Source organism: Loxodonta africana, chromosome 20 (genome assembly GCF_030014295.1).
Source record: "Loxodonta africana isolate mLoxAfr1 chromosome 20, mLoxAfr1.hap2, whole genome shotgun sequence".
In the NCBI taxonomy this organism is placed as follows: Eukaryota; Metazoa; Chordata; class Mammalia; order Proboscidea; family Elephantidae; genus Loxodonta; species Loxodonta africana.
Genome location: NC_087361.1, coordinates 25,018,712 through 25,162,890, shown reverse-complemented (window position 1 = coordinate 25,162,890; position 144,179 = coordinate 25,018,712).

Genomic DNA, 144,179 nt, shown 5'->3' with positions numbered 1-144,179 from the left:
AACTGCTGACCTTTTGGTTATTAGCCAAACTCTTCACCACTGCACCACCAGGGCTCCTCTATATGCTATAAGAGTGTTAAAATTATCTGTGTTTGGTTCCCCATGTATACGTTTGAATGATTTAAAAAGATAGAATTCTAGTTGAAGCTACTGGAATTTCTTTTTACACGTACTAAAGAAATTAAAAATTTTAGAGACAAAATCCCTAATAATGCCAGTCTTCCCCTTATCCTCTTCCTAATCGTTTTTGGTGAAAGAAGAAAATGGTATAATAAGAGATTTATGATTTTCCTCTATAGAAAAAAACAAAACTAAACCCAGTGCCATTGAGTCAGTTCCAACTCACAGCGACCCTGTAGGACAGAGTAGAACTGCCCCATAGAGTTCCCAAGGAGTGCCTGGCGGATTTGAACTGCCAACCCTTTGGTTAGCAGCTGTAGCACTTAACCACTACGCTCCTCTATAAGAATTATAATTTCATGTTCTTGTAAAAACAGGGGGATTTATGTGTACAATTGAGTGGGAGGTTACTACTGATAATTTTATCAACTAGGGGAAAGAAATGAATATCAAAGGCCCAAACATTAGTGTTTTTTAATTTTCAGTTTTATAACAAGTTTTAATAATAATATGTACATCTCATATTTAAAAATAGTAATATGTACATCTTAATGCCTTTTTTTTCTTTTTTCAGTTTTTCAGGACCTAATGCTTGGCAAAATTGGAGATATAAATTGATTGTCATGTTCGATGAAAGCAGTCTAATTTACGATGAAATTCCAAGAATTCAATGTTATGTTCAGAATTTAAACAGTTCCCTTGTTGGTTCCTTTCAAATCCTAAAAGTTTCTCAGGTCTGCAAGGGCCCTTGGTTGGCTGTTTTCCAAGGAACCACATTTCAGTTGGGTAAACTCATTTATGTGCTCAGAGAATGTGTAAATCCTGGGGGGATATGCAGCCCTCTATGTACAGGTGTGAACGATAAGGGAGAGAGGTGCACTCTCCCACTGGTGCTCGATGACAGCCTACTGTAACCACCTAGAGAGAATTGGTTGGTTTGTGCAGCCTGGAGACAGCCCTTAGCCTTCTCATACAGATCAGCTCAGGAAGGAAAGGCGGGACATCTTTCTCACCTTTGTATCTTATCTCTTAACAAGTTCTGAAACTAGTAGACACTTAATAAGTATTTATTCAATCCAATTAGTCTAAAGGTCATAGTCCCTAATGTTTGGAACATTTTCCCCATCTCCCAGATCTCAAAGTTAAGTTAAAAGGGTTGTCCTGATGGCACAATCAAACGCACACATTTTTCACGTGCCGTCTTTAAGATGACTGTAGAAGGCATCTGGGGGCTTGATAAGCCTTTGATCTGAATAACACTCCTGTTGCAAGCCAGCCTTAAGCTGTAGGCAATTTCTTAGCCTCACCGAACCTCAATTTCCTTACCTGTAACTCTTCCATCTTTCCAGTGACATGGCACTAATTGTTTGAGGTGTTAACAGACAAATGACCGGAAGAGAGGGAAAGTTAGTTCATGCATACATACCAATATGTATAACCTCAGAACATTTTAGGCTATGGAATCACTACTTTTCTCCTCCTGTTCCCTTCTATTTCTTCCCTATGTAAGACACAATCCCTTAAGAGGACCTAAGAGTATGTGGTTGAAGTTACTCCCCCACATTGAAAATAACACAGAGCCAACTGTATCCACTTACATGTTGTGGTTAGTTGCCATCCAGTCAGACCACATGGGGAACCATGCTCACAACAAAAGGAAAAGCTGCCCATTTCCGTGATCGGTAATGATCTGACATAGGATTATGTGTGGTACATAGGATTTTCACTGACTGGTTTTCAGAAGTAAATTATCAAGCTTTTGTTCCTAATGTCTCTTAGTATGGATGTCCCACTCTTCAGCATCATAGCAACGCACGAGCTTCCATGAGGATGGTGGTTGCTCATGAGGTGCATTGGACGGGAATCCAACCCGGGTTTCCAACAAGGAAGATGGCAGTTCTATCGCTGAGCCATTCAGAGACCTACACTTTCTTTTATTTTTTCACTAGCTCTGTGCCATGATTTTTCTCCTGTGTGTGTTCATTTTAACCATAATAAAGGTGAGATTACTTAGGATATTGAAGATATAATTTGGCCAAGTATAAACAAAGCACTGAAAATTGCAGAAAATGACGCTGATGACCCTGTCAACTGAGATATGAGTGCAGATTTGTGGATAACAAATAATCACAGAATTCTACAGACTGACTCTCCTCTGCTCTTAGGGAGCAGCTATTGACATTTAATTCATTCCCAGGTTTGCTATGACAAATTTTATAGACCGAGTGTTTTCATCAATGACACCAAGTTTCCGAACCTTGCCAGTATATGTTCACTTTCTATGTCACAAGTATAAAAGCTTCTTATGATACAGTGATCATTTAAATTGAAAAGTTTTGAAGACTTGGAGAAAAAGCACAAAAAGAAATATGTTCATGGAAACCTTCGATGCAGTTCCGATATTTTTTTTTCTTCTATTGAAAAAAGATAGGATAACCAGAAAATAGCTGCTCAGTGAGTGTAAAATCAAGTGCTATGTGGGAAACCGCATAAGCACTCTTATCTCACATCCTTAGGTCATAATTTATACAGAATTCCAGGATTCCTTGGGATTGACAAGACATCAGATATCTAGAAAAGTCTCTTATACAGGTTTCCTGAAGATCTATTTCAAAGTCACAAATATTTCTTCATGCTAGAGACACTAGAAATCTAGGGGTCCCTGGTGTCTGGGAGAAATCTCTGCAAAGAGGTGAGCTATACCTTTGCTTTTCAAAATGTAGTGTGTATACCAAGTACATGGAGGACTTATTAAAATGCAGATTCTGATTCGGTACCTGAGCCTATATGATTGAAACAAGTTCTCAGGCAAGGCCAGTGCTGCTGGTTAGTGGACCATACCTAGAACGGCAAGTATATAGACTCCTCCCTTAGCAGAGAACACCAACTTCGCTGATTGCTTATTACATAAACCTCATTGAAAATAATCTTGTGGGGGCTTGTTATGGCAGGTGCTATGTCAACAGATTATCTCTACTTGTACCTGGCATAGGTTAATGTTAATTCATGTTTCCTGAGCTACTAATCCTCACTAAGGCCTGATACTAACAAAGGCCATGTCGGTTTAGCTGTCAGCAGTCAGGATAGTTAAGAACTATGAAAAAGTGAGAAATAATTTTACTATGCCCAACGAAAGACAGCTGAAAAGTAAGATAGTCACAGGGTGTTTTTCTTTGATTACTACAGGTGTTATTTTGTATATCATTATGAGAAGGAAATGGAGCATTTGGGATTTGAATTTGGAGACTCTTAGTAAAAAGTGTACATTTCATTACCGACTCAAAAGGAATTACAATGAACTTAATTTTTAACTTTTTGTGAAGCCTAAAAAATGTTAAACCAGTTTAGGTGGCTTTTTTTTTTTCCTTTTTTAGAGAGATTGATAACATGATTTTAACATTCTGTGATCTATGCTTTCTTGAGCATAGAATACTTTTGTTTTCACATTTAGACTACGTAGGTAATGGCTCCCTCTACCGGTCAAGCTCTGTTGGTGATGTGTATGTAAAGTATTTGAATGACCCAAATTCCAAAACACTGAAGATGAAATGCATTCCATAATCACAAGAATAGCTATTGACTAGATTACCAATACACTGAAAACAAATAAATCAGATATGAGTGAAATGTTGACTCCTTGATTTATATAAGAATGCAATTGACTTCCCTAATACTTATGAACTAGTTTTTTTAGAACAGTAAAGGCATTTCTTAGATAGAGCACTTTATCTTTCAGCAGTTATACCCCTTTTCTAAGGTAAACAGCATGCAATATCGGTCTTCCTTTTCTGAAATCCCAGATGTTGTCCCAGATTGCCTCTCACTGAATTATATTTTGGACCCATAAAAGGTTTATCTTCACAGCAAGAGTATGTATTTCCTAAAAGGAATGTCTCATATTCCAAAATGCATACTCAAAATATTAATTAATTCTATTAATTTTCTAACTTTTCAGATATTTGATACTATATACTGTTTCTTTTTTCCTTTAGATTTATAAATTTACCACAAATTAATACCAAACCCAAGGAAACAGAAGCTGTTTCTTAATTCAATACTGACATGTAACCACAGTTCGGACCATATACAGAGCATTCTAAGAAATTTCTTTTTAAATTGCTCACATGGTAGAGCTTCCTTTTCCTATTTATGTAATACACTTTTATTTACAGTCTCTTTGCTTCTTTTCTTAAATCTGGTTTGTTATAAATTCAAGATTTTTAAAAATAATGTGCATAAATTGATAAGTTGGCAAGTCTTAAGCTTTGGTTCTACTTGGTAACAGTGGCCTTTATTTATTTATTTATTTTTATTGTTGGAAGGGAAAAAAGAAAAAGCATATGAAGTATTGTCCCAGCAAAATCCACATCGTTATTACTTGGTAGATTACCTCTCGAAGATAAAATGAGATCTCATTCAAAAGTAGAACCTTCTCAGAGATACCTTATAAGGTTTTTGGGATCAAATTTTTGGTGCATCCAGCATCCTTCAGTGTCCCTCCACAAAAATATTTCTATATTCAAATTCGGATCCTGGCCTACCTTTTTTGTAGCTAATGTTTTTCATTTTGAATTATATTAATTTGTTAGACTTCTATTTCTTAATCCGTCAATATGTAAACTCCCAGAAGATTAATACACATAATTTGCAATCGAATTGCAACACCTTCAATACAATATTCTTGGAATCTTATGAATTCAGAGTTCTTCCTTCTGCCTTTAATCTCTTAAAATATTATTATAGAAATTTTCATAACCTTCTTTTGCAAATAAAGCATTGGTAACTCTTCAGGTGATCGTATTATGTGAACCACAAAGTCTACATCACTGAGGTGAGCATATTTGGAAAGTTAAGCTTGTCATAAAAACTATAAAAAACGGAAATTCCTCCATTCATAACAAAGATTTGCTCTTTCAAATATTACCTGAAGAAGAAGATGGGAAAAACTGTGTTTCTATGTCTAGATTATAAATCCATTTACAATCGTAATGGCCTTTGAGCTTATCCAAATGTACAAGTATTACCATAAAATGTACTTAAAGCAAAAAAAAAAAAAGTAACGTATTATGTAAATGCAATGGGGTCTAGAATTAGAACTTTGGGAGCAGGTGGCTAGCGGTATGAAAAAGTTTAAATGATGCTGAACATTTAACAAGAGTAGTGAATAATCTTACTTTTTACTAAGCTCTTTTCTGATGGAAGAGCAGTTTCAATAGCCAAAAATGGCCTTTAATTTTTAATTAAAAGTAAGCCTAGAAGACATGTGGTTCGAAGACACCATAGGGCATGATTTAATGGCCCATTAGGTCTTGTCTGAATCTTGCATTTCAGATTAGTACACATTAATGCACTTATTAAAAATATCTATGGTATATACCTGTATATCATTGAATTTATTAAGTCTTAGAACTCCGAGGAATCCTATATCTATATATTACCTGGCAATCTTGTTGTCGTTAGTTGCCGTAGAGCCTATTTCAACTCATGGCGACCTCACATGTGCAAAGTAAAACTGCTCCATTAGGGTTATCAAGACTGATCTTTCAGAAACAGATCTCGAGGCCTGTCTTCCAAAGGACCTCTACCCAGAGCACTTAATCATTTGTGCCATCAGGTCATGAAAAAAAAGTCTCCTTTAATTTTTAACCATTGGTCCTCTTTGTACCACTTGGAGAGTTTTATGGTTTTACTCCACATTCATTCAACAAACTGTCATATGGCATAATCATAAGTATTTTATTATTCTGGTTACCTTTTTCTGAATGTTTTTTAGTTTATTAAAGCTTCCTTGAATGCCTGTAGTCAGCAGTTGGAAAGTACTTTTTTTTTAAATGCATTTTTTAATTGTACTTTAGATGAAAGTTTACAGAACAAACCTAGTTTCTCATCAAACAGTACACACATTGTTTGTTCTATGACATTGATTAACAACACCACAACATGTCAACACTCTCCATTCTCAACACTGGGTTCCCTATTACCTGTTACCAGCTTTCCTGTTCCCTCTTGCCTTCCAGTCCCTGCCCCAGGGCTGGTGCACCCCTTTAACTTGTTTTGTTCCATGGGCCTGTCCTTTGGCTGAAAGATGAACCTCAGGAGAGACCTCATTACTGAGCCGAAAGGGTGTCTGGGAGCCATACTCTCAGGGTTTCTCCAGTCTCTGTCAGGCCTGTAAGTCTCATCTTTCTTTTTGAGTTAGAATTTTGTTCTACGTCTTTCTCCAGCTCTGTCCAGGACCCTCTACTGTGATCCCTATCAGAGCAGTCGGTGATGGTAGCAGGGCACCGTCTAGTTTTACTGGACTCAGTCTGGTGGAGGCCATGGTAGATGTGGTCCATTAGTCCTTTGGACTAATTTTTCCCTTATATCTTTAGTGTTCTTCATTTATCCTTGCTCCAAAAAAAAAAAAAAATTTTTTTTTTTTTTCCTTAAGGGGTGAGGCCAGTGGAGTATCCTGGATGGCTACTCACAGGCCTTTAAGACCCCAGATGCTACTCACAGAAGTGTGATGTACCAGTTGAGCTAGATGTTCCCTGAGACCATGGTCCCCACAGCCAGAACTGGGCAATTCTTCACATGTGGTTCATAAAAATAGAGAATATAAGGAAAAGTGAATTTCTCCTCATTAACAAATAAATCTCCTAAATACGCATATGTCTACATGAATATCTATATACTGAAATATATTTATAACATTTTTTCATAAGTAAGAAAAAAAAAATTAAATGATACCAGAACTTGGAACACCTTATTGGTCATGCTCTTAATACTTTACAAAAATGATGCAGGTTGGCTAATGGGACAAAGTGGCAGAAATTGATAATTAATTATTAAAGGTATTGTGGGATTATTAAAGAAATTCACAGATTCTTTAATTAAAAATGACACTCAAGACATCCAGCCTCCCTCCTAGAAGCAGACACTTCAGCGGTTTCTGTGCCACCATGCATGAATATTGCAGCTATTATTGCCTTTTAAAACAGCTTTTCTCTCGTAAGGATAAGTTTTATATAATTCTGCATATAAATGAAGTAATGGACAGGTGAAATTATGAAGAGGAAAGAAGGAATGGAATTATCTTTGAGATTCGAGTTGTTTTTGCTTGAACATTTAATAATTTCATGTGCATAAGGAATAAAATGTTTACCCTTTAGCCTTTTTAGTTTCAAAGATGGTGAGGATAAATCTGACTCCTGCTGGGGAAACGTTCAAAGAAGTTACAGAGTTTTCAAAATAGTTACAGCCAACAATTCTAAAGATTTCTTTCTCAGATCGTATGAGGTGGTTTGGAGCTAATCATTGATAGAGATTATAGTTTTTTTTTTTCCTATAGGAAATGGACTTTTAGATCTAAATTGTCAGTGTTGCACTGTCTTTACTTATCCTTCTGATTGCTTATAGATATTACAAATGCCCTTGGATGCAGAAATTTCAGGAAGAGTGAAAATAGCTTCACTTGAGTCTATGGACTTACAAGTAGATTCTCCAGTAGATTACATATGCTGTGGAATGTACTTTCCTGAACTGATTTTATCATTAAATATTTGCTGATGAACAAACACAACATTTTGAGTAAACAGGTGCCAAATTCTATTTTTATTTTTTTGTTATATAATTACTTATTTTTATATTCTAATGATAAACTAAACTTAATTGCCAAAACATAGGATCTTACACTAGAGCTTTACGTGTGTTACTGAATATATGTTAAATGAAAAGGGTTTGCTAACTTTTGGGCATCGGTAGCAGATTTCTTTTCTATTAGGAGATACTGAAAGTTATCAGATACTCCTGTCTCTGTGATATACATAAGTCTTGTTAGAGTTGCCTTTTTGGAAATGCATACAATGCATATTTATATAATATCATGATTATTATTGTAATTGTCATGTAAAAGCAAATATTTATGATTTTTCAGTGTCTTGTAATTACTTTAAAGGTTTGTAATTGACTCTGTGAAGCTTGCTCTACACATGTATGAAAAATAAATAGCCCATATTTATATTCCCATGAAGATAAAACAGAGTTAATTGGCATTTTAGTAATTATGATAAATGTGTAAATCATAGAGCTGATTTAAAGTTTACGTTATTGCCACAACGTCAAGGTATATATGGTAAACATTTCCCTAAGAGGTTTCAAGTTTGACTGTGAATTTTGAACATGTCATGTTTTGTTGTTTCAAGATAATGTTTTTAAAATTGAGATATATCAAACCAAACTGTTTAAAAAAATGTAATTTTATTAAACATTTGTGTTACGAATACATCAATTTTCTAATTTTGAATGTGCTAACCAGTTACAATTTTATGATACTCTTGAAATGAAAAAGTTTAGAAAATCATATGCATACTTTCAATATATTTGTTGTTCCAGATACAGCCCATATATCTTGATTATGTTTTCTCCATTAAAAAGTAATATATTCTCAATATAGTAAATTTGGAAAATGTAAAATTAAAAAAAAAATGGAAGTAGCAAAAGCAAAGCAAAATAAAACAAGAGTATTTCCAGAACTTGCTATATACTTTTTTTGCATATTTATTTCTTAACCACATTTTCCCTTCAAACAGAATTTTGTGTAGGAATTACACTTTTGAAAATCACATTTAAATTATGGTTAATTTCTCATGTTTCCAAATCATAGTAAGTAAACCTTGTACCAGTTTGGGACTGGAATTGATGTAATTGTATTGGCCATTCACAAAGACTCTCAGGGAATGAAGAAAGAGGAAGATGGAGAAGTTATGGTGTTAGGTAAACTTGCTGGTAGGCTTCTCTCCATTAATACTATGATAGGCCTTTCAAGGAGTTTTTCTTAATTACACCTGTTTTTATGTTCAAATAAACAATGCATTGGTAGACAAACTGAGCTATCACTAGAAAGTTATGGACAAAGCAGATATTTTAAATCACGTTTTTATCATGGTTGACAAATATTTTATCAAGTGTATCATGTCTGCAAATCACAGGAAATGGAGATTTTAATGCCAGTGAGTAGAACAAAATAAACATAGATGTGAGCTTCCCATAATAGCTCTATGATGGGGGACTTGTAACTGCAATGATCACAGCTTTTATTTTGTAAATTCTGTATGAAATTGCTTCATGGCGAACAGTGCTGGTTATAAGGAAATAGATTACTTGCTTATGAGAAAATTCAAAATTTTCCAAGATGACTTGAACCCATTCTATTTGCATGTTGCTTTGATGCTGAACAGGTTTCAGTGGAGCTTTCAGAATGAGATGGACTAGTAAGAAAGGCCTGGCAATCTACTTCCAAAAATCAGACAATGAAAACGCTATGGATCACAGTGGTCTGACCCACAACTGATCACGGGGATGGCACAGGCAGGACCGGGGAGCAATTTATTTCCTTGTGCAAGGAGTAGTTATGAATCAGGTGCCAGTTGGACAGCAGCTAACAAAAACAGCAATGACAAAAACCATGCCCTCTGAAGGAATATTTATTTTGAAGAGCAAAAGAAAATTATATAATGATGACTTTAGATTACTTAGATCATAAAATTAATAAAGTAAATATGCATAGCCTGATTACTTTTGCATTGTCAGAGGGTGGAATTCACTGTGGGACAAACATGGCCCAGGATAACGGTGTTGATACTAAAACTGTGGGAAATGGTGGACTTCCATGTAGGATGATGGTTAGAACGCCCAAAGCTAAGTGGAGACTGAAAAATCAAGACCAAGGCAGTGTTAGGAATGGACCAGGGTTAGAGAGAAGCCCAGTTGAGAGTTCCTAAGGAATCATAGGAGAACTCTGAGGCCAGGAACCCATGCACCCAATCTCTAATCTCTTGTCAGGAACCTGAAGACCACAAATCTAGGAAGGCCAGCTAATGGAATGCTCAGAGGAAAGTTGTATACAGTCATCTTTTCATTAATCAAGGAGCTGATCTTCTCTTTTTGTCTAGGCATCGTATGAAAATTTCAACCACCAAGGTCTTGTCAGTTGATGCAGGGCAGGATGCTTATTCTGCATTTTAGTATTTCAGTAGGAGTCTAGCCAAGTGCCTGGACCAGTGAACTCAACACTATTCAGGGTGTAGAGCTTGCTCATCACCAGGGAACTCACATAATCAAAGAAATCTTACAAATATTACGTAATTCACAGTTAGCTGCCTGAGAGCCTACCATGTCAGTTCCTTAGATTAGTGTTTTTAAAAAGATAGGCTTTTTTATAAAGACATGATAAAATTTTATTTTTATTTAGTTACCAAGTTATATCACATTTAAAGTGCAACACAGGACAATCGTATGAGAAGGAGATAAATCTAAAACTCAAATTAAATATAAATATCAACTTTTTTTAAAAAAAATAGATCTTTATTTCCTGGTTTAAAAATTTCCCCAGGAAATTCCTTTTGTTCCTATTACACTTAGTTGCAAAAATTAATTATCTGCAAATTGAGATGTCATCAAAAAAAAAAAAAATGCTCTTTGACTAATGTCTTCCCACAACCAATGAGTGGTTCTTTACAAAATTCAGAAACAATATTATATTCCTTTTTTGAAATAATGCATCTTATAACTCTAATTCCTGAAGTATCCCCATCCTTGTTCCTCTGGGTATATACATGAGTGTCATTATCCCTTCCCTAAAACTCATGGCAATTTTAACGAAGATAAAGAATATCCATCAAAAAAAAAAAAAAGGGGGGGAAAAATCCCTTTTCTCAATGAGATTTTTTCTATCCAAAGGTTATTCAACGAGTTATTAATTAAATAATCATTGTTATTATCCATGGTGACAGTCCCAAGCTTAGAGCAGCAAGGTGGGATCACCCTACATATTGCTCTTCTTTGAATGATTCATCTCCCTCATAGTCCTAATAACCTAGTTTCTGAATATTACTTTCCTTGCATGAGTAGAGCCCGAAATGAGCATCGAAGGCCATTGCCATGCTAAATTGAGGAAAAGTTTTCCTGTTCTGGTCTTTCATTTTTTAGCTGATTTCCTCATGAAACTTGATGTCACTCCCCAGTCTCCCCCTGGAAATTAATTCCACATGATTAGAAACTCATCACCATTTTGCATTAGCTAGGGCATGCCTGAGAATGTTAACTATGGAAATAAGTATTACTTGTTTAAATCACTCACTTTTTTCATTGGTGAGGTAAATACTGACTTCATAGAATCTTCTCCTTGGGAATTTAAAGAACATTGTAAAATAGATAGATAGATAAATAGGTAGAATGATGGTAGAGAGAGAGAGATAAAGAGATAGATAGATAGATAGATAGATAGATAGATAGATAGATAGATAGATAGATAGATAGATAGATAGATAGATAGATAGATAGATAGATGATAGATAGATAGATAGATAGATAGATAGATAGATAGATAGATAGATAGATAGATAGATAGATAGATAAAGAGATAGATAGATAAAGAGATAGCTACATAGATAAAAAAAAACAAAGGTAGAATAGATACGGAACCCAGAGGACTTGACTTGTGAAGGTCAAGTAAACTAAACAGCTTCATGCTTCTATCATTGCATATAAGGCTGTGACTTAGTGAAGATAATTTTGTTCCCATGGAATAAGTGATCTTATATGGCATTATATCCACGTGAATGACAAGCCTCTGAGTTCAAGAAAAAGTGATAAGTTTCTACTCTGCTTATTTTTTTTGTTGATTTTCATATCAGATCTTTGGGAACATTACCGACATGACTTAGGAAATCACTGTTGTATAACTCTGGAAAATTTTAGACAGTATAAAAAATATTATGAGGGTTTAGTAGTTTCTTAAACATTTTAAGATAAAGGGGGTATTATTATTTATTTCATTAATGAGCACAGAACAAAAACCAAATTAAGATGCCTGAATTCTGTGAAATAGGCAAAGGAATGTTTAAAAGATTGCAACACAGCAGGGTTAAATTTAGAGAGAGTGGTGATAACATACACATAATTTTGCTTGTAAAATAAGGAGGAAACTTCTTTTCCTCAGCCTTTTCTTGAAAATGAGAAAGCATCAGACATTTATGTGAAATAATTCATTTAGATGATCCCTCTTTAATAATGATGAACGGCCATAATATGTGCCTTAAGATGCTGTTTTTGCTAACCGTGCCAAAGCCGTTTTTTTTTTTTTTATTAATCTATTTTGTTCTGGCATACATGATTTGATTTTCATGATATATGACTATATAAAGGGATAAGCCATATTTTAAGAGACATTTATTGTATTTCACAAATAAACTTTGAATATCATGTCAAGATAGAAACTCTGATTTAGGGCTGGGCGAATAACAGTGTTACACAGATGAAGTATCTGTTTTGGCTGCGTGACTCTAAAAGTCTTTGAAATAAATTTGAAGTTAGCTAATTTATACGTTTAAAAGACTTTAGGAATGTTTTGCAGGAAACAAAGCAAATGGTTTTACATTTTTTTCTTGCACGTGTAATTTAGATATTTAATATAGTTTGTTATGTATTAAGTGCTGCTCATTATGGAAGCTTTCACAAATACTTTCTAAAGCATTTTAATAGGTTGAAAACCCTTTTGTAAATTTCAGCTAGTATGTAACGACCAATGGTGTGGGAGAATTCAGAATATTCCAACTCATAGAGATCCGAACTGATTTCGAAACATTGTAAAGATATTTTTATTTGTACAAAAACTATTCTCCTATATTAAAGCATAGTTTCTGAGTCTTTCCTTTGACTAACTTTATAGAACAAGGAATTATACCTGCTACATTAATATGTAAAATTTAAATCAAACTATGATTTTCCACTCAATTCTATCATGATAAATCCTCACACAAAAGAATGGCATGCCTTTCTTTAAAAGAGCATGTGAAAATAATATTTAATCAGTACTCTCTCTTTGACCCCGTTATTGATAAAGTGTACAGTTGTCAACTATGTCGTTTGCTTCAGAGAGTCCTGTCTTTAAGCTTTTGCATACAAGTCACAGGTTATACTCTCTTAAGAAACTGGAGAAAAATACCGTATCTCCCAAAGATGTCAATTTTAGAGATAATTACCTCTGCAGAACTTTACTTAGCTCTGTCCATACAAGCAAGATTGAAAAGAAATCTTATCAGCAGCTTCCGTTGGAATGATAAATGGGTACAGAAAAGAGTGATACAGACTTATAAGAATACTGCAAATAATTACAGGATACTCAAAAAAAAAAAAAAAAAAAAAAACCACTGCTGTCAGGTCAATTCCGACTCATAGCAACCCTATGGGACAGAGTAGAACAGGATACTCTAAAAAAAATACTCTAGGTATATTCAAATTAGGAATATGCTCAACAAACAGACTCTGGAACAGCCTGACTGGCTTCTCATCTTAGTCACTTCTTCATTCTGTGACCGTAGGCAGTCATTTAACCTGTCGGCCTCAGTTTCCACATTGGTAAATGGGAACAATAGTAATAGTATCTAACTTATAGATTTTTTTTTTGAGGACCAAAGGGGTTAATATAAGTAAAGAGCTTAGATTGGTTCCTGATGCATTCTATGTAGTATAATTTCTCCAATTCTGTTCTTCTCCTGTTTTTCATCCCTGAACCTTGAGAAATTTACCCAAAGAACATGTTCAATCACTGCAAGCAAAATAGCAAATATTGCAAGTGATTAAATCTTCCAATGTGTTTTTGGGAGATTGCTTTTTCTTCTTTTACTAGGCATATATATGCGTATTATTTATAAAAACTTATCAGATATAAATATTTCTGCATGGCATATGTTAGAATTTCATGACGTTTCTCTTGCTTGTATTAATGTTATTATGTAATATGTTTTAAACTGTCTTTATTAATTTGAATATTACAAGAACCAAAACCCTGGTGGTATAGTGGTTAAGAGTTCAGCTGCTAACCAAAAGGTCGTCAGTTCAAATCCACCAGGTGCTCCTTGGAAACCCTATGGAGCAGTTCTACTCTGTCCATAGGGTTTCTATGAGTTGGAATTGACTCCATGTTAATGGGTTTAAGACTCAAATGCTCTGCTTGAAGGGGCTACAGACTTTCTCAGAATTTGAAATCAGGGTTAAGCCATATACCTATTGGAGACCCACAAGTAATTTGTTATTCTTCAGAATCTAACATTTACAAAGTGCACATTGCTACTAGATGACACATAAAATGGGATTTTTTTTTCCTTAAGGTATACAGTTATCCAAAAGTATTGTAGTGTACCTAAGATTGTCATGGAATGTTAAGGCTCTGGGAATTGGTAATTTTGTTATGCATGAAGACTGCAGAATATCAGATGAGACTCTTAGATGAATATTAATAGCAACACAAATAATAAGTGGCTTTATAAGTTCTACCTTATTGTGGTAACAATTATTATAGAATGGAATAGAGTTAACTAACTCATATATCAGCCATCAAAGAAAAATATCAAAAATGTTTTTGCTAGAAGAGTTTTCGTCCACTCTATTAACCATTATTTTTTCTTCAGCAAACAAGTGGAATATGAATTTAATTTACTGTTTTTAAGTGATAGGAAAACAATTAAACCTTGATATTATTCAGTACAAATGCGAATGATAAGTTATATTTGCCTTTGTTCCTTTGATCAATACTGTGATATTTCTTCTCAGTAATTTAGTCTATATTATTTTTATTGCTATCCATATGCCATCCTTTGCTTATTACTATCTGTCAAGAATGATTTTATTTACAGTATGGTATCAGTTTACCAACTATGAAGATCTTAATCATACGTAGAAGCTAAGCTTTTTAAAGCTTAAAGAAATCTCTGAAGTCAGATTTGTAGCATATATTGGAGTTATATATCACCTTTGACCCACCTCCTATTTATCTAACAGAGTGCATGACCGTGTTGTTTGTAATCTGAAAACGTTAAATGTGAATTATTTTCATAATAATTACTCTTTATGTGGCAGTTTCGTTTACGGGGGATAAAACAGACCTGGGCATGGTTACTGCCAAGTTGCGGTGGGAGCTGGGCTGTGCTGTTGAGTTGAGTAGAGGCTCACATTGGAATTAAAATATAACAGGGACCTTCTTCAGGCTAAAAACTAAATTGTTTGCTGTGTAGTTAATTTTGAATGAGTGATACATTCCACACTGTGGCTGGTTCCTTATTCTTACTACTACTCCCTTTCTTCCTCTTTTCTTTTTAACTTTTCCTTGAAGAGGGAAGTAGTTAGAATAATTCCATATAAACCTCGCCTGTTCAACTGGAGGGAGAGAAGCCCACTGTCATCGAGTCATTTCTGACTCATAGCGAACCTATAGGACAGGGTAGAACTGCTGTATATGGTTTCCAAGGAGTGCCTGGTGGATTTGAACTGCTGACCTCTTGGTTAGCAGCCGTAGCACTTAACCACTACGCCACCAGGGTTTCCGGGAGAGAGAGAAGACGGTAGTATTTCTGTCTTTTCACACCTTAGTCGGGTAAAAAAGTGGAGCCTCTTATGGTCAGTATTCATATGCAAAGGAGATTTTCTGAGTTGTGATTGGTGTCTCAATCCCTGAAATCCCAGGACCAGGACACATTTTCTACAACAGTACCATCTGATATCTATAAACACTCTCAGGTACTCATGACCTGTCCTCAACTCTTAGCCATAGGCCACAAGAAAGAGGATTGTAAGGCAACTTTATGTCTCTAAGGAGATTGAGCTAATCATGAGCTGTTTGATTTTGGGGTGGGGGAGCAACATAAAAAAGCTCTTATTTAAGAGTGCTTCAAGTAATTTGCAAGTTTTCTTTTAAAATCAAAGTCACAGAAATAATTTAGAAAGAGAGGACATACATTCATATTCTCAATGTATGTTTGTGTGAGTATAAATTTTTAAAAAACTGGAATGAAAAGAAACATTCTGAATATAAGCACCTTGATTGTGTATCATATGGACTACCTCTTAGTTTTTATAGCCTTGTATCTTAGGCTGGGCTCTCTAAAAAAAAGCAAAATCAGTGAAGTGTATATATAGAGAGAAAGAAAGAAAGAAAAATGTATATATCAAGGAAATAGCTCACACAGTTGTAGAGGGTGGAAAGTCCCAAATCCGTGGGTCAGGATGGAGGCTTCTTCAGACTGACGTAGCTGCAGGGACTGGCAAACCCAAGATCCAGAGCATGGAGGCTGATGAATCCCAAGACTGAAAGGCAAGCTGTTAGCCCAAGTCCCAAGAACTGAATGTCAGGTGAACAGGAGCCAGCTGCAGGATCCAGAGTGAGCACAAGCCTCTGAACCTTGCCAGAAAGTCCATCTATGTTGGATGTGGGCCACACCACCAAGGAAGCTCCCTTTCAACTGATTGGCTACTCACAGCAGAGTCCATTATGGAGGTGATCACATTATATTGGAGCTCATCATGGAAGTGATTGCATCATTGTACCACTCCCAAACTATATCATAACTGCCAAACCACTGAGAATCATGGCCCAGCCAAGTTGACACACAACCTGAACCATCACACCTTGACATTTGAGGATTCATTTACATGAAATGTGGATAACAGTGTTTCCTATCCACACTGGCTCCATCAGAGTTACTATCTAGACCTCCTCAATCAGTAATGCCTGAAGAAATACATAGATGAATCCACAGATACATATCTTAAGAACAGATAAAAGAGTGCAGCAATGGTTATATAAAGTCACAAAAATCAAGAATCTTATAAAACTATATTTTTGAAGAGTAATATAATAAATTTTAGTCACACTCTTCTCCTAGTGGAAAGTTATCTTTTATTTTACATGTAAGGCTGAGATAACCCAGGAGGAGCTGTCAACTTTTGATTGATGTAGTTTTTAGCTATAGCTGTATGTTCTCTAAAGATTAAAAAAAAAAAAATGCTACTAGTTAATTAGTACAGTGCAAACCGAGGTGTCCATTTAATGCAGTGTACTTTATAATCAAGTAATTACACTTTTAACACATATTACTTTTGAATCACAAAATTATATGCTCAAGAAAATCTCAGTTTTTGTAATCATGCCATATAACATCCTTCTCAGTGTAGCTCATATTTAAGCAGAGGTAAGAAGGGAACCACTTGTTTTTCCTAACGGAATCTCCATGGATACAAAGTGTTCAACACATCTACAGACCAACATATGTTTGTTTTTTGTTTCTCTTTAAATGATCAAGAAGGCCAGGTTATATTATCGGCAAATATAACAAGCTTCGAAATAACAAGATGTGGCTGAAAACTTATTTTTATTTCGGGTAAATGTAATGCTATAAAAGAATTATGGCATGGAGAGATGGTGAGGGAAACATCCATAAAATATATTTATTTTAATGATATTGTTAATAACCACAAAGCAGCACTTTGACACTTTCCTAGAAATAGCATATCTTTTTGGTCACAAAAAAATATGATTGCTTACATTTTACTGGTTATCCTGTGGTGTCAATGTGTCCTAGACACAGTTTCTTTTTTCAGTTTCACCGTAATTGTAAATAGCAACCTCTTTGAATCTCAAATACATCCTGATTTACAAGAAATCATGTGGTCATCCTGCTCGTAGGCTAGGAATGCTAAGGTATTTGTGTATATTATCTTATTAAACTTCTAATGCAATCCTGTGGGTGTTTCTTCTATAAAAACAATATCCAAACATTTTGGATTATTTGGCTGTCACACAGAAATTACAGGTGTCAATGTTAGAATTTGACATTCAAACCTCCTATCGTGCTACATAGTATTTTGAAGTATATTAATTTTATTTGCAGAGTTCTCAGTTTTCATATTGTCATCTAGTAACTCACCAAGAATGTATGCTTTAAGAAGTCATGTGCTATACGTAACTTAAATTTACCTCGATACCACTTTTCTTGTCCAGTAAATTAGTCAATAAATGGCTTTCTTTGTCAAAAATGATCCCATTCCATTCTTCATCCATTAACAAGTCTGTATAGAGGTCACTTATCTGCAGAGCAGTGGGAATATAAATGATGTTATCTTTTTCTTTTAATATAATAAATATATATATAGTTTAGGGCAAAAATGGACATAATTACAGTAATTATGATAAATGCTATTACAAAAGTTATACAGAATATATAGGAACACACAAGGAACTCTAGCCAATCCTTGGGTTTTTAAGGTGAGCTCTGAGAGATGAGTTCTAAAGAGAAATAGGATTCAGTTAGATAGAGGGGTAAGGAGTTACTCTGAAAGGATTCTGAGAAGAGAAATAAATAAATAAACCAACCCACCAACAAACAAGATGTTGAGAAAACTAGTTTAGAATCTGAGAGTAGGCATACAGGATCAGTATGCAGTGGTACTATGAGTTCAAATACGAAGTTAATGCAGTTAAAATATAGAGTGGTTTTTGTCTTAGTTCTTACATACTCTTACTAAGGAGGAAAAATGGTTTAATACAAGTCTTAATTGAATTTATGAAAAAAAATAGGTTAGTTATCAAGTGTGAGGTAGATTTGAAAGAACACTAAGGAATGTCATTTTCAACATATAATTTACATATGCATTCAGTAAAAATGTATCAAGAACCTAGTATCTGATAGACCTGATAGATACTAGGGATAAGAGGGGCAAAACCAAAATAAATCCTTACCAGGTGTGGGAGAGAGGGAGAAAGAGTCAGTCATTGCCTAGGCGGCACCGAGCTTTGTTATGGGTAATGGAAAAATTTGAAAATGAATGGTAGTGATGGTTGAACAACACGAAAAATGTAATTAGTGTCACTAAATTGTACATGTAAAAAATGTGGGAAAGGTGAATGTTTTGTGTCATATATATACTTACCACAATATAAAAGAAATATCTATAGTAGTAAGTGACAAAGGCAACTTATATATTACAATATAGCTGGTACATACCCTAGGTCAATATCTATTTTCTCCTTCTTCTTTTAAATAGCATGACAATTTTGTTTCAGTTATATGCTGATAAATCAAAGGCAGTGGTTCTCAATGGAGGAGATTCTGCCCTCCAGGGAATAATTGGCAATGTATGGAGACAGTGTTGATTGTCATCCTGGTGCCGCTACTGGAATCAAGTGGGTAGAGGCCAAGAATGCTGCCAAATATCTTACAATTCATGGGAAATTCTTCCACAACAAAGAATTATTTGCTCCAAAACGTCAGTAGTACAAAGTTTGAGAAACATTGGCTGCGTGACTGAGGCTAATTTCTTAGGAAGTACTTAATATCATGGTGTCACAGTTTCTTCATCTGCAAAATTATGATTTTAATAGTGGCTAATTCATAGAATTGTTGTGAGGTTTAAATAATTCCCTGTGGGTGTACTCTCTGGTGGACTTGAACTGCCAATCTCTGGGTTAGAAGCTACATGCTTTAATCATTGCACCATTCAGTGGTTTGTAGTAGATCATAAAAAGTAAGTAACATAAAAATCATTACACTCAGAAAATTATAAATAAGAAACGTTAAAATTCAGAAATTAATTTTAATTCTTACTAAGGAACTATGGAAAACCATTTATTTGCTTTGTGAATCTAGAAAATTTTCTTTCTCAGTCCTTTGTTACCTAAGTTCTGCTGAGATGCATTTGTGGAATTGCTTTGTTATTCTTGTCCCAAGCAAATTGTATGAATGCTTTCTTTTTATTATTTTCACAAATTTATCAGCCTGTGTTTATGCAATTGGTCAACATTCATTTTAGGCACAGACTTTTTTTTTTAACCCTATGTATAGTTTTTACTTCCCATTATTCCCATTACTATGCACTACAAAATATCTGGCAGTGGTTATTTATACCAAAGAAGAGTTTTCTTCCCATTTTCATCTTTCTACTGCTCCGCTCTCTGTGTCTCTCTTACTCAGTTGCCTCTATGGTCTGCTTTTGTTTCTGTAAAAGGAAGGATTCTTTCCTGCCAGCTTTTTACACAAAGAGTACTTTTTTCCAGAGCAAGTCTGACATGAACGCTTCCTTCATTGAACACAAATATGGACTCTCATGCTTCCTGTGTGCCCCTATTACACATGCTCCTTAGCTATTTAATGAGCTCATACTCACAGATTACCTCAGCTTTACTTTCACAGTTTTATTTTAAGATTTCTACCCTCTCTCTCTTTTTTTTTTTTTTTAATAATTCAGTCTGTGTAGAGATTGTTGGATAAGTGAAATAAATATTTACTGCATGAGTCAATATTAAACAACTGCTTATCTACACCTCCACATAGGCTCTACCTGGATTCTATACTGAATAGAAGAAATTTCTGATCTAGTACATTAAATGAAAAGATTTGAACCTAGAATTTTTAGTATTATAATGTTACAATTAAACAAAAAATTACATATTTTTTATATTTTGAATGAATCTTCGAGTTCCATTAAATTTTGTCCATTTTTCCCCAGCCTTGTTAGAGAAATAGGTATATATTTATCTAAGGACATAAAATATTTGGTATTATTTATTTTTATCCATAGGTTTTAGACTTTGCAGATCCTGAACTGAGCCTTTCTAAGATTTGAGAATAGAAATTACAATAGACAAGTAATCCCCTAAAAATTCTGAAATTGATTTATAAGTGCAATATTTTTGAGAAGCTTAGATAATTTTAAGTGTGGCTATTTTTGCTCACCATTTTATCATCAGCATATAGGCCATATCATGCATAGTTGGGCACATACTAGGCATTCCATAAATGTTGACTAGAGAGTAAATCAATGAATGCTTTGGTTTTGAAGTCCTGGGTCAGCCTTTGAAAGCAATTAGAAAGACGTTTCAGGGATCAAGAAACAGAAGCTTCCATCTTCTTTATTTCCCATCTGTTATGGATTGAATTATGTCCCCCAAAGTTTTATGTTGTAAATCCTAATCTGTATGCCTGTTTTTATAATTCTGTTTGGGGATTGGCTATCTTTGTAATGTTAATGGGGCAGGATTAGTATAGGGTGTTTCTTGAGTTGCTCTCTTTTAAGATATAAAAGAGATTAAACAAGAAAGCTAGGAAGCAGAAATGGGGAAAGAGATGCCAAACCACATGAAGATCACTCCCAGTCAGAAGCTCAGAAGAAACAAGGACTTTCCTCTAGAGCTGACATAGACAGGAAGATTTTCTTAGAGCTGGCATCCTGAATTGGGACTTCTAGCCTCCTAACTGTGAGAAAATAAATTTCTGTTTGTAAAAGCCACCCACTTGTGGTATTTCTGTTGGAGTGGCACTAGATAACTAAGACAGAATTTCGTGCCAGGAGTGGGATGCCGCTTTAACGAATACCTAAAATGTGGAAGTGGTTTGGAATTACGTAATGGGTAGAGGCTGAAAGAGTTTTAAGGTGCCTGAAAGTAAAATCCTAGATTGCCTTGAAAAGACTATTGGTAGAATTATGGATGTGAAAGGCAGATCTGGTAAGGGCTCAGAAGGATTTGAGGAGAGTTATAGAGAAAGTCTCTACCATTTTAGATAACACTTATGACACCAGCAACAGAATGTTACTAGAAATGTGGACATTAAATGTGTTTCTGGTGAGGCTTTAAAAGAAAATGGCGAACATGTAATTGGACAATGGAGGGAGGGCTTTTTATGCAGTGGCAAGGACCTTATCTCCATTATGTTCAAATGTTTTTGGTGGAGGGTAGAACTTGTAAGTGATGAATTTAGATGTTTAGCTGATGATATTTCTAAGCAAGATCTTAAAGGAACCACACGGTTTCTCCTTGCAACTTAAGTAAAATGTGATAGCAAAGAGATGGGTTGAGATAGATGCCAAGACACATGGAGACCTCCAAGGAACCAGGAAGCAGAAGCTGAAGAGACAAGGATCTTCCTCCAGAGCCGACAAAGACTTCCCCTAGAGCTGGCGCTCTGAATTCAGACTTTTAGCGTCCTAAACTGTGAGAAAATACATTTCTGTTTGTTAAAGCCATTCCCTTGGTACTTCTGTCATAGCAGCAGGGGTTAACTAAGACATCTAAAGGAAATGCTATATGAACAAAATATACATGCTGATTGTAGTTTTTGCTGCTTAGGTCAATTTCTTTCTTTAAACCTCCCAAGTAGTCAACCATTATTTGTTCTTCTGGGCAGACACAGAGGGGTGTTCTGGCAACCGGTGGCTAACACAAATGAAAGACTGCTTCAAAAGAAGGGGTGGCCTCATGTCTTCTGTTAACTTTTCTACTGAATAAGTAATAATGCATTGGTAAGACCCAATCATAATTCTGTTACATTATTTAAGGCAGGCTCAGTAGGGAGTTTTCTCCACCAGACGTATGAGCCTGCAAAACAGTACAAACTGGGGTTAAATATTTCACGGGAATTTTCCTTGCTTAAAAAAGTATTTCCATTTTTCCAATGTTTATCACTTCTAACTTGCTTAATAGTTGCATCTTACAAATGCCAATTTTTCCCCCAAAATCAGATAAACAAACAAATATGATTACTTGTTCTATGAGAATCAGAGATTTTTATATTTGTAAAGGAGAACTAGACCAAAGAGGTCACAGACCAACTATTTTCTATTCATTTGTGTTTTGTATTTATTAAATAGATGTCTTCCTAAAATATATAAATAGAGCTTTTCTAAATTATATCGTAATTTAGTGTGTTTAAAGTTCTTATTACTAGAGGTTTTGTAGTGCTAATTATTACTTAATTTATCTTTGTTAATAAATGAATGCATTTGTGTACTAGATATCACTTAAAAAGACAAAACATACTGAATTACTATATTATGTAACCACCAGGTAATGCATTTCCTTTATATATGTGTTATTAAGTACATAATATACTATCAGCATAATCAGATTAGTTATTTTTTTTTGTATCCCCACTGATCTCACTATCACGATTATCTTCTTAGTAACCCACAGTTTGAAATCAGCTACAATGTCAAATCTCTAAAGTTGATGGACTGTCATACATCTGAATCTATATTGCACAGAGTGACAGTCATACTATATGTTAAGGTGCATGTCTGATATTTAAGCCACACTTAATTTTTTTTCAGCAGCATGTCTAGTTCTTTTCCCTGGCTTGGAGGGTATAACACCCGACTTTCATACTTGGTGAGGAAGCAGTCATACCCCGATATCTCTGAAGGGGGACATGATCTGCTTGCAGTCATATCTAGGTCAAGAGAGAGTGCTTCCACTTTACATTATGACAAACTTTTTCTAAATGAAACCAAACCAAAACCCATTGCCATCGAGTCAATTTCTATTCATAGTGACCCTGTAGGACAGAGTAGAACTGCCCCATAGAGGTTCTAAGGAGTGCCTGGTGGATTCAAACTGCCAACCTTTTGGTTTGCAGCCATAGCTCTTAAACACTATGCCACCAGGGTTTCCCCTTTTTCTGAATAGTGGCGCAGAATTGGTTAAATATTCCATTTGTGGATTCATATAGATTTATAATGAACTGATGTGACTTTAGAAGGTAAAGTCAAGTTTGATAAATTTTGTTTATTTAAAAAATACAATAAATTTATAATATAAAATAAAATATGGGCTAACGTATATATAATATAAATATAATGCAGAAAACCAATCAAAATTATAAAAACTTAGGAGATAGGAAGAGTAGAAGAATGAGCAGATTTTGTATCCTCAAAAATGCTTAAGTTTTCTGTGCTTTTTAAAATGAGATTTGCTGTCCTGTTTTGGAATACTTAGTTCATGCTCCAAAGCTGACTAAAAACATGACATTGTTGACCCTTTTGATATGACTCCAGGGATAGACCTAGTACAGGATTCCATATTGCAAAAGTTTCTGAGTATTTATTGAAGGCTTTTTTTTTTTTTTTCCCCTCAGTGCAAAAGACAGGAAATTGAGAGCTCATATTTCCAGAAACATCGTTCTCCGTGATATAAAACTTTAGGACATGGACCTAGAATCTACTTAGGTATACTTTAGAATACTAGAATTGACCTAAGCCAGAACAGACTGTGGAAGAATGAATGTCCAAATGTGAGTTACAGAAGTAGTTCTAAAAAAGAAAAAAACTGAATGACAGTTCAGAAAAAAAAGATGTATTCCCTTTGACAGAAGCTAACAAGACACATCATGCATTTTTTTAAATAAATGAATGAAAATGATTAAATAAATGAAGGAATACTTAAACTAATTCTTGCCCAAACTTGGACACAAATTTTTCAAAAAATTAATGAGTTATTCCATTATAACTTGGACTAAAATTTTTCAAAATATTAATGAGCTATCCCATGATAACTTGCAAAATATGTCCAGGATGCAAAAAGTTAAATGGCATATGCAAGTGTTTTGAAAGCAAAAGGAAGGATGTAAAGTGAAATTAAACAAAAAGGGGTGTTGCAGTATATTGTATCTTTGTTTCTTTGGTACCTTATAAGGAAGGCGGTATTTTTAATGATTGATTTATTTCTTTTAAACTGAAATATCTCTGTAGTGGAGGTAAGTTGTTTGCAGTTAGGACATAACAATTGTTTCAAACAATTCTGCTCCTTTTGTCTAACACAGCATTCACCAGGCAACCTCCTGATCTTTATTTATTTATCTGAATAAACCTATTTACTTGGAAGGGATTATGGTAAGCAGCTGCCGGGTTCTCCTACCCAGTTGTAAATTACTAGCATTCTGATGTATAAATCAATCTCTTTTAAGCATGATCTCTGAGAATCAGAGACTGACCACACTTGGATGCATTGACAAAAGTCACCATCTGCACCAGCAAAGCTGGGTCACAGTGAACCCATTGGGGTGGAACTTCCCAGTGAGGCTTGACCTGGAGCAGTCTGCTGGCTTTATGCATCACGGTATTATCTGAAGGTTCTCAGAACCTATAAATTTTAAAACCACACTCTTGGATTGGAGAATGGTGCTGAAAGCCTTTGTAAGCTCTGGGGATTTATGGAACCAAAATACTACAGAATTGAGCCAAGAGCTTAGTGATTGAGCTAAAGTTTGGAGTAAATGGATGGATTAATAAAAATAAAGATCCAAAGACTGTTTTAACTGAGAGATTACTAAAGACACTGGGATGTCTATGGGATGGACGGTTTGTGCAAAGATGGAAAAGAATGGTTTTGAGAATGAAATAACAAGAAAAGCTGGCTTGATTGCAACAGTATTCCATCAAAGACATGAATTATCTAGAGTTGACATTTTTTCTTCTCAATTTCCTGACTATGTCAATTTATAAAGCCATACTGAATGTTTTAACAAGCCAAGTGTCTATTTTATTTTAACAAGTTCTGCACTTGTCCCTTCTATTTGGACCACAAAAAAAGTAGGTGATTCATTTTAACATAGATGTCAAGAAAGTTATTGATAATATCTCTGCTGTCAGTTATTGGCATTGCTTACATAAAACAAAACAGGATGCTTTATTTTGGGTTGCAAAATCTAATTATCAGTGTGACTATGGATTTTTCTACAAAAGTGCAGCTATGGTCCCAAAGTTAAAGTCATTTTAAGTGGAATGTTGTTTATGCTTTCTGCTACCTAGACATAACTTAGAATTAATCTAAAGAAGATGATGTAAATCTGCACCACAAAAAAATACACTAAAGGTTCAAAGAAACTCATAAATGATCATTTAAGGCTATTGGATTGTACATATTGAGCTTCAAATAATGAATGTCTTCAAAACCAAAATTTTGCGAGACTTTTTTTGAAAGAAATAGCAATTCAACTATGACTTTTAGAAATGACTACCTTTCCACTCTATCTGCTTAAAGAATGTACTTTAAAACCATAGTGATATAACAAGAAAATTGTTGGTCTTATCCCAAGCATAAGGCTAGCATACAGTAGGCACTAAATGAATGTTTATTGATTCAACTAGTTTCTGGCTCTTTATGACTTTTGGAACATTACTGTCTTGGGGCCATAGTTTTTCCACCTGCAAGTTTGCAGTCTGGATGGAAAGATCAGTTAACATTATGCTAAAGTGTTCCGAAAACTATTAACATAAATACGCAAGTATTTCTTAATGTTATCTTTCAAATATTTGAATGCATTTTTAAGTATAACTAAAAGTAGATATTTATCTACTCTGAAAAAGTAAATACAAAGATTTGTCAGGATTATTTGTCATCCTGTTGACATCCAGGGTTGATTTGGCATCAAGGTCTCCTTCTTCCCTATTTTAAGCAGGTCCTTCCAAAAGCTGTTCCCTTCTTGAAAGCAACAAAGTGTTTTGTTTAAAAGGCACCTGTTACACATTATTTTTTTCTAGATTATGTACTAGAATTACACCAAGTCTTAGTGGACATTTTGCTGGTTTCAGTGTACAAATGCAATTGACGTGTGTGTAGCTCTAGCCTTGGAACTGTATACAGTTAGCAGTTAGCCCAAGCTGGGAAGAAATATGTGGTCTTGCATTTATTATTACACTGTAATCATCTAAATTTCCACTTATTCAGTGAGTATATGGAGCTAAAGAGAGGAGGAGGAAAGTTTTCAGGAAAGGGCACAAAAAAAGAAGAGATGCAAAGGTGGGGTTACAACTTGTTGTTGTTGTTGTTAGGTGCCATCGAGTCGGTTCCAACTCATAGCGACCCTATGCACAACAGAACGAAACACTGCCTGGTCCCGCCCCATCCTTACAATCGTTGTTATGCTTGAGCTCATTGTTGCAACCACTGTGTCAATCCACCTCGTTGAGGGTCTTCCTCTTTTCCGCTGACCCTGTACTCTGCCAAGCATGATGTCCTTCTCCAGGAACTGATCCCTCCCTGCTGACAACATGTCCAAAGTATGTAAGAAGTAGTTTCGCCATCCTTGCCTCTAAGAAGCATTCTGGCCGCACTTCTTCCAAGACAGATTTGCTCATTCTTTTAGCAGTCCATGGTATATTCAATATTCTTCACCAATACCACAATTCTACTCATCTTCAGTCTTCCTTATTCATTGTCCAGCTTTCACATGCATATGATGTGATTGAAAATGCCATGGCTTGGGTCAGGCACACCTTAGTCTTCAGGGTGACATCTTTGCTCTTCAACACTTTGAAGAGGTCCTTTGCAGCAGATTTGCCCAATGCAATGTGTCTTTTGATTTCTTGACTGCTGCTTCCATGGCTGTTGATTATGGATCCAAGTAAAATGAAATCCTTGACAACTTCCTACTGTGGGGGCTTGTGTGTTGCTGTGATGCTGGAAGCTGTGCCACCGGTATTCAGATACCAGCAGGGTCACCCATGGAGGACAGGTTTCAGCTGAGCTTCCAGACTAAGACAGACTAGGAAGAAGGACCCTGCACTCTACTTCTGAAAAGCATTAGCCAGTGAAAACCTTCTGAATAGCAGCGGAACATTGTCTGATATAGTGCTGAAAGATGAGCCCCCCAGGTTGGAAGGCACTCAAAAGATGACTGGGGAAGAGCTGCCTCCTTAAAGTAGAGTCAACCTTAATGACGTGGATGGAGTAAAGCTTTCAGGACCTTCATTTGCTGATGTGGCAAGACTCAAAATGAGAAGAAACAGCTGCAAACATCAGTTAATAATCAGAACACGGAATGTACAATGTATAAATCTAGGAAAATTGGAAATCTTCAGAAATGAAATGGAATGCATAAATATCTGTATCGTAGGCATTAATGAGCTGAAATGGACTGGTATTGGCCATTTTGAATCAGACAATCATATAGTCTACTATACTAGGAATGACAACTCGAAGAGGAATGGTGTTGCATTCATTGTCAAAAAGAATGTTTCAAGATCTATCCTGAAGTACAACGCTGTCAGTGATAGGGGTTACAACTTAGATAACCAATTTTCTGTAAAGTTGCTTAGAAAATGTTAGAAAGATGAAAGCAGAGAAAGCGTGTTTGCAGCAGACGAGGGATTGATTTTGACACTGAGTGTAAAAATTTGTTTTTCCTCTTAGGGTGGTAGAAGTAACTTGTAACTAGTGTGTGACCAGGAAGATCTTATCAGGCTAGGATAAGACAACACCTCAGCTAAAGGAAAATACTTTGGCTGCAATTTTTTATTTAATTCATTCATTTTGCTTGAAGACTCAGGCACAATTAAATTAGTAGAAAATAAACCAAATTGTGTGGAACCAAGGATGTGTAATCTGAACTAGGTCAGGGCAGGAAGCTGGGTTCAGATGTGGGGGAGGGTGGGGCTTAGGATATCAATCAATCTCATATGGTGGGATGGAGCTGAGCTACAGGTGCAGAGAAGTGGTCCTGGCAGCACTAACAGTTAAAACGTCAGACTAAGTTCCATTTTCATTGCATAAGGAGCCTTGTAGTCTTGGGCAAAGGTTGGACAGGATAAGTTCAAAGTCCCTTCCACATCTATAAAGCTGCTATCTACAATAAATGGTTTCTTCTAATATAGTTCTCCGAACACAACCCTAAACCTGGGAAATGTCTAAATGGCAGCCCTTACGATCAGATTCTTATACTATTTCTGTACATGTATCAACCCTATTAAATGGTGTCATCTGATGTTGTTGTTATTAGGTGCCGTGGAGTCGGTTCCGACTAATAGCCACCCTATGCACAACAGAACAAAACACTTCCCGGTCCTGTGCCATCCTTATAATCATTGTTATGCTTGAACTCATTGTTGCAGCCACTGTGTCAACCCACCTCTTTGAGGGTCTTCCTCTTTTCCGCTGACCCTGTACTCTGCCAAGCATGACGTCCTTCTCCAGGTACTGATCTCTCCTGACGACATGTCCAAAGTATGTAAGACACAGTCTCGCCGTCCTTGCCTCTAAAGAGCATTCTGGCCACTCTTTTAGCAGTCCATGGTATATTCAATATTCTTCGCCAATACCACAATTCAAAGGTGTCAACTCTTCTTCGGTCTTCCTTATTCATTGTCCAGCTTTCACATGCATATGATGTGATTGAAAATACCATGGCTTGGGTCAGATGCACCTTAGTCTTCAGGGTGACATCTTTGCTCTTCAACACTTTGAAGAGGTCCTTTGCAGCAGATTTGCCCAATGCAATGCGTCTTTTGATTTCTCAACTGTTTGCTTCCATGGCTGTTGATTGTGGGTCCAAGTAAAATGAAATCCTTGACAACTTCAATCTTTTCTCCATTTATCATGATGTTGTTCATTGGTCCAGTTGTGAGGATTTTTGTTTTCTTTATGTTGAGGTGTAATCCATACTGAAGGCTGTGGTCTTTGATCTTCATAAGTAAGTGCTTCAAGTCCTCTTCACTTTCAGCAAGCAAGGTTGTTTCATCTGCATAACCCAGGTTGTTAATGAATCTTCCTCCAGTCCTGATCCCCCATTCTTCTTTATATAGTCCAGCTTCTTGGATTATTTGTTTGGCATACAGATCACATAGGTATGGTGAAAGAAAACAACCCTGATGCACACCTTTCCTGACTTTAAACCAATCAGTATCCCGTTGTTTTATCTGAACAACTGCCTCTTTATCTACGTGAAGGTTTCTCATGAGCATAATTAAGTGTTTTGGAATTCCCATTCTTTGCAGTGTTATCCATAGTTTATTATGACCCACACAGTCGAATGCCTTTGCATAGTAAATAGAACACAGGTAAACATCCTTCTGGTATTCTCTGTTCTCAGCCAGGATCCATCTGACATCAACAATGATATCCCTGGTTCCACGTCCTCTTCTGAAACCAGCCTGAATTTCTGGCAGTTCCCTGTTGATATACTGCTGCAGCTGTTTTTGAATGATCTTCAGCAAAATTTTGCTTGCATATGATATTGTTCTGTAATTCCCACATTTGGTTGGATCACCTTTCTTGGGAATAGGCATAAATATTGATCTCTTCCAGTCAGTTGGCCAGGAAGCTGTCTTCCATATTTCTTGGTATAGACCAGTGAGCACCTCCAGCGCTGCATCTGTTTGTGAAAACATCTTTGATGTTACATTAATTCGTGGAGCCTTGTTTTTCTTCAATGCCTTCAGAGCAGCTTGGGCTTCTTCCTTCAGTACCATCGGTTCCTGATCATATGCCACCTCTTGAAATTGTTGAATACTGAATAATTCTTTTTGGTATAATGACTCTGTGTATTCTTTCCTTCTTCTTATGAGGCTTCCTGCATCATTTAATATTTTCCCCATGGAATGCTTCACTATTGCAACTTGAGGCTTGAATTTTTTCTCAGTTCTTTCAGCTTGAGAAACACCGAGTGTGTTCTTCCCTTTTGGTTTTCCATCTCCAGCTCTTTGCAAATGTCATTATAATACTTTACTTTGTCTTCTCGAGAGGCCCTTGAAATCTTCTGTTCAGTTCTTTTACTTCATCAATTCTTCCTTTTGCTTTAGCTGCTCAACGCTCAAGAGCAAGTTTCAGAGTCTCTTCTGACATCCATCTTGGTCTTTTCTTTCTTTCCTGTCTTTTCAGTGACCTCTTGCTTTCTTCATGGATGATGTCCTTGATGTCATTCCACAACTCGTCTGGTCTTCAGTCACTAGTGTTCAATGCATCAAATCTATTCTTGAGATGGTCTCTAAATTCAGGTGGGATATACTCGGGGTCATACTTTGGCTCTCGTGGACTTGCTTTGATTTTCTTCAAACTTCAGCTTGAACTTGCATATGAGCAATTGATGGTCTGTTCCACAGTCGGCCCCTGGCCTTGTTCTGACTGATGATATTGAGCTTTTCCATCATCTCTTTCCACAGATGTAGTCAGTTTGATTTCTATATGTTCCATCTGGTGAGGTCCATGTCTATAGTCGCCTTTTATGTTGGTGAAAGAAGGTATTTGCAATGAAGAAGTCATTGGTCTTGCAAAATTCTATCATTCGATCTCCGGCATTGTTTCTATCACCAAGGTCAATGTTTTCCAACTACCGATCCTTCTTCTTTCTTTCCAACTTTCGCATTCCAATCGCCAGTAATTATCAATACATCTTGATTGCATGTGCAATCAATTTCAGAATGTAGCAGCTGATAAAAATCTTCTATTTCTTCATCTTTGGCCCTAGTGGTTGGTGCATAGATTTGAATAATGGTCTTATTAACTGGTCTTCCTTGTAGCGGTATGGATATTATCCTATCACTGACAGCGTTGTACTTCAGGATAGATCTTGAAATGTTCTTTTTGAGGATGAATGCAACACCATTCCACTTTGAGTTGTCATTCTCAGCATAGTAAACTATATAATTGTCTGATTCAAAATGGTCAGTAATAGTCCTTTTCAGCTCACTAACGCTTAGGATATCGATGTTTATGCATTCCATTACATTTTTGAAGATTTCCAATTTTCCTAGATTCATACTTCGTACATTCCATGTTCTGATTATTAACTGATGTTTGCAGCTGTTTTTTTCTCGTTTTTGAGTCATGCCACATCAGCAAATGAAGGTCCTGAAAGCTTTACTCCATCCATGTTATTAAGGTCGACTCTACTTTGAGGAGGCAGCTCTTTCCCAGTCATCTTTTGAGTGCCTTCCAACTTGGGGGGCTCATCTTTCAGCACTATATCAGACAATGTTCCGCTGCTATTCATAAGGTTTTCACTGGCAAATGCTTTTCAGAAGTAGAGTGCAGGGTCCTTCTTTCTAGTCTGTCTTAGTCTGGAAGCTCAGCTGAAACTTGTCCTCCATGGGTGACCCTGATGGTATCTGAATACTGGTGGCATAACTTCCAGCATCACAGCAACAGAAAAGCCCCCACAGTACGACAAACTGACAGACACGTCATTTGATGGAAAATAAAATATAGCATCATATCTGAGATCTCATGTATCCCATCTACTCATAAAAGATACATGTCCCTATAACAGAAATGCTGCCAAAGGTGTCAGCTTTCAACAAGTCTGATTAATGTGTGTGGATGTACAAAAACAGATGGACTTGCGTCTCTGAAACTGTGCTACTCCAGCCACATGAGATTGATTTTTAAATTTTAAAAGTGGGAATCTCACGTAATATAAAAATATATATATATAGCATTGTTTATTTCTAACTACTTTTCTTACTCCTTTTATGAAGTGTTTACACTAGGCCATGGAAGAAAATGACTGTGTCTATTGCCTGATGGTGCAAAATGTTAACTAGTTCAGCAGCAGTTCAAAAGGTTAGAGGTTCAAGTGCACCAGGAGGTGAGTTGGAAGAAAGACCCGGTAATCTGCTTTTGAAAAATCAGCTATCGAAAACCCTTTGGAGCACAGTTCTACTCTGACACACATGAGTCACCATGAACTGGAGTTAACTCAGCAGCAACTCCTCAATGGTTGGAACGTTCCTCAATGAGGTTTTGGGGACTTATTGCCGTATGCGGTTTTTCTGTACTAGGATCTCTTTCTGTAGGAGCTTCCTGCAAAATTCCGATGTGGTAAAGTAACTGGTTGAATTTATCAAACTTCTACTCAAAGAATTACATTTTGGGGGGCAATGACTGACCTAGAGAGATTTTTTTTTCTTTTCTTTTCTTTTTTTCATTTGGCTTGTAAAGTGGAAATAGCGTTCAAGTCACAAAGATAGCAAATGCAGGAGACAGGCAGGGAACAAGTTTTGCCCAGACTGCTTCTGTCATCTCTACCTTCTTACTACACTGCTGCTCAGGAAAAGCTTCCTTTTCCTTGCTGTCAATCCTCCACCTTTTCTCAAGGAAGTCTGACCTGACTTTTAAAGTTACTATGAAGAGAACTTTGTTTTATGTTACACAAAAATGGCTCTAATATTAAAAGATTAATCCCTTTTGCCTCTAAACATATGATTAACCGTAAATTATCACACTAGACCTGATCACATCTTTCAAAAGCCTATTAAAAAACAAATTAACCTTTTCTCTCTAGGCTGAACTCCCTTGTTAATATGAAAATCAGGAGTAATTCAGGGTTCTTCGCTTTTGTTATCCCAACCATATTCCTCTGTGTTTTTCAAGTTGAGTTGTGACTGGAGAGTGAGTCATACCAGCTTAATTAATTTAGTTAAGAACCAATTAAAAGCAGTATTTTGTGCATGAGGAAGCTTGTCTGAAGTGTTTTGAATTTCAGCAGGAGTTTCTTCATTATCCAGGCTTCTAGATACATGGCTTGTGCCATGGAGGGGGGACATTTACTTATTGAGTAAGATATTCCTTAATTTCTTTTCATAAGTGAATTTATGTGAGTTTTCAGCTCTAAAGAAGGTGTAGTTTATATTCCTTCTCATAATTATATACCACACAACAGAAGTTATTACCAATTTTTTTTACTGTTATAGAATATGGCAAGGTTTATTAGTAACAGACCCATGTTTTTTCTTCTTCCAATAGACTGATCTAAACATGCAAAGCAGGAAGAAGATTCAAGGGATTGTATTTCTTTCTGCATCCTTCCCACTCCATTAGTTTGGAGTGGAACAATGTGACATAATGTATTTAAAAGTAGTGGGACCTTTAGATATTTTTGCCCTATAGAAGCTGATTTTGTTTTGACAAAGTGCTAACACATGAGCCTCCTCATCAAGTTCTCTAGGTCCCTGTGCATTACTTGACCTGTGTATGGGGTGAGTCCAGCAAATGAGAAATGTATGCTAGGGAAGAGTGGGAAAAGTATTAAAGAGTGAACTGGGTGATTTAACGGAGGAGTAAGCAAATGATTTCAGTAAAGGGCCAGATAGAAAAATTTTAGACTTTGTGGGCCAAGTGGTCTCTGTCACAACTAATGAACTCTTCCATTGTAGTGTGAAAGCAGCCACAATCTGTAAGCAAGAAACATGAAGGTGTTCCAATAATTTTATTTACAACACAAGAAGACAACCAAATTTGGGCTATGGTTTACTATCACCTGATCTAGGATATGGCAATGGCAGTCACATAAAATGTGTGTGTCTTTAGGCAAAATTTTACCCATCTGGTGCTCAGTTTCCTCATCCTAAAATGAGGGGGTTAGATTAAGTAAGACAGAAGTTCTCTTCAGCTCTGTATTTCTAGGTTCACATATACAACTGGTCTCTGGACAGACCCAAGTATGGCTTCTAGTGTCAGGCAGCTGATTCTCCATTTTCCACTTTAAAAAAATCTGAGTAAAAGAAAATATAGAAACTTATTTGTGTGTGGGTGTTACTTTGATTAAAAATAAAGAATAAAGAACAATTATGACAGTAATACTTTTGAATGATCAATTCTCAGAGGCCCTGTATCGTCTTTAAAGGAGTAAACATGAAATACTAATTAGAAATATTTCAAAGAACCATATATTTTTGAGCTAGAAATGCGATTGCCAAACTTGAAGATGAGAATGTGAGTATCAGAAATGTAAATGCTGGTAAAAGACCACAAGGCCACAAGACCACAAGACTAGAAAGAAGCTTCCATTACAAATGTATGTATATATATGAGGCGGTTAACTTCACAGGGAAAATTCTCTTTGCAGGAACACTTCATTACCCAGCAATATAGGATAAATGGGGCATTGCTGTCTACTGATTTGCCACCATAGCCTCTGTAAATAAATGTGTCCTAAGGCAGATCTGCAAACTAGAGGCTCCTTGAATGTATAATTGTTGCTTGAATAACTTTCCATTATCATTACTCAGGAGTTGGAATTTCTTCTTACATTCGATATTTCTTTAAACTCACCCTTGTATAGCATCTTTTCCAGCATATCAGAAGCAGTCACCTATGACAAGTATACTGACGAATATTCAGGCTGAGATGAATTCCCCTGAAGTGTGAAGAAAATTACACATGCTCAAGTAACCAGCTCTTCTCACTCAGTTCCGCTGAGTTCAGGTTCATGTATGTACACATTTCACTCATGTTTAGAATATCTTTCCCATCTTTCTTTGAACCCCATCCTTAGTGAATTTCCCTTTCATAGCTCTGATTAATTAGGATTCCATACATCTTAGGTCTCCACATGAGTTACAACTGTTCTCTGTAAGGTTATTGAAATAATGGCTTTACTGGAGTCCATTCACAGGATTGTTCTACCCTAGCTTCTTTTGTGCTTGAAAAGGAGATCTTTTATTAAGATCCTTACAATGAGCACAACAGGCTTAGTTATATATTTTAACCTATTGTTTTCTCTTTGCCAAAATTAATATACGTAAAACATGTTAAAATTTGGGTACTTTACGTTTGACCAGACCATTAAATATTGTTTCTTTTTCTGACATCATGATATCTCTACGTTTTACAGTAAGGAGAAGTTATGGAAAACAATTTAATTTCATGAATACTCCGTGACATATTTTTTGGATCAGGCTTACGTAATCAAATTGCATGAACCACAACTCTGGTTCACTTCCCACCCTTGACTGTTATAAAATTTGCTATTAATTGCCACTTTAATAGCTAAATGTCTCTGGCCAAATGAAGATCACTACTTTACCAAAAAAACTTTCTTAAATGTAACTATAATTTGTCCTGCTAATGCCTTCTGTCTATGACCACTTTAAAAGATAATGCTTGAAAACCTGGGATTATTTGAATTTATGTGTCCAGGCATTGGTTTCGTTTATATAGCTATTTAATGGCTAGACAACCACACCTTGAAAGCTGGTGTGTTTGCAAAAGTCTCAGATGTAATATAAAACATAAAGGACATTGTAAATACTGATTGAAGATTATAGCTCTGCGAAGAATGCCAGCTTGTTGGAACTTTCATTTAGGTCTTTGTTCAAGATGGTCTAAAATTCTTCAATGTGTTCAGTCCACTTTAATTTTATAAGAATTCATAATAATTAAAAAAAAATATTTTAAAGTAATTTTACATATTTTGTCAGATAGAAAGGATACTATTAGTTGAAAATATAATACATATATGTTAATTACAATAAAAATTCAGTCTAGCTGGCAAGGGGAAGATAAGAGTAATGAAGATAGAGGGAGGAAATTCCCATTGATGTTTGATAAGCTATATCCATAGTATGTCTATGAACACACGGTACTTTAATTTACAAATGTGGTTATACTTTAATCATTTTTTTTTTTTAGCTTCATAAAGGAAATTTGTCTTGGCATGATTATATAATGTTTTAAAATGCATCATGTGATAACTAAAGTTTTATATTTTTGATATATCTGGAAATGAGCCACCTGTGTAACCTCAAAAATTTTAATAGTACAGTATTTCAAAGAGGAATGAAAATAGAACAAGAGAAAAACTGAGTAAAAATCTTTACCTCCTAGACATCTCTGTAGCTTTATAGTGTATGTGCATGTATGTGTGTGTTTGTGAGTGTGTATTAATCTTTTTTTTTTTTTTTTGGAGCATTTAGTTGATAATCTATCTGGAACTCTGACTAGATTGACCAAAAAAAAAAAAAAAAAAAAAACTAAACTCTACATAATCATAAATGGAGGGAACCAAAGGCAGGGAGATTTACAGGCTTGATCTTGAAAAAACCAAGGAGACAAAGAAAAAGAGTGCCTGTTAGAAAAGAAATTATTTGTATTGGAGTGTATCCTTTAAGAAAGAATGCATTTTTATACCTTCTATTAAAATTGTTCATCACCAATTCTCTTTAAGACTGTATCCCCCAGAAAAAGCAATGCTTAAGGCAAAAGTCTGAAGATTTCCTAAACAGGAAAAAAGCACTATGAGATTTTCAAAGGAAATGCAGCATGTTTACCTAATAAGTGCATTAATAACCTGGAAATGTGTTGTCACATTTAGGGCAACAATTTCTAGTACATTTCTCCCTAAGTGTAAGAATTTCTGCATCAATTTAGGAAAACATAAAGAAGAAATAAACACTAAGCAAAATTGCTTGTTGAAAACAATTTTAAATGTAAAATTTAGTTGATTCAGTTCTTATACCGACTCTGTGTTGACAGTTTTCACAAGCTATTCAGTCTTACATTAGTTCATACATTTGCTCATATCTGAATTCCACTTATTGACTTCTTTTATGTCTCCCTTTTTTATTCTTTGATTTGTTGTACAGTGGTGGTTAAGTTTATCACTGAATTCCATTTAAAATTTACATCATAGAAAATTGCTTATAAGCAATTCAGAGAATCGCACAGGTTGATGCAAATTACCACAGCATAGAGTAAATTATTCAGTTTTAATGATAATCATCGTCACCATGGCTAGTAGGATTCCTGCTGCTACGATTATTTCTGCCACTTTTTGAAGGCTTCGTAAATATTGTGTGTAAGGTACACATTTGGAGAATTTTGGTTGCAAATGTCAAAAACTCAACTCAAGCAAGATGAAACAGAAGTGATACATATTAAAAGGATACCAGCGTTGAGAGGTAGTATACATGGTGGTCAAGGGCTGTGCTCAAACCGCCGGCATCACGTTCCAACTTCATCGCTTCCTTACTGTATGACCTAGGCAAGTTACTTCATCACTCTGTGCTCCGATTTCTTTGACTGTAGGGTGGAAATAATTTTATGATTTGTTTGCAAAAATATTTATAACAGAGCCTTGGACATATTTAGTGCTATGTGACTATTCATAATAAGAAGTCATTGTTAAGGTTGCTGCCGTGGTTGTTAAGGCATCTTTAAGAATCCTAGGGGAAGCACGGCTCGGCCTCAGAAGAAAAGCAGGATCAGGGATGATATAGGAAACACAAGAAGTCGTCTCTGTCTGACAGTCTACCCTTCCCTGTGTATCAATTTTAATTAACTGGATATTAGTATTTCCATTATACAGATGGGTTACATGAGGTTTGTTTTTGTTAGAAGTCCCTGGGTGGTACAAAGGATTACTAACTGAAAGGTTGATGATTTGAACCCACCCAGAGGTGCCTCTAGAGACAGGCCTGGTGATCTACTTTCAGAAGGTCACAGCCTTGAAAACCCTACGGAGCGGTTATATTCTGTACATGGGTTAAATAATTTTCAAGGTGACTCAGTAAGTGTCAAACACAGGATTTGAAGCCCAGTCTGTATAACTCCAAACCCTTGTTGCTAAATGCAATTAAACAATGTCTTAAGAATTATTAAATGATTATTTATGTAATTTTCCAGTCTGTTCATTTTTCTAACACATTTGTAAGTAATCACACTTAATATCATCAGGTCCTCATTAGTAGCTCACACAATTTAGTTGGTCTAGCAGGAAGGGAGAAGGATTTACACCAAAGCATTCACATTCTATTGCTTGGTTTCTTTGAGACCAGTGGTTTAAACTGAGGCAACCTAGACATCACATTGCCTAAAGTAATGAAATAATGGGGCCCTTTTAAGGACTGAACAGACATGGCCCATCATATTTAACCCATATGGTTAATCCAATTGATCTAAAAAGCTAGGATATAGGAAGCTGATACACTGGTTAATCAAGTCATTACCATCAGGGAAATATTTATCGCTACAACCCACAGAAACTACTGACAATGATCAAAGGTAATTAAATCACAGAAAAATATCAAGTGACTTGTTGGCATTATAAAAAGAAACACATATTTTATATATAGATATATATAAATATATATAACTTTGGAGTGACTCTGGGTTCCAGGAATTTTGATTGTAGTCTTAGGGAAATATTGAGAAGAGAGTAACTACAGTGACTCTTTCTTTTCTAGACAAAAATTTCTGGATTTCCTAATGATTATATAAACCATCATAAGAACTTGTTACCGGTTCCTGAATTAGATGGTGGCTACTTGGAGGCCCACAAAGGGGAAGGAGAAGAGAGGTTAAGGAATGTTTCTTGTTGATATATGTTGGGAGTAGGGATACAGACCCTCTTCAGGTTCAGCTTCCCGCATTTGCCTCCTACATCGAGGGTGGCCACAATCACTACAAATCAATTATCGCTGACTAATCATAAATCCTATCGGGAGATCCTATTCTGGGATTCTATTTTTAATACTACCTTGGTTACACTGATTAAGAGACAACTGACTTGGAAAGAAAAGCTAAATGCACATCGCAAGGAGGATAGCATGAAGTGAAAAAATCAGCAGTAGGGAAGTGGACTTCGTTTGCTCGTTTTTCTTCTTAAATTAAGTATACTAATTCATAAGCCTAATTATAAAATGCATTATGATTGGCCTATACTAGCACCATGATGTTTTACTGTTATAGTTGAAGGGAATATTTTATGAAAGTATTAATACACTGGGAAAAATTCAAGTGCTCAGAATAATAGTCTATCTTCTGAAATAATACTTCTGTTGTTTTTAATAAAGAAATTCACATATATTTCCCAGTATATTTGGAAAATATAGAGAAAGAGTGTTTTAACTTTTATTTAAATAGCAACAGAAGAAAAGCAAAACAGAAATAGAAGTTATTAATATCTATATTGAAGAATATTGATGAAAATATATTAATATTTAAATTTATTAACCACATCAGGTGTCTTATCAGTTAACTGTCCTTAGAATATAAATAGCCATATCTAAATTAGAAGTTACTTCTTACATACCAAAGCTTCAATTTAGAAGATATTTATTTATTTGAAAATATTGAAACCTGTTATTTAGCACCCAACAAGCATGTTTCTTTTTGTTTTAGGACTTACAACTTTCATCATGAGATTTGAAGTTTTGATATTTTAAAATATTTAATATATTTTAATGTATGGTTATTTCAAGCATTTCTATATAATATAGTTCAAATACTACTTTTTTTTTCAATGCAAAGATACAAAGAGAAAATAAAGGTTTAATGGCAATCTTTAGTCAATACATTTTTATATTATTAATTTGGTTTTACTAAACTGTCTGAAACTTACATATTAAATTTATGTATTCATATATTAAATTATCTGAAATTTATGTATTTTTCTAAGATATACTTCTAGTATGATTTAAAAAATAATATAAAGTAAACCAAAGAGCAGCTTAACTTAACCCTTGCGTCCTGGAATTTGCAGCAGCCCAACAATTAAGGACAGGACGAACAGCTAGCAGCTTGCATACATAATTTTGATTACTATAGGAAGAAATTGATTTCTAACAGATTACTCATAACAGATGCCATGTACTATGTGACCTTCTTAGAGTTTCACAAGCATTCTAACAGTAGAATTTACAATATATTTTCTTATATTACAAATATATGCAATTGTTAAAAATATTACAAAAGTTAAGGTATCTGTCTCATGAAAAAAAAGCTAATGTTTATCCAGTCTTTATATATAATCTATAATATAAAAAGAATAAATGAAAATTGCCTGTATCTACATCCACCAATGATTTTGTTAGGTGCCTTTGAGTAGGTTCCTACTCATAGTGACCCTACCTACAACAGAGTGAAACACTGCCCAGTCCTGCATCATTTCCACAATTGTTGCTATGTTTGAGCCCATTGTTGCAGCCACCATCTCATTCAGGGTATTCTTCTTTTTTGCTGACCCTGAACTTTACCAAGCATGATGTCCTTCTCTGGGTACTAGTCCCTCCTGATAACATGTCCAAAGCATGTAAGATGAAGTCTCACCATCATCGCTTCTAAGGAACATTCTAGCTGTACTTCTTCCAGGAAAGGTTTGTTCTTTCTTCTGCCAGCTCATGTTATATCCAATATTCTTTGCCAACACCATAATTCAAAAGCATTAATTCATCTTCAGTCTTCCTTATTCAATGTCTAGCTTTCACATGTTCATGAGGCAATTGAAAATACCATGACTTGGGTCAGGTGCACTTTAGCCCTCAAAGTAACATCTGTGCTTTTTGACACTTTTTACGGGTCTTTTGCAGCACATTTGCCCAGTGCAATACAGTGTGTGATTTCTTGACTGCTGCTTCCATTGGCGTTGACTACAGACCCAAATAAAATGAAATCGTTGACAGCTTCAATATTTTCTTCGTTTATCACAGAGTTGCTTATTGGTTCAGTTGTGAGGATTTTTATTTTCTTTATGTTGAGGTGAAATCCATACTGAAGGCTGCAGTCTTTGATCTTCATCAGCAAGTGCTTCAAGTTCTCCTCTCTTTCAGCAAGCAAGGTTGTGTCATCTGCATATCACAGGTTGTTAATGAGTCTTCCACCTCTTCTTCGTATAGTTCAGCTTCTCGAATTATTTGCTCAGCATACAGATTGAATAAGTATGGTGAGAGGATACAACCCTGATGCACACCTTTTCTAACTTTGAAACATGCAGTATTCCCTTATTCTGTTCAAAAGGCTGCCTCTTGGTCTATGTACAGGTTTCTCAGGAGCACGATTAAGTGTGCTGGAATTTCCATTCTTTGCAATGTTATCCATAATTTGTTAAAATCCATACAATCAAAAGCCTTTGTGTAATCAATACAACAAATACTGGATTGTAATTGAAATGATGAGAAAAACATTCCTAGATGCAAGGTTTCATTATGTTTAGTAAGAATAAGGTGAATTTTTTTTTTTTTACTGGAAGAGGTCCCCGAAAAACAATTGACTGACAGATTTATTTCATATAGTATATGAACTATTTATATGTGCATTAATGCTTTTACTCTAGACAGAATAAAACAAAGTGAAAAAATACACAGCATTGCAAGAATGCATGGCCATGTACATTAGCAAAGTAAGAATAAAATGTTGAAATGTAGTGTTTCAAACAAACATTCTGTAAAACAAAATAAAAGAAGCATCATGATGAAGACTCAGAGGTATGGCAGCCCTCTAAGCAGTAATCAAAAAAGTACCTATTGAGTTCCTACACTGGACCAAGCACAGTACTCGGCATTGGAGTTAATGGTGGACAAAAGAAACTATCCCTGCCCTCATAGAGCTTTTAGTCAACAAGGAAGATAGCCATAAGGGAAATAATTATGTGTGTAATAAACACAATTCAATAAGAAAATGTAGGAAAAAAACCAACAACTAAATAATTGATTTTTTAATTTTTTTTTAAGTTAAAGAGAAAGAGGAACTGGTGTAAACACTTCATCATGTCCCAATAAAAAAAACAAACAAACTCATTGCCCTTGAGTCAATTCAAACTCATTGAATATTAGAATATTATCACACTCAGACACCTATCCAGGTAATAAAATATGAATTACATATACATACATATCTTCTATTCAATTAGGCAGAAACAAAAAACATGTATAAAAGAGCAAAAACAAGATTTGATAGACTTCCTGGTAGCACACTAAATACTAGAAAGTAGCACGATATTTCCAAAATTTTGAGGAAAAAAATATCTTGATCCAATATCTTTTTTATTCCTGTTCATTTTTGGTTTATATACCATTAAATGAATGGTGACCAGGAGAAAACAATTTAAAAAATAAGTGTTATCTGAGGGTTCAAATGCTCATAAAATTTTCTTTTCTCTGTACATTCCCTCTTTTAAATTACACAGGCCTCTGGAGATAATCCACAAGGGAAATTACATATTACTCTTTTGATTTAAGAATTTATTGTTTAAATTACCATCATTTCCTTCAATTATACATAATCCCTTGTATAGCAATCCATTTTTAAATGGCATATGGATATTAAGAAAATAAAATTCCGTAATATGTCATTTTATGTTCTGTATTTGTCTTTGGGTTTCTATTGCTTATCTATATATCTTTTTGATTAATGTAGAAATCTGCTTTAGAAATTTGAAATTCATTTTTTTCAGCTTACCCAGTAACGGCAAGTGGATTTTTGATGAATTGCTTCATGCAAATCAAATGGTAAAAGAAATGATTGGCTAATTATCCAAAAGAATTATATATTAATTTATTTTAAGAACTATAATTATAAAATAGACCAGAAAATTGTATCAACTTGTTAGCTAACACAATTTTTCTATTCGGAAGCCAAATAAAGGTGAGAAAACTGTTAAACAAGTAGATATTTATCAAATAGTATTGACGTTTTTATTTCTTTTGTTTTATTTATATGGTCCCCTGCCAAGCATTTTTTTTTTTTTTTTTTTTTCCGCCAGGCATGTAACAAAACAAATGCTCAACAAATATTTTTCATTGTTTTTTCTTTCAACTCAGTCACTTAGCGTTTGGAGTTTACATAAAGTTTCTGCAGTGATTGTCTCAGGTGTTAGCTGATGTAATAACAACCACAAAACTCTAAGAGTTTTGAAAGATGTTCTGTGTATGAGTTACAACCTGCCATCTCAAAGTGAAATGGCAGTCAAAACTGTTTTTGACAAACTTCATTGAGACTTAGTAAATTTTTAATGAACTTTTTGCTCTATAGACCGCAGAGATAATATGCTTGCTCTTTATGGAGCCTACAATTACTAAATAAAAACCAACCCTTGCCGTGGAGTCGATTCTGACTCATAGCAACCCTATAGGACAGAGTAGAACTGCCCTATATGGTTTCCAAGGAGCACTCGGTGGATTTGATCTACCAAATGTTTGGTTAACACCTGAGCTCTTAACTACTATGCCACCAGTGCTACACAGTTAATAAATAACAATAGTTAAAAATAGGAAACCAGGAAATTCTAAGAGGCATATGGTAGCATAATTAGTGATCCTTCCTTCCCTATCCATCACATAAAGTCATAAATGAACTCATCCTCTTTTTTGGCCAGTGTTAGAGTAAAAAACAAAAACAAAAAACAAACCTCTAAATCTTCTTCGTTTAGGTTTATAGATGACATTCAAAAACGGCAAATAAATTATTTATCATCAGCCCTAGGGTTACTGTCTGCCTTCGACATATATTGATAAAGGTCACTTTTTCTCTCATGTTTTCTTTCTTTCATTAGTTTTTCAGTTATCCCTGTAAAGTTAGTCACCTGAATTTATCCACACTATTTCTTGAAAGGATCAGACACACACAAATAATGATAAACTATGGGATCAAATTATGCTTTTCTATGAAATAAAACACTTCAATGGAGGAAAGCTGGTATACAAAATATAGTTGAAAATGGCCTGATACTAGTTAAGTTTTGTTAATATCTCAATAAAAATGAATTTACATTGCATTTTTTATTTCATGGTGAAAACTGCAACATAAATAACCTGATATAGAAGCACCAGAAGAAAATTTTAATTGCATCTTTATTTATTTGGTTAATTCACATTAGTATTTAAAAAAAAAAAATTATTTCTGTACTTACCTTCTTTTTGATCTTTAATCTCTTCTTTTGGACTCAGCAATATCAAGATTCCACAGAGTTGACTGCTTATGATTTCAGGGAGAGCTCAGATCCTTATGAAGTCTTCATATGAAGCTGAAACTGTAATTGTACATTATTTGAAGCCTTTAATTGGTGGATTTGGTAGTGATTATTACTACAGATCCAAAACACAGGCTATTGTGTTTTACTACTTTATATCAAGAGATACGGTATTCTAATTTAAATGGCTATCTATGCTGGAAAATAGAGGTACCATTTTTTTAATCTGTAAATCATTAGATAGAAAATAAACAAATCTCCACTTTTTTATGTTACCAGTTGCCATAGAATTGATTCCCACTCATGGTGACCCATCATGTGTCAGAGTAGAGGTGTATTCCACAGGGTTTTCAATGGCTGATTTTCAGAAACAGAAAGCTAGGCCTTTCTACCAATGTGCCTCTGGGCGGACTCAAGCCATCAACAATTTCCTTAGCAGCTGAGCTTGTTAACTGTTTGCAACACACATGGGAGTCTTCTCTTTTTAAAGGAATCATAAACTATTTAAATAGAGTAGGAACTTAGAAACAACCTATCTTCATCTACTTCCCAATTCCACACATTCTTATACAAATTCTCTAATATATGATAATGTACTATCTATTGGAGTACTTCCAGAGATGTTAGGCCATTAGTCTCTTTCAGCTGCTAATTTGAATTTGTTTCTTTATTCTGTAATTTTCCTCCCAACAAAATATGCCAGTTTGTTTCAACAAATACAGAGTGCTGTCCTAGACATAAATAATTAAAATAGATGTGCCCCTGTGTTTCTCTTTTCTAAGCTAGAAACCTGTAAATCAATAAATAGTTGTTCAGGTAATTTTTTTTTTTTTTTTTTCCCCAGACACCATCAATCTGGTCACACTCTCTGGTTTGACAACACTCTATTATAAATATGGAATCAAGGCTTAGTAATGGAAGTCTAGTTGTGTATGCTCATGGTGAATAATGTGTGGGATTATTACTTCCTTAGACTCGTTTAACTTAACCGTGGACCTTTATATTTTTTCTCTGTAGTATAATCGGTCACGTTATTTTGAGCCTGTTGTCTCAGTTTACCAAAGTCATTTTACTTTATGTGTTATTTCCAGTATATTATCCATATTTTTGCCAATTTGCTTTTTATTACGCCACCCAATTTATTGACAAAATAAGGTAGCGTCAAGGACAAAGTGCAAAGCTATATGATTATAGACCTCCATTGATCAGGACGTGGAGTCTCTGAAAAAGCAATAGTGCATATACATTTTTAAGGAGGTAATTTGGAGTTTTAATCTGATATTTGAATGGGGCTTGAGACTCCACTCCTCTAGTACTTGTAAGAACTGCTACTCAAAAAATAACACTGTCAAGATTAATTGGGCTGAATTTAAATTTATATCAATCCATTTTTATTTGATACAACTGTCTTTTAGGGTACGATTTTGGTATTATATTTAAAATCCACAGAAAGCAAAATCTTTGCTTAAAATGTTTCATGAAAAGGAAACATTAATTTGAATAAACTTTAAAAAGCAAAGCAAAACGAAAAGAGAAACTTGTATCTGTAACGTGTGAAAATATTTTAATTACCCCAGGAAAACATTTTTGAATGAATGCATCTGTTTACACATGTTTGATGAACTCATGACCTCTTAATCACAAGAATATACAGGAGAACACATTTTGCTGAATTTTATAATCTTCTTTCAGGAAGATACATCATGTCTTAGATATGAAAATCCTCAAATATCCTCAAAACTAATTTTTAATTTTAAATTAAAAATACATTGCTATTATTTTTAATTCAAAATGTACTTTGTCTCAGTAATAAAAACCAGACTTTGAGGCTAATCATTTTACACTTCTTTATTTGAAATCATTTTTTGTTGTTTCCGTAGTAACTGCTTTTTATCATAACACTTATCGTTTGTTTCCCTTCTACTCCTAACCTATAAATTCTATAAATTCGCGGACTAATTCTACCTTGCTCACCGTTACATCCCCAAACAGTAGCATGGTTTCTAGCATATTATTCATGCCCAATAACTATTTTTGATTGAATTACAGGACAATATGAAGGTACAAGATCTGGGAAACAGAAAGTTGAGAACTTCACCCATGTACTCCTTGACTTTGCCCACATTTCTCTTCTGAGAAAATATGGAGGGTAGACCAAACGATTTCTAAGGTGCAACTCACTCAGGTCTCGGGTTTGTATTATTTTATTTGTAGACCAAGAATCAGCATGCACTTAAAATATAAAGAACGCCCTTTCCCAAAAGACCTCATTAAATTTTAAGCCAGGCCTGATAGGCACAGAGGTTAGGAGAGCCCAGGTGCTGGCTTCAACACCACATCCTGTTCAACAATATCTCAGCTGCTTTCCACAAGGAAACGTACTACAGCCCTTCACACTCAGCTTCCCACAGCGGAGGGGCCACCATGCACTTCCTGGAGAATGAGTACAAATTCTGCAGTGGGCAGAGGAGCTGGCTCAATTCTATGGGAATTAGGAGTGGCGGCAGCCTCACTGTGTTTAGGGCACAATGGACTCTTTTAATTATACATCTCCAGGGCTTCCTTAGCTGCTAGGAGACCCCACTCAAGTGTTCATTGAAGGAAACCCTCTTGATTCAAAGATTCAGGATATGCGGATTTGAATACCCACTGCATCCTGCCCCCTGGTGCCACTCTAGCCCTCTGTTGCCTGCAGATGGCCTGGCCTGGCAAACACTCCCGTTGTTCAAAAGAAGATTAGCAGGTGTTAAAGACCACTGGCTCCTAATCACGGATTTTCCCGAATGTAATTAGAAAAAAGAACGAACATGGAAAAGGAAAGTTAAAGATAGAGAGTAAGCAGCTGCTTAAAGCATTTTTCGTAGGAAATAGACACTCATGGATTTTGGATGCACAGAGTCATTTAGAAGCCCTCCTGCCCCTCCTAAAAAGACAGGAGACTTCCTGTAAACTGAGCGTGAGACTTCACTTGCCAGCTCCCTTTGTCGTGCTGAATTGGCCTATTGTACATTTTCATAGGCTACTATTCATGCAAATATAAACTGGCAATGGAATAATCAACATAATTATTTTACATTTCAGTTGTCAGAATTGAATCTATGAGCGTGGATAACCAAGCGTAAGAAATGCAGTTATTCAGAACAGGTATCTTTATGTGGGTGTGTTTTATTTGAATCTGACTTATCTCAGGTTGTTAGAAGTGTTGTTTACAATTTTTTTGCCAGACCCAAGTAAAATACAAGTCATCTACACCTGATATTATTATGCCTTTTTTTTTTAACTTTTTAAAATATTATTAAGAATTGGTTTTCAATACTTTTTTTACAGGCATCAACGCACACTAGAAGTGTCTTTTATAAGAAGAATTGTTTTTCCTTGGCTTAGACTCAGGTCTATTTTCTAAAAGTAGCAATTATTTGTAGGACTCTTATATGATAGAGGAAACCCTGGTGGCATAGTGGTTAAGTGCTACGGCTGCTAACCAAGAGGTCAGCAGTTTGAATCTGCCAGGCGCTTCTTGGAAACTCTGTGGGGCAGTTCTACTCTGTCCTATAGGGTCGCTATGGGTCGGAATCGACTCAATGGCAGTGGGTTCGGTTATATAATAGAATGAGTAGGAAAAATAGCTTTTCAGAATCCATACTGTCCCCCACTGCTGGATCAATAGTCCTTAAGTATTCTTTTCACCATGCTGTTTATTGGCCTATTGTTCTCTAGTGACCGTGCCATCAAATTAGACTCATCTCTTTAGCCCCCTAACTTCTCTATAATCTGAACTGTTGCCAAGATTTTAACCTAAGTCCCAACACATTTCCAATATTATTCTTTGGCTGTAGTGAAATTTGTTTCTTTGCTATCTATTCCACACAGTATGGTCATATCCACCAAGATAATTTAAGAATGCCTCTGGCATACCTCAGAGAAAAATATGTCTTAATTTTTTATTCATAATGAAACATTTAAAATCAAACCAAATACATTTTCTTTCTGCCTAGTAAATGAATTTTGATTCTAGGACCATATATAAATACAATTAAGATAAATCAGTAAGAGATAGTCTACCTCCTTTCGAATATTTCCCCCTTAGAATTCATAACAGTATGTTCCAGAAACTGACCTTCTTTCACATACATAATATCTTATGCAGACTGAAAGTTAGTAACTCAAATGTCACCTGTTCACTTGGGGCAGCTCATATGACACAGTTAAATACATTGTATGCGTTACAGTTTTTATAAACTACACTTATAGGCACAAATTGCATTTTTCAGGAATTTAAACACTATTTTATAGTTGAAAACATGATACAATTTCCTGTGGAAAACATACTTTGTATTTGATGTCACTCATTTTGTAATTTCATACATTTCTTTAAGGAACATGTTGTATATCATTTCTCCATTTTCAATAAAAAGGGTCAATTTTGAAGTACATAGCAGATTCCAACCCTCCTTTGGGTGGGTAAATTTATTTTAATACTCATTTTTCTGATATTGTAGGTATATTTGTATTCATTTTATAGATAAGAATTCAAGTTCTAAGAGGTAAAGAAGATTACATATATTTGCGTCATTAATAAATGCCAAGGTCATGATTAACCCAGGTCTGTCTAACTCCAAAGGCTCTGCTCTTTTCAATGTGCTAACTTCATGAACATTATAAACTTTGGTTTTAAAACACAATTTACTTAATGTTGTCATTAGGTAGGTTTGACCTCAAGCATATTGAGCAGTACTACTTTGTATTTTAGGGCCCAACATCTACTTCTTAGTCTTCATTCTTTATGGGGAGAAATGCTATAGCCCCTGAAAAGGCAGCGTCACCCAGTGGTAAGTAAGAAGGGCCTTTTGAAATGAGAAGTCCTGTAAGTTAATTAAGCATCTCCCAGGGACACTCTGCATGCTCCACTGTCTAAAGGCATTATAGAGTATATTACTCGATCTTCTGAAAGCTCATTCATAATATTGGCTGGTAATATTTGCAAACCATATATGATGTAAGATGAAAATAACTTTTAAAAGAAGCATTTGGCTGAAACAAAATAGCATGCTCGAGATATTTAGACACTGTCAGAAGAAACATTTAAAGTAATAGATTAAATATATCTATTATAAATCACATGCTCTTTCCAACAGAGATTGCCAAAATGTACAGCCATTTTGCAGCTTCTACTGCACATTCAAAATTATCCACTGTGTTTCATATGACAAAGGATGACAAGTGTCATAGCTTTTCTCAAAGTGCACATACTCAAATTCGCTTTTCACAGAGATAGCTCAATAAAGCATGTGTCAGTCCACGTTAATATTGCATCTAAGGCAAACACTACCTCTCCGGAAATCTTACCTCTCTTAGGAAAATTACATAACTCATCATTATGACTATAACCCTTTTGAAGAACACACACCTACACGCACATATCAAACCAAGCCAAGCCCGTTGCTGTCGAGTCATTTCCAACTCATGGCAGCTCTCTCTCTCTATATATATGTACACATACGTTTGTGCAGTTGCTCTTGGTGTTTCTCTGTAAAACTGTTTAATGACTATCAAAGAATAGAAGACATAGGAAACACATTTTACCCTAAATACAGTTGAACTAAAAAAAGATACCTGCCTAGAATCTCCTTAGTTTGGATATAAAACATTTTATCTTTATTGAAACTAATAGAAAATATCTGTAACAAAACATTTAGAAAATCAAGAGCTGAAATGAGTCATTGATGAATCAATTTTATTGATCACAGTATCTGTAGTCAAAAATCTGTTGGCATATTGCATAAAGAGAAAAAGAAAATTTTTTTTTTTTTAATTTACTATGTAGCTAGTAAAAAAAAAAAAAAGCTCCAGTCAGCACTGACATCTCCCTGATTTCTGGCTTTCTATTTATTTTCGTGTTCATGAGTGCTGTTAGACCTTTTTAATAGCTATGAGGCTGACCTTATAAATATATTTCATTAAAGCTAATTCAATGCCAAGATCTCACAGTCTCAGGTAGTTGTACTGCTTCATTAGCCTTAATTACTCTCTTTTTTTCTTATTTATAATGACAACACATTTCAATAGACTCACAATAGTTTGTTTCTTTTTTTGTGGTTGTTGTTTCTTAACTCTGGAATAAAGGTCCTTGGTATTTCTCTTGGAAGAAAAATTAAATGAAATGATTCATTAAAAAAAAAAAACTGCAAGTAAAAGTCACACTTTTCAATAAATAATATGATGTAATCTTTCCGATGCTTATAGTAAATGTCATCTTGAATTTGTCTCTGTTAGTCAGAATCACGGTGCATTTAAATGTTCAGGTTCTGGAGTTACCACGTGGTTCTATTTCTTAGATTTATCATTTACTATCCTGACCTTGTGCAAGGTATTTAACCTTTCTGTGGATCATTTTCCCCTTTGCAAAGGAGTGAAGTATTAAAGGACTATTAAATGAGTTAATTTGAATTAAACTTATAGTCAAACCCAACCCATGGCTGTTGGGTCAATTCCAACTCATAGTGACCCTATAGGACAGAGTAGAACTGCCCCGTAGGGTTTCCAAGGAGCAGGTGGTGGGTTTGAATTGCTAACCTTTTGGTTAGCAGCCAAGTCCTTAACTACTGTACCACCAGGGCTCCAAATTTATAGTACTTTTGAAAAATATAAGCATTTGGTGTTTATTTTCTTACTTATTTTGTACACCTACTGGTTTCTTGAAGGAGAACCAAGAAGAAAAATTGGAATTTACTGGCTTAGTTCCTATACTAGAAAGCTGATTAAAGATTTTGTCAAAAACTTTCATTAAGGGTTGTCAAGAAATAGGTCCAGCAGTAGTGAACTGGACATGCTTTGGAAGTAGCACATCTTGATTCCTTTTGTATACACATCGTAAGCACATTGGTGAGTTGTGCTATGTATCATTCCGAGCACGTGCACGTCTACATCTTGATGAGATCTTTTTCATGCTCTAATCTTCAACATCAGAGAAGAGTCAGGCGTCAGATGTGGGGCTCCTGGGGCTGCTGAATAGAGCAGACTGGGATGTGCTACTAAGAGGGTAGAAGTACTGCCCTACAAATAAGAAGGTATGGCCTATACATGGAGATTAGTCTAAAGAAAAAGGACAGAAAGTGAATATCATTAAACAAAGAAATGTTAGTTCAAGAGTTCCCAATTCCTTTCCAGAATGAAGCAGAAAAGTAGAAACCAAGGGGCAACATCACCTGACAAAACAGTGTCTGGAGATTTAACAAAGATAAAATAATAACAGAAACAGTATTACCTAGATTCTTTGTATCTCATTATGAATCAGTCACTGTACTAAGAACTTGCTTTATATGCAATATATGAATTTATCTTTACAGCAAGCTTAGAAGATACACATTTTATATGTTCTAAAATCAAGTTCAGAGAAGGTAAATGGGAAAGGTAAGATTAAAATCCAAGTAAATATTGACTCTAAATGACCCAGGATAGTTTTGGACCACATAAGTAGGTAAAAAGCATGTCCAATTGGGCAGGTCAGTTTTCAATAATGCAGACTAACAGATGGAAAACACAGGAAGGTCAATAGGATAAGTCAATGTCAGGAAGAACTAACTGATGTCAGTGAGTGTATTAGTTCCCTGTTGCTGCTGTAACAAATAACCCCAAACAAATCAAAACAACACAAATTTATTGTTTTTCAAGTCTGGATGTCAAAAGCCTGAAATGGATCACACTAGTCTGAAATCAAGGTGTAGGCAGGATTGCATTCCTTTCTGGATCTCTAGGGGGAATCTATTTTCTTGCCTTTCCCAGTTTCTAGATTCTGCCAGCATTCCTTGGATCATGACCCCTTCCATCCTTAAGGCCAGCAGTAGTGAGTTAAGCCTTTCTCATATTGCATCATCCTGACATCGATTCTCCTGCCTCCTTTTTCCACCCCGTGATTACATTTGGCCCATGCCAGGATAATCTCCCTATTTTAAAGTCAACTGATTAGAAGTCTTAATTTTACCCATTACCTTAATTACTCTTTTCCATTTAACACAGCATATTCACAGATTCCAAGGATTAGGATGTGGATATCTCTGGGAGGTCTTTAATCTGACTACCACAGTAGGAAGACTCCAGGAAGCAGCTGTCAGGGCCCAGGCAAGGGAAAACTGAGATGCAAGGTTAAAATTCAACAATGACCATGACACACAGACCAGTGTAGCGTACCCCAAGGATTCCTCTATATTTCTCTGAAGTGAATTGCTACACTGTTACAGCTTTCCTTTGGGACCTAAACAAAAATGTGTACACCAGAAGCCAGCAAACAAGTTTTGTTGGGCCACATCAACACTTCCACATTCAGGTTTCTGGCTTTTTCTGTATGACTAAATCTGGCCAAATATAATTGTAATTCTTACAATCTGTTCCAGGTGAGTAGTGGCTGCCTCTTTTAGATGGGGCAGGCACGTCCCCTGAGTCCCTACCACTCCCATTGTTTATTGACACAGCAATATTCTGTCAACTGATTTTTGCATTTACATTTTCATTAAGGAAAGAAATAGGTTTTCAAGTGTGGAGCAATGAAAAGTAGATCCAAAAGGACATGTTTCTCAAGAAAAATATCAGTGCATTTTCTAAGAATAAATGAAAGCACACCTAACAGCCAACCTGCTTCACTCATTTATATTACCTACTTGTCCTCTAGAGAGTTTTCAGTTTGAGGCTCTGGTTCTCTTTGTGGTGAGTGAATAGGAATGCCTCATGGGGAGTTAGGATAAGATATTGTGACACACTCTACCTGGTAGTGATCTGTTTTTTCCAACTTTAGAACAGTTTTATGAGAATGACCAGGTGACGAATTTAGATGGACATTTTACCCAGAATGGTAGAACTGAATAAGTTTTATCAAATATTTACTGTGAGGGAACCACACTACAATTCTCTTCAGAGTTTTCAATACTCTTTTAAATGTTCTTAAAATTGTGTTTTTTAAGATAAAAGGGATGTGGGGTCAAAAGCTAGACTATAATCTTGAAAATATAGCCAAGGGATATGCTTAATGAGTGAATTTAAGAATTTGATGCAAATTAGAAGTGAAACTAATACTAACCATCAGGAAATAAAGACCAAAATTAAGAAAGGTGAAGAAATAGATTACAAATAATTTCATTAAAAAGAAATCCATCACAAGGAGTCATGCTACTGACTGTTAGGTATATAGTTTTATCATAATATTCATGCATTCACTTTTTTAAGCATTCATTCATTCATGATTTGTTGAGTATGCTGTAGTATATATAGATTAATATAGAAAATTTTATATATATGCTATGTTAGTATTTATAATATATATTAATACAGAATCAGTATATAGATTAATAATATACAGTCTGTAAGATCAAATATTTCATAATCAAATAGAGGAAACAAACATATTATCTGCTTGATGACAAAATCAGTTTACACACTTCGGAGCCTCCTGAAATCCAAATCTTATTATTCTGTCTTTAGTCTGAAAATTTCTCGATTTAGTGTTTAGTCTTGAATAATAGTTGAGTATCATATTGTACATCTTCGGTTCTTTTCCTTTATCACAAGATAATAGTCTATTTTCTTTTGGCAATTATTGTCATTGAAGTCTGCTTTAAGTCAAACTCAAATTCTCTTTAACATATGTCTTTTTTCTAAGGTTGCTTTTGAGTGCTCTTTTTTCCTTGAAATTTTTCCGTAAGTGAAAAGATGTGGATTTGTTCTTATTTAAACATTTTTTGGGCAGTCTATACTACTTTCCATCTGAAGCCATATTTCTTTCCTCAAGGATTTAAAATTCTTAGTAATTATCTCCTTAAATATTACCTCTGCCTCCCCTTCTCTTTCTCCTGTCTGCAAATTCTAATTAATAAGTAGTAGACTTTCTTCTTTTTCACTGTATTCTTAATCTTTCTTTAACATTTTCCACATCTATATCTCCCTATATTTCATTCTGGGTGATATAGCCATTGAGGACACTCATTCATTTTGTGACTGTAATTAAAAACCACTCGGATATTAATTGCAATGACCACATTGTTTTTTGTTCTTTTCCAAAGGTACTTATTTTTATTTCATGCTCTCCTATTCTTTTTGTTGATTTATATATATTATTACAACTCTTGAATGATTTTAAGCACATCACTGTTGTGCCATTTTTCAAATGGTTCCATTGTTTCCCATTTTTTGGAGGCAAATACCCATTTTTTGGTTTTTTCCATTAACTGTATCTTCTTCAGTGTGGTTTTTTTGTTATTTTTTTCCTAAGTGATATTGTTAGTCTTCGTCAATTAGGCTTATTTTCTACGGGAATGACCTCATCTCTGGGTTGTGAAAGCTTTTGGACAGATAATTTTTGTTTACTTCTTCAAGAGCCCTAGAGATATAAATGGTTTCATTTCATGTTAATTTCTTGGCTTGGGTTCTTGCCTCATACTGGTAATATTAATCTGGAACCTGCAACACTGCATAACACAGGACTAAGTCTTCAATTACTCATCCGTGATTTATTTCCCCAATAGAAGGCTATGACAGATGTCAAATGTCCCTTTTGTTCACCTGGCCCCAGGCAGAGTTTTACAAGTTGCTTTTCATTGATAGGACAGCTTTTCAGAGCTACAGTTGAGTGGCCAAGGCCTGACAACCACTTGCCAAACTGAAGACTCATGTTCTGTCTTGGAATTGATCCAACAGGCTTAGATTCAGGTCCAAGATCCATAGGGGCCTCCCAAGTATCAGCACTTGTCTGATACTGATTTTTCTCTTTGTTTTCAAAGCTGTGCATTTCTATTTCTTTTCTCTGAAAATATATTTAAACCTTTTGTCATAAATTTCTAAGCATTTTATGTTCTGAAAGAGATAACCCCATTGCCATCAAGTCAATTCTGACTCATAGCAGTCCTATAGGGCACAGTCAAACTGCCCCACAGAGTTTGCAAGGAGAAACTGGTGGATTTGAACTGCCAACGTTTTGGTTAGCAGCTGAGTTTTTAACCACTGCACCACCAGGGCTCCTAAACAGATAAATCACAGAATACAAATCACCCTTTTTTCTAAAGTATCAAATCCTATATTTTTTACTAATTTTTGTACTTGCATCAACTGCTTCAAATTTCTTCTAGCAATTAAATTGGGGTTTAATTTATATACTACCATTGTATTATCTTGAAAGAGGTAAGATAACTCAAGAAAGGACAGTTACTTTCCTATAGTCCTGACATGTGTCTATTAACTGTGTTTTCATGTACCTGGAAGCAAATAAATACACCTACTTCTCACTTATCAAATATCTTGTCTGACATTTTGCATTTAAGACAATAGCAAAAAAATCTACTATTTGACTATTTTGCACATTAAAGATGTATGCCTGGCAGTAACAAACACTGAGGTGTGAAGCAAGAGTAATGCTGGCTCTGATGGTTAAATTTATGTGTCAATTTGGCTGGGCCATGATTCCTAGTGGTTTGGTAGTTTTGTAACAATGTAATTTGGAAGTTATGTAATGATGTAATTTGGAGGTCATGTAATAATGTAATTCGGAGCCTATGTAATGATGTAGTCATCCTACATTTTGTGTTCTGTTGTAGTCATCCTCCATTTTCTCGTAACACTAATTTTTGCACAATGATCTAGTCTTTGGAAACTAACCATGTCTATCAGTGAAGAGTGGGTGTATTGGTACAAATCCCTTTTGTACTCTAAGATATTGTGAAATTTGCTTTGATACTTCCAGACCAATAGAATACTAAAAAATTAATAGTTAATGAAGTTACTCTAGATGACGTAAGAACAAGATTACGCTAGTTTACGAATCGAAAAGAGAAATATGAACTCTCTTTCTAAAGAAGAATGTATGTGTATAAACCTTGGTGGCATAGTGGTTAAGAACTATGGTTGCTAACCAAAAGGTCGGCAGTTCAAATCTATCCAGTGCTCCTTGGAAGCTCTATGGGGCAGTTTTACTCTGTCCTACAGGGTCACTATGAGTAGGAATCTACTGATGGCAGCAGGATTTATATAAATGTATATGTATCCTAAAACGATTATAATGGAATAGTTTTAATTCTCGGGGGGGCTTTGGAAGCATTGAAGAGGTATTGCATTTGTGTCATTGCAGAGCTTTCCCTCAATTTCACGTTTAATCCATTATTTAAGAAAATGGTTCTCATTTCGAAGCAATGATGTCTATCATATAATTAAACTAAGTTCCACATAGTCAAAGTATGAGATGATTTAAGTCAAGTGTACTGACAGTTAAATGTATTATATGTTTTTTAAAGTAAGAGTATTTTTTTTTTCTTCCTCTTTCTACTTTCCCACAAGTTTAGGCAAGATTAAAGGCTCCTAGAAAGCACTCAGGAAGCTAATTGGAAGAACTATAAAGTGAACCAAATCCAACTTTCTTACTAAGTTAGAAGTAGTCAAATCTCTCCATCTGGAGAAAAGATTGAAGGCTAAGTAGGAGGATCCTGAAGAGCTCTTGACACCAGGGTGCCCTCAAGCTCCAAGGTCTAACGCTGGATTCATGTATGGAGGTATGAATGTAAGACAGCAACAAAAAAGATATTTTACCACCCAAGAAAATCTTCTGTGTCACTTGATGCACATACTTTTTATGTAACCCTAGGTGCTTTGATGCACAGAAAAAGTTCCAGCTGATTTCTAGGCTATGTCTTCTTCAAATCTGGAGAAAATAGAGGATTAAATCAAGCAGTTAAAAATTGACTGAAATAAATATACACACATACACGGTTATTTGGATTTCTTTAACTCTGGCTCTAATCGTGCATAATTATACACTTCTGGTGATTAGAATACCATTGAGCTATTTTTTAAGTTTTATTTATATAGAAAAACTGTCTTTAAAAGAAATCTATAGATTTTCATCCCATTAATCAAATAGTTATTTGCATTTTATTCTTGATGATTTTCAGTCATCACATCTGCCTCAGTTATCTGGTTGTCTAGTACCACAGATATGCAGAAATACCACAAGTGGATGGCTTTAACACAAAAAAACTTATTCTCTCACAATTTAGGAGGCTAGACGTCTGAATTCAGGGCACCAGCTCCAGGGGAAGGCTTTCTCTCTCTGTTGGTTCCAGATGAATGTCCTTGTCATCAGTCTTTCCTGGTCTAGGAGCTTCTCTGTGCAGCGACCCTGGGTCCAAAGGATACACTCATCTCCTGGTTTTTCTTGCTTGGTGATAATGAGGTCCCTCACCTCTGCTCACTTTTCTTTTTTATATCTCAAAAGAGGTTGCCTCGAGATACAACCTAATCCTGTAGATTGTATCCTGCCTCATTAACATAAATGCCTCTAATTCTGCCTCATTAACATCATAGAGGTTAGGATTTACAACATATAGGATAATTACATAAGATCACAAAAGGAGGACAACTACACAATACTGGGAAACATTGCCCAACCAAGTTGACACATATTTTGGGAGGACTCAGTTGAATCTATGACAACATCTATTTTATATATTTATATATATATATTATATATTTTTTTTTATATAATAACAGCATCTCATGTAGGCATATAAACTCACTCTTTGATAAACTTGATTAGTTCATGACCCTTTTGAACCCAATTTTCTTATTTATAATTGAATACTGTCAATACCTGTACCAAAAGACTATTGTGAAAATAAAATGAGACAGTATTTTTTTATGGGATAGAGCTTGACGTGTGGCAAATTCAAGTTTTGCATTTTGGAACTTTTTTTTCTGAGTATTTTCCATCCATGGTTGGTTGAATCCATGGATCTAGACCAGTGGATATGGAGAGTCAAACTGAAGTTTGTATTATTACAGGTGGATTTAAAGCCTAGTACTTTTATTGGTTTTATAGCACACCATGATGAGTCTTGTGATATGGGATGCAGAGTGGCATGGGATTGTGCCAAACAGGAACTTTGTGTGAAGTGTGATGAGGCACCCAGAAACATGGCAAAGACTGGCCTTTATGAAAAGCCTCCAAGGTAAAGAGACTGTTAAACAGAAACTTGATGGCAAGTAGAGTTTGCCTAATAGCAAACAAAGGGCAAAAGAGAAATTCACACAAAAGAAACAACTGCTCAAAAGAAAGCGTGAAAAAACAAAGTGAGTCTCTTTAAGAGTTTCCATGTGGTCAGAGTCCAGACAGCTTCATAGAGACAAGTGAACAATGAGATTAGAGGGGTGGGCAAGAGGAATATCAGGAAGAAGCTCATAGGCCATATAGAGAAATTAGTGTTTTGCTCTTAAAAGAATTTAAACAAAAGTATGACAAGATAAGACTTTTAACTTATAAAAAGGCTGCTTTAGCTGCAAAGTAGAGATGTTAGATTGAAGAGGAACAAATCTAGAGCCAAGAAGTAACAGGGTTTGGAATAATCCTGGTAAGAAGTAACAGTGGCATGAACCAAGGTAATGGCAGTAGAGACGGCACTTGTGTTCTTACCATGAGGTGAGGGAAAAAGAAAAGGCTCTGTCTTGTGTGGTGATACCATTCACAAACCAAGTTTCATAAGGATAAAAGGAGATGTATGATTAATATACTATATTAACTTGAATTATATTTTGGTGGGTAGTAAAAGAAGACTCTAAAATCAGTGACTTAAACAGGACAGAAGTTTGTCTCACATAAAAGTTCAGTTATGCATCCATGGCTGATTGACTTCTCAGGAACTAAGGCTATTTCAATAGCATTGCTCTGCCTACATGGCCTCAATTCTCAGATGTAGCTTATAATCTAGTATAGTTTATCCAGCTCCAGCTGTAATATCTGCACTCCAGACAGCTAGAAAAAGAAAAAGGGAAGGGAAAACCTTGTGTCTGCTGTTTAAAGACTCTTTCAGGAAGTCGCACACTGTTTCTGCTTCCATCTCATTGGCCAATATTTAATAACAACGCCACACTTACCTGCAAGGGTGGCTGGAGAATGTAGAGTTTATTCTGATTGGCTATGTGTTTAGAAACATTTTGAATATTTTATTACTGAGGAACAAAGGGCAACTAGCTATCTCTGCCACAGCTAATGACTTCGATGGAGTTTGACATCTTGTGGAAATCCTGGGCAAGATTTCCCAAGGTGGGTGAGCATGTGGGATAAGAGATCAGAGAGAGATCTGGGTTGGAGATAACGGTTTAAAGAACAAGAGTTAAAGCGATGACAAAAAGTATATACAGTGAGAAGAATGCTATTGATAATACTAGAGAGATATTTACTGACTCTCTTGGTCATCTGTACTGCTCTAACAGAAACACCACAAGTGGATGGCTTTAACAAACAGAAATGTATTCTCTCACGTTTTAGTAGGCTAGATGTTCAAATTCAGGGTGTCAGCTCCAGGGGAAGGCTTTTTCTGTTGACTTTGGAGGAAGGTCTTTGTCATCAATCTTCCCTAGGAACCTACCTGTGTAGAAAGCTGGGGTCCAAAGGATGCACTCTGCTGCACTGCTTTCTTGGTGGTAAGAGGTCCCCAACTCTCTGCTCACTTCCCTTTCACATCTTGAGAGATAAGAGGTGGTGCAGGCCACACCCCAGGGAAACTCCCTTTACACTGGATCAGGGATATGACCTGGGTAAAAGTGTTACATCCACCCTAAACCTCTTTAACATAATCTAATCTTGCCTCATTAACCACAGGCAGAGATTAGAATTTACAGCACAGGAAAATTACAATCACAAAATGGAGGACAACTATACAATACTGGGAATCATGGCCTAACCAAGTTGATACATTTTTGAGGGACATAATTCAATCCATGACACTGACCAGTATCTTCTTTGAAATTGTCCCCTTTCTTAATGTCTGGATCTCTGTACTTTGCTGGTTCTCTTAGCTTATTTTTCTTAAATTATGTTTTGGCTTGTTGAAAGTGGTTGTCCCAGAACCTACAGTGCTTAACTCTTTAATCTTCAGTTACACTCATTCTGGTAGTGTGTATACTCAAGTGGATTTAACTACCATCAATATGCTGATGACTCTCTGATTTATATCCCCATTGCTATGATCCTCTCTTCAGAGGATATTTAACATCTGCCTAGGATATTTCTATTCAGATCCTTCATCTGCATCTGAAATCTAACTTTCCTTTTAAAAAGTCTCCACCTCTGTCTCAGCACATAGCGTTATTCCCCTGAGGTACTTGAAGAGCCACACCAATTTTCATTGTCTTCGTGCTTCAAATAATTGTAATATTTTCTTAGAGGTTAATTGTTTTGTCTTACCAAATAAGTCAAAAGTCCTGTGCAAAGAATTATGCCTCGTGTCTTTGTAGCCTTTGTCATATTGAGTACGTAGCTGGCGTATTACACAAAATAAATGCTGATGATAAGAAAATAAAACGATGCACACACGGATCCTACAAGGTGGTGTAAAAAAGAACTATTTGTTACATTTACCATTTAAAATCACTGGACATTAAAAAAAAAGTAGTATAAAAGTATGAAATGTTTATTTTAATAACTAGTCTTTTTTTCCAGTAAATTGGCAATACCTCATACATGTGTAAGTAGTACTCTCCAACCTATAGGAATTTCACCCACATAGGAAAATGACGCTTTGTATTGCTAGCCAGAGCAAGTCCATTATCCTAACACCTTATCTGGCATTCAAAGTCACACCAATTCATTTTATATCAATATAAAAAAAAATCACTCTTCATTATTCTATCTCTAAACAAGTACTGCACATGTACAAGTCACTGCATAAGAACCTAGCAAGAACCTCTAAGATATAAGAATCAGTTCTTTTCAAAGAGCTTTCAAATGAAAATGAGAACAAGGTATACACACAAAACCTGATCTTTTTGTGCTGATAGGAGCACAGAAAATAAGTAAGAAAAAAAAAATGACCAAAAGAGTAATCTCAGTGGTTTAGGAAAGATTGAGCGAAGAATGGGAGGCAGGACCTGAACCCTAAAACTCCTGTGTGACTGGAATTGAGAGACTGTCGTTCCAAGAGGGACAAATTATGAGAATGGGAATGTGAGCACAGAAAAGGAACCTAATATGGAAGACAGTGACTAAATTAATATAGGAAAGTCATGCCCAACCTTCTATTAATCAGTCTTTACAAAGGACAGCAGTTTTCCAAATAGTAATCCTTTTATTATTATGTCAGTAACTATGTCTTTTAAAGGGGGTAGCTCAATCCATCTATCAGATTCTATAGAAGTTTTTTAAAGAAATAACATATTATGCATTAAAAAGTTTTCTTAAACATATAGTCTAAATTGTGCACATTATTTAACATTCTACTGCATCACTTTGCAAGGAAATTAGGATATAAAACTTTAAAAATATTTTCATTGCCTGATTGTGTAGCATCAGAGAAAAATATGATGGCATGTACTAAATATAGTGAGTAAAAATAAATATATAGTCAGTGCACATCACAAATATTTAATTATATAAGGGGGCCATGCAAAGTAATAAATACCTTTTAACTGGAAAAATTAAAGATATTGTCAGGCAAATTTCATTATTAGTTAATTCCTCATGACTCTATGGCAAAATCAGCTACTCATGTGGAACGTCTATTAACTTTAGCAGGTGTTATGCATAACTAGCTTAGGGCAGATTTTAGTCTACCGAGTACAAGTATAACTCTTAAAATGATAAGCCCAGGTGGAACTCCTTGCCATATTAAAAGAGATTTATCAAAATTAATTAGAAATTTCTTAAAAGGACTCCAGAGTCCAAAGATTGTTTTCTTTTCCCCTGGTTCGAACCAAACCACAAGCACACACGTATATATATGTAATATAAAAACGTGCAATTCATTTCTAAGCAGTCAGGTATTTCTATTCCTATTTGACCATAAAGTTCTCCAGAGCTAATCTCAGCTGAAATTTATTCAGGCTTTTTGAGGCTTTGAAAACCTCACAATTTCAGTGGCAGTTGCTATAGATGTTCCTATCAAATCTCAGCATCCAACATTGTAGCTTTGCTCCTCAGAATTATTAAAGAGTTTTGTTCAAACATGAAAAAAGGGTCAGCATGCTTGGAGTTAAGCAGCTTTTGTTATTGTCTTGGTCCCATGTTTAATCTGGAAAGACATTAACAACACTTGCTATACCAGAAAGGTGTATGGAAGATCAACAATACAACAAAAGAGATAGGTTTTATATGCAGCCAGGCATACGTAATAGACCAGCTCTTTGCTCAGTGACATAATTAAATTCACCCTCTTACATCTTCTAAAAAATGTAACAATTATTCAGTTGTTCTATCATATATCTTCTGTTGCTAGGAGTTAACATATCTAGTAGATGTTAACTAGTCGTAAGATACTTTGATAGGAGCTTGGATCAATAAAAGAAATATAATGTATAAACTATGTTTTCTAGAAGCTTAAAGATGGGTGGGAAAATAAGACAAATAAGTGGATAGCTCCACTGTTATGCGGCATGGTATAGTACAGCATGAGAGGAACGGAAAAAAACTTTGATGGTTATACTGTGCAGGCAGAGATATGAAATCTTGATTATATTTGCTCTAGAATAATTAAATTCCATTAATTCAACGACAATCCTGACTATTTGTTATTTCATAAATTTTGTTCACTTTGATATTAACTGTCTAGATTATACATTAGAGGAAACATTTTAAGGACAATTGTTTTATAAATCTGAGGTAAAGAGAGCAAATAAATAATTCCTTTAAATAGCTTAGGCATTTTCTCTAGCATTTATAAATCTAGGTTCCAAAAGAAAAAAACAATGCAACCTGTTTTTAATTCAGTCATCTTCATTTATTGTGTAACATCTTCAGAGCTGCTATGCCTTAATGTCAACTTATTTTTCAGGGGAAGAGAAGGGTTGAACTATTCTATTAATGATAAAACAACTATGATTATTTTGCATTTTTTAAAAGCGCATACAAATCTTATAATCTCTGCCTACACCCATCAGAACAATTGCCTTCCAATGTAATTATATTCAAAATGCAAGCGAGATAATAAGTATCTTGGAATTTAACTTGATAAATATTCATTTGCCTTATAGGGAAAAGAGATGAACATTCTCATATAATTAGCTGCATATTTTTAAACTATGCTTTTATTGAGGTTTTTTGAGGTATGTTTTATTATGTATGCAAATCTGCTAATTTATGTATAGGTGAGGAGGATGGAGAAAGTGTGGAATCAGAAATACTCATTTCCATTCTGCCCTCTTTCTGGGGAATAAGTTTCCTAATTATAATGGAGAAATCATTTCTTCTACACAGCTCAGATTCTTTGCTTTATGGAACCTAAGCCAGTCAGAGCCCTTAATTATAAAACCAGACTTATCTTCCTAAATCGCTATAGAAAATCCTTGCCTTTTCCCTTACATTACAACCTTAGGAGATGACTCAGGGGGCACATAGCTTCTTCACGGCTTTAAGGCTCACAAAAATCAAGCAGGTTTGTAGAGATTTGCTGGTTGACTAAGTCATACATTGACTGACCCAGAGCACGACCACTAAGAGATTTATTCTCCTCCCCAACAGGGTGAAGATTTTATATACGTTAATCCACACCTTGCATTTTCCAAGTGTCAACAGTTTAAAATTGTGTTTGTACATATTAACACAGATGATCTTTCAAGTACCCCTGTGACATTTGTATGGCAATTCGCAGAGGAAGATACTAAATGGTTAAGTGATTTGCCTGAGAATTCCACAACTGCAATAAAAGAAATGAGACCCCAAATCCAGTGCTTTTCAATGTTTTGTTGTTGTTTTTTTTTTTTCTTTCTAGCACTACTACTCTGAAGTGTTCTGTGAGAAAATTGCTTTCATAAAAATTAGATCTGCAATTAATCCCTTTCTGGGGAAATTATAAAAAAAAGTGGTTTCATGGGGAGGAAGTGAGTAATTTTCTTTTTGATTTCTACATCCCCACTTTCCATGAACTCTGCAGTTACCTCAGTTTATCGTGTTATTTTGTGTTTCACTAGTCCTCATGTTTTATTTCCATTTCCTTTCAGAGTTATAGATTATGACATCTGTAACATGACCAAAATTTGATTGGAGTGATCATTAATAAAACAAATCAACAGACATGATGCATGCATATGTTATGATAACATTTATGCCTACATTATATTTCAAGAGATTGAACTATTCATAAAAGAAGTAAATAGAAATGATGCATGCATATATTATTAATCAGTTTTAGTCCTTAAATTATAATTTAAAGAATGCGCAGCAGGATATTCTAATAAGCTCTTTTTTCCTTGAAGAAATAGGCTTTTATCTCCAAGTAGCACCATTTCACGGCGGCAACTTAAATTCTCTCTACCCTGAGTGGATAGAAAACTAGTCGCAGAAAGAGGATTCCACTCCCCTATTATAAAGTGTCTGATTTCAGAGGATTGCACGCTCAAATTCCAAGCTTAAGCCCAGAGAATGTCGGCTTTTACTTTTAATGAAAAAGTCCTTAGAAACACTTGTTTGTAGTGGCGGCGAAAAACAGATGGCACTAAAAATATTTTATTTCTGCAGAGCTGAGATCCACACATGCGTAACTCTACCCTTGTATCCAGAAAATGATAGGTCCTATTCTGTTTGCAACTTAATAACACCCCCCATCCACTCTGCGGCACTCTGAGCACTGGAACGGGCTTCAGGCTCCCTTTTTCAGGCTGCAGTTGACCAGGCTTCGGTCAGGCCCCTGGAGGCAGTGAGAGTCCAGGTCGAGATAAATGGAAACATTTTCAAACCTTGAGTTCCAGTCAGAGTAAACAACAACCAACAAGAGTCTTCAAATTAGCAGTCTTCAGGGTGGGAAAGAATACCCTTGAAAAGTGAGACTTCATTCCGACTCCTACTTGGATTTGCTTCATTTTCTCTGACATTCTCACGCAGCCTGCAGTGACATCTGGGTGCTGCAGCGGAAACAGTGGTCCCGGAACTGAACAAATTGCAGAGCCCGAGCGTAGCAACCCGGCTGCATTAGGTGGACCTCGGGAGATGGCTGCTGCTATTACAGTTATTATCACGATTTGCTGTTAAAAGTCATCTCTCTCGAATGCTGTACACGGAAAAAACAAGCTGAATTCCTCCATCTGAATTTGAATAACACTGAAGACTTTGACTTCTTCCTTTCTTTTTTACATTCAAACCTTGTTACGAATTCACATTTCTCACATAAACCTTTTTGGATTACTGTACTTGTTTTTATCCACTTCTAGTTTTTATTTTGGAGAAGCCTAATGGTGCAGAAAAGCACAGTGGAAGAAAATTATTCCAAACCCTACCAGCGAGAGAGATCCACTCCTAACATTTTTTATTTTATTTCTGTTTTCTCAAAGGGTTTAACTAAACAGCATTTTCAGCTTGGGATTTTTCTTTATTTAAAGAAATACATTTGAAACTTTGAACTTTATTCTGCAGATCATTTATATATATATATGTGTATATATATATATAATCCTTCTTCATTGAGTTAATTCTGACCCGCAGCGACCCTATACGACAGAGTAGAACTGCCCCAGAGGATTTCCGAGGAGACACTGGTGGATTTCAACTGCCAGCCTTTTGGTTAGCAGACCTATCACTTAACCACTGCACCACCAGGGCTATATACATGTGTGGGTGTATGCGTGTGTGGGTATACATATATATATATACCCACACACATATACACGTATATACATATTTGGTAAAAAAAAAAAAAAAAAAGAATGGATTTTGGGACCCTATTAAATGGTATAGTAATTACAGTAATATCAGAAGAATTTAATAAGGCATTTACCTATTACCTATAGGCAGTCTCCTAGCACTGATAACAAGTCTCTATTGCTCTGCAGCTTCATGAGTTATTTTACACTACATAAGATAAAATGTTCATCTCTCTTTTTCTTCCTTTGATAAGGCCACATAAAACTATATTAAATAATCCTTAAATCACTACATTAATAAGTTGAAACCACCTTGAAACAACCTTACTCTCTTGGCACTTGCTGGGTATTTCTATTTCTCTTCCTCCTTTTCTCCAATAAAACGGCAGTATTCTCTGTGGAAAGGAGAAGCCTATAAACAATAAGAGAAGCTTAAGAACAAGATGCTTTATCTATTTCCGTAGTAGGACTCATGATTAGCTACAGAAAAACAAAGAAAAAATCTGGGCCTCTATGTGAGATCCTGGAAACCCTGCTGGCGTAGTGATTAAGTGCTACGGCTGCTAACCAAAGGGTTGGCAGTTCGAATCCACAGGCACTCCTTGGAAACTGTATGGGGCAGTTCTTCTCCATCCTATAGGGTCGCTATGAGTCTGAGTCGACTCGACAGCACTGGTTTTATGTGAGATCCAGTCTTGGCCGGCCACATTCTTGTGGAAAATGTAATTTCCATACTGAAGTTTCCAGTGTCAGTGACAAGCTATAAATTAACCTGGGTATGTAGCAAAGACAGACAGCATGTGCAAGTAACAAGGAAAGAATAAGTTTATTCATCATGAGTAGTTGTCATCCTGAACACATTAGTCCACTCTCATTAGAAGGTTCCCATTAGCTGTTCCCCTGGAGTTCCCTTTCCTTGGAAATCCACATGGCTCACGCCCTCACGGCCTTCAGGTCTCTGCCCGAATGTTGCCTTCTCTGTAAGGCCTTCTCAGCACCCTGTATAAAATCACATCGCCCTTTGCTTTATCACTTCCTATCAACCGTTCCTGGTAAAGTCTTTCCCTAATCACTTAAATCTATCTGATCAACACTATCTTTACCTTGTTTATTGTTCCTTCCCAGAAAAAATTTATAAGGGCAAATATTTTTGTCTTTTTTGTCCAATGCTATACGCTCAGAATTTAGAAAAGTATCTGAGCCATAAACAAACAAACAAAAAATCTGTTGCCACCCAGTAGATTGCAACTCATAGCAACCCTATAGGACAGAGTAGAACTGCCTCATGTGGCTTCCAGGGAGAGGCTGGTGAATTTGAACTGCCAACCTTTTGGTTAGCAGCTGAGTTCTTAACCACTCCACCACCAGCATTCCCATTTAATAAATGGTTATGGAACGACTGAATAAATAAATTAGATTTTATACACCACCTCTTTGAATACATATCTACAGTTGCTTTGGTAATATTGATGCAAAAGTGCTAAATGTAATTTTTTAATTTTTTTTCTTTTTTGGTAGAATTTTGATTAGCTAAAAATCAACAATGACATTTCTAATATGTTCTTCTCACAATGTAAGTCCTATAATATCCTCTAAATGATTCTCTATGTTCCTTTGTTATAGATTCTTAAAGACCAAGGTACATATTTGGGTATTCGTCCCGTAACACAGAAGAAATAGGTTAAATAAATTATCCCATATTCTTCTTATAAATTCATTACATATACCTTCAAATATCCATTAATTTACCAGAGAAAGTAACCACTTTGTTCCTCCTAAAACTAAAATTTTAGCTGTCAGTCTAGTCATTTAATCTCATTACTACCAGATAAATCATAGGAATGAAAATAAACAACTATGATATAAAACAAAAGCTAACATGCACTGAGTTTTAGGTAGGCACTTTACCTATATCCACTCCTTTAACCCACACACCACACTACACTACATTAGGTAATGCTATTATTATTCCCATTTCACAGATGAATAAAGAAGTTAAGGGAGATGAGTTTCACCTAAAGTACCAAAGTGCACAAGAGGCAGACTGATGATTTGAACCCATGTGTCTAATTGCTTAAATTCAGTCTTGCTCATCAGGAACTATATATCTCAAGTGGCTATTATTGTTTAATGTATTTAATTCACCCATCATCTGTAGGACGTAGGTATATGACAGGTGAAACTAAGAATTTGGGGACATTAATTTGCACAAAATTACATAGTTGAGTCTGCTTTAGCTCTTGTGTTCTATCCACTGCATCTCATTAACTCTAAAGGGAAGAAACGGCTTCTGACACAATCACAACTTTGTGCTCCGCCTGAAAACCGAGGGAGAAAAGATTTCTTTAATTGCATTCTGCAAAACCCTCTGCCCCACTGGTGTTTCTATACAGTGTTGGGATGTGACATTAGTGCTATTAAAACGTCAGCAGGGAACGTAATCCCTCTGTTATTCACAACGGCTATGAACAGTCCATAGGTGTGAGGACTGGGCCCCAGGAGTGAGTACTTTGTTTCCATTTTGCAGGAGTTGGGGCCAGAAGTCACTATTGTATTCCTAAGCTGCAGAGAGAAAAGAAATATACTTGTTTGACCTGGATGCAATCTTACTGTTCATTACAGTTAGATTTGTGTTGACTTTTTCAAGGAAAAATGGCACACTGTGGGGAACATTATTTTTAGAATCATGTATTATGAATCCTTTACTGACCTCAGGTAGATGCTCAAAGCCTTGGTGAATCAGTGATATTCCATGAAGTTAATGCAGCTTTTGGCAGCAGTAAATAATTCATGCTTTGTTTTAATAGTTCCATTTTAGTATGAATATTCATAGCGTATACGATGTGAAAAAAGAATCAGAATTGCCCAGGGCCTTGGGGAAAGTAGACATGATGATTGTTAGAAGAAAAGAAGCAAAACATTAATTCCTAGATTGTTTAAAAGAATTACATGGGTTTCCATTTTGAGGCAGTCATCAATACTGTAAATCACATCTGCTAGTCACTGTCAGTGGCTGGTTGTTTGTATCTTAATTTTTTAAATATAACAGGGAACATTCATGTTATTTTTAAAGCATTTTATCCAGCTCGTTAAAATAATTTTCTGAGATAAACTGCTATGATAATATAATTTTAGATTGCACTTTCTAACATGTAATAAAAAAGTAAAAATATCTACTTGTGTATTTTTTGTATACACACACAGCTACAATGTAGAAGTGCTTAGATGTTCATTGGTCGCTGCCGAAATTATTAATTTATTGACAGGATAAAAATCTCTGTGTGATTTGATCAGCATTTAACAATAAGGGGAAAGTTTTTGATTTATGATTTGATTAAACAGAAACTCACTGATTTTTTACCATGTACAAGGCCCTTTGTTAATCACTAAAGATAAAACATAAATGAATATGTAATACCACCTATCCAAAAACAACTTATATCTGTGATTACTAATTTAGTTGGTTGAGAAGGTCATCCAGCAAAACTTGAAAGAGTCATAGATATGTGTGAACTGTAGCTTTCTCAAAGTCTAGGTCCATGAGGCCAATTCAAAATTAGGCCACAACTTCTATAATTATTTTATTATGGATTCAAGAAGGTTTCTTTATTTTTCTTCTTTGACTTAAAAAAACACTTCAACTCTCTGTCTTTGTATTTGCTGTAATCTCTTCAAAAATCACAGGGGAAGTTATCTCAGACAAAAGATTTAAATCACATGTGACATACTGGCCTCATAACTGTTTTTATGAAAGAAATTCCCTTTCTTTTTCCCTTTAAAAGTGATGCAAACTTTATTCTACTTCAACTGATCCTCATAAATTTACTTCAAAGCTTCAGCTATTGTTCACAGTATTACACGAATTACATAAATATGCACATGATTCTAAATAAATGCTAACTAAAATAATAATGAATGGTTATACTTAAACTATTCAGAGCTTAAATGAAATAGAACAAAACATCGCTGTGGTGAATTTTAGCCTCTTAAAGACTTAATGATAAAGCTATAATTTCCTTTTGTCTAATAGTAGCATTGGGAGACAGAATTAAGTCATTTGATATAGCAAGTAATTTCTGAACTCTCTAAAACTAAACAAATCGCTGTAACAGGCACTGCTTATAGAAAGACCTTTTGTGCTGAGCACCTAAATATAGCATTCATGTTAAAAAGCATTCATTCAAAACTAATCTGAAAAATCTATTCTATGGTGCGCAAAATGTCGCAACATTAGTATCAGGAAAGACTGAGAAGGAAGCTTGATGAGCATAGATGGAATCCTTTCATTCTGCATTGTGTCTGTGTTCTACAAAGTTTCCCGTTCACCAATTACACAACGTTTTCTGTGCTTTTGTTTAATGAATATGTGTAACATAAAGACAAAGTACCATTCCAAGATTTCTTTAACAAAACTATTTCATCAACTCTGCTATTGTGACATGTTATCAGCTTGTACCATCTGCTCCTTTGGTAGGGTGAGTTCAGGGTATACCCCATTTCAAAGGGGTAAATCCACCTAATTAGATCATTGGAAGCCAATGGAACCAGAGACCCGGGAATAGGAGAAATAGCAGATGAGTAGATATTCTTCAGACTAGGGCAGACTTTGAACATGTTGCATATAGGACAATGGAATGAGTAAAGATCTATGATCAAATTTATTAATTATTCAAGATTCAATAATACAGGTAGTAAATAGAACAAACAGGGCTGAGGTATATAGGCCACGAATGTGTCTACAAAAGTACTCATGATCGGGGGCCAAGATGGCTGACTAGGTAGGAGCTACTTCGGATCCCTCTTGCAAGTGAATTGATCATATACATGACAATCTACAAACCCTAACCATCAAATACAGATCTAAAGAGTTGACCTGAGTGACAGAGACTGAGAACGAATAACCACGGGGAAGCAACGACTGCTTTTGGAGCCTGGAGCCAGCATCCCAGTCAGGAAACCTTGGCGCTGGGCTTTGAACTGAGCTCAGGGGAGCTGAACATGGCATCCTGAGACAGCGCAAACACGGGTTGCAGCCCTAATCCCCAGAAGTGACCTCGGGGGAAGCCCAGCCAGTGCACGCAGGCAGAGCAGTGACGCGGCTGACAGGAGGAGAAGTCACCGGGAGGCAGCGACTGGTTTTGGAGCCTTGAGTGTGGCATCCCAGACGGGGAACCTTGGCGCTGAGCTTTGGACTGGGAGTGGAGGAACTGACCACGGCTTCTGAGACAGCGCAAGCACAGGACTCGGGCCTGACCCTCGGGGGCAATCTCGACCCAGCCAATGCACACAGTTGACGCGCCCCTCGGGAATCTCAGATAAAACAGTCATCCCAAGCAAGATAAGTAACTTTGTCTATATTCCTGGGTGCTACTCTCTCCTATTTATCTGATCCCTCCCCTCCCCTTCCCAGGCGGCTTCATTAACATTGGAATTTCTGAGCCAGAGAGTGAAGTGCACTGCTGTTTTTCTTTTTCTTTCCTTCCTTCTTTTTTTTTTTTTTTTGTCTTTTCCTAAGATATTCTGCTGGCCTGAGAGAGAAGTAGCTACAAAAAACCCAGGGACCAAAAATCCTTCCCTAATTGGACTAAAAACACAGAACAAGCTCCAGCCAAGCATATGTGATCCACAGTCTTGGGCTTTCATCCCTACAGGGAACAAGGTGGCTATTATAATGCAAAGGCAAGTCTGATAGGGATCTGACTGTAATTGTTTTAGCTGATTACTAGAAAGACAAGTTTCCTAGGTCTGATATCTCTGCAAATTCATCAGAGCCCTCACTGACCGACAACAGGGAACTGAGGGCTGAAGCTTCCCCCAGACCACCTAGCCTCCTGCCTTAGGGGTCTAAGGAGGGTGACACCAACCAATCTGTAGAGGTACTTGCATTGGGGGCCTAAGGTACAGCTGCAGAGCCCACCCACCAAAGTGCTTTAGGAATAGAGACACACCTACCTTACTGACACTTGGAGGAAGCCTGTCAGCATCCTGCCCCACCTAGAGTGTGAAACCCTGCTGCTACTGGAATCTGATGCACATAACTATCACCACTACTTCTCTAGGTGGATAGGTGACAGTCTGCACCACACACTTGATGACCCAAAATCAGATTCTACTCAAGAATGGTGAATAGACTCTTAGGCTTATATATCTGGTAACAGCCCAAACCAGCTGGTAATAGGACATAAGTAATTCGAGGACTACAACAATCAAGACAGTGCAAACTAGTAGTCCATCTACGTATATTGAAAGAAAGCAAAACAAGATAAGACTCAGTGAGCAAATATAAAATAAATCACTACAATATCTTAGAGATGGCTAGGAGACAGCAGTTGATATCAAACCACATAAGGAAGCAGACCATGACAGCTTCTACAACCCCCCAAACAAAAGAATCAAAATCTTTCCCAAATGAAGATACGATCCTGGAATTGCCAGATGCAGAATATAAAAAACTAATTTACACTATGCTTCAAGATACCAGGGATGACCTCAGAAATGAAATAAGGCCATCTACAAAAAAAGCCAAGGAACACACTGATAAAGCAGTTGAAGAACTCAAAAAGATTATTCAAGAACATAGTGGAAAAATTAATAAGCTGCAAGAATCCATAGAGAGACAGCATTCAGAAATCCAAAAGATTAACAGTAAAATTACAGAATTAGACAACTCAATAGGAAGTCAGAGGAGAAGACTTGAGCAACTGGAATGCAGAGTGGGGGATCTGGAGGACAAGGGAATTGACACCAATATAGCTGAAAAAAAATCAGATAAAAGAATTTAAAAAAATGAAGAAACCCTAAGAATCATGTGGGACTCTATCAAGAAGAATAACTTGCGTGTGATTGGAGTCCCAGAACAGGGAGGGATAACAGAAAACACAGAGAGAATAGTTGAAGATCTGTTGGTAGAAAACTTCCCTGACATCATGAAAGACGAAAGGATATCTATCCAAGATGCTCATCGAACCCCATATAAGATTGATCCAAAAAGAAAATCACCAAGACACATTATCATCAAACTTACCAAAACCAAAGATAAAGAGAAAATTTTAAAAGCAGCCAGGGAGAAAAGAAAGGTCTCCTACAAGGGAGAATCAATAAGTTCAGACTACTCAGCAGAAACCATGCAGTCAAGAAGGCAATGGGATGACATATATAGAGCACTGAAGGAGAAAAACTGCCAGCCAAGGATCATATATCCAGCAAAACTCTCTCTCAAATATGAAGGCAAAGTTAAAATATTTACAGATAAACACAAGCTTAGAGAATTTGCAAAAACCAAACCAGTGCTACAAGAAATACTAAAGGAAATTGTTTGGTCAGAAAATCAATAATATCAGATACCAGCACAATACAAGGTCACAGAACAGAACATCCTGATATCAACTCAAATAGAGAAATCACAAAAACAAATTAAGATTAATTTTCAAAAGAAAAAAATGTTCAAAACAGGGAATCATTGAGGTCAATATGTAAAAAAAAATCACAGCAATCAAAAAAAAAAAAAAACATTTTTTTTTTTTTAAAAGAGGGACTAAATACAGGAGGCATAGAACTGCCATATGGAGAGGGAAACAAGGCGATATAGGACGATACAAGTTAGGTTTTTACTTAGAAAAATAGGGGTAAATATTAAGGTAGCCACAAAGAGGTATAACAACTCCATAACTCAAAATAAAAACCAAGAAAAACATAATGACTCAGCAAACGTAAAGTCAACTACTATGAAAATGAGGAACACGCAATTTACAAAGAAAAACTTCTCAGCACAAAAAAGTAAGTGGAAAAATGAAATTGTCAACAACACACACAAAAAGGCATCAAAATGACAGCACTAAACACATATTTATCTATAATCATGCTGAATGTAAATGGACTAAATGCACCAACAAAGAGACAGAGAGTCTTAGACTGGATAAAGAAACACGATCCATCTATATGCTGCCTACAAGAGACACACCTTAGACTTAGAGAAACAAACAAACTAAAACTCGAAGGATGTAAAAAAAATATATCAAGCAAACAACAATCAAAAAAGAGCAGGAGTAGCAATATTAATTTCTGATAAAACAGACTTTAAATTTAAATCCGCCACAAAGGATAAAGAAGGACACTGCATAATGATTAAACGGACAATTCACCAGGAAGACATAACCCTATTAAATATTTATGCACCCAATGACAGGGCTGCAAGATACATAAATCAAGTTTTAACAGAACAGAAAAGTGAGATAGACACCTCCACAATTATAGTAGGAGTCTTCAACACCCCACTTTCAGAGAAGGACAGGACTTCCAGCAAGAAGCTCAATAGAGACACGGAAGACCTAATTGCTACAATCAACCTACTTGACCACGTAGACTTATACAGAACACTCTACCCAACTGCTGCAAAGTATACTTTTTTTTTCTAGCACACATGGAACATTCTCTAGAAGAGACCACATATTAGATCATAAAACAAAACTTTGCAGAATCCAAAACATCAAAATATTACAGAGTATCTTCTCAGACCACAAAGCCATAAAAGTGGAAATCAATAACAGAAAAATTAGGGAAAAGAAATCAAATACTTGGAAACTGAACAATACCCTGCTGAAAAAAGACTGGGTTATAGAAGACATTAGGAGGGAATAAAGAAATTCATAGGATACAACGAGAATGAAAGCACTTCCTATCAAAACCTCTGGGACACAGCAAAAGCAGTGCTCAGAGGTCAATTTATATCGATAAATGCACACATACATAAAGAAGAAAGAGCCAAAATCAGAGAACTGTCCCTACAACTTGAACAAATAGAAAGTGAGCAACAAAAGAATCCATCAGGCAACAGAAGAAAACAAATAATAAAAATTAGAGCTGAACTAAATGAATTAGAGAACAGAAAAACAATTGAAAGAATTAACAAAGCCAAAAGCTGGTTCTTTGAAAAAATTAAGAAAATTGGTAAAGCATTGGCCAGACTGACTAAAGAAATACAGTAAAGGAAACAAATAACCCAATAAGAAACAAGACGGGCCACATCACAACAGATCCAACTGAAATTAAAAGAATCATATCAGATTATTACAAAAAATTGTACTCTAACATATTTGCAAACCTAGAAGAAATGGATGAATTCCTAGAAAAACACTACCTACCTAATCTAACACAATCAGAAGTAGAACAACTAAATAGACCCATAACAAAAAAAGAGATTGAAACGGTAATCAAAAAACTCCCAACAAAAAAAAGCCCTGGCCCGGACGGCTTCACTGCAGAGTTCTACCAAACTTTCAGAGAAGAGTTAACACCACTACTACTGAAGGTATTTCAAAGCATAGAAAATGACGGAATACGACCTAACTCATTCTATGAAGCCAAAATATCCCTGATTCCAAACCCAGGTAAAGACACCACAAAAAAAGAAATCTACAGACCTGTATCCCTCTTGAATATAGATGCAAAAATCCTCAACAAAATTCTAGCCAATAGAATTCAACAACATATCAAAAAAAAATAATCCACCACGACCAAGTGGGATTTATACCAGGTATGCAATGCTGGTTTAATATTAGCAAAACCATTAATGTAATCTACCATATAAATAAAACAAAAGACAAAAACCACATGATCTTATCAACTGATGCAGAAAAGACATTTGACAAAGTCCAACACCCATTTATGATAAAAACTCTCACCAAAATAGGAATTGAAGGAAAATTCCTCAACGTAATAAAGGGCATCTATTTATTCAAAGCCAACAGCCAACATCACCCTAAAAGGAGAGAGCCTGAAAGCATTTCCCTTAAGAACGGGAACCAGACAACGATGCCCTTTATCACCACTCTTGGAGGTCCTAGCCAGAGCAATTAGGCTAGACAAAGAAATAAAGGGCATCTGGATTGGCAAGGAGGAAGTAAAATTATCTCTATTCGCAGGTGACATGATCTTATACACAGAAAACCCTAAGGAATCCTCCAGAAAACTACTGAAACTAATAGAAGAGTTTGGCAGAGTCTCAGGTTATAAGATAAACATACAAAAATCACTTGGATTCCTCTACATCAACAAAAAGAACACCGAAGAGGAAATAACCAAATCAATACCATTCACAGTAGCCCCCAAGAAGATAAAATACTTAGGAATAAATCTTACCAAAGATGTAAAACGCCTATACAAAGAAAACTACAAAGTACTAGTGCAAGAAACTAAAAAGGACCTACATAAGTGGAAAAACATACCTTGCTCATGGATAGGAAGACTCAACATAGTAAAAATGTCTATTCTACCAAAAGCCATCTATACATACAACACACTTCCGTTCCAAATTCCAATGACATTTTTTAATGTGATGGAGAAACAAATCACCAACTTCATATGGAAGGGAAAGAAGCCCCGGATAAGTAAAGCATTACTGAAAAAGAAGAAGAAAGTGGGAGGCCTCACCCTACCTGATTTTAGAACATATTATACAGCCACAGTAGTCAAAACAGCCTGGTACTGGTACAACAACAGGCACATAGACCAATGGAACAGAATTGAGAACCCAGATATAAATCCATCCACATACGAGCAGCTGATATTTGACAAAGGCCCAGTGTCAGTTAATTGGGGAAAAGATAGCCTTTTTAACAAATGGTGCTGGCATAATTGGATATCCATTTGCAAAAAAATGAAACAGGACCCATACCTCACAGCATGCACAAAAACTAACTTCAAGTGGATCAAAGACCTAAACATAAAGACTAAAACGATAAAGGTCATGGAAGAAAAAATAGGGACAACCCTAGGAGCCCTAATACAGGGCATAAACAGAATACAAAACGTTACCAAAAATGACGAAGAGAAACCAGATAACTGGGAGCTCCTAAAAATCAAACACCTATGCTCATCTAAAGACTTCACCAAAAGAGTAAAAAGACCACCGACAGATTGGGAAAGAATTTTCAGCTATGACATCTCTGACCAGCTCCTGATCTCTAAAATCTATATGATTCTGTTCAAACTCAACCACAAAAAGACAAACAACCCAATCAAGAAGTGGGCAAAGGATATGAACACACACTTCACTAAAGAAGATATTCAGGCAGCCAACAGATACATGAGAAAATGCTCTCGATCATTAACCATTAGAGAAATGCAAATTAAAAGTACGATGAGATTCCATCTTACTCCAACAAGGCTGGCATTAATCCAAAAAACACAAAATAATAAATGTTGGAGAGGCTGCAGAGAGACTGAAACTCTTATACACTGCTGGTGGGAATGTAAAATGGTACAACCACTTTGGAAATCTGGTGTTTTCTTAAACAGTTAGAAATAGAACTACCATACAACCCAGAAATCCCACTCCTTGGAATATACCCTAGAGAAACAAGAGCCTTCACACAAACAGATATATGCACACCCATGTTTATTGCAGCTCTGTTTACAATAGCAAAAAGCTGGAAGCAACCAAGGTGTCCATCAAAGGATGAACGGATAAATAAATTGTGGTATATTCACACAATGGAATACTACGCATCGATAAAGAACAGTGATGAATCTGTGAAACATTTCATAACATGGAGGAACCTGGAAGGCATTATGCTGAGCGAAATTAGTCAGAGGCAAAAGGACAAATATTGTATAAGACCACTATTATAAGATCTTGAGAAATAGTATAAAAGTGAGAAGAACACATACTTTTGTGGTTACGAGGGGGGGAGGGAGGGAGGTTGGGAGAGGGTTATTTACTGATTAGTTAGTAGATAAGAACTACTTTAGGTGAAGGGAAGGACAATACTCAATACATGGAAGGTCAGCTCAACTGGACTGGACCAAAAGCAAAGAAGTTTCCGGGATAAAATGAATGCTTCAAAGGTCAGCGGAGCAAGGGCGGGGGTTTGGGGACTATGGCTTAAGGGAACTTCTAAGCCAATTGGCAAAATAATTCTATTATGAAAACATTCTGCATCCCACTTTGAAATGTGGTGTCTGGGGTCTTAAATGCTAACAAGCAGCCACCTAAGATGCATCAATTGGTCTCGACCCACCTGGATCAAAGGAGAATGAAGAACACCAAGGTCACACAATAACTATGAGCCCAAGAGACAGAAAGGGCCACATGAACCAGAGACTTACATCATCCTGAGACCAGAAGAACTCGATGGTGCCCGGCCACAACTGATGACTGTCCTGACAGGGAGCACAACAGAGAACCCCTGAGGGAGCAGGAGATCAGTGGGATGCAGACCCCAAATTCTCATAAAAAGACCAGACTTAATGGTCTGACTGAGACTAGAGGAATCCCAGCGGTCATGGTCCCCAAACCTTCTGTTGGCCCAGGACAGAAACCATTCCCAAAGACAACTCATCAGACATGGAAGGGACTGGACAATGGGTTGGAGAGAGATGCTGATGAAGAGTGAGCTACTTGTATCAGGTGGACACTTGAGACTGTGTTGGCATCTCCTGTCTGGAGGGGAGATAGGAGGGTAGAGAGGGTTAGAAACTGGCAAAATTGTCACGAAAGGAGAGACTGGAAGGAGGGAGCGGGCTGACTCATTAGGGGGAGAGTAAGTGGGAGTATGGAGTAAGGTGTATATAAGCTTATATGTGACAGACTGACTTGATTTGTAAACTTTCACTTAAAGCACAATAAAAATTATTTTTAAAAAAGTACTCATGATCAGTTTGTTATATAAAAAAAAAATTCTCACTTATCTGTAAGAGAAAAGAAAAATTTCCACAATATAGATTGAAAATGTATTTTTCACCAGTAAAAACAATTGGGAAATAAGAGGCATAGCTGCGAATTCTGTATACCCTTTAAATTCTCTGTGGTATTTCTTAAAATCTACACATGTCGTATATGGTGACTCAAAAGACCACACATCTGGGTGTCTCCTCAAATTCCAGCTTCCCAATTGTTTTCTCCACTGAGTAATCTGGATACATTTTTTTTTCCTCAAAAAATAAATCACTTTTTATAAATGGCTCAAAGCTTGGCCAAGAGTGTTGAGAAAGCTCTTATAGTTCCATCAAGGAGGCTTCGTTTCATTACTCTTTTCACCTGGGTTACTGGCCTGAGGTCTGTAAAAATGATTTTCTTTTTCTTTTGTATTTGTCTTAGATATTTACAGAAATACCAAGTGGATGGCTTTAACAAACAGAAATTTATCTTCTCACAGTTTAGGAGGCTAGAAGTCCGCATTCAGAGTGCTGGCTCTAGATGAGGGTTTTCTCTGTCTGTCATCTCTGGAGGAATGTCCTTTCTCTTCAGCTTCTACTTCCCGGTTCCTTGGAGATCTCCATGTGTCTTGGCATCTATCTTAGCCCAACTCTGCTCTGTTTGCTTGTTTAATCTCTTTTATATCGCAAAAGAGATTGACTCAAATTATACCCTGTATGAATCGTGCCTCATTAATGTAACAGAGAAAACCTTTTCCCAAATGGGGTTATAACCACAGGCATGGAGGTTACAATTTACAACACACATTTTGGGGGGACGTAATTCAATCCATAACAGTATTTGATTTATTTGAAAAAAAATTCTGACAGAAAGCTTCTAGGATAAGAAAACAGTAAGGATACCTATTTTTGTTTGCACATGTATAATAAAACTATATGTATTCATGTAGTATTATCTATATTTTATTAACATAGTACAGGAAGATTAGAATTCTTATACACTTTTAAGATATTGTTGTTATTATTAGGTGCCATCAAGTTGGTTCCTACTCATAGCCACCCTATGTACAATAGAATGAAACACTGCCTGGTCCTGGGCCATCCTCACAATCATTGCTATGTTTGAGCTCATTGTTGCAGCCACTGTGTCGATCCATCTTGTTGAGGGTCTTCCTCTTTTTCATTGACTTTCTATTTTACTAAACATAATGTCCATCTCCAGGCACTGGTCCCTCTTGACAACAAGTCCAAAGTACATGAGACCAAGTCTTGTCATCCTTGCTTCGAAGGAGAACTCTGGCTCTACTTCTTCCAAGACAGGTTTGTTCATTCTTCTGGCAGTCCATGCTATATTCAATGTTCTTCACCAACACTACAATTCAAAGGCACCAATTCTTCTTCAGTCTTTTTTCATTGTCCAGCTTTTGCATGCATATGAGGAAATTGAAAAAAGCATGGCTAGGGGCAGGCACATCTTAGTCTTCAAAGTGACATCTTTGCTTTTAAACACTTTAAAGAGGTCTTTTGCAGTAGCTTTTAATGTAACTGTCCCTAATTAAAATATTTACAGCAGAATCAGAAAATTCACTTATTTTTTCCTACAAGGCATTTCAACCTGGATTGTGGGGGGAAAAAAAAGTTTCAATTATAATTGTTTTTCTAAGAAGTCAAATTTTTAAGATGATTTTGAGTTACTTGAAATAGCATTGCGTTTATATAAGTAACATTATTAGTTCTAACTTTTGAGAGTTTTTGTTTCCCAGGTATTTTTTGTGAAACAATGCATTTTGGGTACTTTTTTTCTCAATGGTTAAGAGCTCAGCTGCTAACCAAAATATCAGCAGTTTGAATACAACAGCTACTCCTTGAAAACCTGGTTCAACTCTTTCCTGTAGTGTAGCTATGAGTTGGAATCCACTTGATGGCAGTGGGTTTGGCTTTTTGGTTTTTTTTTTTTTTTTTTTTTAACATTGACCAAAAATCACTGTTCTCATAGGGAAAGATCTTATTTAAGTAGGTCTTATTTGTTTTCGGAGTCGTGGTGGCACAACGTTTAAGCGCTAGAGCTGTTGACCAAAAGGTCAGCAGTTCAAATCCACCAACCCCTCCTTGGAAACCCTGTGGGGAAGCTCTACTCTGTCCTGGAGGATTGCTATGAGTCGGAATTGACTCGACGGCCACAGGTTCACTTTATTGGTTTTGTTATTATCAGCAAAACCTTTTAAATTAAAGTCCCTCCATTGATTTATATTTTAGGCTTAAAGTGAAGTAATGACAATGGATCCTACTACGATGCAAGCTCCGTGCTGACAGGGTATTGTGCTTATTGTGTTTCTAAGTCCCTGGTGAATCCTAGCACCTAGAATGGACATTTGCATTTAGATGCCATATAGGAAATACTTGTTACAGCCTGAACAAACCTTTGGAACAAAAAGTCTTATTACATAAAGAAGAGCAATGATACAAAAATCAATGTGTTGCTCAAATTTTCAAATTTCTTCGTTTACCCTTTGGCACTCTTTGTATATGAGTATGTGGGTGTGCGTGTGTGTGTGTGTGTTTGGACTGCTAGAGAAAGCAAGCTGACATTTTCTATCACCCCACTCCTAGTCTCCTAATCTTCAATATTTTCACCTGTTGCAGCAGATTCTTCTTCACTCTCGTGGGCTCTACCCTAATCATCTCCCTTCTGAAAAATCTTGAGAGCTTCCTAACAATTCTTTCTAACTTTAGAATTTTACTTCTCCTATGCATCAATTATCTTCCTAAAATAAAATAAAATAAATAAATAAAGCTAATTACACAAATGTCCTCCTTAAAACTATTTTCTTGTTCTCCACTTACTACGTATTAAGTACCAAATGGAGATCCAAATTGCCCCTCTTTCCCTACCTAGGCTCCTATGACAGCTAACTAATTGTAGTTCCTGAAGGTGTCATGCATGTCATAGTCTTCCTCTGCTTTACTACTTGGAGGTCTAATAGACATCTTTTAAAATGTCAGCTCTAATGCTGCCCCATGAGATTTGCTATGACCGTTATTCCTCCCGACCCCCACCACCCAATATTTTTCAATGCTCTCTGATGGATGCTTGTTTACAGCTGCAGGCACTCCTCACAATGTACTGGGCATGATTTTTCATAGCTCTGTGTGCAGCAGACTGTGGGAAGGGTCATCTGCACAATCTTAGGATCCATTACTGGGTCTCATATCTGGTAGATATTAAATATTTATTGAATGAGTGAAAATATCACAAATATATTCATAAATAGAAAGTAATGCATGCATAAATTCTATATATCGATTATTACAACACATATAAACTATTTATGTACTATATGTTTTATAAAATCATCATAAATTATTATTGTAGTAACAATTGGTTAATTTGCTACATCCAGGCACAAAGACAAGACTAAGAAAAGTTAATGATGCAAATCACATTTTTTTGTAGATCCCTTGAAGAACAACTTACTTTCTGAGGACTGGTCTAATTTACAAAGTTGCATTTCCAGCGTGTCCTCTGAGACAGTTTTTAAGACCAAAGGTATTACTGTCTTGATAGCAATCTGGGATAAAATCTATGATTTTAATTTTCTACTTCAAGTAATAGGCGGGGAAACTATTCATGGGTCTATTGTGACTAAGGTGGTGGGGAGACCAAGTAAATAAGTAGGGAAGCAGAGGTATTTGTTGTGAGAATTTTGTAGTTTTTCAACATGGCTACACACACACACACACACACAGAGGATTCAATAGCTTATCTGAATGTAAGTTTGCATTAGATGGATTTAGGGATAAATTAAATATGTAGCTCTATTTTCCTTTCATTTAGAGATAGTGAATACACCATTAGCTACTGTAACCATCTTCCCCCTCCTCAACATAGGCTCAGCAAAATTATTTGCTGCCACAGTGGTTCCTGGGTTGCTAGTCTCCACAGATTAAAAGGGAGCATATGCAGGGCATGGCCTAAAATGACATGAGGCAGAATCATTACCTCATAACGGCTATGATTTAGTTCTCCTGCATATACGCTGTGAGGGGGATTAACCACGGGCATTTGTTTGTTATAGCGGCCATTCCTTGAAAAGATCAAGACGCTTACAATTTCCTAAAATCCTTCCCTACAGGCAGAAGGAGCCTGGTTGAGGAGGACAGGAAAACTTTAGGGGGGGGTCAAAGGCTGATAAATTTATCTTTGAAGAAATCATTGACAACTTCTGAAAAATTTCCACCAAAAAGGCTGTGTTCACTTAAAATGAACTGCTTTACATTTTACCAAAATGACAGCTTTCCTAAAGACTTATTATTCAGTATAGATAGAAATTTACTTTTCTACCTGTCACCACAGTGATATTTATTTATGGAAAGTGGATTAAATTTCTCAATTTCAAAAAGTAAATTCTCAGTGGTAAACTTTGTCCAGTAAGTTTACAGTCCTTGAAAGCTTTCTTTGGAGTTAGTTTTCAATATATTTTTGTAAATTATATTAGGTCCATGTGATTATACCTCACAGATTATTACAAAAATTGATATTTATTCTCTAAATAATTAAATAGAGCTCAGCTTACACATAAGCATGCGTGGATGACATGTGCTTTCATAATGAAATCTATGTTTGATGTTATACTCCGCAATTGGTATATAAATAATCAGCAGGCCAGGACTGGGAGCTGGAACTCCAATCGGGACTCGGAGGGAAGGGGTGGGCAAGAGAGGTAGCTGTTAAATATTTACTAGCATGTCATTGTAAGGAGCCCTGGTGTTGCAATGGTTAAGTTCTCAGCTGCTAACCTAAAGGTCAGTGGTTCAAACCCACCAGCAGTTCCATGGGAGAAAAGGCCTGATGATCCGCTCCAGTAAAGATTACAGTCTAGGAAAACCTAATGGATAGTTCTACCGTGTTCTATAGGGTCTCTGCGAGTTGGAAATCCATTTAGAAGCAAACAACAGCATGCCATTTAATATGCCTCACTGAGGAGATTTCATGGTTGAGAATCAATCTACCTTATTCTTTATTGTATTAATTTTTCAAACTATGTTACGTTATTATTTTTTAAAGTACTATTTCAGACCACAGACATCATTTTCAATGATCACTGATAATCCCTGGTTTAATGAGTCCAAGCCAACAGCAATGAATATGAGCCTACTATGCTCCAAGTACACACAATGAAAACCACAGGTAAACATCCTTCTGGTATTCTCTGCTTTCAGACAAATAATCCGAGAAGCTGGACTATATGAAGAACAGGGCATCAGGTTTGGAGGAAGGCTCATTAACAATCTGCGTTATGCAGATGACACAACCTTGCCTGCTGAAAGTGAAAAGGACTTGAAGCACTTACCAATGAAGATCAGAGACCACATCCTTCAGTATGGATTGTACCTTGACATAAAGAAAACAAAAATGCTCACAGACTGGACCAAAGAGCAACATCACGATAAACGGAGAAAAGATTGACGTTGTCAAGGATTTTGTTTTACTTGGATCCACAATCAACAGCCATGGAAGCAGCAGTCAAGAAATCAAAAGACATAATGCATTGGGTAAATCTGCTGCAAAGGACCTCTTTAAAGTGTTGAAGAGCAAAGATGTCACCTTGAAGACTAAGGTGCACCTGACCCAAGCCATGATATTTTCAATCGCATCATATGCATGTGAAAGCTGGACAATGAATAAGGAAGGCCGAAGAAGTATTGACACCTTTGAATTGCAGTGTTGGAGAAGAATATTGAATATACCACGAACTGTCAAAAGAACGAACAAATGTGTCTTAGAAGAAATACAGCAAGAATGCTCCTTAGAGGCAAGGATGGTGAGACTGCATCTTACATACTTTGGACATGTAGTCAGGAAGGATCAGACCCTGGAGAAGGACGTCATGCTTTGCAGAGTACAGGGTCAGCAGAAAAGAGGAAGACCCTCAATGAGGTGGATTGACACAGTGGCTGCAACAATGAGCTCAGGCGTAACAAAGATTGTAAGGATGGTGCAGGACGGGGCAGTGTTTCGTTCTGTTGTGCACAGGGTCGCTATGAGTCGGAACCGACTCGACGGCACTTAACAACAGCAACAAAATGCTCCAGATGTTACCAGAATAGGTTTTTGCCTCTCACTGGCCAAGAACGAACAGGTGAGGCGTGCAGAATTTTCCACATGAGCAAAGCTTTACTGAAGAGGCTTGCAAGAGGAGACTGGAGGGCCTAAGCAATGCATACTCCCGTCTCACAGAACAAGACTACCCTGGGCTTTTCAAAGCTCTTGGGTGGGAAAAGAGTCATGTTTATTCACAGGCATAGGCAGGGATATGTTAACTACGGTGCGCACGCAGCAGCTTTCCAAGATTGCTTCTGTCCAGGAGGTCTCTGGGATTGGTAGCAGGACTTATTATGGGGTGTTGTGCCTGTGCAGTCTCCGAGCTGCTGCTACAGCTCCTCACTGCCCCTAGTGGAAGGTCACACAGCGGTCACAGGTGGATGTTCTGCGCATGTCCCTGGGGCTGGTTTTCTCCAGCTGCTTCTGAAAGACAACTTTAAATAAGTTTGCAGGCTATTTTCTGATACCCTGCCCCATTGTTCTGGGGAATGGCTTTATTTCTGCGCCCCGGCCCATTTCTTGTTACTTTGTAGATTTGGGAGTGCTCTGTTCCCTGTCTTACAAACACATTCTAGGACTCAGGGAACACAGAATCACAATTTTTTTCCCTTGTTTACATGGACTTGACAGTTCAGAGTGCAATGCCAATTTTTCTCAGGACTGCAATAAATTCACTCAGTGGATATTTGGGAAGCATGGTAGTTCTATGCTCAAACAGTTCTGAGTGAAAATCAACCCACCCATATCCCAACAATGATGTCTAAATCTAATGTCTCCTTTTAGAGAAGGACTAGGTGCCAGCAGCTGGGATTTTGAAAAAAACCATGAAACTGATAGTTATAGATAAGTATTTTTCCATTTGTTAATTAACAATAGCAAGTGTTCTCTTTTGTATTTACACATAAAATACGGAAACAGTGTTTTAAAATGTCTCAAAATTTTTTTTCATAGAATTCCAAATAAACCTGGAAAATCTCAACTTCAAATTCGACAAAATGCCATCACTTCGACTCCTGCAGAAAATAATTGAAGGTGTATTACCAGCTACATTCTATAAACAAGGCCAATCATTCAAGCCACAATAAAAAATGCTCAACTGATCCTGTTTGAAATCCCTTCAGAACTTTCAAAAAGCATTGTATGTAGTACTTAAAAGCTATTTTGTTACTTTAAAGCAAATTAGGATTAGAAATTGAAATGTGAAGAGGGATTTCTTATAACATCTACATTCCTCTTGCAATTTTTAGTCTAATACTTTAAGGCATTATACAAATATATGTCAGTTTTACCTGTACGTACACAGACAATAGATGCGTCTTTTATCATGGTAACAGAATAGCCTTGGACAAAGATTAAAGGATCCAGATCCTTGGTTTAAAACAATATTTCTGTGCTATTACCAAACACCTGAATGCACTGATCTCAGGCATATACACCATACAAAGTGGCACCTCAATAAAATTGAGGCAAATTGAATTCATTAATGGGAAGCACCAAGTCCATTTGCTAGTCTTGTTCTGTTACCTAGCTGAACCTGAAACGAAAGGAGGTACATTTTTAACATTTTGTAAAAAGTACAATAACGGTCCAAAGTATAGTGAGAATTGTCAATTTTTTCCATCACTGACAGTATATGAATGCATTTTTTCTTGTTCTTATTTTTGGGAGAATTATAAAAGTAAATGTTCAAGATATTCCTATTAGTTCTGTAACTGAAACAGAAAGCAGAGGAGAATAGCATTTAATTCATTCGAGCTACCCTTGTGAGGTTAAAAAGAAAATTGATTGCAGTTTATTAGTCCTTTCCAATAAACACTCAAGAGTTCAGCTAACTGAAAGCAATTGATACTTGTAGAATCAATGGTGCGGTAGAATATCCTAATGGGTATTGTTGGAACTTTTAATTCTCATTATGCTGTTGATCTTTCAAGGGCTGTTTGATGGAATTGTTGTTGATGAGCATCTTTAAAGCTTTGCTGCTTAAAGAATTGGCTTATTGAATGGCTTTGCACTGTTTTAGATCAATTTACAGATAACTATGTTGTGATTCATACAAAAGTATAAGAACAGAAAAAAGAAAAATTTATATAACCTGCGTAGTGTTTATTCCTTCTATTCTTTTTTACTTGATGGAATGACCCAAGCTCCAATGACCATGTTTCATTAAAAGTAGCTGTAATTAAGAATTTCCTTCAGCTAACTTGGGACTGAATCACTCAACGAGTTGCTCATGTGTCACATAAGATTTAGTCTCTACCATATTTAGTTGTACCATTCCTGTTTGCATTTTCATTGTAAATTCTTTAAGATACATCAGAAAAAGCTATCATTCATAATTTATACAGACACACACACACAAGCCTGGTCTTAGTGTTTTGACACACTTATAATTCTAGCAACAGAATCTGTAGGAAAAGAAAAAAAAACTTGCTGTATCAGGGTAGGCAAGGGGCTAAATTACAGGAGAAGCCAATGGTTTACACTAAAATCAAAGTAGAAAGACAGCTCACTGCTTCAAGGTAATGCTCTTTTCTCCCTCCACTTTCCGAAATTTTTTGTTTGCTTCTTTCTGTTTTTACTACCTCCCCTAGGCTATAAAATAATTATTTTCTTGCCTTAGTCTACTTTCAAGAATTCTTGCATTCTTAACTACTAAGCAATTGCTGCATGTGTGGCCTGTTCCCTCTCTCTGGGTTAATAATGTATAATCCCGTCCAAAACCACTTTGCAATTATGTTAAATGTTTTACATTTCTTTCTGTCTCTCTGAAAAACACATATATAGTCACACACACACACACACACGTTCAAATGCTTGTGTACATACTGCCTTGCTTAAAACAATACTTTACCCTAAGAAAATATATAAACCAAATATATACCGAAAAATCTAAGTTCCAATTTTCTCTGCTTGTAACTATGGAGGAGCCTGGTGGCGCAGTGGTTAAGAGCTATAGTTGCTAACCAAAAGGTTGGCAATTCAAGTCTACCAGCTACTCCTTGGAAATCCTATGGGACAGTTCTACTCTATCCTATAGGATTGCTACAAGTGGGCATGGACTCCATGGCAACAGGTTTGGTTCGGTTGGTATAACTACAGATGCTCTAGTAAAATTAATGGACTTTAGAAAAGTATTTTATGAATGCTCGAACACGTACATAAGATACTATTAGTCATATTACTGTCAGCTTGTTGTACTGTGGTGCCTTGCATGTTGCTAAAAGGCAATGGGATGCCATTTGTATTTCAAATACCAGCATGGTCATTCATGGCGGACAGGTTTCAGTGGCGCTTCCAGGCTAAGACAAATTATAAGGAAAGACCTGGAGATCTACTTCCAAAAATTAGCCAAAGAAAACCCTACGGTTCACAACAAATTATTTCCTCATATAATGCTGGAATATGGCCCCTCTACGTTGGAAGGCACTCAAAATACACAATGTCTGCAATGTGCTGGAATGGACTCCAGCATAACAGTGATTGTGAACATGGTACAGGACTGGGCAATTTTTCCTTCTCTTGTACATGGGGTTGCCGTGGTCGAAGTCAGCTCGATGTCGACTAAACACAATAACAACAACAAATATATATGTGCATATCTTTGTGGCTTTTTTAAAAATAAATATTAAAAAAGTAATAATTTTAAAGAATTTGTTAAGAATTTAGCCTACCCAGCAATTTAGTCTAGTATATTCCTACTAAGTTGCCATTCATTCAAAGATAAACAGAGAATATCAGGGTGTACCTACAGGTTTCTTATGGAGAAGATTAATAATGTTTGTCATGACTGACCTTCCTCAGATTTCTTTTCTATCTGGAAATTGAAGTCCACTGGGCCTTTTCCAATGTTACTCCAAGCACCCACATGTCACAGTAGAAATGGAAGTGCCATGGCAGAGTAGGAAAAGCCCAAGGCAAGAATCAGCAGATAGGGGTTCTAGTGTCAGCAATGCTGCCTATTACCTTTTCAACTTGGGCGATTCACCTAAGCACAGTTTCATCATCTAAAGACTGGGAATCACAGAGTTCTTATGAGGATCAAATGTGACTATTGGATTGGAATTGAAAAACAACAACCACATATTCTAATATGTGTGAGATTGAGTCTATTTCTGTCTCCTGGCCTCAGGTTTTCTTTTATGAAAACTTAAGGTATAGTCCAGATGCCTATATGTTGTGAATACAATTTACCTGGTTTAAATCGAAAAGAATGGAAAATGAGGGTCATATTTCTGAAAAATATTTGGATGGATCCACTAATTAAAATGAAGATGTCTAACATGGCAAAACAAGCTCAATATTTAACAGGATTTTAATTAATTATCACAGCTAGCATTTATTGAGTGTTTACATGGCAGGCACTGTGGTAACTGCTAGCAGACATTCATCCATTTAACCTTCATCATACCCCGCTGAGGTATACAGTATCGTTATACATTAACTCATTTAATGTTCCTGTTAACTCCCTGAAGTCAATATTTTTGTCCAAATTTTGTAATCATGAGACCGGGGTTTAGATTACATGACTTTCCTAAAGTTAAGAGGCAAATGTGGAATTTGAACGTGATCGTCTGTGATTCAAACCCTCAATTACCTCTAGAGCTAAAACCCATGAGTGCTTACCATAAAAATAGATAGCTGGATTTAAGTTAAGATGAAGCTGGGACAGAGCCTAACCAGCCTTCAGAAACTTCACCTTATTACTTCCTGTGACCTCCAAGTGCTTTGTGTCAGTTGACATTTACCACCTAAGAGGGCTTTTTCTTTTTTTTTGAAGGAGGTGGAGGATAAAGAAATACTTAGCTTAACTTTTTTAGTGTCCAAGTCCTCAAAATTAGTAAAGAGACATAGAAGTGACGTGTCTTGTTTTTAGGCAAGATAAAAACAAGCCTTTAAAAAGGTCTTAGTTACAACGACCACATGGCATTTATGACATGAGAAAGAAAATCTAAAATTTAGTTGGTCATTTCTTTTTCTCAAGATACTTTCAGACTGATTAAATTTTATTACATTCAATTTCTCAACAATGTTTCTATCCACCGAATAAAAGCCTTGAAATAATATGAAAGTGGAATTGCAACATCTCTACTACATCTCAAATAAGATTCTCATTCCCTACATTTTATCCAATTTTGAAACTCCTGGGGCTCTGTTCTGGATGGACATGTAAAATAAGACAGGTTTTGCTGCCAAGGCTTTTCCATGTAACCAGAAGTTTCCAGTTTCTCCTGGGAGGGTATATCCGTTTAATCCATCCTCTCTTCCTGACTCTTATGGTTTATGCCTAAGAATCTATGAAATTCTAAAAACCTGTCTAGAAATTCTACGCTGTGATAAAATTAGGTGGAAGTAGAAGAATCTGGCCTAGGCAGAAATACCTAGGCCAACTCTGAAATTCCGGGAATGATGGGGATTTGCTGAGTACAAGCTCAGTCCTACTTGATCTGCACCACTCAAGTTTTTGTATCTACATTATCAACGGAAATCAGGTCCCTGAATGGTACAAATGATTTGCTCTCAGCAACCAACCTAACGGCTGGTCGTTCAAACTCACCCTGTGGAAACGTGTGAGAAAGAGCTGGGGATCTGCTTCCTTTAAGATTACAGCCAAGGAAACCCTACAGGGCAGTTTTACTCTGTAACAGAAAGGACGTCAAATATTGGAACCCAGTCAACAGCACTGGGTTTGGGTTTTTTGTTGTTGTTGTTGTTTATTTATCAATGGAAATATGGCCTCTGGAGGTAATTTCCTGGTGCAATGGTTATATTCAACAATTAATTCAAGGAAAGAGGAGAATCCAGAAGAGAAATGTGTGGAAGACAGTATTCCACTGAAACCTCTTTAACCTCATCTTCAACTCTCCTTCTAGCTGCTTCTGCTTCAGCCATGCTAGCCTCCTTTCTGCCCCAGGAACACACCAGGCCCCCTCCTCCTTAAGTCCTCTGCTTGCTTTTTTTCTAAGACACACTTATCCTAGGAATACACATGGCTCACTATCATACTCATTTTAGATGTTCTTTAACCAACACCTTGACCATTTTACTTCAAACACATCCCACATTATTTCTGTGCTTCCTGTTCTTTTTTTCTTCTTTAATTTTTCCAGATACCACGGTGTTATATGCTATAACTTATACAAAAGTTTATTATTATTATTATTAAAAACATTATTATTACTATTATTATTATCTGACTTCCTCCAGTAGAATGCAAGCTCCACTAGTGCAGGGATTTTTGTCCTTTTTATTTTCCCCCTGTTGTGTCTTCTCCAACAAGAAAGGTACCTGGGACTTCTGAAGCTTTTATAATTATTTATTAAATGAGTGAATGAACGATGTTACCTTTCTGAACCAAGAGAATTTTAATGAATCATTTTTTTTTTCTGAAAATTTGGTACTATTTTTAATGAACTGGCCGTGTTTGCTACATATAGAAGTAAAGCACGAACTCTTTCTTCCTTCTTGGCCTCTTGCTTCTCAACTATAGATTCAAAAAAAAAAAAGAAAAGAAAATTGAAAATACAATTAAAATCCTGGAAATGTTTATAATAATTATCAAACCATCCAACATTTAAAAATGACTTTCCAATTTCCCTCTGTTATCTACAGTGTGTAAAAGTTATATACTGTTTTTTCAAGTGGGCAAATATTCCCAATATGAACACTGGATTTGGAGTCAGCACATTTGTTTTTATGTTATGACTTTGCATCAAATTAACTATACTCAAACTCTCTGAATTTCGGTTGACTCATGTAGAAAATATAAAGGAAGCAAAGGATCGATTTCCAATAGCTTACAGTCTAAGATGCTTTGAGTCTATACTAATGATTTGTCAATAACTGTAACCTTAAATACCTTATTTTTTGAGCAAGAAATAAAATTTAAAGTATCATAGTTTAGTATACTTTTCGTTATTAGTATATACTAACATGTAAAACAAAGTCTCTGTGCTGTTTCTGCTGTTTGCTTTTGTTCGGTTTACATTCACCACTGTGGATAGAAACTTTAAATACTTCATTAATTATATTTCGCTAGGACTTTTCGGTGTAGAAATTATCTATTGCAACGATCATCGTGAAGTAGGAATTTGTAACAGAATATTGAGCATTGGTTTCAATAGGACATTTGTGCTTTCAATTTGATCTCAGTGTATTTACCTTTCTAAACAAGGCTCATAAGAGAATGATGAGGACGAGAAGTTACAACATACTCTGGAGTAAAGGAAACCAAACAAAGGCAGCAACTGCAGCCCAGAAATACCACTAACTAGATACGGAAAAATAAAATCATTGCTGGTGGCTTATGTTATGGCTGACTCACTGCTCCAGATGTCAAAGGAATGTGTGAGTCAATAAGACAAGCTGTGTTTTCTTCCACTTTCTGGGTCCCAAATTGCCATTTCTGGTTCTTTGTCTGAACATTGTTGCTAATTAATAGCTCTAAAACTGTTTTATAACGAATTTCTTCATTCATCCGCACAGATAAGTCAATAAATAACTCAGTTAATGTGACAGGTTCAGACTCTTTATCAGCTGGTGAACTCAGCCTGAAGTTTTATAAAGAATTCTAATGGCAGAGAGCAAATAAATTAACTCAAACTTCAAATTTAAAATATGTAAAGAAGACTGACTGAGCCCACAGAAAACATTCCAATTAGCACCAGCAGAAGCATTCTGCTCTGTGCCTTAGAGCAGAATGCAAAACAAGTTAGTATCCTATCAATAAAGTGCAGCAATTTTATAGCTGTGGCTCATTAATACGTCACAACACTAACCCACTACCTACAGAGACATCGAGGCTCTGGACGATGGTTCTATAACCTTAGTGGGCATCAGAGGCACCTTGAGGGCTTATTAAAACACAGGTCTCGAACATCCCCCAGAGTTTCTGGTTCAGTTATTTAGGGATAGAGCCCAAGTATTTACCTTTCTAGCAAGTTCCTAGGTGATGCCTATGCTGCTAGTCGAGGGACCACACATTGAGAACCACTGCTATGGACAGTTTGAGTTGTACAACCATGGCTTTGAAAAGACCTTAAAAGTATTGATTCAATTTCTCTAATTTAAATTTTAATCATCCCTGATGGCTGAATTCATCAGTAAGTGTAACTACCATGCGTCAGAGATTGGCTTAGATGTTGGTGATACACTGGTTAGATTGTGACATGCCCCCCCACACTGCTCCTCACCCGCCACAAGCGTGAAAGATATAAGACAATTATTATGCAGTGTTCCCAAAAGGGAAAGCACAGTGGCTTCAGACTCTGAAGATCTAATAAAAGCTTAAACAGCAGAACAACATGGCTAGGTTCAAATTTTTTAATTTATCACACTGGCCTGGCGGTAAGCAGAGAAATGCATTTGGTAGTGATTGCAATAATCCATGTCAGAGGCAGCTATGGTGCTTAAAACCCTTCAATTTTTCTGTAAGAGTTTTAGCAAAAAAAAACATTTATGTGGTGAAAAATAATTCTGCATGACTGAACATCTTCTTACTTGTACAACCTGTCTCCTTGTCTTTTGTCACCCCATCCAAACTTACCACCAACATAATATTAAAAAATTTAGTTCTGCAGAATCTCTTTGTCTCTCAAACTCACCATAGTTTCTCTCATGTTATTCTTTGCCTCTGTACAACTCTTCATCAACCTGAACTGCCGACCTTTTGGTTACCAGGCATAGCTCTTAACCACTATCCCTCCAGGGTTTCCTCACCTTAGCTAAGGGCTAATATTTTTTATGTCAGTTTATGTGTCTCTTTTCTCTTCTCTATCCTCTGTACCTCCCCACCCTCTCCCATAGTTTGTCCTTTTCTCAACTTTGTACATTTTTCCATACATATCATTAGGTAAGCAGCCTCTTAAAGGCAGACTCTGGGATCTTTTCTAGTGTATTCCCCGGAAAGTTCTGCTCATCGTAAACAAGCAATAAATATTTATCTATATGCAGTTTTACCAAAGGAATCAGAGACTACAGAGGAGACAAAAAAGGAATAGAGACAGATGTAAGAAAACCTAGTAAATTGCAATGTCGGAGTAGCTAAGGTCAGTAAGTCCAGAAAAATAGGGGCTGGAAAGCATTCAGTGGGTTTAGTAAGGAATGTTATTGGTGACCTTACAGAGAATGATTGCAGTAAGGTATTAAAGACAAAGCCAAGTGCTAGGAACTGGAGATTCCTACGTATTTGTATGCACTTTTTAACTTAATCTTTACAATACCTGCATGAGATAGAAGCCATTGCTACCAATTTACAGTGGAGGCAACTGAAGAAGAGAAAAAATATAAGTAAAAAAAAAATTACAAGGGCTAGAAAATGGCCGCGTTGAGCCTGGAATGTCTGAAAGCCCATGCTCCAATCAACTTTGTGCCATCTGCTTTCCCAGTATGTATAGTTAAGTAAATAAATCAATGAAAGAATTAAAATGCACATTTATTTAAGTAAATGAAATAATGAAAAAAAGGAAAAGTAGATACTCATACAGAGCCCGTTATGCAGTAAGCCTTGTGGTCTCTCTGCCACGTAGTCTACTGACTCCCATCATCAGTTTTCCTTTTTTTTTTTTCAAGTGCATTTGTTTGAACTTATCCTATTAAATATCATTAATATTTTTGAAACATCTCTAAAATTTATCAGATTTAATTTTAACACTTTTGTTTTTGTTGCTGTATCTACTGTGTTGTATCTATTCACAACATGGTATCATCCACAAATAAATCTGTTTTTCTTTATCGGAACTATCTTTGGTTGTGTTAAACAATAAGGATGTGCTCAGAGATGAACACTGATTCACGTCTAATGCCTTCATTCATGCGTTTTGTGTTTGTAGACAAAGGAGGCCATTTTCAGTTTGAATCAGTCGGACACGTATGTATTTTAGAAGGGTCCCAGTTTAAGTGAATAAGTCATTTGATCTCAGATTTGTAATTGAGTGAAGCGTGGTCTACTTCACATGACATGTACAATGTTAGCGAGTTTCTACAGTCACTCCTTAATAGGTGTTATTAAACAGACTACCACTTTTTAGAAATAAATGGCTATTGTGGCTGTTACCATCAGGAAGATGCTCTTTCCTCTTCTTTTACATGGAAAATAAAATAAACAAAATCTAAAATTAGAAAGCTTTTCAGAATCTATCTGTTGCAGAGATTTTAAACAAATATCAATCTCTTTCACACAAAGGGGACGGATATTCAGGAATTCAGGAAGAAGAAGTTGGGGGAAATGTGAAGACCAGCATGAAAGTCTTTGTGTACTGTGATCTTTCAGCTAGAGTTCTGGGGATAATAGAAGAGGCAGACAGAGTTTTAAAATAATCTTGATAAGTGATTTTTTTTTTTATTATTGGTAGGTGGGGATGGTAGAAAATAAAATGAAAGATTACTTGGAAAACTATTGCCTCTTGGTTGAGATTTGGACCAATATAACCACTGACCAGAACACAACAAATGGAGGTAATATTAACAACCTGAAAGCAGAGGATGGAGCCCGTAGAGCTTTGGAAGATGAAAGGTTCTCTCTAATCTCCTTTCATGAAAGTGAACTTTCTACAGAGAAGAGATTTTAGTCCTGGGAGGATGAAACTTTTACAGAAAGGGTATTATTTTCCCTCATTTTCTTCCACAACATATTCCCCACTATACCTTGAAGAGAGATGAAATCTCCGAAAGTCTAGTGAGAAGATGGATAACATCTGGCATGATATAGGGGAGGAAAGTGCTAAAAATATTAAAAATAATAAAACCTTTTTGAAAAGATGGGTTACATCATGCCTACCACTTAATAAATGGTTGATATTTTGCCTAAAATAATAAATAAGTCTGGTAAGACAGAGAATTGCTTTAAAAAAGTACACTTCGGCATTTGCTTTTCACAGCCTTTTGCCCAGGATGGCACAAATGGCTAAGCACTGGATATTAGACTACTATCTGAATGGTTAGCAGTTCAAAGCCACCCAGAAGTGCATTGGAACAAAGGCCTGGCAATCTGCTTCTGAAAGGTCACAGCTTTGAAAACCCTATGTAAAACAGTTCTACTCTATAACACAGGGGGTCATTATGAGTCAGAATCAAATGATGGCAACTGGTTTGGTTTTGTTGGTTTTTTGCACATTTAATTTCCCCTACTCCCAATATAAGCTAAGTTCACTTGAAAGACTGTAACCACTCACCACACCATACCCACTGCCACTGAGTCGATTCTGACTCATAGCGACCCTATAGGACGAGGTAGAACTCTCCCATAGAGTTTCCAAGGAGCTGCTAGTAGCTTGAACTGCCGACCTTTTGGTTAGCAGCTGAACACTTAACCACTGAGCCATCAGGGCTCCAGATAAGTACCACTTTCTGCCCATCAAATAAAATTTAGCACAACTTCGCCTTCATAACCTTCTACTTCTTCTTATATATTTAATAATACCCATTTTAAATCAGCCCCTGGCTTCCAAGAAGTCTTTGGTATAACAAAGATTATTTTCTCTCTCTAAACCCACGACATTGCCAGCACCACTGACTGGGTATGTAAAGCATTGGCCTGGTATCATTAGATACATTTCAATGTACACAGCCCACATTGCTGTCAGAAATCCTTGTAATATAAAGAAGTTATTATTTGGCTAGTAATACAAAGAAATAATAAATTATGGTTGCTTTACTTTTGATTTTAAAAACAGCTTCTTTTGCTGGCTTTCTTTTTCTTCCTACACTGAGCTGAGGTTTCTAAGAAATGTGTTCTTAACTCACTCTCTTCTTTTTTTTACATCGTCTCATGTAGAAAGCAGGCTTTCGTTCTTCTTTTAGCGTTAAAATTCAATAGCCTAAAGAACACATCTTTTTGGATATTAGAATATCAGCCTAAACTGAACTTGTTTAAAACCAGCTTTCATTCTATTTCCAAACTGACTTTGTTCTGAAAAATCTTTTGTCTCAGTGACATTATCTCCATAGCATTGTTAGATAATCTTTGACTCTTTGTTTCTCCATTGTAAGGGAATACTTGCAACGTTTTCTGGATGCCCAATACTTTTGTTTCTTACGTATTTTAGCTTATTAGTTATTTTATTTATTTTAAAAATATTTAAATTGTAGTACACTTTAGCCTAGCATTGTTCATATATGTGCAACCATTACCCAGATCAAGAAGAGATTTGCCACATTTCCACGCTCCCTTTGTGACTCCTCCCAATCCTTTTCTCTACCTCTTCACAGAAGTGACCACTACTTGGACATTAAATACCACAGATGAGTTTTCCTTGAAGAATGACAAATTCCGGTAGGAAATAAGGAAAAAAGGTAAATTTTTCAACTTGTTTTATGAGGCAAACATAACTATATTACTAAAACCTTACAAGAAAAAAAAAATATATATATATGGTAACCTCTGTCATGAACATGAGATAAGATGCTATGAAATGGCATCTAGAAATATATAAAAAAGGAAATAACACACTGCCATTATAGTGACCCTATAGGATAGAGTAGAACTGTCCCATACAGACATGACTGGAATCATACATTATGTAGTATTTTATTTTTCTGACCTTTTATTCAATCTTCTATCTGTGAGATTAATCTGTATTATTATAGATAGCAATATAAACTCAAATTTTATTTTTATCATGTATTTCCTTTTATAAGGAGCCCTGGTGGCACAGTGGTTAAAGTGCTCATTCAGCTGCTAACCAAAAGGTCAGTAGTTCAAATTCACCAGCTGTTCCATAGGAGAAAGCCTGCTTCCGTAAAGATTACAGTCTTGGAAACCCATTGTGGCATAGCTTGTATGAATCCAGCTTGGTGGTGGTGTGATATTTTTTTATGAAGCTGAATTCTATTGGTTAGAATTTTGTTAAAAATTTTTGCATCTGTATTCATGAGAGGCATTCATCTGTAATTTTCTTTTTTTTTTTTTTTTTGGTGTCTTTGACTGGCTTTGGTATCAGGATTATGCTGGGTGTATTCATTCTTTTTGTATGTTCTGAAATAGTTTGAGTAATACTGGTGTGAGCTCTTCTCTGAATATTTTGTAGAATTTTCCACCGCAACCTTCTGGACCAGCACTATTTTTATGTTGGGAGGTTTTGTTTTTTTGTTGTTTTTTTTAAATCTCTTCAATCTCTTCTCTTGTTATGGGTCTTGTTCAGATTTTCCACCTCAGTTTGTGATAGTTTAGGCAGATAATGTGTTTGTAGGAATTTGTTCATTTCCTCTAGGTTCTCAAATTTGATGGAGTACAGTTTTTCATAGTATTGTTATGATCTTTTTTATTTCAGTTGAATCTGTTGTAATGTCCCGTATCCAGTGTTTCATTTCTTATTGGGGTATTTGCTTCCTCTATTTTTTTTCTTTGTCAATTTGGCCAGCATTTGTCAATTTTTTTGATTTTTTCAGAGGCAACTTTTGATCTAGTTGGTTCTGTTGTTTTTCTGCCCTCTATTTCATTTATTTCTGCTTTAGTTTTTATTGTTTCCTTTCTTCTGGTGCCTATGAGCTTCTTTTGTTATTCTTTTTCTATTTGTTCTAGTTGTGGGGCTAATGTTTTGATTTTGACCTTGTCTTCTTTTTTTATGTGTGCATTTATTGCTATAAATTGATCTCTGAGCACTGCGTGAGCTGTGTTCCAAAGGTTTTAGTATGGTGTGTTTTCATTCTTGTTTGATTCTAGGAATTTTTTTTAATTCCCTCTTTGATTACTTCTATTACCCAGTTGTTTTTAAGCCAGGTGTTATTCAGTTTCTATGTATTTGATTTTTATCTTTCCTCCTTCTGTTCTTGATTTCTACTTTTATGGCATTGTGATCATAAAGAATGCTTTGAATTATTTTGATGATGTGGATTTCACTGAGGGTTGCTTTTTGGCCTAAAATGTGGTTTATTCTGAAGAATGTTCTATGTGCATTGGAAAAGAATGTTATACTTTGCTGCTGTTGGGGGGAGTGTTCCATACATGTCTGTGAGGTAGAATTGTTTGTTTGGCCTTTAGATCTTCTGTATCTTTGTTGAATTTCTTTCTAAATGTTCTGTCCTTTACTGAGAGTACTGTGTCGAAGTCTCCAACTATTACTGCAGAACTATCTATTTCTTTTTAGAATCTAACTCAGAGTTTGTTTTACACATTTTGGAGCCCTGTCATCGGGCATGTAGGGTCGCTATGAGTTGGAATTGACTATACGGCAGTGGGTTTGATTTGGTTTGGTTTTATGTCTTCTTGGTGGATTTTTCCCTTTAATCATTATATAATGTCCTTCTTTGTCTTGTATTGTTGATTTTTCCTTAAGTCTATTTTACCTGAGATTAGTATTTTCACTCCTGCCTTTTTGGTTACTCTTTGCTTGGCACAATTTTTTCCATTCTTTGATTTTTAATAAATTTGTGTCTGTGTCTCAGATGTGTTTCTTGTAGACAGCACAGAGATGGGTTGTGTTTTTTTTTTTTTTTTCTGCCACTTTCTCTTTAGGGGTGCATATAAACCATGTTCTTCCAAAGCGATTATAGATTAAAAGCCAAAAACCAACTTATTGCTGTCGAGTCGGTTCTGACTCAGACTGACCCTATAGGACAGAGTAGAACTGTATCATATTGCTTCCAAGGATTGGTTGGCGGATTTGAACTGCTGACCTTTTGTTTTCCAGGCAAGCTTTTAAGCCACTGCTCCACCAGGGCTCCTGGGTATTAGTAAGCATGAGTTTATTGCTGTTATATTGTTGTGCCGACATTTTCTTTGGTCCTCTTACTCTCCTTTGCTGAGTTCGCTTGTGGATTTTCTTTTCTTTTGTTATTGTAGGTTTTGTGTTTATTGAATCTTTATGATTTTCTTCTTTTTTATTCTTATAACTAGCTTTGTTAATTTTCTTTGTGGTTACCTTGAAATTTACCCCTATCTTCCTAAGTTTGAACAACTCTTTTATTACTTGATATCGCCTTGACTTCCTCTCCATTTGAAAGTTCTATACCTACACGGATTATTCCTCCTTTTATTGTTTTGACGTTGTCATCATTTACAGATTGATGTCTCTGTTTCCCTGTTTTTAGTCTTTTAGGTTTGTTTTATTACTGAGAGTTCTTTACCTAGGTTGATATCTGGCTGATGCTGTCCTGTGTCCTAGACTATAGTTGTTGTCTGATATTGTTGGGTCTCTAACCGAAGGACTCCATTTAATATTTTTTGTAAATTTGGTTTGGTGTTTGCAACTTCCTTTAATTTCTGTTTATCTAGAAATGTCCTAATTCCAATATCAAATTTTAGAGAGATTTTTTTCAGACTGTATTATTCTTGATGGGTAGTTTTTTTTTTTTCCTTTAAATATTATATATATGTCATCCCATTGCCTCTTGCCTGCTTAGTATCTACTGAGTAATCAGAGTTTAGTCTTGTTTCCCTTTTTTAAGTGACTTCTTCTAGAGCTGCTCTCAGGATTATTTTTTGTCTTTGGTTTTGGCAAGTGTGATTATGATATGTCTTGGTGACTTTTTTTGAGTTCTATCATATATGGGGTTCAGTGAGCTTCCTGGATGGTCAGCTTTCTGTCTTTCATATATTTGGGAAGTTTTCTGCCAACAAATCTTCAACAATCTTCTCTGCGTTTTCCATTTTCTCCCCTTGTCCTTGAACCCCAATCACACACAAATTTTTGCTCATGATTGTGTCCCACATAATTCTTAGGTTTTCTTCATTCTTTTCTCTCATTTTTCCTCAAAGTGTATTTGTCTTCAGTCTCACTGATTCTGTCTTCTTCTTTTTTTTTTTTAACTTGCTCCTAAAACTTTGTATTAATCTGTCCATTTTGGACTTTTTTGTTTGTTTATATTTTGGATTACTTTTTGCTGTTTTTGTATAATTTCAAATCATTTATTCATTTTGATGTTTTACTCTTGTATTAATTTCCTTAATTATTTTATTGCTTTGCCTGTTTTCTTTGATTTTGGCTATGTTTTTTTTTGTTAGTTTTGTCTGTGTGTTCCATGATTTTGTCTATTTTTTTCTTTGGTTTTGTCTATGTTTCTTTAATTTCTTTCCTAATCTCTTGGATATCCCTAAATACTAGTCTTTTAAATTCCATATCAGATAGTTCCATTGCCTTTTCTTATACTGGAAGGTCATCTTTTGGTCACTTGCTGGTGCCATCCTGTCCTGGTTTTTTATGTTTTGCTACTGTCTGCTATCTCTGAGACATTAAGGTATTATATTTGTTTGTTTCATCCTGCTTTTTTTGTTTAGTTTGATATTCCAAACATGTTTTACTGCTTGCTTCTCTTTGGGCATGACAGTTCTTACCACTTTGTTTGAGTTGGCAGGGCAGCAGCAGGCAGGGTGAGCCCACTTCACTGGTTTTGTGATGTGGCTGAGAGTGGACTGGGTGGAGGCCATCTGCCTCCTGATGTTGGTCCAGGTATGTGGGAGCATTCACAGCCCCTTACTAGATAGGGGCAGGGTTTAGATGGGATGTGGTATGGGCTCACTTCCCACTGTTCAGCACCTGGTCAAGTATCAGAAGAGGCGTAAGTGCAGATTCAGTGAGGCAGCAGACCTAAGCACCAGGGTTGCTCTAGCCATGGTGACATGTCAGGAGTTGGTGGGAAGGGGGTGGCATATGGGCCTAGGTGGGAGAGAGAAAGAAAAGAGAGACTTTTTTTTTTAATGAAGCCACTGGGTGGGGGCAGGGTGGAACTGGGGGCTGACAGGAAACGGGGGGTGACATATGAGGATAGGTGGGGAGTAGGAAGAAATGAAAGAAAAAAAAAATGGTGGCATGATTGGGATGGTGCTGACCAGGGGTAGTGCTGGCCTGTGGCTTTCCAGCTGTGGTGGCATGGTGGACTCTGGCAGCAATGTGTTTGGGACTAGGCCGGAGGGAGAAGGAAAAGGTGGAAATAGAAGATAAATAAGAATAAAATTTTTAAAAAACTGGCAGCGCAGTGGGGACAGGCAAGTGGGAGTGGGGCAGACCTAAGGGCGAGTTGGAGCGGGGGATGTGATGTAGAGAATTAGGTAAAGAGAGAAAGAAAAGAAAAAAAAATGGAAAGATATAAAAGCAAAAAAAAAAAAAATGGTGGCTAGCCAGGAGCCAGCCAGTTGGGGAGGGGAGGACCTGAGGTCGCCATGAGCTGGTGGTCTTCTAGCCATGGTATCATGGGGGTAGCATTTGGGGCTAGGTGGGAGGAAAAAAGTGAAAAAGAGAAAAAAAAAATGGCACAGTAGGAACTGGCAAGTGGAGCTGGGGCCAAAACAGAGCAGCCATAGCTAGTGGCTTTCTAGCCAAGTGATATGGGGTGACCCATGGACATGGGGTAGAGGTGGCATAGGAGGCTAGGTGGGAGGGGAAAAGAAAAGGAGGGAAAAGACAAAAGGAAAAAAAATGGTGTGGCAGGAGCCTGTGGATCATGGCAGGGTGGACCCAGGGCAGCCATGTGCCAGAGGCTCTCTAGCCAAGTGGCACAGCTTCTTTCATCAAAAAGGGCCAGATGTAACACATGTGGCTAGGTGGAAGGGAGAAATAAAATAAAGGGCAAGAGAAAAGAAAAAAATAGTGAGGTGAGAGCCAGCCCATTGTGGTAGGGTGGACCGGAGGCAGCCATGGGCCAGGAGCTCTCAAGCTCGGCTGCATGACATGGCCCATCAGTAAAGGGTGGAGGTGGCATATGAGGCTGGGGGGGGGGGGTGGTAGAGAAAAAGTGAGAAAGGGAAAGAGAAAAAAAAAAAAAATGGCACAGTGAGAGTGGGCCAGTGGGGACAGGGAGGACCAGAGTGCTGGTGAGCTGGTATCTCTCTAGCCAAGTGGCATGGCGTGGCCCATTGTGGTATGGCAACGGTGGCATACAGGATCCAATCTCTCCATTTTCCTTTCTCCAATGCATGCTAAGATCACACTTATGACATTTTAATGGAGTTTGATTAATTTTTCAATCTCTCAAAGGCTACCGATACCTCCTTGTTGAAAATAACTATCACACTTATTATCTATTACCTGCTTTTTCTCTTGACAACAAAATTTTCATAATTTTAAGTAAGTCTATGATATTTTGTCTTTACTCTCCAGTATATATATCTAGATTTCATTGTTTGTCAAACTTTTCTTCAGGCATGCCTTACTTTTTCCTGCCTTAGTGTGACCTCGTATGTTATGTGACATGGATTCTATGAACGCACTTATTTCCTTCCTTCTCTTTGCTCTCTATACAAATGTATTCAGCCTTCTTAAAGTGGGAGCTTTTAAATTTGTATTCAACAAGTTTAAAATTTGTATATTTTTTAATAGAATCTAGAACAGAGAATCTTAACAATACTATTCTGAAAGGTAAATGATGTTAGAAAATGACCATGGATTTCCTGAAACATTTCTCAATTAATTTTACTTAAAATAATCCTAAGTACTAGTTTAATATTTATTTACCTAATAAAACAACATAAAAGTAATACCACTACCAAAAAAAAAAAAAAACCATTGTGACTGAGTCAATTTCAACCTTATATCATACAAAAAAAAAGTAATTATGGAAAATTAATAAATTATACAACACTTTTATTTGAATTTATTTTCAAATCATTTAAAATAAGTTCTGTTTTCAATGATTCTTTAATTCCTTTTTCAATATCGCTCTTCACCTTCTCTGAATTTCTCACATTTGTGACAATACCACAAACTTTAGTGCTTGAATATTTATTGTTGTTTCACATTTGTTAATGTTATTAACTAATGATATTTGAAGACAAAAAGAACAATATATTTTCTTCAGAAACCTTAAAACATCTTGAGTTTAAACCAGAAGTATAGCAGGAGCTAAGTAATTGCTTGCTGATTTCAAAAAATTGTGGACAAACTAGCTAAGAAAATTGCCTTAGTCACTATCAATATTCCAGAAGATAAGGTATTAAAATTACATTTTGGATTACTCAATTATAACCTTAGGAACAACAGGAAAGTGGATGTGGAAAATGAGTAAACAGCGTTTGAATAGAAAGACAAAGGATTTATTTTTTAAAAAATAATTAGAGATCATGAAATTGTTTTCTCTTGTCAGAATGCTCGAGACTAGTGGCAAACATTAAAAAAGACAAAGAGAGCATTAACATGGTAAGAACAATGCAAGGTAATTTAGAATACAGAAAAGGAACATGAAACAGGTGACATAAAAAAGGAAAATTCTGATGAGATGGACAAAGAGCTGAACTGAGAAAAGCTTCTATAAGGGGATAACAGGACAAATTGAAGGTCATGCATCAAATAATGTTTTACCAAGAGATATACTATGATTTGGAAGGAGACGGAAAGACAATAACAACAACACAAGAACATTGTACCCTCGAAGGCAAAAGAGCTAATTAGAAATAAAGCAAAGGAAAAGTCATAAATAATAGACATTTTTACATATTATTAAATGCTAGTTGAGGAGCAGTGGGAAAATATTTCAAAGTACCCTTAAGGTAGTATTAACGAAGGAAACCCAGTCTTTGTTCCTGAGATAATCACAAAGAAATAGAAAATGTACAGTGAAAATAAATGTTTCTGACATAAACGATTTAATTTCTTAATTTAGCAAAGATACAAACAAAATTTTAAATGATCCCAAGATTGAGATTTTAAAGTAAAAATTAATAGATTGTATTTCTTTATTTACATAAAGTAAAAACAACTCAAACATTAGTGGTTTTTAAAAGTATTGAAAATATTTTTTCAGTAATAATGTTATTGCACCAACCTTATATTTATGGTTATTTTTTAACTAAATGTTTCCATTTACAAAGTCGTCTACACCCTCTGTAATTTCCATGGTTATTTAAAACAAATAATCTTCCTGTTTACTTCAAGATGTATTTTTCAGTAGAGGACTATAATTTTGCTCAAATATAACATATAATGATGTACAAGTGTGCCAAATAGCATGAAAAAGAGCAAAGATTGTAATAGCTATCTTATCTACAATAGCTTTGACTTTTAAAAACAGCATACTGTAATAGTCCACTAGATGTCACCCAAGTTAAGGTTTCCCCCTCTAACAGCACTAACTCCTCTTCATCTTTTTGTTTTTTTGTTTGTTTTATTGTTATTATGATTTTTTATTTTTTTGGTGAAAATATATGCAGAAAAGCGTACACCATTTCAGCAAATTCTATGTGTACAATTCACTGGCATTGTCTACATCTTCAATTTGTGTAACCATTTTCACTATCCTTTTCCAAATCGGTCCACCATCATTAACATAAACTCAGTGCCCCTTAAATGTCACTTCTAACCTTTCAAGATGCTGTTGTCAATTTTATTCCATATAGACAGTTATTTTAAAGCACCCAGCACTCAAGGCAGACATACTTCATTAACTAAGCTATTCTTTGGCTCAAAAACAGACTTTTTGGTTTGAGGTTTAAGGTTTAAAACTATCTCAGGGCAATAGTTTTGGGTGTTCATCCAGCCTTGATGCTCCAGAGGATGCGGATTCCATTGAGAATTTGAAATTCTGTTCCATTTTGTCCCTCCTTTTGTTCAGGATTGTTTTATAGAATCTTAGATCAAAACATTCAGTAGGCATAGCTGGGCACCATCTGGTTCTGGGCTCATGGCATAGGAGGCAGATATTCATAGAGGCAATATGTCTCCTCTGACTCCAGGCTCTCCTTCCAGTGCTACTCCGGTTGAATGGAGACCTATTATTTTAACTTGAATAGCTGCTTGCAAGGTTTTAAGACATCTTTTAAAGAGATACAGTGAAGCAACAAGTTATACTGTTAATTAACTCATGGTTCAGTATTTTTTAAGAATTATTTAACAAATAGTATTTATGGCTTAGAAACCCTGGTGGTGCAGTGGCTAAACACTCAGCTGCTAGCCAGAAGGTCAGCAATTTGAACCTATAAGCTTCTCTGCAGGAGAAAGATGTGGCGGTCTGCTTCCCTAAAGATTTACTCCCTTGGAAAGTCTGTAGGGCAGTTCTACTCTGTCCTATAGGGTAGATATGAGTTGGGATTGACTTGAAGGCAATGGGTTTTGTTTATTTACGGCTTTATCAATTTAAATTTTATTATTTCCCTCTGTGAAACTTCAGATGGATGCTTCTTATGCATAAAACCAAAAAACCCAAACCCAGTACTGTCGAGTAGATTCTGACTCATAGTGACCCTATAGGGCAGAGTAGAACTGCTCCATAGAGTTTTCAAGGAGCGCCTGGTGGATTTGAAATGCCGACTCTTTGGTTAGCAGCTGTAGTGCTTAACCAATATGCCGCCAGGGTTTCCTTCTTATGTATAGAGAAGAAAAAAAGTAAGTTTAATAAAAGTTTTGGGGGTATGTGAGGCATGTGAAGTACTCTAAAAAAAAAAAAAAAAAAAAAACAGTGACAGTCTCTATTAGGTCTTTGTTAGGGTGAAGAGTCTATGGACTTTTCTGGAGTATGGTTTTTAAATTCCATTGTTTTATATTAATAAAGTATATTGTTATGTGACTCAGTATTTCATTTTTTAGCTTAATTGTGTTTTTAAGTAGAGATAACACTAAAAGAGATATTTTATATTATGAAGAGATTAGAGTATTGGTGTAAATTTATATTCTGTTCATATAAAATTTACATATAAGATTTTCCCCTTCACATTTTACAAGATCTGTTTTGATTTCACAGTAAAGCACTGTACTTATGCCTCAAGAAGTGGGAGTCGTGCTTATGATCTGGCATATTGGTGTGTACCACGGAGAGCATGAGTAATAGAAATGCTCATTTTAAATGCCCACTTTAAAGTAAAATTGCATATTATTTTTTTCTCTTTTGTAGCTTACAAAAGTATTCCTAACAGTAAGTGTAGAACTAGCCCTCAAAAACATTTTACTTTTTTTTTTTCAAAGGGAGAGCACAATGTTTAACAAATTTGTCACTATTATTCAACAAATATCCCTTGGAAAAAAGAAATACTTAGCACTGAAGGAACATTTTAGCTTCGTACCTCATAAACTATTTTCCTGTTATGTACCAATACCAAGATATTTTTTATTACGGTACACTATCCCAAATCATGGAAACCCTGGTAGTGTAGAGGTTAAGTGCTACAGCTGCTGACCAAAGGGCTGGCAATTCGAATCCGCCAGGTGCTTCTTGGAAACTTCGATGGCACTGGGTTTATCCCAAATCATGAGTTAATAAGTGGGATTAAATAAGGCACTTAAGAAATGTAGGTGTTTTGGAGGCGGAGCCAAGATGGTGGAATAGACAGACACTTTCAGTGAGCCCCCTTTACAAAAGAAGACCCGAAAAAACAAATGAAACGAGTATATTTGTGACAAGCTGGAAGCCCTGAGCTTCAAAGGCAAGCTTAGAAAATGAACTGAGGGGCAGGGGGAGGCAGAGAGGAGTTACCAGACCTGAATCACAGGGAGCCCTCAGACATCATTCCCGGAGCCACAGTGGTGGGCTGGTACTAGCATTCAGCTGCAGTTCCCTCCGGGAGAAGCCACACAGCCTACTCACACCTCTGGTATCAGAGAAGAATTGCACTTTTGGCAAAAGCTCAGTACTTGTGCATATTTTACCGTACCCCCTACCCCCAAGCCGGCTTCAATGGCTGAATTCCCTGGGCCTGAGATAGGCACTGTTGAGTGCCTAGAGCCATCCTCCTACCCTTGGAGAAGGAAAAATTTGCATTTGGGGAAAAGATAATTTGCCAGCTCCACTAACAGGGGGAGCTCAGGACAGAAGTATCTCTTGTCTAGGAATAAATGGTCTGTGGATTTTGAGCACCTTTCCCTTCTGCATGAACCTGTGTGGGCCTATTTTAGGAGAATAGGCCCTTGTTGGTAGACTCTAACCATTTCACTGTGTGGTGGAGAGGTGGGTGTTTGATGTTTGACATCGCTTTGCCTATTAAACAAGGTCTTCACCTACCCACATCAGGGACCTAAGGACTGGTAGCTCAACTCAGGTCACCCAGCCACCTGCAACAGGGGTCCAAGGATAACTGATACCTCCCAGTCCTTACAACCAAAAACTTTGGGTGCCCGTGATCAGTCTGCAGATTCCACCTATCTGCACACTCTGGGGAACAGGGACACACTTTCCTCAGAGACACTTGGGGGTCAGTTTTCAGCCTCCTGCCTTGTTCAGAGCGTGACCTCCTGCTGCAGTCAGGTACCAGTATATACACCAATCACCCCTGCCCCTCTAAAACTGTAGAACAGAGCCTGTACCATACACTTGATGATCAGCTACCTGGACACCTGAGCTGAATTCATGCAAGAAAAGTGACTAGACTCCTAAAGACTGATATAACTGATAACAGCTCTAGCCATCTGGGTACAGGACATCAGAGCTCCAAAGGTGAAAATAATCAAGCTAGCTCACTCAAGCAACCCATTTGGGCATATCAAAACAAAACAAAGCAAGAAGCTATGACACAGTAACCAAGCATAAACTAATACAATAATGTATAGATGGCTCAGAGACAACAGTCAATATTAAGTCACATAAAGAAATAGACCATGATCACCTCAACAGGCTCTCAAAACAAAGAATCCAGGGATCTTCTAGATGAAAGTTCATTCCTGGAATAACCAGAGACAGAATACAAAAGATTAATATATAGAACCCTTCAAGACATTGGGAAGGAAATGAGGCAACATGCAGAACAAGCCAAGGAACACACAGATAAAGCAACTGAAGAAATCAAAAAGATTATCCAGGAACATAATGAAAAATTTAATAAGCTGGAAAAATCCACAGGCAGCAATCAGAAATTCAGAAGAGTAACAATAAAATTACAGAAATAGACAACTCAATAGAAAGTCAGAGGAGCAGAATTAAGCAAGTAGAAGCCAGAATTTCTGAACTCGATAAATCACTTGGTGCTAACGTATTTGAAGAAAACTCAGGAAAAAGAATTTTAAAAAATGAAGAAACCTTAAGAATTATGTGGGGCTTAATCAAGAGAAATAACTTACAAGTGATTGGAGTACCAGCACAGGGAGGGATAACAGAAAATATACAGAGAATTGTTGAAGATTTGTTGGCAAAAAACTTCCCTGATATTGTGAAAGATGAGATGATATCTATTTAAGATGTTAAATCGAACTCCACATAAGGTAGATGTTAAAAAGAAAGTCACCAAGAAATATTATAATCAAACTTGCCAAAACCAAAGATAAAGAGAGAATTTTAAGAGCAGCTAGGGGTAAACAAAAAGTCACCTACAAAGGAGAGCCGATAGGAATAAGCTCGGACTACTTAACAGAAACCATGCAGGCAAGCAGGCAGTTGGATGACATATTTAAAAAGCTGAAGGAAAAAAATTGCCAACCAAGAATCATATATCCAGCAAAACTATCTCTTTAAAATGAAGATGAAATTAGGACATTTCCCGATAAACAGAAGTTTAGGGAATTTGTAAAAACCAAACCAAAACTACAAGAAATACTAAAGGGAGTTTTGGTTAGAAAATCAATAATACCAGGTATCAACACAAGACTAGAACACTGGGCAGAGCAATCAGAAGTCAACCCAGACAGGAAAAAAAAAAAAAAAAAAAGATTATTAAAAAAAAACTCAAAACAGGGTAACAGGGATGTTATTATATATAAGAAGACAACATTAAAACAATAAAGAGGGACTAAGAAATGTAATCACAGATTTTCCAAATCGAGAGGAAGATACAGCGATACAAAGAAATAAAAGTTAGGTTTAAATTTAGAAAAATAAAAGTAAATAATAAGGTAACCACAAAGGAGACAAACTATGCTACTCATCAAAATAAAATACAAGAAAAAAAATTGAGACTCAGCAGAAACAAAATCAACAACAACAAATATGAGGAAAGGACAATATATAAAAATAATCTACTCAGCACATAAAATTAAGTGGGAAAAAGAAACTATCAACAACACACAAAAAAAGACATTAAAATGATAGCACTAAATTCATTAAAAAAAAAAAATCATACCTATCCATAATTACCCTGAATGTAAATGGACTAAATGCACCAATAAAGAGACAGAGAGTGGCAGAATGGATTAGAAAACAAATTCTGTCTATATGCTGCCTACAAGAGAACACCTTAGACTTAGAGACACAAATAAACTAAAACTCAAAGGATGGAAAAAAATATATCAAGCAAACAACGACCAAAAAAGAGTAGAAGTAGCAATAATAGTTTCTGAAAAAATAGACGTTAAAGTTAAATCCATCATAAAGGAAGGACACTATATAATGATTAAAGGGACAATACACCAAGAAGATATAACCATATTAAATGTTTATGCACCCAATGACAGGGCTGCAAGATACATAAAACAAACACTATCAGCATTGAAAAGTGGCATAGACAGCTCCACAATAATAGTAGGAGACTTCATGCACCTCTTTTGGTGAAGGACAGGACATCCAGAAAGAAGCTCAATAAAGACACGGGAGTTCTAAATGCCACAATCAACTAACTTGACCTCATAGACATATACAGACCACTTCACCCAACAGCAACCAAATATACTTTCTTTTCTGGTGCACATGGAACATTCTCCAGAATAGACCACATATTAGGTCATAAAGCAAGCCTTAGCAGAATCCAAAACGTTGAATATTACAAAGTATCTTCTCTGACCGTAAGGCCATAAAAGTGGAAATCAATAACAGAAAAAGCAGGGAAAAGAAACCAAACAATTGAAAACTGAACAATACCCTGCTCGAAAAAGATTGGATTATAGAAGACATTAAGGATGGAATAAAGAAATTCTTAGAATCCAGTGAGAATGAAAACACTTTCTATCAGAACCTTTGGGACGCAGTGAAAGCAGTGCTGAGAGGTCAATTTGTATCAATAAATGCACACAGCCATAAAGAAGAAAGGACCAAAATCAAAGAATTATCTCTACAACTTGAACAAATAGAAAGACAGCAACAAAAGAAACCCTCAGGCACCAGAAGAAAGCAACAAATAAAAGTTAGAGCAGAACTAAATGAAATAGAAAACAGAAAAACAATTGAAAGAATTAACAAGACCAAAAGCTGGTTTTTTGAAAAAATCAACAAAATTGGTAAACCATTGGCCAAACTGACAAAAGAAAAAAGGAGAGGAAGCAAATAACCCCCAATAAGAAACAAGATGGGAGATATTACAACAGACCCAACTGAAATTAAAAGAATCATATCAGATTACTATGAAAAACTGTACTCTAACAAATTTGAAAACCTAGAAGAAATAGATGATTTCCTAGAAACACACAACCTACCTAAACTACCACAAACAGAGGTAGAACAACTAAACAGACCCGTAACAAAAGAAGAGACTGAAAAGGTAATTAAAAAAAAAAAAAAAAAACTCCCAACAACAACAAAAAAAGCCCTGGACCAGACGGCTTCACTGCAGAGTTCTACCAAACTTTCAGAGAAGAGTCAACACCTCTACCACTAAAGGTATTTCAGAGTACAGAAAAGGGCAGAACACTCCCAAACTCATTCTATGAAGCCAGCATATCCCTGATACCAAAACCAGATAAAGACACCACAAAAAAATAAAATTACAGACCTATATCCCTCATGAACTAGGATGCAAAAATCCTCAAGAAAATGCTAGCCAATAGAATTCAACAACATATCAAAAAAATAATTCACCATGACCAAGTGGGATTCATACCAGGTATGCAGGGATGGTTCAACATTAGAAAACCAATTAATGTAATTAATGTAAACCATCATCTAAATAAAACAAAAGACAAGAATCACATGATTTTATCAACTGATGCAGAAAAGGCATTTGACAAAGTCCAACACCCATTCATGATAAAAACTCTCAGCAAAATAGGAATAGAAGGAAAATTCCTCAACATAATAAAGGGTGTTTATACAAAGCCAACAGCCAACTTCATCTTAAATGGAGAGAGCCTGAAAGCATTTCCACTGAGAATGGGAACCAGACAAGGATGCCCTTTATCACCGATCTAATTCAGCATTGTGCTGGAGGTCCTAGCCAGAGCAATCAGGATAGATAAATAAATAAAGGGCATCCAGATTGGCAAGGAAGAAGTAAAGTTATCTCTGTTTGCAGACAACATGATCTTATACACAAAAAATCCTAAGGAATCCTCCAGAAAACTACTGAAACTAATAGAAGACTTCAGCAGAGTATCGGGATACAAGATAAACGTATAAAAATCATTTGGATTCCTCTACACAAACAAAAAGAACATCGAAGAGGAAATCACCAAATAAATACCATTTACAGTAGCCACCAAGAAGATAAAATACTTAGGAATAAATCTTACCAGAGATGCAAAAGACTTGTACAAAGAAAACTACAATACACTTCTGCAAGATACCCAAAGAGACCTAAACCCACTGCCATCTAGAAAGAGACCTACATAAGTGGAAAAACATACCTTGCTCATGGATAGGAAGGCTTAACATTATAAAAATGTCTATTCTACCAAAAGCAAACTATACATTTAATCCAATTCTGACCCAAATTCCAATGACATTCTTTAATGAGATGGAGAAACAAATCACCAACTTCATATGGAAGGATAAGAGGCCCTGGATAAGTAAAGCATTACTGAAAAAGAACAACAAAGTGGGAGGCCTTATGCTACCTGATTTTAGAACCTATTACACCACCACAGTAGTCAAAACAGCCTGGTACTGGTACAACAATAGATATATAGACCAATGGAATAGAATTGAGAATCCAGACACAAATCCATCCACATATGAGCAGTTGATATTTGACAAAGGCCCAAAAACAGTTAAATGGGGAAAAGACAGTCTTTTTAACAAATGGTGCTGGCATAACTGGATATCCATCTGCAAAAAAATGAAACAAGACCCATACCTCACTCCATGCACAGAAATGAGCTCAAAATGGATCAAAGACCTAAATATAAAATCTAAAATGGTAAAGATCATGGAAGAAAAAATAGGGACAATGTTAGGAACCCTAATACATGGCATAAACAGTATACTAAACATTATTAAGAATGAAGAAGAAAAACTAGATAACTGGGAGCTCCTAAAAATCAAACACCTATGCTCATCCAAAGACTTCACCAAAAGAGTAAAAAGACTACCTACAGACTGGAAAAAAGTTTTTAGCTATGACATTTCCAATCAGTGTCTGATCTCTAAAATCTACATGATCGTGCAAAAACGCAACTACAAAAAGACAAATAGCCCAATTTAAAAATGGGCAAAAGATATGAACAGACACTTCACTAAAGAAGACATTCAGGTAGCTAACAGATACATGAGGAAATTCTCACGATCATTAACCAGTAGAGAAATTCAGATCAAAACCACAATGAGATTTCATCTCACTCCAACGAGGCTGGAATTAATCCAAAAAACACAAAATAATAAATGTTGGAGAGACTGTGGAGAGATTGGAACACTTATACACTGCTGGTGGGAATATCAAATGGTACAACCACTTTGGAAATCAATTTGGCACTTCCTTAAAAAGCTAGAAATAGAACTACCATACGATCCAGCAATCCCACTCCTTGGAACATATCCTAGAGAAATAAGAGCCTTTACACGAACAGATATATGCATACCCACGTTTATTGCAGCACTGTTTACAATAGCAAAAAGATGGAAGCAAACAAGGTGCCCATCAACGGATGAACAGATAAATAAATTATGGTATATTCACACAACAGAATACTACGCATCGATAGAGAACAGTGATGACTGTGAAACATTTCATAACATGGAGGAACCTGGAAGGCATTATGCTGAGTGAAAGTAGTCAGTTGCAAAAGGACTAATATTGTATATAAGACCACTATTATAAGAACTCAAGAAATAGTTTAAACCGAGAAGAAAACATTCTTTTGTGGTTACGGGGGGGAGGTAGGAGAGGGGTATTCACTAATTAGATAGTAGATAAGAACTACTTTAGGTGAAGGGAATAGACAACACACAATACAGGGGAGGACAGCACAACTGGGCTAAACCAAAAGCAAAGAAGTTTTCTGAATAAACTGAATGCTTCGAAGGCCAGCTTAGCAGAAGCAGGGGTTTGGGGACCATGGTTTCAGGGGACATCTAAGGCAATTTGCATAATAAAATCTATTAAGAAAACATTTTGCATCCCACTTTGAAGAGTGGTGTCTGGGGTCTTAAAGGTTAGCAAGTGGCCATCTAAGATGCATCAATTGGTCTCAACCCACCTGGATCAATGGAGAATGAAGAACATCAAGGACACAAAGTAATTATGAGCCCAAGAGACAGAAAGGACCACATGAACCAGAGACTACATCATCCTGAGACCAGAAGAACTAGATGGTGCCCAGCTACAACTAATGACTGTCCTGACGGGGAACAAAACAGAGAACCCCTGAGGGAGCAGGAGAGCAGTGGGATGCAGACACCAAATTCTCATGAAAAGACCAGACTTAATGGTCTGACTGAGACTAGAAGGACCCTAGTGGTCATGGCCCCCTGTCTGTTGGCCCATGACAGGAACCATTCCTGAATCCAACTCTTCAGACATGGATTGGACTGGACAATGGGTTGGAGAGGGATGCTGGTGAGGATTGAGCTTCTTGGATCAGGTAAACACTTAAGACCATGTTGGTATCTCCTGCCTGGAGGGAAGATGAGACGGTAGAGGGGGTTAGAAGCTGGCGAAATGAACATGAAAAGAAAGAGTGGCGGGAGGGAGAAGGCTGTCTCATTAGGGGGACAGTAATTGGTAGTAGGTAGCAAGGTGTACATGGGTTTTTGTGTGAGAGACTGACTTCATTTGTAAGATTTCATTTAAAGCACAATAAAAATTAACAAATGTATTAATCCTTTAAGTCACCAGGTCATCAAGAAAAGATAGTGTTTCATTGTGTGAAATGGCACTCTAGGGGCCAAGTGTGTCCTGCACATTGCTTAGCTCAAGGAAAAGCCTGGTGCATTATTAATTGTATCTATGCAGGGTCAAATTTTTACTAGGAAAATGTAAATTGGACAAGTAATCTGATTTTACCCTTAAACATTGTATTCTTAACTCCAGAGGAAAAGGAACTCAAAAAGAAAGAACAGGTTATAGCCAAGTGCCAATTTGGGGAAAATATTTTGATACACTTGAGACAATAACTCTATTAAATGAATTAAATTCTCCAAAGTCAATAGTAAAAATATAATACAGGGTACATGAGGAATAAATATCTGTTTAAACTCAGGAAAAATGATTTAAGGCTATGAGGTATTAATCTGACCTAATTTTAAAACTTTTGCCATACCCAGCACTTTTGAATTGTAAAATAAATATGCATATGGGACTCTTTTTTTTTTTTTAAGAGTTATCACAAGCAATAAACATTATTAGCATATTGACCCATCGTTCTAAGATACAAAGAGTTTCACATAATGCAATGTGGAGGCTGAAGGTTGACGGTCCACCTTCGTGAAGACCAATGATGACCATGTAAAGCAGAGTTTCAAAATGGTGATAGTTTGTGATCTTCCTTTTAGCTCTACACAGCATGAGTTTTCATCTGTAAGTTATTGCTTCTGTACTCTCTGGAAGGTTCTATACAGTAGCGGAAGATGAGTCAATCTTAGAAAAAAGGCAGGGAGTATGTTTTTCTGCTCCAGTATCCATCTCTTATCAGTGGCCGCTGCTGTACGTTTTGGTTTGGTTTGTTTTATTTCACTTGGTTTAGTTTGTTTTAATTTGGTTTGCTTTGGATTATTTTCCCAGCTTCAGCCTATTCCACCAGAGACACTTACTTAGTTGACTGCCTTTTTCTTAAATAGATTATTCTGATGAAATCATGTACATAAAATGGCAGAGGAATGAATGTTTTACTCATCTTTGTAACCTTTTGTTTAACAATGGTGGAGTTTTGGGTGTCACCAGAGAAAATGTTTTAGAATAGATGGCTTTTCCAAAGCCCTCTAGTAGTTTAACATAAGGTATCCTAGATATATTTTCTTCAAATTTTTAAATTATTTAAGCTGAGCACTTTTTTATACTTTCACGAAAGATTTAAGATGGTTTACATAAAATTGCTTATAGAGTAAAACCATTAAAATAAGAATTAAAAATATAAGAATCAATTAAGAAAAAAGAAAATCGTTACTTTTTTTTTTAGGATCAGAGAACAATTGAGAGTAAAGTTTAGAGACTCCTCAGAGCTAAAGGAAAACGAAGACAAACCATACAGCTTCTACTTTATGATGAGAGGGAATGTATTTCCAGCCCTGAACTTGGAAAGGAATTTTAACTCAAGGACAAAATCTACATGTAAGAAAGTCCAGCAGAAATGAAGGATAAGGAACCAATATTTCTGTTTTCATCGCTGAATTGTTCATGGATAAAATGGATGGAGACAGCGGAGAAGGTTAAAATCCTTAACACATAATGATACTGCTGCAATCTGCATATGTAAAAGATGAGCTAAGACTGCTTTTACGTTTCCACCTTAGTGAAAGAGAAAAGAATCAATTAATTAAATTTGCTTCGAGCTCTGGTTGCGCAGTGGTTAAGAACCCAGCTGCTAACCAAAAGGTCAGTAGTTCAAATATACCAGCCGCAATCTGGAAACTCTATGAGGCAGTTCTACTCTGCCCTATAGGGTGGGTATGAGTCAGAATTGACTTGATGGCACAGATTTGCTTTTTGATTAATGTTTTAAAAATCTTATTGAAGCACATTAGTGTCCTATTTAAAAAAAAAAACTGAACAACAACAATTCTATTTTTCTTCTTTTTTATTTTGTGGAAGAAGAAAATCTCATACTCTGTTAGGTTGTTGTTGTTATTGTTAGGTGCCCTTGAGTTAGTTCTGACTCATAGCGACCCTATGTACAATGGAAAAAAACACTACCTGGTCCTGTGCCATCCTCACAATCATTGCTGTTTGAGCCCATTGTTGCAACCACTGTGTCAATCCATCTCATTGAGGGTCTTCCTCTTTTTTGCTGAATCTGTACTTTACCAAGCATGATGTCCTTCTCCAGGAACTGGTCCCTCCGGATAACATGTCCAAAGTACATGATATGAAGTCTCACCATCCTCACCTCTAAGGAGCATTCTGGCTGTACTTCTTCCAAGACAGATTTCTTCATTTTTCTGGCAGTCCATGGTATATTCAATATTCTTTGCCAACAGCATAATTCAAAGGCATCAATTCTTCTTCGGTCTTCCTTATTCATTGTCCAGCTTTCACATACATATGAAGCAATTGAAAATACTATGGCTTGGGTCAGGCATACCTTAGTCCTCAAAATGGCATCTTTGTTATTAACATTTTAAGAGGTCTTTTGCAGCAGATTTACCCTATGCAAGACATTGTTAGATTTCTTGACCACTGTTTCCATGGGTGTTGATTGTGGATTCAAGTAAAATGAAATCCTTGACAACTTCAGTACTTTCTCCATTTATCATGACGTCGCTTATTAGTCCAGTTGTGGGGATTTATGTTTTCTTTATGTTGGAGCGTAATCCATACTGAAGGCTGTGGTCTTTGATCTTCATCAGTAAGTTCTTCAAGCCTTCTTCACTTTGAGCAAGCAAGATTGTGTCATCTACATATTGCAGGTTGTTAATGAGTCTTCCTCCAATCCTGATGACACATTCTTTTTCATTGTAATTTTATAGTTACAATAATAAAAATGATGAGGAATATAAAGATTTAAAATATGGTAGCAATTTTTTCTACCCTCCACCCCAAGAGGAAAACAAGTTACTCATAATATCAGTTAGGGAAGGAACAGAATCAATAAAATGAGATACTACTTATTCCGTATGATCAACACAGAATGTAATATTAGCACTATTGTTAGGAATATAGACACAATAATCAGATTTTATTATGGCACGGGTACCTCCTTGGGCTACAGTGAGAATGTTATGTGACATTCTATTTTGAAGTACTACTTTTCTCATCATTGCTATTTTTGTATTGATTTTTTGAAGCCCCTGGGTACTGCCTTAGGGCAGCTTGTATATATTTAGTTAATATTTCTGCATGTGCTGTAACATCTTAAGTCCTATCTAGAGTGCAAATATTTTCACGAAATGATCAAGGCAAGGAAACCCTGATCAAGACCATAGAGCTCTTAATATTTTTACATTAACTGGTAAAGCGAGTTCAGTTAAAATCCATCCTTGAGTCCATCTCAGGTACAGAGTACATCTTCCAATACAGCCTATTGGGAGCCAGGGCCAAATGTTGGTTCCACATAGAGAACCAATCAATAGCTTGTAAGGTTATAGGTGATGCACATTCAAACATTGGAAACCATCCTACAGGTCTGGTGATAGCTGGATTATACATATGGGTGTGGTTAGATTATTTCCAGAAAAGGGAAACAACCTGACTTAGCCTCCCCACTTGGGGAGTTAACAGATGAGTCCATTCCACAGTTGTTGATATGGACCTACAATATGAAGAGAACTGTTTGTGGCTTTGGAAGATTCGTTAGCTAGCTCTTCTTGAGGGACTTTATTTAATAATGTAAGTGTTGTTTTAAGTTTAAAGGTTAAGTTATGGCCTGGGATTCATTCAGATTTGAAAAGAAATCATTTATCAATGGAAAATCTAGTAATAGTGATCTCCTGTAGTAATAAATGTTTTCTGCATTGTTTCTGTATCCATAGATCAAAAGCAATCCAATCCCTGTAGTGGAAAGACTCACCAGGGAAAGCCATACTGACTTGAGGTTGGGAAGGCACCACATACCCAACAATTAAATCTTTTAAAATGGTGAGCATATGTATCTCCCCAACCTAGGAAAACATAAGTAGAGGTGTGGCTTTAACAAAGGTAAAAAGATAAAAGTGTATGTTTTCAGACGTGATCCAGGGTCTTGGGCCAGCCAACTGCCTCAGATGTTGTCTCAGATGTATTTAAAGGTAACCTTCAATTCTCCAGTGGGCTGGCTAGTGCAAAGGAGTATTAGCCTTTTTTTACTATGACAAAATGGATCCAAGGTTTTATTCCTCTAATTTGGCTGCACATGGATTGGTGAAGAGGACTAAGTATGGTCCCTTCCAATTAGGTTCTAATGATTCTTTTATTTGGTGTCCTTCCAATATACATATTCTCCTGGGACGATGTTAGGCAGACTTCAGGAGTGTAGTTTCTGTCCTTCAAAGACTTCTCTAACCTGTGAAAGATAGCCTATAGAATACTGGATTAAAGATTGACAAAACTTCAGTAATTCTGGTTGAACAAAGTTAGGGTCAATGCAGGCAACATAAGGAAGGATCATGGATCTCCCATTAATTATTTCACAGGGGGTAAATTTGTGAGATCAAATGATGTGGATCTCAGGTTTAAAAGAACTAAGGGAAGGACTTTTGTCCAGGTTATATTTAAAGTTTCAAAAAGATTTGCTATTTGGGTCTTTATTATTCCACTAGTTCTCTCCACAAGACCAAAAGACTAAGGAAAGGGACAATGTAGTTTTTGATGAACGGGAAAACTCCACACAGTTCTTGGATGACTTGATCAGAGAAATGAGTTCCTCAATCACTACAAAGAGTTTTTGGTGCTCCCCAGGTGACTATGATGTTTAAAAAAAAATTTCTTTTCTATAGTGGCTACAGTAGCATGACATCAGGGAAAGGGTTTTACCCCATGCGAAAACCTACAAATCATTACTGATACATATTTATAACCACTTGAGGGTGAAAGTTCAATAAAACCTAGCTGCCATTTAAGCAAAGGCCCAAAAGGTAAAGAGGTTGTCCAGGTAGGACTTCAATTCTGAGATTGTAGAGAGGACATATAGGGGAATGGGTGGCAACATGTTCAGCATCCTTGAAAAATTTTCAGCACCAATTTTTTTTTTTTTTTAAGGTCTCAATCATTTTATCTCATCCTCATGTGGGAACCTTGATGTAAGGCTAGCATCATAGGAACATGTAGAAAATTGGGCAAGACAGTTTTCTTAGCAGGCCTAGTCCATAACTTAGTGGCAGAATCTTGGTAACAGCCTGTCTTAATTTTGTCTGCTTTGGCTAATTGGGAAACCCTGGTGGTGTAGTGGTTAAGTGCTATGGTTGCTAACCAAAGGGTCGGCAGTTTGAATCCACCAGGTGCTCCTTGGAAACTCTATGGGGCAGTTCTACTCTGTCGTATAGGGTCGCTATGAGTCAGAATCGACTCGAAGGCACTGGGTTTGGTGTTTTGGGTTTTGGCTAATTGTTGCTGTTTTAAAAGCTTTTCTAAACTTAATTCATGAAGGTTACAGTTATCAATAGGCAAATTTGGGGGAATTCCTTTGTTTATCATAAGTACAGAAATAACTTGAGAAGAAGTTGGCTGGCTGTCATAGCAGGAAGATTATTCCCTCTAATTTCTTCAGTTTGGGGGTACTCCTTTTGGTTGATGAACTTGTATTTTTATCACAGCAATTTCAGAGGAGAGTAATGGAGCATATAGAAGGTCTACTACTAAAGTTCCATTTTTTATAGCATTTCTGGAAAGGGTTAAAAATCCTCTTTGTTTCTAAAACATGCTGAAATCAGGTACAATTCCAAAACAGTATCTACTGTGTTTTTATGCAAATAACATGCACCTTCTACATTTGTTTGCCAACAGAACCCTCTCCCCCATGAGGTATTTCTGTAAGTGCCAGTACACCAGTTTTTGTACATGTTGCTGTAAAAAAAAAAAAAAAAAAAATTTACATAGTGTGCTTCCAAAAATTTCTTGTGAGAGGGAGCAAACATAGAAGGTGCACATTATTTGTGTAAAAATATGGTACTGTCAGTAAAAATCTTAACAGATTTTCCTGACTCAATTCTACAAGATTTACTCAGGGCAATTGATTTGGCTTGTTGGGTAGAAGTGGCTTTGTGGAGAGCCTGACTTCCAAGGACTTCGGTAGAAGTCATGACAGCGTATCCAGCTCGATAGTGAGCACTAGTAAGATTGTTTTAAATATGAACCATCCACAAAAAAAAAAACCTAAATCAAGATTAGAGGGGTCTCTTTTAAGTCTATCTGAGGGGTTAAAAGTTGCTCAGTCAAGTCTAGAAAATCATGTGTAGGATAGTTGTTCTCATTAGTTGTGGGGAGAAGAGTAGCTGGATTTAAATAACCATGGAATGTAATCTAATATTAGATGCAGGCAGTAGGAGAACTTCACAGGCAGTGAGCCTGCTGGCAGAAAGATATGTCAAGGCAGACACAGCATGTGGCACATAGACATCTAAAAAGTTTCCTAGCACCACGTCTTCTGTGGTTTCCACTAGTTTGTCAGTTGTAGCCATAGTTCTAAGGCAGGAAGGGTATCTGCTGACAACAGGGTCAAGCTCTAGGCTATAATAAACTATATGCCTTGGTTGTCCTCTGTGTTTCTGTGTTAGCACTCCTAACATATTTCCAGATACTTCACGTACAAAAAAGGAAAAATCTAGGTGGTATTTAGGAAAACCTAGAGAGGGCATGTTCATTAAAGCTCCTTTTAATTGAACTGCGGCCTTTCAATCTTCTATTGCAATTTGGAATTAATCCAGCTCAGAGGCTATTGAATATTTGGAAAGATCCACAACCTAAAATGAGTTGCATCTGAAGGAATATTGGAAAGTAATAAATGAAAATTAGGGTCTACTGGGAATCTAGTAATAACAATATGATTGATTGCACACACATTTTGAACAAATTTCCAGCAACGATTATTTGTTTTTTTAACTGGAAGGAGTATTAAAAAGTCTGGTACGAAGGACAATTAAATCTTTAGAAAGGAAATCTTTTATGATAGAAGATAGTCCTTCTTCTGCTTCTTATTTGAGTGGATACTGGGGAATTTTTGGTGAGGTTCAGATAAATCTATTTGAATTTTAATTGGCTCAGCTGATATGAGTTGGAATCGACTCAATGGCAATGAAGATAAAATTCAACATACATCTGTGGATATGGTGGCTCATAAGTTTCAGGAACTAGGGAAAAGATGTCAGAATGGAGAGAATTAGTCTGAGTTGAATTTTGGAGAGTCATGACAAGGTCTTGCATATAGCAAGTGGCTTCTTTTTCCTGAATATTGTCTATTCAAAGTCTGTCTCTGTTGACTTAAGGATATTAGGCAGACTTAATAGTATTTCCCCATTTTCATTAAATTGTAAATGGCAATTCCATTAGGATAAAAGATCTCTTCCCAATTGATTGACAGGGGTATCAGAATTGAGCAAAAAAGAAAAGAAAAGGTGTAAATTTTCAATAGGACCAAGAGATATTGGGACAGGTTGGGAATGAGTCAATGTTTGTTCTTAATCAGTGACCCCCACTACTTTTGAGATTTTAGTACTCTGGGACAGAGGCTTTTATAAACAGGTGGAGTTAATAACAGACAATGTGGATCCAGTGTCGATTAAAAATTGGCAAGGTTTACCATTAATAAGTAAAGTAGTTTCTCTTTTAGGATTAAAAGCCACCACAGGAAAATTCCTGTTTTGTCCCCAGAGCCCCTTCATTCTGAATCAAATTGTAAGGTTGTTTTTTTTGTTTGTTTGTTTTGTTTTAAGAGGCTGTATCAGTTTATTATTTTTTAATTTACAGCATTCAATATGCAGGATTTTTACAATAGTGACAATCACTTGCCTTTGTGCCTTTGGACAATTTAGCATTTTACTTTTGACTGGAGGATTGCAATTGTTGCAACTGAAAGGCCATTAGTTTATTAGCCTTAGAAGCCCTTTTGGCTTCGAGAGTCTAGAAAAGGAGTTGCCTCCCAATCTAATTAATGTCATTTTACTAAGGTTGAGATCTTAGGTTTAAGGCTGGATATAAAACAGTTTTGAAAGTGTTGAAGCCACCAGCCATGTTCAAAGTGAGGCCAGAGTGTTCGGAAAATTTCTAGAGCAGCCAAGTCTGATAATTATAAACCCTTTCTTCTTTATTTTGTTTACAGGAGTGAACTTTAGTTCAATCAGTTAGTGGAGGAAAGGCCTTTGGGATAGCCTTTTGCATTTTTTTTACTCATGGCTCAGGAGTCTTCCAACAGCTCAGTGGCCGTTTTATCAATATTTAAGGCTAAACTGTCCTTGGAATCTTTCTGCCCTGCCTGTTCTAGCCGTAATTTGGCTTCCCTGAGCCAGTAATAATGCGAACAAGCTGATATAAATCAGTGAGCTCAGGCTGGTAGGTTTCAACAAGGATTTTAAATTCTTCAGAAAATTTGTGGGGTCCTCATGTAGTTTAGGAAAATCTTTCACAATGCTATGTAATTCTGAGCATGTCCACAGGGCAAAAGTGATCTGAGGGGAATCTTCATCATTACTGCTGGGACAAATTTTAAAGGGTATTTCAGGCAAAGGTTTATTTGCTGGTTTTTTAGAGAAAAAGAGAGGCTCAGATAAAGTGTTATCAGAGAAGTAGGAAGGCAAAGAAGGGTATAAAGAGGCAGCAGCTGGCAGGGGCGCAGAATGGGAGCTGAAATTTGACATTGTAATTCTTTATTCTGCTTAGTTAATTTAGAGACAGTGTCCTGCAGGGAAGCAATTTTACTGTCTTGATGTCTTTTAGAGACCTCAATATACCGATCAAAATAGGCATTCCATTGGGACTGTTTAATCTGGGAGCCTTAGTTTCTTATTTACTGCACAGAAAAGTTAAAGAACCCCAAATTAGCCACTTATTTTCTAAACTGTTTCAAGTGAGGTTATGCCAGACAGACAAGAATATGTATGATAAGGGACCATAATGCTTATTCATGTAGTGAACAGGCATCTCAGAAGGTGACTTCAAATCTTCTTTAGACATGACATTCCCCATTTTATAATGATAGTAATAAACAAACTTTTACTTGCAAGAACCAAAGCAAATCCATGATGAAACTCAAAGAGCTATCAACACAAGGGAGAAGGGCTTGGATTCAAGGGGCTTTTTACCTACTTCCTGAGAATTTGCAGAAGTGGAGAGCCCAAAGTGGCTCAGCAGATACCATACCCCAGGGATCATCAAAGATCATGCATCTTCAAAGTCCTACTTCTGACACCAGAAATGTCAAAGAAGAAAATCTCATACTCTGTTAGCAGTGAAAGAAAAGGAGTTTTATTGAGGAATAATATAGCTCAAGCTGGGAAGAGCTAAGTAAAAACATAAAAAACTCCACCATTCAGGCAGAAAGAGGGGTCTATATACATAGAGAACACAGGAAATATAGGGGATTAATGATTGATTATAGACAAAATCAGCTTCAGTTTGAAGCCTTTGAAATACAAAATTTGACCACTTGGCTAGGAGGCAGTGAGTTACCACGTAGATAAGTGGTACCAGCTGATTCAGTTACACATGATTGTAGTCAAGAACACATTTTTCTTGGGAACAAATCGTTTACATCTTGAAACGTTCTTCCCGTGAACTAATGGTTTACATCCTGACCTTTTGCTTTCTGGGAATGCATGTCGAGCCTGTCATTCTTAAATCTGACATGAGTGCCTCCAGTTTGAAACTTTTCCATGTACAATTTGAAAATTTACTTTCAAACGTTTTGGAGTAAAGTCAACGTTTTTAGGCTTTTACTATGATTTAACACATAAAGCAATAGAGTATTTGTGGGTTTTGGACTAACATATTTTAATTCATGAGATATTATTTGAAAAGTTCTGGGAAGGTCTTGTGTTTCCTGAAACAGTATGTAGTTATCTTCTTAAAATTATTTTGTCTTCTCAGATTTTACAGAATGATACATTACTGAAGTTCACTAACTCAAAAGTTAGGGTAACATTTATTAAGAGCAGGCAAATCTAGCCTCTGTTCTTTTTATTATCAGGGTCTTCAAGTAATATATCACTTCCAAGTTGCAGCTAGCTGTAAATGGCTTTAGTAGAGGCAATTTCAGAAACATCAGTCAAGATTTTGTCTTGACACATAATTGTAAGAAATTAGAAATAATGCATTACCTCAGCAAAACACTCTACTTGATTTTGTTAATGATGCAGTCTTCCATGTGCCAATTTACCACAGTTACGTAGACAAGTAAAACACGTATGGACTAAGGCTGAAAAAGAAATATAGTTTGCATGTAATCATTTAAATTCACTATGCTGAGACTAGAGACTAGAGAGTGGTGGAAATGGGAAAAAAAGTTTTTAAAATAGGTATATAAAAGAGGAAGAGTCTACTTGCAAGCATGCTTAGAATCCAACAAAATGCATATTAATGGAACTAAGAGGGTGTTAAAATTCTAAAGTGCCTGTTCATGAAATGCAGATATACTATTGATGGAAATCAAATACTACAAAGGGCTCGAAGTGTGTCAAAAGTAAGCCTCAGTCATCATAACCGTGTTTACTAAGTGTGGGAGTTAGGAGTTTAAAAGAATTTTATTTAGTCCACAGAATGATGTCTCAAGAAAAATGCACAAACATACCCATTATGCATAAAATAGCTCATAGTATGCATTTTTGAATTGGCTTCCTGATTTGTTTACAAAAGAGAGATAGAAATTTCTCAAGGGTATCTTTGTATTCATTCCATAGAGCCTCAAGGAAACCTCTTTCACCTTTCAGCTGTGAAACTTTCTTTTGTCTCTATATCTTGCTAGTAATATAAAATGAGCATAATTTATAGACATGTATGAAACTACATTTTTGGTATGGGTTGGGGGAAAACTCACACATAATGCAATCTATTTCTTTTTTTTATGATCTTTTTTTTTTAATAACTTTTATTAAGCTTAAAGTGAACGTTTACAAATCCAATCAGTCTGTCACATATAAGTTTACATACATCTCACTCCCTACTCCCACTTGCTCTCCCCCTCTTGAGTCAGCCCTTTCAGTCTCTCCTTTCTTGACAATTTTGCCGGCTTCCCTCTCTCTCTATCCTCCCATCCCCCCTCCAGACAAGAGTTGCCAACACACTCTCAAGTGTCCACCTGATATAATTAGCTCACTCTTCATCAGCATCTCTCTCCCCCCCCGCTGACCAGTCCCTTTCATGTCTGATGAGTTGTCTTCGGGGATGGTTCCTGTCCTGTGCCAACAGAAGGTCTGGGGAGCATGGCTGCCGGGATTCCTCTAGTCTCAGTCAGACCATTAAGTTTGGTCTTTTTATGAGAATTTGGGGTCTGTATCCCACTGATCTCCTGCTCCCTCAGGGGTCCTCTGCTGTGCTCCCTGTCAGGGCAGTCATCGATTGTGGCCAGGCACCAACTAGTTCTTCTGGTCTCAGGATGATGTAGGTCTCTGGTTCATGTGGCCCTTTCTGTCTCTTGGGCTCTTAGTTGTCGTGTGGCCTTGGTGTTCTTCATTTTCCTTTGCTCCAGGTGGGTTGAGACCAATTGATGCATCTTAGATGGCCGCTTGTTAGCATTTAAGACCCCAGACGCCACATTTCAAAGTGGGATGCAGAATGATTTCATAATAGAATTATTTTGCCAATTGACTTAGAAGTCCCCGCAAACCATGTTCCCCAGACCCCCTGCGCTTGCTCCGCTGACCTTTGAAGCATTCATTTTATCCCAGAAACTTCTCTGCTTTTGGTCCAGTCCAATTGAGCTGACCTTCCATGTATTGAGTGTTGTCTTTCCCTTCACCTAAAGCAGTTCTTATCTACTGATTAATCAATAAAAAACCCTCTCCCACCCTCCCTCCCTCCCCCCCTCGTAACCACAAAAGTATGTGTTCTTCTCAGGTTTACTATTTCTCAAGATCTTATAATAGCGGTCTTATACAATATTTGTCCTTTTGCCTCTGACTAATTTCGCTCAGCATAATGCCTTCCAGGTTCCTCCATGTTATGAAATGTTTCAGAGATTCGTCACTGTTCTTTATCGATGCGTAGTATTCCATTGTGTGAATATACCACAATTTATTTACCCATTCATCCGTTGATGGACACCTTGGTTGCTTCCAACTTTTTGCTATTGTAAGCAGAGCTGCAATAAACATGGGTGTGCATATATCTGTTTGTATGAAGGCTCTTGTATCTCTAGGGTATATTCCCAGGAGTGGGATTTCTGGGTTGTATGGTAGTTCTATTTCTAACTGTTTAAGATAACGCCAGATGGATTTCCAAAGTGGTTGTACCATTTTACATTTCCTCCAGCAGTGTATGAGAGTTCCAATCTCTCCGCAGCCTCTCCAACATTTATTATTTTGTGTTTTTTGGATTAATGCCAGCCTTGCTGGTGTGAGATGGAATCTCATCATAGTTTTAATTTGCATTTCTCTAATGGCTAATGATCGAGAGCATTTTCTCATGTATCTGTTGGCTGCCTGAATATCTTCTTTAGTGAAATGTGTGTTCCTATCCTTTGCCCACTTCTTCATTGGGTTGTTTGTCTTTTTGTGGTTGAGTTTTGACAGAATCATGTAGATTTTAGAGATCAGGCGCTGGTCGGAGATGTCATAGCTGAAAATTCTTTCCCAATCTGTAGGTGGTCTTTTTACTCTTTTGGAGAAGTCTTTAGATGAGCACAGGTGTTTGATTTTTAGGAGCTCCCAGTTATTGGGTTTCTCTTCATCATTTTTGGTAATGTTTTGTATTCTGTTTATACCTTGTATTAGGGCTCCTAGGGTTGTCCCAATTTTTTCTTCCATGATCTTTATCGTTTTAGTCTTTATGTTTAGGTCTTTGGTCCACTTGGAGTTAGTTTTTGTGCGTGGTGTGAGGTATGGGTCCTGTTTCATTTTTTTGCAAATGGATATCCAGTTATGCCAGCACCATTTGTTAAAAAGGCTATCTTTTCCCCAATTAATTGACACTGGTCCTTTGTCAAATATCAGCTGCTCATACGTGGATGGATCTATGTCTGGGTTCTCAATTCTGTTCCATTGGTCTATGTGCCTGTTGTTGTACCAGTACCAGGCTGTTTTGACTACTGTAGCTGTATAATAGGTTCTGAAGTCAGGTAAAGTGAGGCCTCCCACTTTCTTCTTTTTCAGTAGTGCTTTGCTTATCCGAGGCTTCTTTCCCTTCCATACGAAATCGGTGATTTGTTTCTCTATCCCCTTAAAATATGACATTGGAATTTGGATCAGAAGTGCGTTAAATGTATAGATGGCTTTTGGTAGAATAGACATTTTTACTATGTTAAGTCTTCCTATCCATGAGCAAGGTATGTTTTTCCACTTAAGTATGTCCTTTTGAATTTCTTGTAGTAGAGCTTTGTAGTTTTCTTTGTATAGGTCTTTTACACCCTTGGTAAGATTTATTCCTAAGTATCTTATCTTCTTGGGGGCTACTGTGAATGGTATTGATTTGGTTATTTCCTCTTCGGTGTTCTTTTTGTTGATGTAGAGGAATCCAAGTGATTTTTGTATATTTATTTTATAACCTGAGACTCTTTCAAACTCTTCTATTAGTTTCAGTAGTTTTCTGGAGGATTCCTTAGGGTTTTCCATGTATACGATCATGTCATTTGCAAATAGTAATAGCTTTACTTCCTCCTTGCCAATCTGGATACCTTTTATTTCTTTGTCTAGCCTAATTGCCCTGGCTAGGACTTCTAGCATGATGTTGAATAAGAGCGGTGATAAAGGGAATCCTTGTCTGGTTCCCGTTCTCAAGGGAAATGCTTTCAGGTTCTCTCCATTTAGAGTGATATTGGCTGTTGGCTTTGCATAGATGCCCTTTATTATGTTGAGGAATTTTCCTTCAATTCCTATTTTGGTAAGAATTTTTATCATGAATGGGTGTTGGACTTTGTCAAATGCCTTTTCTGCATCAATTGATAAGATCATGTGGTTTTTGTCTTTTGTTTTATTTATGTGATGGATTACATTAATGGTTTTTCTGATATTAAACCAGCCTTGCATACCTGGTATAAATCCCACTTGATCAGGGTGAATTAATTTTTGATGTGTTGTTGGATTCTATTGGCTAGAATTTTGTTGAGGATTTTTGCATCAATGTTCATGAGGGATATAGGTCTATAATTTTCTTTTTTTGTAATGTCTTTACCTGGTTTTGGTATCAGGGAGATGGTGGCTTCATAGAATGAGTTGGGTAGTATTCCATCATTTTCTGTGCTTTGGAATACCTTCAGAAGTAGTGGTGTTAACTCTTCTCTGAAAGTTTGGTAGAACTCTGCAGTGAAGCCGTCTGGGCCAGGGCTTTTTTTTGTTGGGAGTTTTTTGATTACCGTTTCAATCTCTTTTTTTGTTATGCGTCTATTTAGTTGTTCTACTTCTGAATGTGTTAGTTTAGGTAGGTAGTGTTTTTCCAGGAATACATCCATTTCTTCTAGGTTTTCAAATTTGTTAGAGTACAATTTTTCATAATAATCTGAAATGACTCTTTTAATTTCATTTGGTTCTGTTGTGATGTGGTCCTTCTCGTTTCTTATTCGGGTTATTTGTTTCCTTTCCTGTATTTCTTTAGTCAGTCTAGCCAATGGTTTATCAATTTTGTTAATTTTTTCAAAGAACCAGCTTTTGCCTTTGTTAATTCTTTCAATTGTTTTTCTGTTCTGTAATTCATTTAGTTCAGCTCTAATTTTTATTATTTGTTTTCTTCTAGTGCCTGATGGATTCTTTTGTTGCTCAGTTTCTATTTGTTCAAGTTGTAGGGACAGTTCTCTGATTTTGGCTCTTTCTTCTTTTTGTATGTGTGCATTTATCGATATAAATTGGCCTCTGAGCACTGCTTTTGCTGTGTCCCAGAGGTTTTGATAGGAAGTATTTTCATTCTCGTTGCTTTCTATGAATTTCCTTATTCCCTCCTTGATGTCTTCTATAACCCAGTCTTTTTTCAGGAGGGTATTGTTCAGTTTCCAAGTATTTGATTTCTTTTCCCTAGTTTTTCTGTTATTGATCTCTAGTTTTATTGCCTTGTGGTCTGAGAAGATGCTTTGTAATATTTCGATGTTTTGGACTCTGCAAAGGTTTGTTTTATGACCTAATATGTGGTCTATTCTAGAGAATGTTCCATGTGCACTAGAAAAAAAAGTATATTTTGCAGCAGTTGGGTGGAGAGTTCTGTATAAGTCAATGAGGTCAAGTTGTTTGATTGTTGTAATTAGATCTTCCGTGTCTCTATTGAGCTTCTTACTGGATGTCCTGTCCTTCTCCGAAAGTGGTGTGTTGAAGTCTCCTACTATAATTGTGGAGGTATCTATCTCACTTTTCAATTCTGTTAAAATTTGATTTATGTATCTTGCAGCCCTGTCATTGGGTGCATAAATATTTAATATGGTTATGTCTTCCTGATCAATTGTCCCTTTTATCATTATATAGTGTCCTTCTTTATCCTTTGTGATGGATTTAAGTCTAAAGTCTATTTTGTCAGAAATTAATATTGCTACTCCTCTTCTTTTTTGCTTATTGTTTGCTTGATATACTTTTTTTCCATCCTTTGAGTTTTAGTTTGTTTGTGTCTCTAAGTCTAAGGTGTGTCTCTTGTAGGCAGCATATAGATGGATCGTGTTTCTTTATCCAGTCTGTGACTCTCTGTCTCTTTATTGGTGCATTTAGTCCATTTACATTCAGGGTAATTATAGATAAATAAGTTTTTAGTGCTGTCATTTTGATGCCTTTTTATGTGTGTTGTTGACAATTTCATTTTTCCACATACTTTTTTGTGCTGAGGCGTTTTTCTTAGTAAATTGTGAGATCCTCATTTTCATAGTGTTTGACTTTATGTTAGTTGAGTCGTTACGTTTTTCTTGGCTTTTATCTTGAGTTCTAGAGTTGTTATACCTTTTTGTGGTTACCTTATTATTTACCCCTATTTTTCTAAGTAAAAACCTAACTTGTATTGTTCTATATCACCTTGTATCACTCTCCATATGGCAATTCAATGCCTCCTGTATTTAGTCCCTCTTTTTGATTATTGTGATCTTTTACCTATTGACTTCCATGATTCCCTGTTATGTGTTTTTTTTTTTTTTTAATTAATCTTAATTTGTTTGTTTTTGTGATTTCCCTATTTGAGTTGATATCAGGACGTTCTGTTTTGTGACCTTGTGTTGTGCTGATATCTGATATTATTGGTTCTCTGACCGAACAATATCCTTTAGTATTTCCTGTAGCTTTGGTTTGGTTTTTGCAAATTCTCTAAACTTGTGTTTGTCTGTAAATATCTTAATTTCGCCTTCATATTTCAGAGAGAGTTTTGCTGGATATATGATCCTTGGCTGGCAGTTTTTCTCCTTCAGTGTTCTGTATATGTCGTCCCATTCCCTTCTTGCCTGCATGGTTTCTGCTGAGTAGTCTGAACTTATTCTTATTGATTCTCCCTTGAAGGAAACCTTTCTTTTCTCCCTGGCTGCTTTTAAAATTTTCTCTTTATCTTTGGTTTTGGTGAGTTTGATGATAATATGTCTTGGTGTTTTTCTTTTTGGATCAATCTTAAATGGGGTTCGATGAGCATCTTGGATAGATATCCTTTCGTCTTTCATGATGTCAGGGAAGTTTTGTGTCAGGATTTCTTCAACTATTTTCTCTGTGTTTTCTGTCCCCCCTCCCTGTTCTGGGACTCCAGTCACCCGCAGGTTATCCTTCTTGATAGAGTCCCACATAATTCTTAGGGTTTCTTCATTTTTTTAAATTCTTTTATCTGATTTTTTTTCAGCTATGTTGGTGTTGATTCCCTGGTCCTCCAGATGTCCCAGTCTGCATTCTAATTGCTCGAGTCTGCTCCTCTGACTTCCTATTACGTTGTCTAATTCTGTAATTTTATTGTTAATCTTTTGGATTTCTACATGTTGTCTCTCTATGGATTCTTGCAACTTATTAATTTTTCCACTATGTTCTTGAATAATCTTTTTGAGTTCTTCAACAGTTTTATCAGTGTGTTCCTTGGCTTTTTCTGCAGTTATCCTAATTTCATTTGTGATATCTTTAAGCATTCTGTAAATTAGTTTTTTATATTCTGTATCTGATAATTCCAGGATTGTATCTTCATTTGGGAAAGATTTTGATTCTTTTGTTTGGGGGGTTGGAGAAGCTGTCATGGTCTGCTTCTTTAAGTGGTTTGATATGGACTGCTGTCTCCGAGCCATCACTGGGAAACTAGTTTTTCCAGAAAATCCACTAAAAAAAAATGCAGTCAGACCCCTATCAGAGTTCTCCCTCTGGCTCAGGCTATTCGGATGTTAATGAAGCCGCCTGGGGAGGGTGGGGGAGGGAACAGAGAGATAGGAGAGTAGCACCTCAGAATATAGCCAGAGTTGCTTGTCTTGCTTGGAATGACTATTATATCTGAGATTCCCGTGGGCGCGTCGCCTATGTGTGCTGGCTTTGTGGAGATTGTCCCCGGGGGGTCTGGCCCGCTGAAGTCATGGTCAGATCCTCGGCTTTCAGCCCCACGCCCAGCGTCAAGGCTCCCCTACTGGGACGGTGCACTCTCGACTCCAAAATCAGTCGCTGCCTCCCGGGGACTTCTCGTCCCTCCAGCCGGGTGGCCGTGCTGCCCCCGCGAACCAGGTGGGCCGCCTCCCAGGGTTAGTTCAGGTGGGTGGAGCAGCTCCCCGTGCTTGTGCCGTGACCGAGTGTCCCGGCTGGGACGCTGTTCTCCCCGCTCCAATACCAGTCGCTGCCTCCCAGGGACTTCTCCTATCGGCTGCGTCCCACGCCGCCTGCGGCTGATCTCCCTCCCGGGGTTAGTTCAGGGGGGTGGAGCAGCTCTCCGTGTTTATGCCGTACCCGCATCCAGTCCAAATCCTGGCGAGACGGTTCCCCGGCTGGGACACTGGTTTTCCTGCTCCAAGACCAGTCACTGCCTCCCAGAGACTTCTCCTACCGACTGCGTCCCACGCCGCCTGCGGCTGATCTCCCTCCCGGGGTTAGTTCAGGGGGGTGGAGCAGCTCTCTGTGCTTGTGCCGTACCTGACTGGTACGCTGGCTCCAGGCTCTGGAAACAATCGCTGCTTCCCCGTATTAGTTCGTTCTCCGTCTCTAAATCTGTGTTTGTTGTTCAGGGTTCGTAGATTGTTATGTATGTGATCGATTCACTTGTTTTTCTGTGTCTTTGTTGTAAGAGGGATCTGAGGTAGCGTCTGCCTAGTCCGCCATCTTGGCTCCACCCCCCGCAATCTATTTCTTGGTAATTGCATTTTAAATGCCTGCTTGTTAATTTTGCCAATATACTTACAGTTAATTTTTAATATCAGCCAAAGTCATATTTTAGCTAACAGTAGATAATCTCATTAACAACCTGTAACATGAAGATGACCCAACCTTGCTTGCTAAAAGTGAAGAGGACTTGAAGTACTTACTGATGAAGATCAAAGATCACAATCTTCAGCATGGATTATACCTCAACATAAAGAAAACAAAAGTCCTCACAACTGGACTAATAAGCAACATCATGAAAAACAGAGAAAAGGCATCTGGTTGTCTATAAAGGGCGAATCTGCATGGAAGGAGCCTGAGAATGGATCAAGGCAAAGCTGAAGAAATAGACTGGGAACAAGTTGCCTAAGAATTCTGTACCTTGCCAAGAAATTCTGAATTAGTCCTATAAGAAATGGCACTTTACTGAAGATTTTAGAGTGGTAAATGACCTGTATGTAGTTCTAGACAAATAATTGTGGTGCAGTGGAAAGAAATTGGATGAAGAGAGACATATTTATTATGAAGTATTTCTATTTGGAGGGAGGCAGTACAGAAGAAAATGTAGGGATTCTTAGTTGGAGTGTCCTGAGTTTGCAATAGTTGACTATCATTACAACTTTACACAAGGTCCTTAGTGTTTCTGAGCTGTGAGTACTCACACGCAGAATGGTGATGAACGGGACCTACCTAAAAGGGTGTTGTGAGGACTATATGAGGAAATATAATGAGTATATACAAGGATAGCTGGTAAATATTGGCTCTATTTCCTAAAACTGATCTTGACAGCTTGACTCCTAATCCTAAGATGATAATATTTATTCACTGTTTTAAAAGATTGCTAAAGAAGAATATCCTGTAGACACAGGTACCCAATACCTGGTTTTAACATTTATAATCCTTCGCTCTGATTTTGTCCTTTCCAATAGTTAAGCAAAACACAATTAGCTTAATTTTGTTTCTTCTTTGGCTAGCTACAACAGAGAATGGAAAAACAGAACAATCAACAACAAAAACTACTACAAACCCATGATGATCTTTCTCTGTGAAAAATTCCTTATGGGTGTGAAAATAATGATTAAAAAGTTCTTCTCACCCTTCTCTTTTCCAGGTAAGTGAGCCCTCTTTCAGTGTTTTTCTGTGGGCAGTCTGAGGAGACCACATATCAGAATCATGTGAAAAATTTTTTAAATACGTATTTCTGAGCCTGACCCTAGACACACTGAATTAGAAGACCTAAATCTGAGACCCTGGTGTTACATCTTTATTTTCTCAATTTTAATATATACCACTGTTGAAAAATACTACTTTATTTTTATTATTAATATTGTTTTAATCACAGGATTTAGTGTCTAAATTTAAATTGAGTTTAAAGATTTCTTCTGGACTTCCTTTAATTATAATTCTTCTTTTACTCTTATTTGTGAAGTTTGACTATGTTCTATCTGCATAAGTATGATCAAGGGGATAGAGCAGAAAGGTGGCAGTGGGTGAGGAATATTGGAGCTCTGTGTATACATTGGAAACCCTGGTGGTGTAGTGGTTAAGTGCTACGGCTGCTAACCAAAACGTCAGCAGTTCGAATCCGGCAGGTGCTCCTTGGAAACTCTATGGGGCAGTACTACTCTGTCCTATAGGGTCGCTATGAGTCAGAATCGACTCGACGGCACTGGGTTGGGTTTGGTTTGGTGTATACATTAGCATAAAAAACTCTCCCAGTTTTTGTTTCTATACTAATGATAATTTTAATAACCACAAGTTATTGAGCACTTACAGCAATCCTATGCAGTAAGTTGTTAGATAAGGAAACCAAGAAACGAAAACCTAAATAATTTACAAGAGTCTAAGAGCTAATAAAATGGCTTATGTAGAATTCAAACTTGAATAGTCCAACTTCATTTTCACTCTTTCCTAATCTTGATCATCACATTATGATTTTTTCCTCTTCTGTCCCAATATTGCAACTATATTATGGCCAATCCTCCTATCCTGTCGCTGGATCAAGATCTGTGAGCATATTGTTTCCTGTGACCAGAATAATGCTAGGAAGAGGTAGGGTAAGGAGGAAAGTGCTTTTGGGGTTGCACTAGTCATCTTAATATCTTGAGTAGGTAAGAGCAGAGGCAGATGAATATCAAATAGTTATGTAATTTTTAGCCAAGCAAGGGATTCAAAGGTATATCCTAGGAAAAGTATTGCTAGGATTAATAGACTCAAAAACTAAGAAAAAAAAAAAAGGAAGGAGTAAATGGACATGCTTAGAAGATGGGAATGAGAGAAAAATGTGTCTTAGTCTCCTAGGGCTACTATAACAAAATACTACACTGTGGGTGACTTTAAAGAACAGGATTTTTTTCTCAAAATTCTGGAAGCTAAAAGTCCAAATTCAGGTCATTGGCAGGGGTATACTCTCTCTTTCTGTCAGTTCCAGAGGAAAGTCCTTCCTTGTCTCTTTCAGTTTCTGTTGCCTTGGATGTTCCTTAGCTCATAGACAGATTTTCACACGCTGTCTTCCCCTTGTGTGTGACTCTCTTCCCATGTCTATCCTTCTATTTTATAAAAAGCCACCCAGAAGAAATAGGATTAGGATGCACCCTACTCTGGTATGGCTTCGTTAATTCAAATGACAATATGTACAAAGAGAAGTGCTTTTTCCCCTAAAGAAGGTTATATTCATAGCTTAGGACTTCAGTATATCTATTAAAATATATATATATATATATATATATATATATATATATATATATATATATATCAAGGGGACACAATTCAATCCATAACGGTCATTAAAGAAAAATTAAAAAATAAAAATCAGTTGCCCTCTAGTCTATTCTGACTCATGGGTTTCATTGGGTTTTCAATGGCGGTGATCTTTTGGAAGTAGATCACCAGGCTAGGCCTTTCTTCCAAGGTGCCCCTGGGTGAATTCCAACTGCCAAGCCTTTCAGTTAATTGCCATGTGCGTAACAGTTTTTGCCACCCAGGGACTCTTAAAAATGTCGGGGTGAAATAATATGGTTTTGTGAAAATGGTACTGAACAAACACTAAACGTAGAGGCTTCTGGTTATCCAGTGCTGGCTGTCCTGTGGGGAGATAGGTGCTTAGATCAATCGCCGCATGATTTCCTCTCTCTTTTTTTCAGTGAGGAGCTCTCTTGTTTTTCCTCTTTTGCTCTTGATCAATCACTTCTTAAATGTATGATGTTTGTTCACTGTAAGATAATTTGACAAGAGCCTCATGTTCTCTGCCTGTAAAATCTAGATACAGTGGTAATTATATGTTTTAGATTGTTTTTCTCAGAATTAGATATTACTGTTTTCACTGTTGTTTTATCATTATTTGAACTTGGCAATCAATGAGTGTAGCCTCCTGCTTCAGAAATATGAAGTAAGTAATTCCTTAATGTTAACTACTAAAGAACATTCACTCTAAAGCAGATGATCCAATAGTCAACAAGGCATTCTTGTTAACTATTGGGAAAAGGAAAGGATAGCAACTTGACTACCATTATTTAAAATGTTACTAACCTTGTAGCAAAATTAATGGTTTATTCTTAAGTAGCTTCTCAGTCCACCATAGTGCTTAAAATATCAAACTTCTAACCATGAGCCTCAAAATCATTTGGAGGTATGTTTCAAGGCATGGCCCTGGGCCCTGTCCTGAGTCTGCAAAATCATCATCTCTTAGAGTAGAGCCACACAATGAAATTTTTAATAAGTATTCCAGGTGATTCCTGTGATCATTAAGTTTGATAACCATTGACCCAAACTCTGTCAGCCTTTTTGGCTATGTGTGTGTTTCATGTGTACACATAAAATAACTTTTATGTGATCTTGTTTTTTTCTCAGAAAACATTCATTTTGAAGTTTATTTATATTACATAGTGTAGCATTCTCCCTTGCCATGTTTCCATGATCATTCAGCCTTAAAAATGATCTGATGCTTGTCATCATCCAGAGGACTGGTATATGGATAGGGTATCATTGAGTCAGAACAGATGACTAAGAAATGTATATGTCTTTAAGATCAACGATAAACTTAGGAACTGTTTACTTAATGCTAAAAATATGAATAGAAAGTTAAAGTTCAGTCAATGACATTCATAAATCTCTAGATCAGTGGACAAAATTTGAGGCAGGAAGGCTATATTAGGCCCATAAACTTATCCCATTTGGCTTGAAAATTATTGTTTTTCAATTGAATTATTTGTTGAGATTTAAAAATCAGGATATTGCCCTTAAAGTTTCAAATTTCCAACCTTTTTAAAAAAAAAAAGGTAAACACAGAAAAATTGGGCTCGTGTAGCTATAATGAGGTTGGAGAGTAGCTTCCCTTTTTGTTGGGTGCTCACACTTAGGAAACACATTCCTCACTAGGTCCCAGGAAGCACGAACATTTGTAAATCTTACTCTAGACATTTGGTATAGTAATTAAATCATCTCAAAAGCCAGGACTGAATAAATTCTTGTTGAATCAATGTAAGAATGAATGAATCTGGAAAATGAATTGAATTTATAAATTCTACAATTCCGATTATGAGATTATATGGACACAATTGTAGTTAAGGGACACTAATTGCTGAGTCACCTAGTAATTTAGGTGACTTAGACCGTATTTCTTTTTGTTTGTTTATTATAGGGCTTATTAAGAAAATGGAACTCAAATTTTACTAAAATGATGTTGTATTGCAGATATCAATTTTCCCATTCTCTTCCAGAAGGAAATTGAGTTAGAAATTTGCCTAGCCAAGGTAAGAGTCACCCTGTAATCTTCAAATTGCTGTCCTAGTTATTTTAATTCTCTTGTACTTCCCTAATTAGCAAAATGAAACTAACAGACTTACATTTTCTTGAGTCATCTTGTCTTTGGTTTGAGGTATAGGGAATTTTATTCTGTTATAATCATAAATTTTGTCTCTATTCACTGTTGCAATTCTGCATTTCTTCAAGTATAATTTTATATTTGTTAAACTACTTTGTGGCTGTACTTCTTCCAAGACAGATTTGTTTGTTCTTCTGGCAGTCCACAGTATAGTCTATATTCTTCACCAACACCATAAGTCAAAGACATCAACATCCAGAATGATCCTTAGAAGAGAGGATGGCAAGACTTCATCTCATGTAGTTTGGACATGTTATCATGAGGGACCAGTCCCTGGAGAAGGACATCCTGCTTGGCAAATTAGAAAAAAAAAAAAGAAACCATTGCCCTTGAGTCCATTCCGACTCATACCCACCCTGCAGACAGAGTAGAACTGGTCCATAGAGTTTCCAGAGAGCAACTGATGGATTAGAAACTGCTGACCTTTTGGTTAGCAGCCTGAGCTCTTAACCACTGGGCCACCAGAGGGTTAGAGAAAAAGAATACCCTCGATGAGATGGATTGACACAGTGGCTGCAACAGGGAGCTCCACCATAGCAATGATTGTGAGGATGGCGCAGGACTAGGTAGTGTTTCATTAGGTTGTACATAGGGTGTTCATGGGTTGAAACTGAGTTGATGGCACCTAATAATTAGTAATAAACCACTTTCATCTAAAAATTCTTATTTCTCTTTCTGTATTTATCTATATTTACCTCTCTCTAATTCTCTACAGAAGTATCATGATTATCAACACCATTTTTACCCTTCCAAAAGAATTCAGTGTGAACCATTATGCTTATTGATATATAAGAACAGTTTGAGAATATAATAAAACAATATCTTGCATAAGAATCTTCTTTTTCTTTCTGTTCATCAGAGTATTCTAGCAGCACATTACATAACATGTAGTTTTATCAATATATATATTCCAGCAAAAAGATTGTGTTTTATTTATTTATTTTTAGTTTTAAGAGTGCCAACTTTTTACAGAACATATTTTCCAAGTTTTGGTAATCCACCTAACATAGAACGCTACTGGGTATGTAATTGGCCTAGCCCTTTTCCCAGATTTGCAGCAGAGGATAAAATAAGAGGAAAAAGATAGAAAAAAATAGGTCACATTTTCTTAGTCCTGTATTTGTTCTTTTAGAAGATACAGGCTAAGAATAAACAAAACAGCGATACAGATTCTTGTTCTGTGAATCACAGTCCAGACTGAAAATTGGCACAGATTTGAGGAATGCACAGGACTGTTATTCAAACTAATGTCTGGTATTTATCCAGGGTTATTATTTTTTTTTTTATTGTGGGAAGAATGCAATAATTAAATACATTTTCACTTTACCCTCCAGGATTCTACCTACAAGTTCATTTGAGTTGTATTCATTCAGTTCTATTTATTTCTTGAGTTAATGGATTTAATATTTCTGGGATGCTTTAAAAACATGGCTAAATGAATTTAAGAATGGAAATTGCCAAATTCTAATCCTGGCCCTTAAATATATGATGTTACACAACCTGTAGAACAAAATCAAATCCGCAGCTCTCTTCTTCCCGAATCTCTGAGACACTTTCAATACTCTAGAAGCCATGTATTGGTATATCAAATGTTGCTAAAGATTCAAGCATGAATTTTATTAGGATTTGAAGTTTTGAATGTAGGAGAAGACAATTCCACTAAATGTTTTCCTTATTGAAGTGTTTGCTAAATAATAAAATTATTTTCACTATCATTTACCTCTCTGTAGTTCTCTACAGATGTCATCATAATTATTAATACCATTTTTAAAAGCCCGGTATGTAACAGTCACTGTCATACTTGTAAACACTAGAGCAAGTTGTTTATATAGGTATTATTAATCCATTTCACAAATGATGAAACTGAAGCTCAAATTACTAAATTTTTCAAAAGATCTCAGTTGAAGAAAATATAAATTTATTTTGTACCAAAGTCTGGAGTTAAGTAGTAGCTCAAAACCCATTACTCTAAATTCTTATGTTAAAAATTAAAAGACAAATAGGCAGGGAAACCTAATATGATCCAAGTACATCTAATGAGTATGTTCATTTTCTTCATATTTTGTCTTAATTTTTGTAGAGAACCTAGATTTATCCTATGGCTCATTGTATATAAGTTTAGGTCTGTTTTTTCAATGCACCATTCTACATATATGGCCCTAATTCTAGTCCTCAAGGATTTCATTTTACTTGGATCCACAATCGACACCCATGGAAGCAGCAGTCAAGAAATCAAAAGATGCATTGCACTGGGCAAATCTGCTGCAAAGGACTGCTTTAAAGTGTTGAAAAGCAAAGATAACACCCTGAAGACTAAGGTGCACCTGACCCAAGCCATGGTATTTTCAATCGCATCATATGCATGTGAAAGCTGGATATTGAATAAGGAAGATCGAAGAAGAATTGATGCCTTTGAATTGTGGTGTTGGCGAAGAATATTGAATATACCATGGACTGCCAAAAGAATGAACAAATCTGTCTCGGAAGAAGTACAACCAGAATGCTCCGTAGAAGCAAGGATGGCAAGACTCTGTCTTACATACTTTGGACATGTTGTCAGGAGGGATCAGTCTCTGGAGAAGGACATCGTGCTTGGTAAAATACAGGGTCAGCAGAAAAGAGCAAGACCCTCAACGAGGTGGATTGACACAGTGGCTGCAACAATGGGCTCAAGCGTAACAAGGATTGTGAGGATGGCACAGGACTGGGCAGTGTTTTGTTCTGTGGTACATAGGGTCACTATGAGTTGGAACTGACTCAATGGCACCAAACAACAACAACATTATGGCCACTCAAAAGCATAGTGCAATTTTGCTTTCTTAGATCAAGTCTCGCAAGAAGGTTAATCTAACTACACATGCTCATAAGGCATTCATAATGAAGAATAACCTGGCAACAGTGAGAAGAAAATAACTGATAACAGCCAATGAAAGACAGCCAGTGCGAACCTGCCAAGTGATATTGAGATATTAGCCATCTGATGAATATTGACGATTTTCACTGGAGTTCTTTAAATCAGCAAAGGAGAATATGTTGAAGTCTCACATATTGTGATACATTTTACTTAATTTTTACCTTAAATTAGGAAAGATTTGAAGCTAGCGATTTGTTTCTTTCTCTCACAGATTCATTCCCTAAGTTTTCCACAGAAATTAGAAAATCTTTTTAAACTACTACCTCAAAAACTATTCAGTATTCTGCCGAATGTCGTTGTAACACCACCTCTATAACAGCTATTCTCTTTTTTTCTCATGGTTTTCATGTTTCTGAGTTGGAGCTCTTATTTCTCTCCACCACATTAAAGGGAAATAAAGTTCCAACTTTGCCTGTCAACATTTGAAAAGAGGGAATTAGAAGTTTTCAGATCAAAGAAGTATTTCAATACATTTTAATGAATTTGTATGCTAACCTATGAATGAACAATAGAAATGAAAACAGCATTTATACACATCAGAAAACCATTTATATAATACTAATGAGGCAGACCAGTTTGTACAGATGTTTTAAGTAAGACAACAAAGAATTATTTATCTCCTTTAAGAAAATAAATGCTTACCTGCCTGACATGACCCATAATCAAGTGCATTAAAAACAAAGTTCCTAAGTTTGTATGAAAAAGGCAGAGAAGTAATGCATTTTAATGAATGCAAATGTGTGCATATGTGTATACATATATGTGTGTATATGAGTCCCTTCCCTTTTTTTTTTTTTCAATAGCTGAGAAAATAAAAATGTTCTTTGGAACAGCTTGGATAGTCCACCTGGAAAAAAGATACATTAACAAAATCTGAATTCTTATTATCAGAATATAATACTATCAGGATATATATATGTATATAGATACACATATATTGTATAATCCTGGACTCAACTCTTTAAACAATCTTCTTAATCTAGTGTTAAAACATATATTTAATAATTTAGATTGGTTAAGAGACCACAGCAAAAGCAATTCAACTGTCTACAACTATTTTTATATGATAAATCCATCACCTGATTGTGACAACTGTTAGTCCAGAGCAGTCAGAAATGATGTAAGAAGATGATCGTATAAGCATTACACAAGGTGAAAAGTTAATGAAAGGTCAACCTTTCAAATGGAAAAGTGAGAACATGTCTGTGGAAGGAAGTAATGCTTCAGACAGATATTTTATTTGATGTCATTGAAGACTTCCCAACGTGACCTGAATCCACTTGATGGGTTGTCATGTTTGAAACTTCTTCCCTTATATTTTTTATGGGTTTTTGTTGTTGTTGTTGTCACTATCCTCATTGTATTTTCCCCATGATACATGCATCTATTTATTTTTTTCCATGTAGTTTTCTCAAAACAGTGATTTCATTGTTTATGCCATTCTCAGTTTAATTTTACAGCAAAGTGGAAAGGGGAATTACCATATATTTATGCAGATAATGCATGTTTTACGTTTTTCTTTTGCCAACCAAGCAACCCCCTCATGCATTATTTTCTGAGGGGCTTTCTACACATTATATGTGTAAAATCACAGCTCATCTGTAAGTGAATCACTGGCAGCATATTCAACAGGAAATCACAGGCTGCTTTCTGAAGTAATTTATACTCTTGCTTATACTCCATCTTAAAATTCATCTTCTTTGTTTTCTTTTAAACAGTGTTCTCTTGGTGCTTATCCTTTCTCTCTGGATTTTAGATAAAAATAAATGGCTCGTTGATTTGGCCTGTGGGTCATAGTTGGCTGACTCCTAATCTAGTGTATGAGAGCTGAATTCCTGAAATAAGACAATAGCAGTTGGTGGGGTAAATGGAATTTTAGCAAGAGATCAAATTGAATTCAGAATCTATTTGAAGTTTTAATTTTAATATTTTGTGATTGGTTGGACATTGGACTTTAAAGAGGAGAAAGAATCTGTAGTGCCTCTTAGGTTTCCCACTTAAGGAATATATATCCCCTCTAACATACATCTTATATGACATAGAAAGTTTGAGAAAGTAATAAAATTGGTTTTCATTGATCGCTCTTTAATGCTTCTAGAAGTTTCCCAACTGCTTCCTCTGAAATAAATCTCTTCTGCCTTCTCTTCAGTGGTGCAGTCATCTTTGAGTTTTCTGCTCATCTCTATTACCATCCGGACAAGGTTTTAAACACATAACAATTAAGCTCCTGTCCACATTTACTTAAAAATGAGTCAAATCAAAGATGATAGAGAGGAGGTAGTAAGTATATACGGTGTTTTCCAAAAATTTGCCAAGGGTATAAGTAATATATAGAAAGCAAGGGCACTTCTAGTAACATAGCAAACTAGACATCCATATAAACTTCTAGTAAGAATACCTATTTGCTGGATAAAAATAATAGTGAAAGCCAGCAAAAAACCAAACAACCAACAGGAAAAAACGAAAAAGAAAGGAAATAAACAATCTTCTTAAGTGTATAACTAAGTAGCCTTGCTGGCACAGTGGTTAAGAGCTACAACTGCTAACTAACCAAAAGGTTGGTGGCTCAAATCCACCAGCTGCTCCTTGGAAACCCAATGGGGCAATTCTACTCTGTCCTACAGGTTCTCTGTGAGTAGACTTGATGGCAACTGGGTATAGCTAAGCATCTAGGAAATTAAGAGGATAGCTTAGAGCAGAGCAACAACCAGAATTTGTAACAGGGGCTCTTGTTGATCCCAAGTAGATTAGAGCTTGGCTTTTCATGGGCCTGTCTTTGCTCAGTTGAGAGGGAAAGTTTACAAAACTTGTATCCTAAGCAGGGTAGATGGTTAAATTGCAGACCTACATTTGGCAAAAAGAGCTCTGGTGGTGCAGTTGTTAAGCTCTCGGCAGCTAACTGAAAGGTCAGCAGTTTGAACCCACCAGCCGCTCCTTGGAAACTCTGTTGGGAAATTCTACTTTGTCCTATGAGTCAGAATCAACTCAACAACAATGGGGTACTTCTGGCAAGTACACTTATGGACCAACAACTTCTGAGAATGAACTAAGAAAAAAAATTAAAAACTGACCCCATTAGGAATTAATAGACAAAGTTGCCTGCCTTAGTCCTGTCTCTGGAGAAGTCTCTGCCACAATGATTTTAAAAATCTTTACTGAATGAAGCACTCCTTATCTGGCACAATATCCATCACCTTTCCGACTCTAATGCCATAGTCTGTAAGTTTGTAAAACACGGTACTCCCCACTTACAAACTCCTTTAGCATGCATCTAAAGGAAGCTGTAATCAAAATACAACACACTGAGAACTGAATCAGCAAATGCATGTGGAGGCTGAGTTTCTAGGTGACTTGATTATCCCTCACATGGATATGCTCCTTCTATTGCTTCAGAGTCTGTGGAAGGTGAGGAAAAGAGAAACTCCCTGACCCTAATTCAGCTTCTCTTTTCCAGTTCCCCTGGTGTGGGATCGCCATTCTCAGTCAATGTTGGAAAGAGAAGCCACACTGTTCATCTTCTGTTTTCTCCTTGCTGATGTTGTCACAATTACTAATCCATTGTCAGCTTTCTTAGCACATCCTTGGCTTTACATCATGATTTATACCATAATTTTCAAATTATGGTTCTCAGACCAACAGCATCAGCATATTTGATGTGTTGTCAAAAAATCTGTGTTTTTTTTCAAGCTTTGCAGATGAGTCAGATGCTTACTGAAGTTTGAGAACAAGTAATTTATCTTATCTTGTTGAGAAGTGAATTTGTGTAGTTCCTACATCAGTCATTTTACTACTTATCTGTTAGTTTGTCATACTGTGGTGGCTAACGTGTTGCTGTGTTGCCAGAAGATACACCACTGTATTTCAAATATCAGTAGACTAACCCATGGTGGACAGGTTTTGGCTGAGCTTCCAGACAGACTGGTAAGAAGGAAGAGTCAATCTACTGAAAAAATTGACCAATGAAAACCATACGGATAAAAAGATAGCAGCAGAATATGGTCTGATTGTTGGAAGGTGAGTCAATCAGGTTGGAAGACATTCAATATACGACTGGGGAAGAACTGCCCCCTCAAAGTAGAGTTGACCTTAATGATGTGGATGGAGTCAAGCTTTCGGGACCTTCATCAGCTGATGTGACATGACACAAAATGAGAAGAAAAAGACGCAAACATCCAGTAATAATAAAAAACATGG